The sequence below is a fragment of the Pholcus phalangioides genome, unplaced genomic scaffold (genome assembly GCF_987345545.1).
Source record: "Pholcus phalangioides strain wild (caught in Gottingen) unplaced genomic scaffold, Ppha-v1.0 ptg000008l_1, whole genome shotgun sequence".
NCBI lineage: Eukaryota > Metazoa > Arthropoda > Arachnida > Araneae > Pholcidae > Pholcus > Pholcus phalangioides.
In genome coordinates, this window is record NW_028301601.1 from 42,866,902 (window position 1) to 43,011,080 (window position 144,179).

The 144,179-nt window shown below is 38.4% G+C and overlaps 4 protein-coding genes and 1 pseudogene across 8 annotated transcripts; 3 read left to right on the forward strand and 2 right to left on the reverse strand.

Annotated features, from left to right (window-relative positions):
* The first annotated feature begins 3,525 nt into the window (after window positions 1-3,525).
* On the forward strand, window positions 3,526-74,272 carry LOC149084318 (E3 ubiquitin-protein ligase RNF4-like). Of its 5 annotated transcripts, none has more exons than XM_089234688.1 (6): window positions 3,526-3,686; window positions 11,675-11,816; window positions 54,895-54,965; window positions 62,365-62,468; window positions 69,756-69,813; window positions 74,002-74,272. In XM_089234688.1, the coding sequence occupies exons 1-6, from the start codon at window positions 3,684-3,686 to the stop codon at window positions 74,149-74,151; spliced, it is 528 nt and encodes a 175-aa protein (XP_089090814.1). In that variant the 5' UTR covers window positions 3,526-3,683; the 3' UTR covers window positions 74,152-74,272. The 5 variants fall into 5 exon arrangements, with proteins under 5 accessions (XP_089090814.1, XP_089090813.1, XP_089090815.1 ...); XM_089234687.1 differs by having other exon boundaries at window positions 3,641-3,761; XM_089234689.1 differs by having other exon boundaries at window positions 3,648-3,825.
* Window positions 26,312-27,495, reverse strand: LOC149084319 (uncharacterized; annotated as a pseudogene).
* On the forward strand, window positions 55,815-58,334 carry LOC149084320 (uncharacterized). The gene is made up of 5 exons (XM_089234812.1): window positions 55,815-55,826; window positions 56,951-57,262; window positions 57,458-57,660; window positions 57,895-57,971; window positions 58,111-58,334. The coding sequence occupies exons 1-5, from the start codon at window positions 55,815-55,817 to the stop codon at window positions 58,299-58,301; spliced, it is 795 nt and encodes a 264-aa protein (XP_089090938.1). The 3' UTR covers window positions 58,302-58,334.
* A 19,303-nt stretch (window positions 74,273-93,575) lies between the features above and the next one.
* LOC149084321 (uncharacterized) lies at window positions 93,576-101,355 on the forward strand. The gene is made up of 2 exons (XM_089235464.1): window positions 93,576-93,750; window positions 100,982-101,355. The coding sequence occupies exons 1-2, from the start codon at window positions 93,667-93,669 to the stop codon at window positions 101,216-101,218; spliced, it is 321 nt and encodes a 106-aa protein (XP_089091590.1). The 5' UTR covers window positions 93,576-93,666; the 3' UTR covers window positions 101,219-101,355.
* An 8,116-nt stretch (window positions 101,356-109,471) lies between these two features.
* Window positions 109,472-116,841, reverse strand: LOC149084322 (uncharacterized). Its single transcript, XM_089235465.1, has 2 exons — window positions 116,625-116,841; window positions 109,472-110,028 (listed from the first exon to the last, which is right to left on the reverse strand). The coding sequence occupies exons 1-2, from the start codon at window positions 116,628-116,630 to the stop codon at window positions 109,540-109,542; spliced, it is 495 nt and encodes a 164-aa protein (XP_089091591.1). The 5' UTR covers window positions 116,631-116,841; the 3' UTR covers window positions 109,472-109,539.
* Between the last annotated feature and the right edge of the window lie 27,338 nt (window positions 116,842-144,179).

Here is a 144,179-nt window from a genome sequence, read left to right on the forward strand (position 1 = left end):
CAGAAACGTAAGCATAAAATCGAGCATTTCACGGTTCATTTCCGACCAATTACAAGAGGCGTTTCGAAGGGAAATCAATTCATTTCCATTTCTGCGGCTCACGGCTCTTCACGGTTCATTTGCAGCAAATAGGAGCAGGCAAAACAGAGGAAAAAAGCGAAGCGGCTGACGGGTCATTTCCGACCAATTATAAGAGGCGTTTTAACACGAAACGTTTTACTTTTAATTTTTTGCGGCTCACGGCTCGTTTGTAGCCAATAGAAGCCGGCAATATGAGCCGCCATGGTTCTTTTCACAACGTTTGCAAAAGCCTGCTTGTTCTTGGTAGTTTCTTGTATGCACTGGGCTATATAGCTCAGTGCTCGTATGCGATGTGGAAGCTTATTAGAGGAGAAATAAAGCTTATATTTCTTCTCAATGGATGGAAGAGCCGCGGTTTTTTTTCAAGAACCATCGCTCACGCAAGTTCACCATATCTACAGACGAAAGTTCGAGAGTCCAGATTCTGCGCTTTGATTGGGCGAAATGAAGGTTACTGGAGCACTGTCTGTTTGGCTACTTTCCCTTTGCTTGGCTAGTTTCTCTTTCCATGTGTCATTCTTTATCAGTGATGGTAACTCGTGGGAAATTTCCCATATTCGAGGGAAAAATTGGCCAAAATTGGGCCGAGTGGGAAATTTCTTAGCTTTTGAGGGAAATCTTGAGAGTTCATCAAGCAAAAGAATTTTTTGAAAAAAATAAAAAATTGTAAAATAAAAATCTATTATAAAATACTTGACTAATTTACACCGGTAGATGGCAGCACATTTTTTGGAATGCGTGGGAAAAATTTAGTCACACACGCAAAAGGGAAATTTTTTTGCGGGAAATTTTGCTGGCAGAGGTTACCATCACGTTCTTTATAAATTTCTCTCGGCAAATGTTCTCGCTTTATTTTTCCCCTTTTCGATTTTTATCTTTTAAATTTTTAATCTTACGCTTAATTTTATTAATTTAACAAAAGGCGGTCAGGACCAAATCACATTGATCGCAATGGAGGATCTTCCTAGTAATTAATGTTATAAAGTAATCAGAAATGACGAGGAGAGAAAAACCGTTGTTGTTAGAGTAAAAGATGTGACAAACAAAGAAACCGCTATAGTAAGTACTGTATAGCCTTTCCGTTACACCAGGGGTCTTCAACATGTGGCCCGCTGATCATTTTCTGAAAATAGTTGAAAACATTGAAAAACGATTTATTCCACAGAATTCATTGAAGAAATAATTTCGAAATCAATGAAAAAAGTAATTTCAGAAGTTATGCCAGAAGAAATAAATACTGTAATTTCGGAATTTATAAAAGAAATAATTCTAGAATAAATGAAGGAAATAATTCTAGGAATGAATGAAAGAAATCTAAAATTTAGTTAAGAAATTATTCCAAAACTAATCGAAAATTCAGAATTAATGATAGAGATAATTACAAAATTGATGAGAATCCTGAATTATTAGAATAAATAATTCCAGAAACAAAAAATTTCCTATGTGAAGTTCAAGACAATCACCCACATGATTGAAACACTTCTGGCACCATAGAGAAGTGATCAGCCCAGTTTCCCAAACTTTAAATTTTTTCCTCCTTGTCAACCAATAACTTCTGAGGGGGTGATGAAATGGTCCAGAGGAGCGAAGGCTGTAACGAGATGCTTTTGAATTTCCCTATAGATTAATGAATTAAAACTCATCTCGCCTATTGCTTGCTAGCACCCAAGAGCGCTGTTCAACAGCCCAATTGGAAACCACTTCACGAATTAACATTATGCTGGGTGTAGTCAACGCAAGGTCATTGAAAGGGGTAGATTTCTCTCTCCCCGCAGAAAAAATTTCTGGCTATGTAAGAGAACTTCAGATCTTAAACAGCTACCTGAGACGCGGGTGGATGTCTGGCCAAGATTTTTCTGAGATCCTACCTCACTAAAAATGGTCTGCCTATGAATTTACATGTATACTAAAGAAAATTTGAAGACGATCCCGCCAGGCTCGGGTGAGTTTGTGTTAAGATGACACTGTTCCACCCGTGTAAGGCATACATAGACAAGTTCTGGGGGAAGGCACGATGATATGCAATATATAATGGCCGCCATGGCCCGCAAGGTTAGGTAGGGCTCGGGACAATCATTTCCCTTCATGCTACAAATTCACTGTTGAAGGGCCCATGAAAAGTTTGGTCTGCGGGCCCACAAAATATCCCAGCCTAGGGGCCTTGCTTCCGGCTGTGGGGGGCCACGATGGTCCATAATCACCGGATTTATTACATTTACGGTAACTTACACAAATAATGTGTAGGTATCCTTCAGCTGGGATCTTTGGCGTCCCATCCCCCACAGTAAATTTGTTCTGTGAAAAATATAAAAAAGTTGAAAGAATCATCCTGAGCTCGGTCAGACCCGTAATTGTGGGTGGACATGGGTCACCAGCATAGGCGGAGATAGACTTGAACATCTGGGGGAACACTATGACGTCAATTCATATATTATATATATATATATATATATATATATACAATTCTCATAATTTTTTGCTTTTCACGCTATAAATTGACTATAGAAGGACCCGTGAAAAGTCTGACCGGGGGGGGACCTGTTCCAGGATGTGGGGGCCGTGACCGTAACTTGGTGCTCCAGCTCCAGGCGCTGAACCAGAAGGGGGCGCCGAATTCACCTTTTAACTGTTTCTTCTACATAAAGGGGCACCAAAATGCAGGCCTGCCCCGGATGAAAACGTATCTAGTTGCGGCCCTGCTCTGGGTATACACCTCAGGAACCAACTTTTGCATGGCCCCCCCACGAGGGTGGGGCTGACAGATCTCCAGCCATGTGGCCCAGGAATATGGACGAGATGGCCTAGGACGCTTCTCAGTATTTTTCACGTTATAAATTCATCATATAGGGGCCCGTGAAAGATCCCTTCCTAGGGAGCCCTGCTCCAGGATGTGAGGACCATGGCCTTGGGCAAAGCAGACATTAAATAATATCCCCCCACCCCTCAACTTGGGGGGGGGAGGGAATTTTTTTTCACATTATATAATCTGCACTAATAAATCCGCTTGAACCAAATAAGACCATTTCCGGTCGGCAGAAACGTAAAAAAACTTAATTATGCTAGGTGTTTGTATTTTCCTAGCGTGGCGCATCTCTTCCATCGTTTGCATATCCACATATTTTTGCCTTTTTTACACAATAAAGAAGGAAGAGAAAAAGCGATGAAATGAAAAAAAAAATCATTTCTTGAAATTGATATTCATATCACAAAAAATCCAATGAAAAGTGGGGGAGGGGCTTTTCTTTTCAATATTTGCTATTCCGCTTCAAGTATTTTTTTCCCCGTGGTATTTATGTTAGGATGTTTGCTAACGCTATTATTTTGTCGCCAACGATAAATGGCTAGGCCTGACCACCCTCTACTAAATTAACTAATCAGGGAACAGAATACGGGCTTCCGAACATTTTGTCTGTAGATATCGTGAACATGCGTCGCTCACACACTCTTTGAAAAGAGCCGTTCTTCTAGACGGTTCAGGAGCGGATCGCCCATCAGCTCCTCTGCTGCAAAACCGTTTGAAAAATTCACTCTTAATGCGGCTTTGCTCTGCTGTGACTTGGAATCAGAATTTCTAAGCGTTAGTCTGTGCTGTGTTTGCCAGTATGGTACGTTGTTTAATATTTCTTAGGCCGGTATTGAAAAACGCTACCAATAGGCGGATCAGATTAGTTCATTCAAATGTAAAGTGGTTATTGGTTAGATTTTTCAGGTTTTATAAAAGAATTTTTATCAAACTTTTATAGTGTAATACCAGCTTTATACGTTTCTTTTATCTATTCATTAATATGTTTCCAATTTGTTGCGCTCCATTTCTGTTATTGGTTTTTTTCCTCCTAAAGTTTTGGTAATTGTGCTGTGGACCAGAGTGAGCCTAGTATTAAGCCTTTAATAGTTTCTTGAACTTTACCGGGGGGGGGGGGGGTGACGAAATGCACCCCTGCCCCGGGTGATTACCCCCCAGCGTCGAAGGTGGAGTCGACTGATGTAATGTATACAGTCGGCCCCCGTATTCGCGGTTTTCTCGTTTATTGGGATTTTTTTGTAACACTCAGATCGTCATTCATGTTTTTTGTTTACAAAATTTGAGTTGTGCGTGTTTAGGGTGGCTCGCTAATGACATTACTGTCATCACTAGAGCCGTGGCATCTTCTGAGAGAAACGGTCACCTCGAGTTTAATTGACCTTTGGCCACAATGTGCGTTCCAGGACACAACCATTTCTACAGAGCCAATGGAAGACATTATAAAATACATTGTGATGCTAGCGGAACAGGTGGGTGGAGAAGGGTTTAATGATATGGGTATAGAAGTCGAACAGCTAATTAATATCAATTCCGAGAACCGAGCAATTCAGCATTGACGAAGGAGGAATTAATGCAGTTGAATGCTCCTAAGCGGTACCAGACGTAGATCAAGATGAAGTAGAAGACAAGCTCACAGTGAGTAACATAGTGGAAGGGATTTGCAAGTTCAAATCAGCAATAGATTGTTTTCATGACATAGAGCCCTCTATGGTACGTTCTTCGCATGTAAAAAAAATTGGTAGAAGCCTTGTCAACATATTCCAACACACTTGATATGAAGAAGAAATGGTGAACGGAAATCACACAATGTTCTTTCAGAAAAAATCACCAACAATCGCTGCACCCTCTTTTATATTCCCTTCTACCTCTGCGTTAACCTGCTCTTCTCATGCTGTTCAATAAACGAGTTATAAAAAAACCCTATGGTTTAGGTTATTTGCGGATTTCCTGTGTTCGCAGTCACCCCCAGAACATAACCCTAGTGAATATGTTGGGGGGGGGGGGAAAGCAGACTGTGTGTATTTATTTATTGACATCGTGACCTAGACTTTCAAGTCTATCTTCGCCTATGTTGTGACCTTGTTTTGGTTAACTCATAATACATTTTTTCTAGATTTATTTTTTAAACATTAATTGTACCTCCATTTCTACCTGGATGGCTTGCATTAAAAAAAAACAATTCAGAATAGTGCACTGGACTGTCAGACTCCATCTGATATTTTTGTTCTGGGCAGTCAAAAACCTGAAACACCAAAAACAAAAAATAAGCTGATGAATAGATGTTTGACGACAAGAGACAGTGCAGTTATTTTACTTTGAAAAGGGGTGGGGTTAACGAAAATGTTCTTGTAAGTTAGGTTAATTTTGCTGTTCCAATTTATAAATATATATTATGAATCCTATATTTTGCCATTCCAAAACTGCTCGGAAATGGATTTTGTCACTTCCCATCCCTATAATATTGGCTCAGACACTTTGTACGGTTGTTGATAGGCTATTGTCGTAAATCGACCTGTGACGAGGAAATTCGGGTCTCTTTTTGATAGGCAGATCCAGGAATCGGCTGAAACTCAGTCAGCAAAAATCAAGAAATGGCTGATTGAGATCCAACTGGGAGATAAGTTATCACTGCTCTGAATAGTAGCATCTTCCAATCTTACAACTGTGGCATCTCCCCACTCAAATTCTAACTGTGCTTACAAGATTCATTGAAAGACTGGTTATTTGTGGAGATGAAGATTACCAGGAAGAAAATTCATCACTGCCCCCATGGGGACGCAAATCTCGGTCTCTCGCTTGCCGGACGAGAGCTGTACCATCTGAGCCAGTGTTTCTCAACCACCGGGCCTTGGCCTCATTCAAACTGGGCCGCGAGTGATTAGCGTTGCATTTTTCCTTATTAATTTTCCGTTGAGCATGTATTTGACTGAGCCTTTGACTCGCAATAATGAGTGAAACTGGGTCGCGTACTTGAGAACATTGAGGACCACTGATCTAAGCTATGGGAGCAGATAGAATATTTCAACCTTGGTGCATATATATATATGTTGAAAGGCACTATACATGGATGGCGTCAACAATCAACTAATAGCTCGTAAAGGACATAGGCCAACCAGATGGCCACATGCATATAGAAATGTCCTCTCCACTTGTCAATACAAGATTCATTGAAAGACTGGTTATTTGTGGAGATGAAGATTACCAGGAAAAAAATTCATCATTGCCCCTATGGGGACTTGAACCCTGGTCTCTCGCTGATGAATTTTTGGGACCGTGATGAATTTTCTTCCTTGTAATCTTCATCTCCACAAATAACCAGGCTTTCAATGAATATTGTATTGACAAGTGGAGAGGACATTTCTATATCCAAACTGTGCTCTCAATATTGAGTGATGGTCTGGACAAACTTGCAGAACTGGCTAACAAAACCACGGAAATAAGCCAAAATGCATTCGTTTGTGTTGTTTCTCCATTGCCAGATCTTGTGCAAAATGACTTGCACACACAGTTATGTTGACCAAAAAAAGTGGTTGTGCACTTAGCTTCCAAAAGTTAAGTACGTGACGGCTATATAACTTAACACTTCACTTAAATCATATCCTTCTGGATTGGACGGTTAATGAAACACAAATGTGTGGTACTCAGGTGCATAGTCCCTTCATGTGGAGCTTTCGGCACGCAGTACTGATATATATTGTCTTACCAAGTGATGCTGCAAGAATGGATGGAACAGTGCCCCAAAGCAGAATGTTTTGTGGTGTTCTGCAACGAGTCCTCAGCTGACTTAAAATGTTCTGCGATAAAAATTCGCATATACATAATAGCATTTTTCTACACTTTTCTTAAAATTCTTTCAGATTGTTCTGCAACAGCACTGGTTGTTCTGCGACGTACGTCACACATTTTGGCATATTCTGCTTTGGGGGAACAGTAGTGAAAGTCACTCGTGGATTCCGCTTGGGCACTATAGCAATATACCGATCATCAGATGGGGGTAGTAACAATGGTTGACTGGACCCATGTCTTTGGTCACCTGTTTGACTCACTTGGGAATTGTTTTCATAATATGTATATTGCTATAGTAGCAAGGTGGAATTGATGAGTGCCCTCCACAACTGTTACTTACAAGGTTGTAATATCACGTAGTAGTATAAGACACTATCTGCTAGTACTGAGTGCCAACGGCTCCTCATGGAGGGACTGTAGGAGCAAGTACCATGCGTTTGTGTTTCACTAACCGTGCAATCTAGAGGGGCAAGATTAAAGTGGTGTAAATTCCTATGCCTGTGTCATACTGTTATATAAACAGTCGCATGCTTAATTTTTGAAAGCGAATGCACTTGCCTCTTAATGTTGACCACATAGGAATTGCGATAACTCCTTCAAGAGGCATTCCAGCTCCAAAAACAGGAAAAATTTAATTTTTAATTTTAATTTTTGAATATATAAGATGTTAATGAAAACATTACATTTGATTAATGAAACCACCAAGAAGACGCCAAGGTCCCGTACTGGTTGTTATATTGAAGTTAATTCAAAAACATTGTAATTGTCATACTAAAATAGAATAAGTGTTTATATATTTTGGGGAGAAAAATAAAATAGAAAAAAATGTTAAAATCAAAATAGGAAAAGGAGTAGGGTTTTAAGGGAAAAAATGTAAAAATTAAAAATGACCACAAATATGTATAAAATCTATATACTCTGCTGACCACCGTAAATGCAACACCCTGAAGGAAGCATGCAAATAATATGAAATTTACAACATGCATTAGCGGAGGTGAGATATGCAAATGATTAGAATTTCAGCGCAGACGCACATCACGCACACCTGTGGCACCACTTCAAAGTGTTATTTAAGGCTCAGAGATTTTGACGATTTGAAGTACGGCAATTGTGTTTTTCTTGTGGTTTTTTCAAAAAACCGATCAATTATGCTTCGTAGAAAACAGCGATCATCTTTTGATCAAGTATCCGAGTTCGACAGAGGAAGGATAGTGGCCTACCAAGATTGTGGATTATCTTTCAGGGAAATCGGTAGTCGTGTTGGACGAAACCAAACAACTGTAATGCGGATATGTGATCGTTGGATGCAGGAGGGTACGACGGACCGACGTGTTCGATCGCATCCACCTCAGTGCACCACTTCACGTGATGACAGGCGTATTGTGAGTATGCCAGTGACGGATCGCTCAGCCACATCACGAACCATAGCACAGCACATTCAGTCTGTACCGCATCATCCAGTGTCTGCGCGTACCATTCGACGCCGTTTACAGCAGAGTGGTCTGTCCGCAAGACGTCCATTGCTTCGTCTACCCTTGACGCATAACCACAGACGTCTCCGCCGCCAATGATGCGATGAAAGAAGGATGTGGACGGCACAATGGAATGAAATTGTCTTTACTGACGAGTCGCGCTTCTGTCTGCAACACCACGATGGTCGGATTCGAGTATGGAGACACCGTGGAGAGAGGATGCTGAACAGCTGCGTTATGCACCGCCACACTGGTCCTGCACCGGGTATTATGGTATGGGGCGGTATTGGATATCACTCTCGCACTCCTCTAGTACGCATTGCCGGTACTTTAAAAAGCCAGCGCTACATCTCCGAGGTGTTGGAGCCAGTTGTCCTTCCTTACCTTCAGGGCTTGCCCACAACCATATTTCAACAGGATAATGCGTGACCACACGTGGCACGCATTGTCCAAAGGTTCTTCGTCAAGCGCCAGATTGAATTGCTTCCCTGGCCAGCTCGCTCTCTGGATCTTTCGCCGATAGGAAACATGTGGTCCATGGTTGCTCAACGATTGACCCAGATTACATCCCCAGCTGCCACACCAGATCAACTTTGGCAACGCGTGGAAGCTGCTTGGTCTGCTTTTTTTTTTTTTTTTTAAAGCAGAGCACAACTCAGGTCTATCGCCATGGGCAATTTACTACCTAGTGAGTTGTGCCGGAAGTGTAAGTATGTGTACCTAACAGCCAGAGTGTGTATCTAGTGTTGTGTATGATTTTTTTTTTTAGTGCTGCCATCTATATCTCAGAAGTGAAGTGAGTGAAGTGTAATGACCGAATATCTGTACGGTTTGTAGGACTGTTGCTCTCTGTGGCGAGACTTTTTAGCGGGGAGATCGACTCGCATTTGCGCCTTGAAGTTGGGAACCACAGAAAACCAACTTCAGTCGACCACCACTGTGGTGACGGTGGGGCGCAAACCCGGGTCCCCGCGATGCGAGTCCATCATTATGACCACTCGACCACCACAGCAGCTGCTTGGTCTGTTGTACCCCAAGAACACATCCAAAGTCTCTTTGAATCAATGCCGAGGCGTGTGGCAGCGGTGATCTCCAGCAATGGCGGCTACTCTGACTCCTGATTTTGGCAGGAACCACACTTCACAGAAGTCTATAAATTTAATCATTTGATGCTTGGTCAACATGTTATCTACAAAATAAATATTGTTGTGATATCTCTTGTCTTTCTTGGTGTTGTAATTTGGGTGGCCAGCAGTGTATATATAAAATTGATTTTCTGTCTGTGTGTGTTCTCTATACAAATCTACAATTTTAGATCGATAGTCACCAAATTTTGCATGTATCAAATGGGACCAGACTTGAACGATAGGCTACTTTAAAATTTCGTCAGAGCAGGGCAAATGTCCCAAATGGGCAACAATGGTTTTTGGGCCTCAACAATCACTTTCCGAATGTTTACTTTGGTTACCGTGGCTCTCTAGCAATGCGTTTCAGACGTGTCTATGCCTTTACATTGGTTCGTCACTTCTCTAATCCTGTTAGTATATGTATAATAGTTTATACCTTCATAATGGTTTGCCACATTTTCAATACTCTCAGTAATAAGGCTTTTTGAATAGTCATAATCATCATCAGCATTGTTTTTAGAGTCGGGAAAAGGGTGATCCTCATAGAAATCAGTGTTAAAATTGCCGATTTTATTGTAGAAATGCAGAAATTTGGTGGTTTTCTGTCACATCAATAATTTTAAAAATTGTATAGAATTCTCGATTTTTGAAATATTTAGTTCGCTTAGAGATATATACGAAGCCCAGAAGATTAAATATGAAGTAATTAGCCCCAGACCTACTTTTGAGTTGGATATCCAGGCAATGACATTGATTTTAACTTTTTATTTATTTTCTCAAACATGAAAATTAAGTTCTCTGTATTGTCTTTTAATATTCCACTGCATAAATTCATATAGTTTAGGTGGTTTTAAAATTAATTATGGGCCCGTAAAAAGTACATCGAAGAAATTCCACAGCTTTAAGTATTTTTAGAAGCATAAATAGACAGATGGATAACTTATTTACAGATGGATAAGTTCAGGGGGGGGGGAATAAAAATACTAAGCCCCCCCCCTTAAAAAAGGAAAACAAATATTCATTTCTATGTTTCTTTAAATCTAGATTTGTTTATTTCATGAGTCGTGCAGGAAGTTGCCATATTGGTGAACAGAGACACAGTTTGTATGTCCCTCAAAGAAAGAGGGAGATCACGTGATCCAAACAGTCTCATTGGAGAAAATTCGGGCAGCGCCGGGTATTATAGCTAGTATAATATAATGATGCAATTGGCAGGAGGTGCTTCATTACTTAGATAATCTCATGTTGATTTATATATTTTTTTATATGATTTGGAATGACAAAGTTGACAGCAATGATATTTTCAATGAAACTTCTACCAGTGAGCTGGAAGACAGCCAGTAGTAAAGAAGGAAGCATGAATTTGAGCGTGAAATCGAATGTAATTTTCAATATTGATTATTTGGAATAAGTATTTAAGAAATTTTTTGGAAATCAAAAATGGGGAAGGCTGTACGAGATCATTTGGAAGGTTATTAGAAAATTTAGGGTTCAGGAAGCTAAAATGGTTATTGAGAATAGTTTTATGAACTAAAGGCAGAGTATATGAAATTATGTCTGTTGGATGTTCATGATGAATGTAAAGTTGAAGAGAACCGTTTTTCTTTGATTATAAGTATAGATTGAATTATAATTTTCAATTACAATTCTTCCGGGATATGCTACTACTATCAGCGTTTCTGTAAGAATGCTCAGCACTGCATTACATCATGCAAGTTCAATGCATTAAAAAAATGAGAGCTCTGTCATAGCTGACGTGACAGATGTGAGAACAGAGACCAGCAGGATGTTCATCCATAATAGTAAAACAGGAATAAAATATTTTGTTTACATGGGTAGCGAAATAAGTTCTGCTATCAGCGACCGTTTTTACCACATCTCCCTGCTTCACATTTTGTCTCTACCCAGCAATCTAGATCTGGGTTTGTGACTAAATTTCTGGTGAACATTTGCCACTACCACGGTTTCGTGCTTTATTATCAGAGCAGATTTCCTGCACAATTTCAATCTTGTGGTAGATTTAGAAGAGCATCTATTAGTTCTAGTACATCACCTTCATTTTCTGGGATCAGTGCATCAAATGACTCGTATCTCAATTTCTACTGTGCGGCCACCACATCAAGGCTTTGCACCTGGGCCACAGGCAAGTTTGAGCCGCCCCTGCCTTACATCAAAGTACAACTGTGCAATTTATCATCAAGCAAAGACTGATTATGAAATCTTTTGTTCAGTCCTCGGGCACGATCACTTCCAAAAAAATTTCAGGTGCCAATATTAATTTCATAGTTGACCTGGTATTTAAGATTTGTCAATCAACTTTGGACTTTAATTAACTTCCTCCCCCCACCCCATTTTTCTTCTATTCTATTTCAATCTATAGCCCTTTGTTTAAATGTTTTATTTAGAGTACAAGAGGAAGAAGCAAGCGCCAAAAGGAAAAGAGGGCTCTACATTCATTGCTGAAAGCAGTAGCCATGGAGTTCGACGCTAGTAGCAAACTTATGTCGAGTACAACCAAGTCTGATGCAGCCCCAGCGCAAAATAATGGTTGTATTTTTTGTTCTAATTTCCTTGTTATATAATTGTTCTTCACTATCATTGTATGCTAATTTAAATTGAGTAATTAAAATTAGTGTGTTCCTTTTTTACTAAAACTCATTAAATCTATGGGAGAATAAAAATGTGCAAATTATTTAGCAAACATAATGCAAATAGGAAACAAGTAATAAATACAAGGCCACAACAGGTAAAATGCCCATTGAAGTGTCTGAGATGCATCCATCAATAGCGCAATCAATTGCTCATCAATTCTCCTTGAGATTTGAAGCGGGGTGTGTCCAGACCTTCAATGTCAATAGAATGCTTTTCATTTAATTTATGCCAAATATTTCTTTGGTTGTGCAAGTCATTCCCAAAAAGTCATTCCACATTTTCAAAATGAAAAATTCAAAGTTGAACTTTCAAAATAAAATTGATCTCAAATTATAGCCAATGACTTGAAGTTTAAGATTTCATAAATATTTTTCACTTTTATTTTGTAATAATATTTCATTTTTTTGGTTTTATGACTGAAAATCATGGATTTTGTGCACTCTGCTATGAAAGCAAATATCGCTGTAAAAAAATAATTATTTCTGCTATTTTTATCTCTTAAAATAATGAAATGAGCTTATTTCTTATACATATGCTGAAAAAGGGAATTAAAAAAAATTTGATTTTTTTTCTGTTTTGATGGTTTTAAAGATTTTTTCGAAATAGCAAACAAAGAAAAGTTTATTTTTTACATATATTTAGCAACTTAAAATCAAAACTTTTTATTTTTGACAGACAATGGGTTAGCAATTTATAATTTAACATCTTAGTTTGAAGTGTTCATGAAATTTTTTGTCTGTGAACTGAAAAAATGCTTCCCGTAACAGAATGTGGTAGAGCCTGTATGTAAGCATCCATGTATTTGTTATTCGCCGTTGGGAGGCGCTTTGGGAGATGGGGGATATCAAACCCTTGTCAAATGAAAATATGAAACCCTTGTCAAATGAAAATATCAAACAATTCTCGTAATACACTGCTGGTCACCGTAAATGCAACACCCTGAAGGAAGCATGCAAATAATATGAAATTTATAACATGCATTAGCGGAGGTGAGATATGCAAATGATTAGAATTTCAGCGCAGACGCACATCACGCGCGCCTGTGGCCCCACTTCAAAGCGCTATTTAAGGCTTGGAGATTTCGACGATTTGAAGTACGGCAATTGTGTTTTTCTTGTGGTTTTTTCAAAAAACCGATCAATTATGCTTCGTAGAAAACAGCGATCATCTTTTGATTAAGTATCCGAGTTCGACAGAGGAAGGATAGTGGCCTACCAAGATTGTGGATTATCTTTCAGGGAAATCGGTAGTCGTGTTGGCCGAAACCAAACAACTGTAATGCGGATATGTGATCGTTGGATGCAGGAGGGTACGACGGACCGACGTGTTCGATCGCATCCACCTCAGTGCACCACTTCACGTGATGACAGGCGTATTGTGAGTATGCCAGTGACGGATCGCTCAGCCACATCACGAACCATAGCACAGCACATTCAGTCTGTACCGCATCATCCAGTGTCTGCGCGTACCATTCGACGCCGTTTACAGCAGAGTGGTCTGTCCGCAAGACGTCCATTGCTTTGTCTACCCTTGACGCAGAACCACAGAAGTCTCCGCCGCCAATGGTGCGATGAAAGAAGGATGTGGACGGCACAATGGAATGAAATTGTCTTTACTGACGAGTCACGCTTCTGTCTGCAACACCACGATGGTCGGATTCGAGTCTAGAGACACCGTGGAGAGAGGATGCTGAACAGCTGCGTTATGCACCGCCACACTGGTCCTGCACCGGGTATTATGGTATGGGGCGGTATTGGATATCACTCTCGCAATCCTCTAGTACGCATTGCCGGTACTTTAAAAAGCCAGCGCTACATCTCCGAGGTGTTGGAGCCAGTTGTCCTTCCTTACCTTCAGGGCTTGCCCACAGCCATATTTCAACAGGATAATGCGCGACCACACGTGGCACGCATTGTCCAAAGGTTCTTCGTCAATCGCCAGATTGAATTGCTTTCCTGGCCAGCTCGCTCTCCGGATCTTTTGCCGATAGAAAACATGTGGTCCATGGTTGCTCAACGATTGACCCAGATTACATCCCCAGCTGCCACACCAGATCAACTTTGGCAACGCGTGGAAGCTGCTTGGTCTGCTGTACCCCAAGAACACATCCAAAGTCTCTTTGAATCAATGCCGAGGCGTGTGGCAGCGGTGATCTCCAACAATGGCGGCTACTCTGGCTACTGATTTTGGCAGGAACCACACTTCACAGAAGTCTATAAATTTAATCATTTGATGCTTGGTCAACATGTTATCTACAAAATAAATATTGTTGCGATATCTCTTGTCTTTCTTGGTGTTGCAATTTGGGTGGCCAGCAGTGTATATTTAATATACATACGCCAAAAAATATCAGATATACATATGAAAATATAGGTTATACATGAAAATATTGGTTATACATGAAAATATCAGATGCAAGGTGAGAGAGTAAGAGATGAGATATAAAACTTTTTTTTATTAATAAACAGCAAAAGGAAGTGTTCATGTTAAGTAAAATGTTCTCATTTTTAATTTATATCATGTTTAAAACATTTATAATAAACAGTAGGTGGACCATTTTATCAAAAATATCCGATATATATAAAAGTATTAGATATTTTGGATATTTTCGAAAATGTCATGATATTTATGTACCCTGGAAAGAAAGTAGTTGTGTTGATATGAATTACGCATTGAATAGCAAAGAGTTGAATAGCATTTCAACACTAGAAAGCGTTTAATTTACCTGCTCTTATTTATCCACACGCACTTTTCCTTCAACATTATTTCAACGTGTAAAACTTTCTGATAGTGAAAACATCGGCATAACAAATCTGTCATAGAAGTTGCTGCCCCCTGTAATCATGCCACCTTATGCCTGGCGCCAGCCCTGCACACATTATATCATATTTTACTTCATCACATTTTACTTCATCCTATTGCAGAAATCTTGGTATAAATATATTTTGTATGTATGCAAAAGTGGAATATATTACAAAATATATTATATAATTGTATGCAAAAGTAGAATATACATATATCCAGTGAAACCCCTGAGTGAAACAAGGTCATGAAAGGTCATCAAGGTCAAAAATGAACACTGAATTAGCTACGACTAAATTTATAGATTACATAACAAATATTAAATAATCATAAAAAGGTAGCAGTTGTGTTTATTGATATTAGCAAGGCATTTGATTCAGTCAATTCTGATATTTTATCAGAAAAACTTAAAAATATTAGAAGAGTCCTTCCCCTTGACTGGTTTAGATATTTTATTACAAATAGAAAAGTCAGTAAGAATTAATAACAGTGTAAATGATTTTAAAATAAATACAGGTGTACCCCAGGGATCGGTTTTGGGACCAATACTTTTGTTAAGTTAAATGAAATACATAATGTTAATATTTCTGGTCATTTGGTGTCATTCGCAGATGACCTTTGAGACTGAAATTATTTTCCGTTTTAGACAGGTTTCCGTTTTGTAAAGGTGCATATAAAAATATATGCAGTGATTTGTCATTTACAAAACTTGTTTTGAGAAAATCGCCCTAACTTTTATAAAGGAAACGAGTGTGGAACAGAGACATGCATGTTATTTTGAATTTTTTCATGTTTAATTTAATTTTTTAGACAAGATATCACAAACATACAAGACAAACCCTATTTGACCCAAAGGGATATAATCCTTCCATGGGTCATAAACAGTAACACGAATGGGACAATCTTCTCGGGAACCTTGAGAAAATGTATAAAAACAACAATACTCAATAATATTACACAATAGTATTCAATATCAAAATTAACTTTTTTTCAAAGAATATTACTTGAATGTTTAAATGTTGCTCTTCTCTCTCTCGAATTAGTGATTAGTTAATTATCAAATAAAATGAACTGTTCAATATTTATTTCAAATACGCAATTTATTATAGCTCTTTTAAACATATTAAGTGAAAGCTGTTTATTAATACCATTAAATTCATTGCTTAACCTTAGAGCAAGAAAGCATAAAGATATTTTATAAATTGTTTTCTTGGTAATGGTATATGATATAGGTTTTCTGTTCGTATAGTACTTTGTGTAATTAATCTGTTGGGATACCAGTCAGGATTTTTATACATGAACAGCAATACTTTATTTATATAAAGTTGACGTACATTAAAATGAATTAGTCATACATCGCGTTGCGAGAAATTGTTAATGTGTAGAATATCTCGTCAAAAAATCATATAAATGGCTTGAAGATAGAATAGAATTTTTGTATGTTCCTCCCCGGACAGTTTATCCATATAATATATGTGGGAATACCCATGCATAGAACACTTCTCTCAAACTGTTGTATGAAATAATAGATTTTAGTTTAAACATCAAACTCATAATTAATTGCTCTTAGTTTATTGACAATTAAAGTATGATCTTTCAGTTTCAAGTTGGACGAGATAACTAATCCAAGATATTATAATTTATTATCTTTCTATGTAAGCACAATTAAAAATAGTATCAGGATAAAAATCATCATATTAATGAAATTTAATTTCAGTTGTCTGTGTATTTAGGATTCATTAAATTAAAATGCATTTGGTTTTACTTGCATTGAGCTGTAGTCGAAGGCTCTTAATTTTTTTATTTATGGTGTAAATGTCTTTTTTTCTAAATTTTTTATCAAATCTTCAGTTTTGTCAGCAGTATAAATTAAGACAGTATCATCTGCGAATGACACCAAATGACCAGAAATATTAACATTACGTATTTCATTTAACTTAACAAAAGTATTGGTCCCAAAACCGATCCCTGGGGTACACCTGTATTTATTTTAAAATCATTTACACTGTTATTAATTCTTACTGACTATTTTCTATTTGTAATAAAAGATCTACACCAGTCAAGGGGAAGGCCTCTTCTAATATTTTTAAGTTTTTCTGATAAAATATCCGAATTGACTGAATCAAATGCCTTGCTAATATCAATAAACACAACTGCTACCTTTTTATGATTATTTAATATTTGTTATGTAATCCATAAATTTAGTCGTAGCTATTTCAGTGTTAATTTTTTCTCTAAAACCAAATTGACAATGCAAGTAATAATTGGTAGCTTTTAAATAAGAATGAAGTTGTTTGATTCATTTTTCTATTAATTTCAACATAACGGGTAATATTGAGATAGGTCTGTAGAGTTCAGATACTCTTTGTTAGAGATGTGAGGTTACTTGGAGAACGAGAATATTCTGAGAATATTCTCCTGGATGTAAAAATTGGAGAATAATCAAGAATTTTTCATTTTCTTTTAAATAATTTAAATTTTTTTACTAACTTTGATTTATATTTCACAATATAAACAGTTTTCATTACTTTTGGTATAAGAATTAATTTAATAAGAATTTTTGGTATAATTACCCCCCCCCCCCCCCCCCAATGACAACTTTTAGTTCGAGAATATTCTCAGAATATTTTCCGGGTCATGATGAGAGGTTTTAAAAGTTTGGTTATAAAGATTTTTAGAAAAAACCTTTAGATTAAAACCTTAAAAAAATTATTTTAAAATTAGATAAATTTTCAGAAATAAGTTCACAACAAAAGAAATTAAACTAAAGTTGTTTGATAAAGGAAGCTATTCTTATATAATCACCTTCATTCTAAGATACAGAACTGTTCTCTTCAATGCACATACACTTAAATTCTGTATCACTCACATTTCTCTAAAAGTTGTGAAATTCAGCCCTGTTGGTTTAATTTTCTTGCTTTCAAACTTTAATATTGTGGTCTACAAACTTCAAATGCCCATCTTCTTGACGGGAAGAGAGACTGGGACAGAGAATATTCTCTCAAAGGACTACTATTAGTATTTACTAGAGAATGTTCTTAACAAAAATAACAATTATTCTCAAGTTATTTATCGAGATTATTTATTATATATGTTATTACATATATTCTTGATAATAATCTCTGGAAAGATTTCTGTAACTGAAGAGTATTCTCATCGAAGAGAATATTCGAGAGTATTCTCTGGAAGGACTATTATTAACTTCAGAATAAGAATATTCCCCAGTAATTTATGAAAGTAGTCCTTCCAGAGAATATTCTTATCAAGAACTTATAAGAATATTCTTGAGTTATATTTATAATAGTCCTACCAGAGAATATTCTCAGAAAGATTATTCTCAAGAATTTTACATCTCTACTCTTTGTTACCCGTTTTGTATATGAGTATGAAAATAGATTTTCAGTTCATTAAAAAAAATTCCGGTACTTAGAGATGTCAAGGAAACAGTTATTGTCTGGATATTATGCTGAAATAAACATGGAAAGAAAAGTCATCTTGTCTCTCCGCTGGGACAACTTAGAGATTTTTTGATCAGATGAATTATATGTATTGTTGCGGATAATTTTCCACAAGTCTTCGAGATTGCAAAACAAGAAGCGGTTCGACGGACAAACAGATTTATTTACAGAACAGCAATTTTCACGTATGTACAGACTAATCAGAGAGCTAGCAACTTTCTCGCAAAGTTTAAACACAACTGACTGAATCTCCTTGTGCCTGTCTAGCCTGCCATCTTGTGAGCGCCGCACTATTTATAACCCCGGAGAAAAAGAACATTCCACAAAATTCTATTTTACAGTTTCCTAGTTGGCGGTGCTACCGTACGGAGGGGTTGAACCAATGTCTGGAGGGGCTGGACTTTCTAGAATGTTCCCGTCAATAGCATCCCTATCCGATAAACCGAAACCGGCATCAACCAATTTCGATATTTCTGAGGGCCATCAAACGAATCGCTCCATCTATCGTCGATAGTTCGTAACATTGCCCCTCCCTAAGAATTGTTCGTCTCGACAATTCCGTTCGGCGGTTTGTCACTGTGGTAAGAGGCCAGTCTGTTGAAGTGGACCACTTTGCACTTCGAGGATCGTCTTCTGGATCCGAGCTACGACGTCATTCAGTCCCTTCAAGACTCTGTAGGGTCCTTCCCATGACGTCTGAAGTTTCGGCACAGTCCTTCCCAGCACTTCGGGTTCCAGAGCCAGATGAGGTCCCCTTCCTTGAAGTCATGAGTCGTGGCCCTCACACCGTAGCGGTTCTTCATCTTTTCGGAGCCGATTTTGATCCTGTCTCTGGCGATTCGATGCATGTTCTCGAGGTGCTCCTGGAGTCTCTGGACGTGTTCTTCCGGTAGAAGAGCAGCATCTATCGGTCGCAGAAACATCAGATCACCTGGCTTGCGAAGGTCCTGTCCCATCAGCGATGCCGAGTATCGGGTGCTCACGTGGGAGGTCCTCGGTAGCGGTCGTAGGATGTTCAGGGCGATTCCTTTGCAGGTGGCGCAGGCGTCGCAATTCTTGCACCACTCTTGCACATCGGTCCTGGATTTATCCCAACAGAATCGTTCGCTGACCTTCTGGAGAGTCTTAATCACGCCGAAATGTCCACCGGTCTGGCTTTCGTGCAATTCTTTCAGCACATCTTTTACACGGCTCCTTGGCAGGACGAGTTGCCACCGGAACGTCTTTCTATCCTCCGACTCCCATCTGCGGTACAGCACGCCATTTCTCATCGCCAGAGTGTCCCATAGCGCCCAGTATCTCTTAGTCTTCGGACTGGAAGAGACGACGTCTTGCCATGCTGGTTTACTACTGGTGGATTCTTTCAAGTCCATTATCGGCCGTATGTCGGGATCTTCTAGTTGAGCCTTCCTGATGTTCTCGTCGCTCCAAGGATAGTCACTTGAGACTTGAGATGTTATCTGTCTCACTGGAGGGTTCACCGGTCCGCACTCCTCTTCTGCCTTGGGCCAACGACGACGGATCTGTGGACCCGGTCCTCTCGTCAGGGCGTCGGCATCTCCATGTGTTTTTTCTCTACGAAGCTGGATCGTCTTCTTCATGCCATCTGACCCTCATGAGAGAACAGTTCCGGTCCTGCCATTCGTTTTCTCTGAATCAGCGATGCACTCTTTTTCTGCTTCTGGAATGTCCATCACTTTCCTTGGAGGTACTTCGTTACTATTACACCCAAGCAAGGCGATACTCCTTCGAAGTGTGCAACTGTTCATTCCTCATGTCCAAGGAAAATCTTGTGTTTCCTCAAAAAGTCCACTTCGATGATGCACGGATCCCTTATGTTGGCCACGAAGACAGTGTGTTGGTAGGTGACTGTGGTGAACTTCAGTGAGACTTAATTTTCCTCACAGTCATTTTCTCTTCCATGACTGACTGTAGCGTCAATGATGGTGGTACGTAGAGAAGTCGTTGCTGGAATTTCCGAGGCAGGTCTGTCCTGACGATGCTCGCATTGGCTCCGGTGTCTATGACCATCCTGCACTGCAGTCCATCGATCTCGCCTCTCAGGTGTACCCTGTAGTCTCCTCCGTGCATCTGTGCGACTTGATACACTCGGCATGGCCTTTTTCGTGGCTTTTCCAGGTTCCCAACGACTTGTCTTTCTCATTTTTCTCGGTCCCACGATCGTTCTTGGCACTCTTCAGATCTTTCAGCTCTCTGACGGTGGCAATGGAATCTCTGACGACAGCAATGGAGGTGATGACATCTTCTTTCATGGCCTCGATCTTTTCATTCGTGGCAGCAATGGAGGTGAGGATTTCCTCCTTTACTCCAGCGATGGATTTGTTCATCTCTTCGACAATGTTCGATTCCATCTGGCCCACAAATTTTATCAACTGGTTCAGCTGTTCTTGCATCTCGTCCATGTCCATCTTCCTTGTCTTCATGCAAGTCTTGAATTATCCCACTTCTGACACCAAATTGTTGCGGATAATTTTCCACTAGACTTAGAGATTGCAAAAGAAGAAGTGGTTCAACAGACAGACACAGATTTATTTACAGAACAGCAATTTACACGTATGTACAGACTAATCAGAGAGCTAGCAACTTTCTCGCAAAGTTTAAACACAACTGACTGGATCTCCTTGTGCCTGTCTAGCCTGCCATCTTGTGAGCGCCGCACTATTTATAACCCTTGAAAAACTTCGAGAAAAAGAACATTCCACAAAATTCTATTTTACAGTTTCCTAGTCGGCGGCACTACCATACGGAGGGGTTGAACCAATGTCTGGAGGGGCGGGACTTTCTAGAATGTTCCCGCCAATAGCATCCCTATCCGATAAACCGAAACCGGCATCAACCGATTTCGATATTTCTGAGAGCCATCGAACGAATCGCGCCATCTATCGTCGATAGTTCGTAACAATATAACCGATGGGTGGTGACGATAATCTTAAGCATTCTGGATGCTAAGCCATCACTTCCCACAGGTTTTCTATTATTTAGTGATTTAATTAAATTATCAAGGTGTGTGAAATCAATTTCTCGAAGAAAAAATGAATTAATATTAGAATTTTCAATATGAGTAAAATTGCTCTCTTAATTGTTTATATCATTTTTCACCCAATCAATATAATTGGTATTAAAAGAGTTAGCTAGTTATTGTGGATTATCATAATTTAGTAGCGATATTTTTCTTATTAAATTTATAAAGTTATTTATGAATTTACATTCTCTTTTATTTGATCTTAAGATAGTGAATTTCTCTTTAAAATAGTCATCTTTATGTTTCTTTATTTTTTTAAAATTAGCCTCGTATTGTTTATAATCAATTTTATAGTCAAGTCTAAATGGTTTTTTGCGGTGTTTAATATACAATTTTTCTTTATCATTTTGATCAAGTCGTTTGTAATCCAATCATTGTTGTTTCATTTTTGGATTTAATATATATTTTTTGTAAATAAATTAAAATTTAAATTGATGTTTAAAAAAGGTGTATAGGCATTATGAGCTTCATCAAAGACATGTATAAAGTTAACATTTCTAATGAAATTATCAAAGAGTTCATTGCAAATCCAGAATTTTTCTTTTATATATTAAATTATTACCATTATTATTTGGTAAATGTTTTTATGAAACCAATTAATAGATGATCAGAAATCCCTGAATCATAAACTCCGATTTTTCATTGAAATGCATTTTTAAATAAGTGGAAAAATACATTGTCACCATCAGATGAATTTGTAATTCCAATTCTCGTGATACATTTCTCAAATGGGGAAAACCATTTAAATAAAAATATTCAGATAATCATTAACACCATTATTGTAAAGATTTATAGTCATATCACCCATAATAACCATATCTTAGTTTCTATATTTATTCAAATATGTTTGAAGTTCCCTATTGAATTGATTAATGGTGAAGTTATGAGATATATAGATTAATGAGAAAATATTAAATTCACAAAATTTCAACGTCAGTACTTCAGCCATTAGGAACAGATTTGACATCAATTCAACTTTTATACCATTTTTGATAAATATGTAAACACCTCCAGATTGGTTATAATCACGGCGTTTATAATAACCATAATGCCCTGGTATCATGTACATATATTTACTTCACTCTCTTTAACCCAAATCTGAGTAAAGCATATTATATCAAAATTTTCATTAATGTATTTTAAGTAAACTAAAAAATTATCAAATTTTCCTCATACTTCTTATATTACAAAGAATATATGTATATTGCAATGATAGATTAGATACCATATTACGAGTGTTTAGAAATCCAGAAACAGGCGAATCCAACCCAGCCACTTCATCATGGTCTATATCAATATAATTTTCAGTTAACAAATCAACCATGGTTCACACAGTTTTTCTAATTCACTAATGTCTCTTATTCTAAGTGTAGTGGATGTTTCAGACTATCTGAGGAAGACCTTTCCACCTCTGGTCCAGGCAAACCTATATTTTTCCTGCTTGAATTTTTTGACAGCAAAGACTAATTGCTTGAGATACTTGGTCAAATGTTCATTGATGAGGTATGAAATTCTGGCTGATGACATTGGATTTTAAAGCTGGGTGTTTTTTAACAGCGTCAATCCAGATAGGTTTAGATGACTTCTTGAATTTTACAATAATAGGTTTGACTTTCACTTTTGAATAAGAAGGTACTCTGTGGGCTCAGGCATTCATAGGCTTCCTCTGGTACACCATTAATTTCAATGTTATTGGCTCTGCTCCTATATTCAATTTCAGAGATAGATTTATCGGGAATTATGAGAGGCATATCTTACACAAGGGACGGACTTTATTTCACACAACATCCTATATACATGACGAGAAACGAACTGCGCAATAACTAGAATAATCACCTGATGGCGCTTTGAGCGCGTACACCAATCCTCGCTCTGAGGAAGTGGCTTTCTTTTCCCACACGTCGGCGGCGACGCCACAGACTATCCCCCCAGTGAGCGAGCGAACGCTAATGTAGGAAATACAAGATTGACATTCACATATTGACGATACAAAATTATAACAAATAATAACCAATGTGCATGTGTGTATAAATACTTGCGACAGCTGAGAATTCAATATTTTGCTAAGACGAATGAAAAATACGAATATATACGATGTTAACATGTTTGCAATGATTTGAAAAAATAAATAATGTAAATTAACACTTATGCGAGAAATGCGAAAATAATATGTACACATATGCGAAAATGTAAAGGCATAACACAAGAATATAAATGGGTGTAAAACATATGCAATCAAAAATACGAAACAAATCGTTCTGGGAAATGAACTCTTCGTCCATAACGAGTTGTTAATGTTTTTTCTGTCGTTGACACTGGACTTTTGGAGTCCTGTTTAGAACTGATCTCATTTGGTAGTTCGGTGACTGCAGGTGGTTCTCTGTCATCCATGGCGAATGCAGGTTTGACTCTGTCAATAGACACTGAGATAGATTTACCATTTACTTTGATTACAAAAACTTTGTCGGTCCTTCGCACTACAGGATATGGTCCAGTGTAGGGTGCGCTTAATGCAGGTCGAACTTTGTCTACGCGTAAGAACACATGAGAACAAGATTTTAAGGAAGGATGAACATAAATCTTGAAAGTATTCTTATGAGATGGAGATACGGGTGATAAACTCCTCATGAGCGAAGACAGCATTGATGCATAGGTAGCGTATGGTGTAGATTTGGACACCTCATCTGAAAGTAGGTCAGATGGCAATCTAATAGTGGTTCCATACACCAGTTCGGCACAGGTAGCTTGAAGATCCTCCTTGAAAGCGGATCGTAGACCCAGGAGGACTATCGGAAGCGATTCTGACCATTTGGTATTGTCGTGAGCAATGATGGCACTTTTTAGGGTGCGATGAAATCGCTCGACCAGACCATTGGCAATTGGATGATATGCAGTGGTTCGTATGCGATCTGTTCCTAGTAGTGCTGCGAGCTGCTGGAAGAGATGAGATTCAAATTGAGTTCCACGATCTGTGGTCACTGTTGAGGGACACCCAAAACGACTGATCCATGAATCAAAGAATGCTTTGCAGATGGTTTCGGCGCGTATGTCCGGTATCGGTGTTACTTCGGGCCATCTTGTAAATCTGTCTATCATGGTAAGACAGTAGATGTTCCCGTTTGATGGTGGATAAGGGCCTATAATGTCAATGTGCACATGTGAAAAACGAGCGTCGGGAAGTGCGAAGGTGCTCAGAGGTGCTTTTGTGTGCCTCTGGATTTTCGATCGCTGGCATGATTGGCAGCAGCGTACCCAAGCTGTGATGTTTTTGTTCATGTTTGGCCACACATATCGTGAGCAAATGAGGTTTTTTGTTACAGCGATTCCGGGATGCGATAGATTGTGAAGGTGGTCAAAAATCAGCTTTCGATACGAGTCTGGAACGAAAGGTCTGGGTGAGCCAGTTGAAATGTCACACCATAATTCACCATCTGTTAGATGACATGGCTTCAGTTCCAGCTGTAGAGATGTGTTGTTACCCTTCAAAATTTCTTTCAGTTCCGGGTCGCTTGATTGAAATTCCCCGAATTCTTTGAAATTAATGTCCTTAGAACCAGTTATTGCGTCGATTTCGATTCTTGACAGTGCATCTGCGACATAATTTTGAGAGCCCTGGACGTGACGGATATCGGTTGAATACTGGGATATCAAGTCCAAATGACGAAGCTGTCGCGGCGAACATTTGTTTGGATTTTGCTTGAAGGCATAAATTAGGGGCCTCTGATCTGTGTAGATAATGAACTCCCTGCCTTCGAGCATATGCTTGAATTTTTTTATAGATGAATAAATTGCAAATAGTTCTCGGTCGTATGCGGACCATTTGTTTTGACTTTTGGACAATTTCATAGAGAAGAATGCGATGGGTTCCCATTTGTCGGCTAATTGCATGAGAGCACCACCCACTGCGACATCTGAAGCATCTACCCAAACACTTAATTTAGCTCCAGGAAGTGGATGTCTCAGGAGTGTGGCATTTGCCATGGCATCTTTGGCCAAAGTGAACGACTTTGTTGCTTCATCGGTCCACGCGAGTTGGTCGTTGGCACGAGCAGAACGAGGTGATTTTTTATTTTTATGACCTTCGAGAAATTTTATTAACGGATGTAACAAATCGGCAGCTTTCGGAATGAAACGTCGATAAAAATTGTACATACCGAGAAATCTTCGAAGTTGTGTCAAGGTCGTTGGCTGTGGATAATCCAAGATACACTGAACTCGATCTGTCAGAGGTTCGATGCCGCTTGTAGATAGCCGGAATCCAAGGAAGTCGATGGTTTCTTTACCGAAGTTGCACTTGGAGACGTTGACGCAGAGTCCATATTCTTGAAGTCTGTTGAAGAGAGTCTTGAGATGATGGATGTGTTCATCAGGATCTTTTGATGCAATCAGGATGTCGTCGACGAATGCGTAAACTCCAGGAAGTCCTCTGGTCACTTCATCGATGAATCGCTGGAAGGTTGCAGAAGCGTTGCACAATCCGAATTGCATCCTGGTGCTCTCAAACAATCCGAAAGGTGTGCATATTGCTGTTTTGTGGATGTCATCAGGATTTATTGGGATCTGATGATAGGCTTTTATGAGATCCACATGGCTGAAAATTTTAGTACCATGCAGTTCAGCAGTGAAATCAGCAATGCAAGGAATGGGATATTTGTCTTTTAACGTTTGTGCATTTAAGGCACGGAAATCTCCGACCGGTCGAAATTCCAAGGTACCCTTTTTTGGTACCATATGAAGTGGTGAGGCGTAATTACTCCTCGAAGGTCTCAAATGCCCCAGTTGCAGCATGTTGTGAAATTCCGATTTCGCTATTTTTAATCTGTCTGGAGCTAACCTACGAGGTTTCGCCACCACAGGCGGTCCTTTTGTGGATATATGATGGATGGTGTTGTGCTTTACTGGTGCATTTGGATTAGGAAGTTTAGTGATCTCCGGGAATTCAGAAATCAGCTTGTGATACGCCGAGTCACCGGTAATCGTTTTCACCGAATGAATGCACGTTGCGTTTGAGACGCGTCCGGGACGTTTCAATTTCGTTTTCAAGTCACGTAGGAACTTGTTGCGAAGGTCCGGGACTAAGTCGAAATAATGAAGGAAATTCGCACCCAGTATAGGAGTTGACACATTGGCGATGTAAAATGGCCAGGAAAAATTTCGTCTCAAGCCGAAATCCACGGAAAGAATACGTTGGCCGTACACCTCGATGGATGATGAATTCGCGGCTGCGAACGCTTGAACAGGCCGTTGTTTGCGCTGAGAAAGGCTTGCCGGCAAGATCGAAACATCACTGCCCGTATCAACGAGGAAAGATAGATTCGTTTTCATGTCTTTCACAAACAGGCGACGTGACGTAGATGGCAAAGAGCAAGTCGCCTCTACTCTTTGCTGAGTTCGTTTCCCGAATATTTGCAGGGAGAGACACATTTCTTGGCATCGGTGCCGAATCGTCGATGATACCAACACTCGTCGCGATTTTTCGATCTGCTACGCTGTCGCGGGTAGCGATTTCGGTACGGGCTACGACTTCGCCCTCAGGAAATCTCGTCGATTCGCACATGGAGCTTTTCGATTTCCGACAACAAACGTTCCTCGATGGAATTCGCGGAAGAGTTAGAACAGGCACTTACCGCTTGTGGTGCTACGTCCATGACGCGATCGGCGATTTCGGCCGCTTTGTCCAACGTTAGTGGTGTGACTGCAGCCAGGATAGATTGCACAGATGTTGGCAAATGCTGAAGAAACAGTTCCAACATGAGCTCGTCCGGAACGCTGTGTGATTCCGCGCGACGCCGCATGACGCGCAAAAGTTCACTTGGACGACGATCACCGAGTTGCTCCCCAGTGAGAAGTTTCCGTATCTCTTGCTGTGACGATTCACCACTGCGCTTGATTAATTCCGATTTCACGTGTCCGTAGGGATCTGTTGCCGTTGGATTCGTGATGACATCGCGGATGACGGAAGCTGCTTCCGGTGGTAGATGGGCCACTATGTAGTTGAATTTTGTGCGACTGTCCGTTACCGGTTTCGGAATCCCCAGTTCGAAAGTTGATTCGCACATCAAGAACCACAGTGTAGGATCGGCGAAATTGTACGGTGGTATCTTTACCGCTGCCACGTCCGCCATGCTTTCGCTTTTGCGTGGGCGAGAATGTTCAACAGCACGTGTTGTTTCCGTTGAGATGCGTCCGCTGTTTCTTTTTTTAGATATAATGTCTCAACTGATGATCAGACTTTCCAAGGTCACCAATATCGGGAATTATGAGAGGCATCGGTTGCGTGTAGTTACAGAGACATATCTTACACAAGGGACGGACTTTATTTCACACAACATCCTATATACATGACGAGAAACGAACTGCGCAATAACTAGAATAATCACCTGATGGCGCTTTGAGCGCGTACATCAATCCTCGCTCTGAGGAAGTGGCTTTCTTTTCCCACACGTCGGCGGCGACGCCACAGATTCTTGAATTTCCACAATATTTTTATGAAGTTGTACATTTTCACTCTTCAACTTCATTTTTTCATTTCTAAGATGAGATCTCTTCACTTAGACATTTCATCCTATCATCTTTTAGTAATTCAATATGATAACTCAAACTTTTAGTGATGTCCATTATATCTCTCTTAAATCCTTCCATAGTCATATGGATGCTAGCAACTGAATTCTGCATCAATGTTTCTGTAGTTGGTTTTCTGTGGTTCCCAACTTCAAGGCGCGAATGTGAGCCGATCTCGCCGTTAAAAAGTCTCGCCACAGAGAGCAACAGGCTTACAACGTTACAAATATTCAATCATTACACTTCACTCACAATTTGAAGTATAGATGGCAGCACTGAAATATCATACACAACACTAGCTGCACACTCAGGCTGTTAGGTGAACTCACTTTGTTCCAGACTCTGCCACGAAGCTGGGCTGGAAGAGATCTCGGTAACGGGATAAGTCCGGTGGCAGAGACCCTGGCCTTCATTCATTCATGCATCAATGTTTTATATCTCCTGCTTAAATTTCTTCAAAGCATTTGTCACGTTAGAGGGTTTTTCATTCTCAGATTCCTCATCTTCGCAACTTTTACATATGCAATTATTTTGTTTCATTTTACGGAAAGCTGCCTAAGAACTTCCAATGCAAATTGAATGAAACAATTCCAAACATTTCGTGCATTTCAATACTTTAACATCACATACTTCAGCTGAACATTTTCTGTAATTCATCTTGAAGGAAAGTACTTTGATTATCTAACGATTGAATCTTTGATTAAATTAACAGATTTCGGAATTTAAAAGAGCTTTTTGATGCAAGTTCGTTTTTTCAAATATAGATGGCTATGAAGGTTGATTTTCAAATAAGGGTAACAAAGGAATTATTTTCTTTCATTCATGCTGATAATACTAGTAATAATACTTTTAAGCTATCGGCATAGTTATATGTACTTACTAATCATCCACCACCACCAGTATTTAAGAAAATATCACAAAAGTAATTTTTTTAAGACAGCGTGAAGACAATGTGTTTTGTACACAACCACTAGCTGTTTGCTGTTTCAAATAACTATACCTTTTGAAATTTCATATTTAAAATGTGCTAATAGTTAAACTTCAATGTAAAACGTTCTGCTATATTATAAAAATTCACTAAAATACATTGGCCATGTAATCAGCCACCTCGTTGGGCATTTTGCCTGTTGTGGCATTGTATTTGTATATAAAGAAGTTTACAGCATTTCGCTTTTGTGTCTTACATAGAAAGTAACAATAACTTCCTTTAGCTTTTGGTGATTTTTTAGTGCAACATATTGATGTCATTAGATGCCTTCAGAAGAAGGAAAACAGGTGATGAAACGAAGTTAAAATTTAATTCAAAACAATTTTGAGTAAAATATAAAAAAATAACATTAGCGGTTTCAGAAATCTCCTAAAAATATTGTTATAGAGGCATTTATTGTAGTAAAAGATATCGTTGTAGTGAGGTTTCACTGTATTTAAAATGCGAATTGAGAAATTTCATACCTTTTTAAAAAAACAGTGACAATGAGATCAATAACCAATGTTTGTGAAAGAAAGATTCTGTATATCTGTAACACTTAAATTTTGCTTTTTTATGCCTCTATGAACTCTATTTTTGTGTTCAAATTCAATACACATTTCTTGTTGCTAGTGGCAATCTCTACACTGAATGGGAAATCTCTGTGGTAGCCAAAACTGGTATCATTAAATTGTGAACAATAATTGTCCCCCCCCCCTCGCGTATTACTCTAAATTATCTAACTTTTTTCAAGAAATAGGAATGTTTTCAAACAAAAGTCACCATTTCCATCATAAATGAAATGCTAAACATATTTTTACTTAATTTTGAATAGTGAATCCGCTTTCTCTGAAGCTCGACCTCCCAGAACCAGTTCAGATAGATGTCCAAGTGGCGTGGTGGTAAGACACTCTTCTACCACCGTGAAGGTTGCTGTTACGGTCCTAAACGTTACGGCTAAAGGAGCATTAGCACTGCCCCTCTCGCACAGAGAGTATACAGTGTTACGTCAGCATAGCGTGATGAAAGCTCATTAAAAAGTTAAAGTGGTGCTATCAGTGGCAGGAAAGGTTAACTACAACAAGGAATTTCCTCCACCTTCACTACCATTCTTATTTCTCACAGTTCACCCGTTCTTTCATATTCATCTTGTTTTTAAAATTCATCCTTTATCTTATATTTAATTTTCAAAAGGTCCTTATAAGAGCCTAATTTCTTTCTTGGAGCATCGCCTAAGTTACATTTGTTTGTTCTATTGTTACTTTTGTTATCATTTTTGTTGATTTTTTTCACATATGTAAAAACTGGCTTGCGTGCAGTGGGAGAATTCTCTTGTTTCCGGAAAAAACTAAAGAAGCAGGTACGTATTTCAAATTTTTATTTCCCATAATAAAAAAAAATTATTTTGCAAAAAATAATGCATGGTTCGTACGGTCCTTGAAAACCTTGAAAAGCTCTTGAAAAAAAAAGTTCATTTTCAAGGCCTTGAAAATCCATGAGTCCTTGAAAAAGAAATTTTTTTAAAAAAATTCTGTGAGATTCCTTGAAAAATTTGTGTTTTCTGAAATAGTTTTTGCCACTTTTTTTTTTACTTCGTAACCCTGGATAATTGGATTTAAAGCATGTTTTTTACCATTATTCTTAAGCCGGGTTTTTGTAGAAGCAGGTTTTCTGTGCCGCGTGCAAAGTGAATCGCCCAGCGTGCACGCCGTCCACTCACCAATAATATGAAAACAAGTTTGACTGTTTTCCTAGAGAGTGCAACAAGTCTCACGGTAGTGTTTTACCTCGGGCGTGATTGGCCGACTGCTTCTGGAGGAGTCAAATGCGTTGTGCGCCACTCGTTTTACAGATCTTCTCTTCATTTTTGTTTTCTTTCACTTCCCTTCAAACCGGAGCATGCAGATGACAGAGTAGCTGATACGCCACGGTAGGAATACACAAACGCGTAGTGTGATTATGTACCACATTTCTGTCGACACAAAATGATCCAGTTCGGTTAATGTGGCGCCAAAAACCTATGTTGGAATGTTTTCCCCCTTTTTATTCTCTGTGCATGTGGAACTGCTCGGCTCGACACAATATGTAAATCACTGGCGGCGTGCTCTCACCCTCACGGGAGCTCGGCTTTATACTGTAGTCTGTTTTTTTTTCCGCGTGTATGTCGGGATTGCTTTTTTTCTCCCTGAGATTGTCGGTTGTTATTTGTCGGCAGTTTTATTTATTTTGTTTTATGATCGTAAATGATCTTGTTTTTTTCCCTTGTAACTTTTATGGAATAAAAGCTAGAGTTCAAAATGAACTTCCGATCATTGTTTTTTTTCTTCAGCTCAGTTGCCACGCTCTAGCCCCTAACAACCAATACCTCCTTCTAGAGTAGAAGTCCTTTTTCCTCTGGAAGGTATTGCGACAACCCACTTCTAGGAAAACCCGGCTTTTATGTGCTGGCGCCCTCAGTAGCATGTATCTTGTGATCGTATGTAGACATACTTGGAGTCGTTGGAAGTCATTGAACTTTTGTACTAGTTATTTTTTCTGGAGGACTTGAGAAATCAATATCTTAGAAAAAAAAGTTTCATAATTTTTGCCAAAATAATTTCAGCCTGTTGATCCATAAGTGAGCGAAGCTTCCTCTGATTATTGTCAACCATAGACGGAGATTGACTTGGAAGTCTGGGGGGGGGGGCACGATGATGTCAATTCATATATGCATATATACATTAGATCAGCAAACTTCACCTTTCACGCTGAGGGACCCCCCCCCCCCCCCGTATCTCCGCCCAACAAAATATTTATTTAGAAGTGATGTGAAGCGTTTGTACAAGGTTCTTTAAAGATAGAAAACAAAAAATGAGTAGCAAGTGTGTGTACTTTTAACTATTTGTGGTTGAAAAATCCCTTATATCAAGATTGGTTGCTGAGTGTGCCAAGCAAAAATGCCGCCAAATGCAAGCTGCGTGCTTCAATCGGTGAATCATGGCTAAAATTCCATTGAGCTTATATTACTGGAGGGAGTATGTGATGCAGGGCCATAACTAGGACTTTTGTATTGCCTTGCCGCCAGCACCAATTCGGAATTCGATAATTTTATAAGTGTTCAAATAAAAATTGCCACCCGGGGCAGTTGCCCTCAGCGCCCTCTAGTACTGGTATGATGTCAGTGGTCTACATCATTCCTTGGAAGATCGTGTGACGCGTTGAATGTCTGCGCATCTTCGTTATTTTCTAATGGCATCCATAGTTGTTTAAAGGAGTTTAAAACAATAAATGAAAGAAACAATTTCAGTATCGATGATATGATTCCAGAATTAATGAAAGAGTGATCCAGAATTAATGAAAGAAAAAATTACAGAATTAATGAAAGATAATTCCAAAATTAATGATGTAGCCTCGTAGGGTTGAAACTACTATATTTTTATTTTCAAGGGACTGAAAATTTACATCTGGGGGGGGAAAAAAATCCGACTTACGACAACATACACACCGCGTGGGCGACATCACAACAACTTCGTTCGAACCACCCTTGAACACGACTGCCACGAGAGCGAATCTCGGGCGCGCCACATATATTCGTGAATACGGTCGGCCTTGACCGTTACAGACTCTGGTTTCATGAAGCCGTCTCGGTATGAAACCAGGAAGTCTTCAAACATAAACAATACGGTGCATATAAACAATCAAAAGTATTTGACGAACACATTTCAATAGTGGAGGGCAAAAAATAAAAAATAAATAAAAATCACATATTTTCAAAAATAATATATATATATAGTTCATTCTTCACGAGAACGATGACTTGTAGATAGATCAATCTACGACTTTTTCGGAGGGCGGCCTCGTCGCCGCATAGGCATCACCGGTGTCTGTGCAATGTTCTTGCAAGGTCGAAATGCTGATGTATGATTCACTCCAAGTGATACCTGAGATGAAGATGTACTAGCCACATCATGTCTACATGGAGATCTCTGGGACACCGCAGAATTTTGGCGCCTCGGCAATGAGCTTCTACGGTTTTCGTCTTTTTCTTTCGTCTTGTGGAACTCTACGTGATCTCGAAGACGGATTCGTCCTCAAAGGTCATCTCACAGTATTGACAGACGATCACCTGGACGCGAATCGGCTGTCGCGATTCTGGCAATGATGCTGTCGTTTCCTCGGCGTACGCCTCGTTGATGTGGGTCATGACGTGCTTTATGATCTGCAATTTCCGACTGAATGTGGACTGGCAGATTCCGCCAACGTATGCAGCCTGCAAGAGACTGGCGGACACGACCTTGCAGCTGCTTGAAATTGGTGACTTTGTGGACATGGAATGGTTTCTTGAGTGTTCTGTTCGTCAACATGTCTCTGAAACTGACTCTTCTGAACGAACTGGCAGACGTGACATCTGAATAAATATCTGGCGTCGAGCGGAGGGTTTGCGGCGACCCTTTGTTTCTTTGCATCGTCTTTTCCGGGCATAGCCGTTGTTTCTATCAAGGCCTCGACCTTTTTGCGTCCCCTTTCTCTCTGGCTTCGAATGTTCAAGAGTCCAGGCGGGACAGGCTTGCGACCCCTTTTGGTTTTTGCTGGAGACATTCGGTACTGAGACACAGGTGTTGGTGAACTATTACCAGTGTTGTTATGATGTTGAACGAATGAACTAGGCTCTCCCCCTGGTTTGAAGACATCCTGATGTTCGCTTAGCAGAGCGCTAAGTTGACGCTTTTGCTCGGGAGTCAAATCTCTTTCCTCGTCAGCACGCAATCGGTATGAATGCATGAAGTCCACTGATTCTGATACTGCACAATCAGCCGCTGGAACCTGTGGGAATGAGAATTGGTGATGGGGAGTGTCACTGAAAAACCAACATTTCCTTTTTAAATCCACAGCGATGTCTGCTGCCGTCAGGAAGTCTAATCCCAGCAGCGATCGGTTACTCTTTGCTTCTGGTAACACTAAAAAGGTGGTATCAATAGTTTGATTTCCAATGCGTACAGGTACTTTGACTTCATAGACTTTGCTGATAGACCGGGTACCGTCAGCCAGGCAAATAGTCGTGGTGGCACTGTTCATTGGTATATTTTTACTTAGGAAAAGCTTGTATAAGAGTTTTCCCTGCAACCGAGTGTGTTGCACCTGTGTCGATACATATGAGACCACGATCTTGACATACTTGAATTTCCATCAGCAGTAGCGATACCTGAGCGTCTGTGGGTTGGCAGCTGTACAAAATAGTGTTGTTTGGTGATTTCACAGCTGTCGCAGTCGATGGAGAGCAATTTGGACATTTTGATTTGATGAACCCTGTCATACGACATCCATAGCAAACGATAGACGATCTGTTATGTAAAGGTACAGATTTTTGGGGTTGCACAGTTTTACGAATTTGTTCGGGTTTATTCGAAAAATTGTTTCGGTTGAAAAAACTTCTGATATTGTCATAGGCATCCAGTTTATCGGCAAGAACAGTGGGTGAGATTACTTCTGTCCACTCATCCATTAGATGCTCTTTGCATTCAGGAGGGACTTTATTTTTAATCTGGTCAGTAATGATCAAGTCCTTTAACCCATGGAAAGTTGTGATGTTCGATTCAGTTAACCAATTTTCGAAGAACGACCTGAGCTCGAAATAGTAGTCACGCCAAGTACTGTCTTTCGATTTCTTGTGAGTAGCAAACAGTTGACGGAATTTTTCGGCAGATAATCGGAGACGTTTCAGGAGGACCCCTTTTACATGTTGATAATCAGATGCTTTATCTTCAGGTTCCTGTGCGATGAGCGATGTTACATTACGTGGCAGGACTGTGATGAGGTGGGATACCCAAAATTCTTCAGGGACCTTCGTCAATTTGAGTTACCGTTCAGTGAGAGATAGAAACAAGGATATGCCATCCTTTTGAACGTCGAAACTCGGGAGCAGTTTATGAAGTTCAAATCTAAATTTTGGTGACTTGAACATGACTGCCACAAGAGCGAATCTTGGGCGCGCCACCTATATTCATGAATACGGTAGGCCTTTACCGTTACAATGAGATAATTCCAAAATTAATAAAGCAATAATTCCAGAATTAATGAAATTTTAGAATCAATAAAAGAATTCAGCATTAATGAAAGAAAGAATTTCAACATTAGCGAAAGAAACAAATCCAGAATTGATGAAAGCAATTATTCCAAAAGTAATGAAAGAAATAATTCCAGAATTAATGAAAGAAATTTTTTCAGCATCAATAATAAATAAATTCAGAATTAATGAAAGAAATAATTTAATCTTTTCCTATCTTTAGAAGAGTTCTTTTTTTTTAGTCTTTAAAAGAAAATTAATTGCAATATTTAGAGACTAAACTATGTTTCAATGAGGAAATTGACAGGCACAAACTGTGTTATTCAATGTGTCATATGTTTTGTATGATATATAAACTGAAGAAATAAAAAAACTGGTACAGGCATGCGTATGGAAATAAAGAGATATGGAACCAATCAGAGTACGGCGTTGCGGTCAGCAACGCCTATATAACACAACAAGTGTCTGGCATAGTTGTTAGATCGGTTACTGCTGCTACAATGGCAGGTTATCGAGATTTAAGTGAGTTTGAACGTGGTGTTATAGTCGGCGCACGAGAGATGGGACATAGCATCTCCGAGGTAGTGATGAAATTTGGATTTTCACGTATGACCATTTCACGAGTGTGCCGTGAATATCGGGAATCTGGTAAAAAATTAAATCTACGACATCGCTGCAGCTGGAAAAAGATCATGCTAGAACGGACCAACGATGACTGACGAGAATCATTAAACGTGACAGATGTGCAACCCTTCTGCAAATTGCTGCAGATTTCAATGCTGGGCCATCAACGAGTGTCAGTGTGCGAACCATTCAATGAAACATCATCGATATGGGCTTTCGAAGCCGAAGGCCCACTCGTGTACCCTTGATGACTGCACGACACAAAGCTTTACGCCTCGCCTGGGCCCGACAACACCGACATTGGACTGTTGAGGACTGGAAACACGTTGCCTGGTCTGACGAGTCTTGGTTCCAATTGCTTCGAGCTGATGGACGTGTATGGGTATGGAGACAACCTCATGAATCCATGGACCCTACATGTCAACAGGGGACTGTTCAAGCTGGTGGAGGCTCTGTGATGGTATGGGGCGTGTGCAGTTGGCGGGATATGGGACCCCTGATACGTCTAGATATGACTCTGACAAGTGACAGGTACGTAAGCATCCTGTCTGATCACCTGCACCCATTCATGTCCATTGTGCATTCCGACGGACTTGGACAATGTCAGCAGGACAATGCGACACCCCACACGTCCAGAATTGCTACAAAGTGGCTCCAGGAACACTCTTCTGACTTTAGACACTTCCGCTGGCCACCAAAATCCCCAGACATGAACATTATTGAACATATCTGGGATGCCTTGCAACGTGCTGTTCAGAAGAGATCTCCACCCCCTCTTACTCCTACTGATTTATGGACAGCCCTACAGGATTCATGGTGTCAATTACCTCCAGCACTACTTCAGACATTAGTCAAGTCCATGCCACGTCATGTTGCTGCACTTCTGTGGGCTTGCGGGGGCCCTACACGATATTAGGCAGGTGTACCAGTTTTTTTGGCTCTTCAGTATATGTGTATGTGGCCTCCTTTATTCATTGCGGATGATGTGAAATAAAGTAGGTAGAAATGTAATCTTTGAAAGTTTTAATCGAAATTAAATATGCTCCTATTCATGTGAAAAATATGCGTTTGTAAAAAAAGTCCTTGAATTTTTAAGTTTTACCCGGAAAAGTGCTTGAATAGTTATTGAATTTTTTTTCGTTGGAAGAGTACAAACGATGTCATGATTGATAATTTAATTACAATCTGATTTTTGTTGAAAATTATGATGTATGTAGGAATAATATTTGTGCTATATTTTCTAAGTGGATTTGAATGTGAAGAAGAAATTATGGCCCAAACATGACCGAAAAATGAGTAAATTGTGAAAATTTCATGACAATTACGAGCCTTAAACAGAGGCTGATTTAATGACAGCTGCACTGCGTTGGTTTTAGTGGAATCCTGACTTCACACCTTTTTTTTCTAATTTAAAGGGGCTCGTATATTTTTCTATGCCTGGGGCCTCAACCAATCTTTATCCGCTTCTGGCGGTAAAACGTGATTTAGAGCATCTTCATGTTATCTTCAGATTATTTGGACATCTTGTGCTCCATTTCTTTGTGTTTCGTGAAAAAAATTGCAAATTTGATTTCCCCCCCCCCCCCCCCTTTAGACCTTGGAAGTTATTAAAACGTTTTTGTATTGCAGTTGTCACTGCCATGGTCGTACTAGGTGGGGGAATGCACCTGGTTCCCCGTACACTGGACCAAGAAGGGCGCCAAGTTTACTCTTTTTCTATTCAAAATACTAGATATTGATCTCAAGTGACGGCAAATTCTAAAACCGGGGGGGGGCAGTGCCCCGGACATTTTGAGGGAATGGCAAATTTAATAAAAGGGGCAATAAATTCCCCTGTAAAATTATATTAAATTTCAATCGAAAACATAAAATTACTTCCCCCCAGAAAAAAATTTTACCACCCTCGTAAATTGTGTGCTCTGGTTGGGGAGGGGAACAAATCTGTTTGGGCTTGTTCAAAATTATAAAATTATAGGGGAGTGCCAATGCCAGCAGGACGCTAAAATTGGTAACCCTGACAGTAAATTCTGATTAAAAAATTTGTTTAAAAATTGACACAAATTTTTGAAAACTAATTAGTAATTATTTTAATTATAATTTTTTGTTGATGTTAGAAAACCGTAAAGAACATGAAGTCAGTTTTAATTTATTCATAAATTTTAATCAGGAAAATTCATTTATTAGATTCAAACTTTTAAAAAAGGTTATTGCTATATATGGTTCAACCATATTAATAAACCCTATATTACGTTAATTCAATATTTTGTGCTTATTTTAGTGTAGTTTTTTGTACTGTTTTCACATTTCTATTGATTTCTGCATGTTGCCGTATATTAGGTTGCTTTTTATAATGAATTGTATTTTTTGGGTAATTGTACGAGTCCTTTGTCAGCCGTCTTGAATTGACCACAGTGAAAGCAGTGATGCCTTGCAGCGAAAAAGTCATCACGTTGGTGCTCACCATGCTCATGGAAAATTAACCAAGAAGGGGTACAGATTCTTTTTCTGTGCAAAGAAAAAACCAGACAGTAATTTCAAAATTGATTAATTTTCTCCCTCGCCCAAGGCGAGTATCCATTTTGGTGCTTCCCCACATAATTTTTAACAGAAAAAGTAGTAGACTCGAAAGCCTAAAGGACTGCAGGATGATAGCTTGGGAGGCATGATGATGATGATGCCAAAATTAGACATGTGATGTTGTGAAGCATTTCACTCATTCTCTTTAAAATCCAACCAAATTAAAGTATTTTTTAGAATTTTAATTTCGATGAAATTGTTTAATTTAAATGCATTTAGGTTTTTCATTCATTTTAGGCCTACCTGTTAAATTTCTTGTCAATAAGAGTAGGTTCATGAGATGTCAGGCAGTGCTTGACAAAAACTTATTTTAAAATAAAAATTTAATATTGAAAGATAACTTGAAGTTTGTCATTTTTCTGTTTCTAGGTGCAGATGGGAAAATGCACCTTCAATACCATGTGGCTGTCAAAGACTGATGGTTTTGGCTGATAAGTATTGGAATGGGCCAGAAAAGATGAAGACTGCATATTGCATGCTTTGTGAATACGAAATAAATGTTAACAAAGGTTTTCAAGTGATCATCCAACATGCAGCAACAAGGAAACACAAGGAGCAGAGCAATTTGAAGTTCAATCCCTTGCAGCTTCACCTCGCAAGTGGGTCTCAACAAAATTTGTCACTGTGCAGCAAGGAAAATGAGACTGGCAGAAACATTTATTTATACATTAAGAAAGATGCAGCTTCTACAGTTGAATTGATATGGGTTCTGAAGATGGTGGCATCAAATTTTTCCGCCTCATTATCTGGACTGAATGATGTGTTCAAGGCCATGTTTCAGAATGGCTTCCCATAGGATTTCTGCATCAACCTGAGGAAAGTCCACTATTTACTTTCAGATTGACTGGCTCCTTACTGCAGAAAAATTATTACTGAGGATGCAAAAGGAGCATATTATTGTTTTATGTATGATTAAATGACTAATGCAGCTAACAAGAAAGAGCTGCAAACTGTAGTAAGGTATTGGTCTAAGACAGAATAAAGTGGTGTGTCAGCACTTGAAAACATATTTCATTGTTGTTGCAACAGCTGAAGATAATCTTCAGCGAAATAACAGACAATGGACATGCTACAATTGTCACGCAATCGTTTGTTGCTGTTGAGAAGTGATGGACCGAATGTGAACAAAAAAGTTCATAAACTAATGAATGAGGAAATAAAATTGGTATGCTACAAAAATTTGATCAACATTAGCACATGCAACATTCATATAGTCCATAATGCTTTTGTGAAAGGTCTATCTGAATTAGGAGAGGATGTGTGTGACCTCATTGTAGCAGTCTACAATTATTTTGATAGATGGCCATCAAAATGGGAAAATTTTGAAAATGTTCAAAGCAAAGAGGCTCTCTCAAACAATTGATTCATTAAACACAGCACCACAAGATGGTTAACTATAGAAGCAGCAGCTAAGACTTCTCGAGCAGTAGTCTGCAGTTATAGCTTACTTTTTGAAGGACTTGCCAAGTGAGAGCTCAGTGACTGGCGCAAAGTACAAGAATATTCTAAGCTTGGTGAAAAGAGCACTATGAAGGCTGGACTTAATCTTTTAATATCCAGTGCAAATGCCTTCACAAGATTTACTGTAATGTTTCACAGCCATTAGTGCACATATTGCTCTCAAAACTGACTAGCTTGGTTCAAACATTGATTAGAAGATTCTGCAAGAAATCTAATTTGAATAAAGATGATTGTGAGTTGGACAATCTCTTCTGGGTGAAGATAATTACTTGCAGGGTTGTTTGGTCTAAACCAAGTGTTTTTTTTCAAAAAATCAAATAAAAGTGGCCTAAATTTAATTTTTTCCTTGAAAAATATCATATTGGTTCATTATTAGCCAACATTTTTCATTTTTACCACATTTTATATTCTTGGATACATTTTGATGGTATATCCAGGGGGTGGGAACTCTTTGCGCAGCATTACGCCAAAATTAACATCTTGTGCCATCCTGTTCCAATTTAGTGTTATTTTGTATTTTTCTGCGCAAAATTGCAAATTTTGTTTCAGTATGCTTGGAATTTCGGAGAGGATGCCAAAAATTTTTTGTTCCTGCTTGCTGCGAAACGATTCTTTCCGAGAAGAGCTTGTTTTATTCCACTTTACTTGAACTATCGCCTTATTTAAATTATCGGCCCCTGCATCGGGCTTTCCATCGCGAAATCCCGATATTATCCATGATCATGCAACTGAAGATGGTTTGCAATGGTCTTTCAACTTTAAAGCGCAAATGCGAGTCAGTTTCCGTTTTGAAAAAAAAAGTTGCCACTGGGAGCAGCAGAAATTACTGTAGTCGATCGTCATTGCGTCAAATCCAGATGTTTCGTGAAAAAAATTTTCATTCCTTGAGTAAAAAAAATGCATGTCCGCCGATTGCTAATTTAGAAACTTCGCTGAATAATAAGCGTTAAATCGCCAATGTTGCAGAATAACAAGTGTCAGATCGCCAATCTTGCCAAATAATGAGTGCTGAATCGCCAAACATTGTGTTGATTCTTCTGAAATTCTCTCCCATTTTGCAACAGTTTCTTTCCAAGTATAAAAAAATTGAAAACTTATTAGAAAATTTTTAGCCCATTTGAGGGTATTTGCTGTTCCAGACAGCAAATAGGGCCCTCAGTAAGCAAAAATCATCTTAAATAGACTGGTGCGAAAAAATTTATGATGGCCGCTCTTTCAAACAAGGCGTCAAAAGCCTGAAACAACAAAAAACAAGCTGATAAAAAAAGACTGCAGTTTTATTTTGAAAAGGGGTGGGGGTTAAGGAAAATATTGTTAATTTCGCTGCTCCAAAACTGCTCAGAATCCTTAATTTTCTGCTCCAAAACTGTTCCGAATCCTCAATTTGCTGCTCCAAAACTGTTCCGAATCCTCAATTTGCTGCTCCAAAACTGTTCCGAATCCTGAACTTTGCTGCTCCGAAATGGACTTTGTCACTTCCCACCCCTGTATATCTTTAAATGGCATAAGATGGTATAAGTGGTTTTTTTTTCAAAAAGTTTCATAAAAGTGGCCTGAATATATATATATTTTTTCATATAAAGTATCTTAGTTATTTAAAGTGATATATAGAAGCCAAAATTTCTCATTCTTGCCACATTTTCTAACTTTTGTTTACATTCTGACGCTCTATCTTTAGCAAATTCATGAATAAGGATTAAGGACATTACACATTTAAATGTAGTGGTGCATTATCTCTGTGTTTTTTTTCCTTCACAAAGAAGCAGCAACAGTAGTGACACCATCATGCTAGGGGCAGGTGGTCCTATAATCCGGTGTTACTCAACCACCGGGCCGCGAGTGATTATCCATTTACTTTTCCTCATTCATTTTCTGTTGGTCACGTGTTTGACTGGGCTTACAACTCACAAAAATGAATGAAACTGGGCCTCAGGCTCGCAAAGGTGAAGAACCACTGCTATAATCCAATAAAGACACCAGCTGTCCCTAAAGGACAAAGACTAGTGTACTAGTAGTTACACTACCTCACGGACATTTTCATTTTCTTTCCCATAAGAAGTAGCACATCTCCTACTGTTTATCTCCCAGTCTTAATATTCAATATAGTTTTTTTTTATACTTTCACCGTTTGTTACAGTACAATCAAGGTTGTACTATATAATAGATTTATGAAAAATAATTATCTATATACAGGGTGATTATAATTAGTTTTGATTCCAAAACTATACAATAAGTACTGGTTAGAATGACTTGAAAATTTGCATGCATACTCCGGAAGCAATGGAAATTTCTTTCGCCAAAGGAAAAAAGTGCAAGTACTGCAAAATGTGCAAGTAGATGATGCTGTACTTGGCCAGCAGTATAATCTATTTTGTACAACCAAATCATCTCGACACTTTCACAGCATCAGTGGGTGGATAGCACAACTTCTATCAAGATGCACATTGCAATACCAGCAAAGCAGCTGCTGAAGACCCATTCTGACAAAAACAGGATGGCACTACACCTGGCGGGCTGTCAGTTCACTTGACCTTAACCCTTGCAACTTTCTGGCTGTGGGGGTGCCTCAAAATGTTATGAATAGTGGTCGGATTGCAAATTTTGGTGAATTGCAAGCTCCAGCGCATCCCCTATATGCTAGAAGTACCTCAGGAATATTAACTTGGGGGCGTGTTTGGTTTAATAAAGTTGAATTGCAAGTGCATCCACATCATGACCATGGCATATTCTGATCTGTAGTTGAACAAGGATTTTTGTGCTTTCACCTCATAGCCAGAACACATGGACAACATATATAACTTTTCTTGAGTAAGTTGTAGTTTCTTTAATTTCTTAGTTTTTTTGTAATGTTTCCATGAATTACGAAATCATGCAATGCTATAATTAAGCTACCGTTTTGCCATGACTGGCTATCATTTCCATTCTGCGAGCAAATTTTCATCGCATTGGATAATGTCATTAATTTTACATTTTTAAGTATTCCCCCTCCCCCTTTTACTTAATAAAATCCCATTTCTTCAGGAATATTCATGTCAATTTTCAAGTCATTCTGACAATCTCTTTTTTTTAGTGTTTTGGAATCAGAACCTTAGTTATAATCACCCTGTATATCATAAATCATCGCTAATTAATCCACATTATTTATGCTTCATTAAATACATTATATTCACCTAATTTTTATTATAGTTTTTGTAAAATAGCTTTCTAATTAAGCATACTCAAAGTAACTAGAGAAGACATCTTTATATATTATATGATTAATAATAACATTAAAAGAATTTTCAAACACAAAGTAATCCATTGAGTTGAGCAAAAAATTAAATTGCAAAAGTTGGTTTGTGTTAAAATGTAAGAAATATTTATTAATATGGAAATAGTGTTAATTACATTAATAAAAATTTTATTTTAATTAATTACTAGAAGTTTGAATGATTTTTCAGAAATTTTATTGTTTTTAATGTTAATACTATTCAAAACAAAAAACTGGTCTAAATAAAATAAAATCAGTTTTTTGGTTTTTTTCCAACCTTGATTACTTTGCCATTGAAGCAAATTAATTGCAGTGAAGCAGTAATGAAAGAACTTGGAAATGCCAGTGAAGCAGAGAAAATGTATTTTTTAAAGATGCTTAGAAACATTACGCGAGTGCTGCCAAATATATTATCGGAAAACATCTCTATTATCCAGTTTGTTGAAACAATTGCATTTCCTTCATTCCATGGAAAGAAAAACTAAACGTAATTGTGGTGATTTAGTAGCTGTTGCAAAGTTTTTGCAGCTTGATATCAAGGATGATATTCTATTGGATGAGTGGAAGGCTTTGCAACAGGAGAAAGATGATGCATCTGAGAATATCAAAATAGATGTATATTGGAATCTATCCATAAAAAATAATGCAGGCATAATCTAATATGGCAAAAGTTGTAAAAGCTGCATTAGTACTATCCCATGGAAATGCAGAGGTAGAGAGAGGTTTCTCATTATTGGGAAGAGTACTGATGGAAGATAGGGGTTTAATGTCTGAAAGGACATTGGATAGTACTATGGTGGTGAAAAGCATGTTGAAAAAATGATAACCAACCTGAACTTGTACCCATTACGAAAGAGTTATTAGACTGCTTGCAGTGCACATAGAAGTTATGAGAATTATTTATATGAACAAAATGTATAAAAGAAAAGGAAGATCTGGAGAAAAAAGAAGCAGAGGACAAGAAAGCAAAAGATAAATTACATGGAGAAAAATTAGACACAAAAGGAAATGATTAAGAAATGTGAAGAATTGTTACAAAAGAAGAGGAATAGAGAAGATGATATTCATAAAACAGCCGATAAGTTGTTTGCTGAAGCTACAGAAAGGTTGAAGGTGTGAGTAATAAAAATATGGAAGAAATCTTCCATATAAGTGTAGCAAGTCAACAGAAGGAAGAGTAACGAGAGAGAGATTAAGGAAACAAAATTCGAAAGTATTAAAAAAAGAAAGCTAACTGTGTTAGATACATTTCTTTCCAAAAAAAACCCCAAAAAATGCTCAACGTGATTGACGTATATATTATAGTTAAAAATGTATAATTCAGTTATTTCATAGAATAACTAGTAAAGGTGTAGAATATTTAATTTTAACTAGTTAAAGTACAGTGCGTACAGAAATGAATATCCCAACTTTGCAGGGCTATTGAAAGAAAACAAAGTACAAACTTATTGTTCATCGGAAATCAAAAATAACAGTTTAAAGTTCATGAAAATTGGGATAGATGGTGGCATGAGGCCATCAGACTGAACACTGCGATTTTAACGTATGCGATTCATTTCTCGCTAAGATGTTTACCACGCAACAGAAAGTATTCTGTGTGATTGAATTTTCAAAAGGTGACTCAGTTACAACTATACAAAAAAACGAATAGAATGCTTGGTCTCATTTTCAAAAATGTCTTTTCGCGTTCTCCTAAAGTCATTCTTCCGTTTTTTCGAGGCTTAGTTCGTCCTGGACTGGAGTATGCTGTAAGGTTTTGGAGACCATACCTACAGAGGGACATAGACTTGGTTGAAGAGGTGCAGAGAAGAGCTACGCATGTCCTTATTGGCACACAGGGCTTGAGTTGTGATGAGAGACTTCATTTTCTGAATATGTTTACATTGGATGAACGCAGGTGTCAAGGAGATATGATTGAAGTGTTCAAAATTTTCAATGGGATGGATAGGATGGACCATGAACTTTTAGTACACCGCCAATCGACTGCTTTTACAAGGGAACACCAGTATCGATTGGTAAGGGACAATGCGAGGTTATGGTGTCACAGAGAATTTTTCTCTAATAGGGTTGTTAATAAATGGAATAGCTTACCCCCGGAGGTAGTAAATTGCAACACAATTGACACGTTTAAAAAGAAATACAATAAACATGTTGGGGTAAATCGAGAAGCTATCCATACTTAGAATAAGACAACCATAAATACATTATGGGCATTGTATAGTATTTTATCATGTGTATATATTGTTTATAATTTTAGTTTTAATTGGGTTGCTATATTTTTGAAATATATGACATCCATATCTGTTATGGGCATTTTTTTATGAGCCACCTCGTTGGGCATTTTGCCTGTTGTGGCGTTGTATTTGTACAACAAGCATTTCGTCATGAATATGGAATTGCTCCACCCGATCGATGGAGTACCTTACGTTGGTTTCGGGAATTTCATGATGAAGGGTGCATTTGCAAAGGTAAAAGCTCCGTTCACCCACGTGTGATTGAAAAAATGTTGAATGTGTTCAAAATGCTTTAGTTAAGTCAGTGCAAATCGACTTGACGTATCAGCCAAGAACTGCAAATGCCTGTTATGCTGTCTGGAAAGTTCCGGAGGAGATTAACATTCAAACCATACAAGTTGCAGCTAGTCCAAGTGCTTACTGAAAACAATAAAGAAGTAAGGAAACAATTTTGTGAGTTCGTATTTTCCTTCCTGTCCAAGATTGTGTTCAGTGACGAAGCGGCATTTCACATAACCGGTACAGTGGACCGCCGCAATGTGCGAATCTGGGGACCATCTAATCTACATGCAGACCTGCAACTCTCCGGATTTAGGTGGGAGACTCCAGATTTTTCATCCTTCCTCCCGCTCTCTGGATTTTGGCAGAAAATTAGGTTTTACGCAAGCTTTCATGTTGTGACGTCAATGACTACCGTTGTCGTTAGGGAAAACACCCATAGAGGACAGCCGTGGTCTGTAATGGAGCAGCCGTAAAATTTTTTTTTAAATGACAAATTGCTGCGCCGGTGGATTGGTTGCCAAGCACCCCAGGATCTTGCTCTTCATCAATGGCCTCCTTGCAGCCCTGACATCACTCTGTGCAATTTTTTTTTCTGGGGCTACATCAAACATGAGGTGTTTGTTCCACCACTACCAAATGACGTTGGCGAACTTAAGACATGTATATCTGCAACCTTTCAAGCCATCACACCAGACTGCTGAAAAGAGTGTGGGATGAGTTATCATACCGCCTCTATCCTTCATGTTATTAAAGGGACTCGCATTGAACACTTATAACTGTGTCATATTTAAACTTTCAACTGTTATTTTTGATTTCTGATGAACAACAAATTTGTACTTTGTTTAGTTTTCTTTCAATAGCCTTGCAAAGTTGGGATATTCATTTATGTATATGGTATAAAACAAGTGTGTGGTATTTCATACTGTAACTAGTTATCCTATGAAATAACCAAATTATACACTTTAACAGTAACATGCACATCTGCATTAGAAAGGCTTTATGATCTGCAATAACTTGCCCAAGTAGAAAGCTACAGCTATGTCATTTTGATAACAGTATAGTTTAGTGACAGTGCCTTATCGGATCCCACAAACAGTATGTAATGCAATTTAAGGAATGTAAAACTTAATATTTGTTTATAGCTCAGCGATATCAGTAATTGAAAGTCTCAATTTTTCCACTTTTCATGTGCTAAAGCAATGAAAGAAATAATATGGAGATAGTTGTGAAATTTAAGAATTTTGGTTAGCAATATCTCAAATTTTTATCCAATTTTTACAACGCAAATTTATTTTGGGGGTGCATAGGCTATATAGAGTCTATATAGAGGGGGAGACACACACAAATTTTAGTGACATTCTTCACATCAGAGGCTATGTACGAATTTTAATTTTTTTTCTTCTAGTTATTTTATGTGCTGCTGTTTGTTGGCTTTGTGTTGCAAAAAAAACAAAGAAAAAAAAAAACAGATGTATGTTATACAAAAATTTCAAATAGCCTAATGAGGTGGAAAAAACCCCAAAAAATTATGCCATTGTCTGTCAAATGCGCTTAAATATTCAGCAACCTCAAAAAAGAGCAATTATTGTAAAAAATATTTTCAAATATCTACCACCCATAAGAAATCTTGGCTGTCTTCATTTATGTATGGGTAGCTTCTCAATTTACCCAACATGGATATCACATTTCTTTTTAAACATGTCAGTAGCTGTAGAATTCACGACACCTGGGGCTAAGCCATTCCATTTATTTGCAACCCTGTTCAAGAAAAATTCCCAGTAACATCACAACTTTAAATTTTCCCTTACGGCTAGGACAAGCTAAAACCTCCACAGTGGAATAATGTTCAAGAAAATTGACACTCTTGTAATTTTATGTAGCATTATCTTAAGTTGCATATCTGAATGAATGAACGCCAGGGGCTCTGTCACCGGACTTCCCCCATTCCAGAGATCTCTTCCAGCCCAGCTTTGTGGCAGAGTCTGGGACAAAGTGAGTGCACCTAACAGTCAGAGTATGTAACTAGTGTTGTGTTTGATATTTCAGTGCTGCCACTATACTTCAAATTGTGAGTGAAGTGTAATGATTGAATATTTGTAACGTTGTAGGCCTGTTGCTCTCTGTGGCGAGACTTTTTTAACGGGGCCATTGGCTCGCATTTGTGCCTTAAAGTTGGAAACCACAGAAAACCAACCTCAGCCGGCCACCACTATGGTGCCGGTGGGGTTCGAACCCGGATCCTCGCGATGAGAGTCCCTCACTATGACCACTCGACCACCACAGCGGCAAGTTGCATATCTGTAGTTCCCTCTACTTGCAGTTTATTTAAGGTCAAAAATGAGAGAGAGTACTTTTTATATGTATATTTGTATGTGGGTCAGTAAGAAAACAAATGGGATTGTTGTCATTCATGTAGCTCTTAGGAAAATATTCTTTGTATTTTTACTACTTTGTCTTGAAAACGCTGCATTTTCAAAAGATGGTTAAACAGCAAAGTATTTCTACCACTTTGTCTTGAAAATGACACATTTTTAAAAGATTGTTTAGTAGCGATGGTCTAAATTGAAACACTTTAAATCATAAAATATTTTTTGTAGATCATGTCTGCTGGGGCGTCGGAAGTGTTTCGAACCTGTGGGTGCCTGTCTTGAGATTCATGTAGGAAATTTCGATTTTTGAATCAATTCTGTGGGTGCTCGAACCCGTTCTACATACTTCCATGGGTGCTCGAGCACCCACAGCACCCCCGGCTCCGACACCACTGCATGTCTGAACAATTCATCACAAGATTCTAATGTCATTGTTGAATGCATTGTCAATTTGGGATATAGAATTGTCTAATTGGGATAGAGTCCCAATTAGACAATATCCCTCTGCAGATATATTAGAAGAAAAAATAATAGTTAATCCCGAACACATGTTGGAAAAATTCATGGCGCACCATTTTCTACAGCAAACAATGAATATAGGACGTAAATTATTTGCTGTTCTTGCTGCTTTTAATTGCGCTGTAATGACTCAGATGAGTTGAAAAACATATCTGAACAGATTTTTATACAGACTTGATATGTAAATAAAATTTGTACTACATAAAAGGAAATTTGAGTATTTTGTGTAGTCATTCATAGCATAACATGAATGAAAAATCCACTAGTATGTGGATGAAAAAAATTCTATCTAAATTTTGGGTTATTTCATTTTTCTTTAAATATGAAAACTTTCTACTCTTTTGAAATTTTTCAGCTTAAATTAATTTTGAGGCGAGTTGTGAAAGCAACATGAGGAAAGGCATTACAACTGTTGCCTAGTTGACATAATGTAATTCTCTCTTGCATAGTTGTTGATAAATTTGCTAAGTTATTCGAAACTTTTCTGGTTAACAAAATGGTTAGTTTTGTAAGAGTTCCATTGAAATGCAAAGAAAATGGTTCATACGATTGCAGATTGTCAAAATTTGGTCACTTTTTACAAGTATTTAGGTCACTTTTTTTTAAACATTTTGGTCATTATTTTCACTAGTTTTGATGCCATGAGCCATGCTGAGCCCTGAGACTATATATTTTCTCTGTTTAAGAGAGGTTTCAGTCTCATACAGTGTCTTAGACAGGTCTCACTGTATTAAAAAATTATATGCAAAAGTAGAATATATACATAAAAAAAATGTAGGAAAAAAGAATAATGCAATGTGTATTTGCATTTGGTTATGGTAGTATATAAATCGGACTATATCATGAATAAGAAGTTTCATCTTCTTCTGATGGCCATTTCCAGTGTTTGCCAGCTACTACTACTTCACCAAACACCAACTCTGGCCATATCGCTATATTGCAATTTACTGCCATTAGTGAGATGGGTTGGAAGTGAAGGCGCTGTCTATCGGTGGTTGCCTCGAGTTCGTTAGGGAAAATATCTTATCTATATCCTCCCTTGGGTTCGAACCCGGGACCCAGACAACAACCTTCACGATGGTAGACGAGTATCTTACCACCATGCCACTCGGGCACAGTGTTTGCCAGCTGGTACCATGAAATTCACCTCAAAATCAGTTCTAACAATATTTGTTACTTCTCCAGAGTACAAAAGATCGTATATAACCTCCACCCAGTCATCAAGTTGAAAGTTTCCAGGGGTTGTAGAGTCCTTGAAAATAAAAGAATTTTCAAGCCTTTAAAACTTAACCATTGCAGTCCTTGAAAAAAATAACCGCTTATAAGTGCTTGAAATTTTTTTGTGTGTGTGTGTGTATTTCTTCCATCAATTTTTGTTCCCTCCCCCCCCCCCCTCCCAGCTAAATCCCTCCCAAACCATTTTCTACTGGAGCAAAAATGAGTGGAGCAGCAATGATGAATTACGAGACAATGTTCAAAACAGGGCACGCATACCTGATGTATTTCTGTGCTTAAAAAGATGTTGAATAAAATCTGGCTGTAAAACACTGCTGGTTAAGATATTGCTTCAAAATATTTTAAATTACTGAATTCATATATATTAATGGAAGTTACAAATGTAGACTGGTCATATTTCCTCAATAAAAATATGGTGAAATTGCCCATTGTCACCAAAAAGGATGCAAAACATAAGCAAAGTTGATACAAATTGTTTTTTCGGGTTCGAAGACTGTCGTCCGTTTGAGTTTGTTCTCAACGTTTCCCCAACACTAGTGGTTGGCATCATCAGGAGAATTGATAAACTGGATCAAAGTCAAGTTTTCCGGAGTCTCAGGTTGTATTTATGCACATAAGTGGCTTGAACTACACTATTGTTTTGCGATTGGTCAGTTGATTCTATGGCTGGCAGCGTATTGTAAACAGTTGTTATGCTGGTAGAACCTGATTGGCCGAGAGATGTGGAGTTATCTGATTGGCTGTTGTCATCATTCTGTTGCTGGACCTTGAAGGGGAAGGTTCTTGTTCTTCTGAGAGCTGGTGTCCAGGATCTGCTCAATTTCAAAGTTTCTTCTCTTCTATTATAGCTGTTTTTGTGCTTGTATATTTCAATAGCCTCTCTGTAGATTCGTGTACCCATTAGAGCGGAAAACTGATTTTAAAGACGACATCAAGAAAGCCTTACGCTCCATCAAGGAATCACCAACGGAAAATGAGCAGTCACAATCAATTGGAAAAGCTGTGCTGCCTTTTATCCCTGGAGTGACGGCAAGAATCAGCAAGGTCATGAAAAAACATCGTATAAAGACCATTTTCAAACCAACCAGAAAAATATGTGAAATGCTGCGATCAGCAAAAGACCACCGTGACCCTCTATCAACACCGGGGATCTACCGAATACCGTGCACCTGTGGTCAGGTATATATTGGAACCACAAAAAGATCTGTGGCCACGAGAATAAAAGAGCACGAACGATGCTGCAGAATGGGCCAAACAGAAAAGTCGGCGGTGGCAGAGCATGCGCTTTACGACAACCACAGTGTACAGTTCAGCAAAACACAGGTAATAGCTAATGTTGACCACTTCTTCCCATGAATCTACAGAGAGGCTATTGAAATATACAAGCACAAAAACAGCTATAATAGAAGAGAAGAAACTTTGAAATTGAGCAGATCTTGGACACCAGCTCTCAGAAGAACAAGAACCTTCCCCTTCAAGGTCCAGCAACAGAATGATGACAACAGCCAATCAGATAACTCCACATCTCTCGGCCAATCAGGTTCTACCAGCATAACAACTGTTTACAATACGCTGCCAGCCATAGAATCAACTGACCAATCGCAAAACAATAGTGTAGTTCAAGCCACTTATGTGCATAAATACAACCTGAGACTCCGGAAAACTTGACTTTGATCCAGTTTATCAATTCTCCTGATGATGCCAACCACTAGTGTTGGGGAAACGTTGAGAACAAACTCAAACGGACGACGGTCTTCGAACCCGAAAAAACAATTTGTATCAAATGATGGCCGCGAAAACCTTATAGACTATAAGCAAAGTTGCCAGTTATTGTTAAAATTTCCAAAAAAGTCACCAAAGGCAGAAAATGAAGCAGCATTGCATTGAAGCAGTATAGATTTAAATGCATTCTACATGAAAAAAAAACGTTAACATTACAAATATGTGAAATGAAAATACAATTTCTAGAGTTGGAAAAATAATTAATATTTAATTTCACTAAACAATAAAGAGTTAAATGGCATTGTTGAAAATTCGGGAAATAACGATACATTTTTATGAAAAAGTCGGGAGGGTTAAAATTTACATGAAAATACGGGAATGTCCTGGGAAATACGGGTCATATGGCCACCTTACATGTATACATTTTTTTTTATATTTCTATCGAAAGCACATTTCAATAGGGCGCATTAGCGGTGACGTCGGTGCTGATTCCAAACAAACATGAGCTGTGGAAAATTATAATGGAAAATGCCATGGGACGTAGGTGATCCTCAGTTTAAGTTATTTTCCTCAAAAAAATATTAAATTACTTACAAGCTCTTTGAAATGAAAACTTCAAATTCTTGTGAACATGCAATGTTAAAAATATAATAGTTCCTCTTTGATTAGTTGTGAATGATTTTTTTTCTCACATGCTGTTCACCTACGTTTGGCCTAATTGCTCTGAATATATTTGTTTTATTAAATTTGAATTTTTATTTTAAAATAACTTTCATTAATTCTTTTTGATGAATTATTTCTTTTATTAAATCTGAAATTTGTCCCATTTATTCAGAAATAATTATTCCATTGATTTTAAATTTTCATCAATTATGAAATTATTTCTTTCGAAAACTATTTTTTTCATAAATTATTACTTTTAACAATTCTGAAATTACTCTTGACAATTCCTAAGTTATTCTCAATAATTCTGATTTCTATCCGTACTTCTGCAATTATTGCTTTCAGTAATTCTGTAACTATTTTTTCATTAGTTGTAAATTTTCATTTTTCCTAAAAAATTTTTTTTCAATAATTCTGCAATTATTTCTTCAATTTGATTCAATCATTGATTCCATGATTTAATGCAGGAATCAAAAGCGTGGCTTCTAGGCCATGCTATAACAGATAGCATGGGAGAAATAAAAAGCTTTCATAGCTAATTAGAGGCGAACTATTATTATATTTTTAACATTGCATGTTCACAAGAGTTTGGAGTTTCCATTTCAAGAGCTCACAAGTCTTATTCGATCATATTTTTTTTAGGAAAAATAATTTAAAAAGACTTGGGGGACCATTCAAGTACTGTGTCAGCATCGATGAGGGGAGGGTGGTTTCCGATTTGCTGATGTTTGATGACAAGGGGGGGAGGGGAGGTTTGTATAATGCTTACGTCATCGACCACCCTTTATGAAAATATGAAATATTTCTAATTGCATCTTACTGTGTGCCAAAACCGAGAAAAACCTTTGATATTTTGTGGGCATTTGAATTAACATTACCCCCCCCCCCCCCCATTGTTAAGGGCCCTACAGAGCCAGTTTAGTGATCTCTGAACTTTTCACGGATCCAAGTGATCTGGAAATTTCTCCGGGCTGCTTAAGTGCTCAGAAACTGCTATGCATCACTCAAGTGATTCGTAATTATATGTCGCGGATCACTAATCTGAGAATGTGCCGCGGGTAACTTGAGTGATGTAGAACCGCATTGGGGGGCCACTTAAGTGCTCGAAAACTAAGTCACATATCACTCAAGGGATCTCTGTGTCACGCATCGCTTAAGTTTTCTGGAATTGTGTCCCGGGTCATTTAAATTATCTTAAAATGTGTCCCGGGCTGATAATCCCCAGGACCATATTTGGTGTGCGGGTCAAGGGCCTTTATGCAATTTATCATTACATGGCTTAGAGGTTGGGGCGCAATGAATTTATTAAAGATAAATTTTGAGTTCCTAGCCTTCAAATAACATTGGAATTAACAGAAATTGTTTATTACATATAAAGGTATTTTCTTCCGAAATTTCAATTAAAAAAATATTTTTTGGATTAAAAAATAAATTTTTGATCATCAGGGGAAAGGCACAAGCCCCCTATGCCCCCCGTGTACGTCTCTGATCCCACCAATATGCGTTAGGATTCAGAGAGGCAGAGCTGATGACGAAATTTTGCTGGGGGGGGGGGGGTCAAAAATGGCTAAAAATTTGCTTACGTAATACTTGAATGGTCCCTTATCAACGTCCTATGGCGTTATCCTTTATAATCTCGCTCAGCTCATGTTTGGTTGGAGTCAACGCCGCCGGTCGTGAAGTCACATTAATGTGCCCCATAGTGTTTCAAACATAAAATGATTTCTGTCGAACATCTTTTGATAAAACTGCTATGTTCTTCATTTGTTTTTTAAAGCAAGACCTTTAAAACTTAATATTGTCTACAAGCTGAAATTAGAATAATTGTTTTAAAAATAATTTATCTTTAATAAATTAGCATTTCAAACTCTAAATTAAAATAATTAAATGTGGAATATAAATAAAAACCAATTAATATAATTTTTTTCTGCTTTTACACGAGTATATATGGTATGTATATACATAAAAATGACTCAATTTGTGTGAAAACTAAATGGTTGGATTTAAAAAGTAAACCAACTTAAGTATCTTACAAACGTGATTGAAATTATAAGAAGGGTTTATACAAATGTGTGCGTGTACTCAAAATGATATCGTACATCATACCATCACAAAATGTGACTCACGTTATAAAATTAAAAATTCTGTGTTTCTCAAAGTAACTCGAATTTAAAAAAAATTTCATTTGTTTTTGGAGTTGATGATATATTAAAAAAAGAGTTCAAAATTAATGTTTTTCTCACATGAAATTTAAAAAAAATTAAAAACCAAGTTTTTGTGACTTTTAAGTGATATTTAAACTTTTCCTATAACATAATTATATTCAAGAGTTGTGAACTGAATATTTTTATTTGTTCTATAGGCATTATAGACATAAGTTTGTTTATTTTTGGAAACAAAATATAAGTATAAAAACGCACCTTAAAATAGTGAATTTTTCTGCCGAAAATCCTTCATTCACTCGCAAAAGAAATGACCATAAAAAATAAAATAAATACATCCAGATGTTATCAAATTCAAACTTTGAACTATGCAAAAAATAGTTAAATCAAGAACTTATTAGAATTTTGAAAACAAATTTCATTTGCAATTCCCTGTTTTTGTAGAATTGTCCATAAGAACATTTTTTTCTGGCATCATTAACAAGGTTAGATATTGTGTTTAGGATTGCAATAGTTTTTAATATTTCTTACTGCCACCTAGATCTCTTCATACTTTAATATGCTTTCGCAAAATGAGAATTTATTCCAAACGTGATGCCAGGCGTGTATGCATCGCAGGACTCCTATGCTCTGATAAGGAAAGCAGAGTAAAGAATTGTTAACATTCAATGGGAGGGGGGTTTCATCTGGTGACCTCTTACACAGTCTAAAAGCTGATTATGATGGGAAAAGTACAGTACAATTTCAGCATAAAAATGCATAAAAAAACTTAAAAAACTAAGAAAATTAATAAAATGAATTGAAATCCAGGTAATTATTTTATAGTTTTAATATATACAAGCCTACATCTGGTTCTTACTTTGGGAAAGGGTTATCATTACTTGAATGATAAATATTATCCATGTTTATAGTTTTCTACGCATGGACTTTTCCATTTTATTATCAAATCTGACGTCTTATTTGCTTGACAGTATTAATAATCATTGTATTATATTCATAGATTGCATTGAATTGTCTTCAGATGACGATATCGAAGTAACAGAAGAACATATCCGGGATCAGTCTGTGGTGGTATGTGACTGGTTTCACTACATCATTTATTTATTGTTTTTTAAATATTCATAAGAACAACTCAATTTTATCTAGTATCCTGCGCCATTAGTTTACAAGAAATTATCTCCGAATGTCTTCTGTATAAATAAAACAAACTGATATGTTGAGTTAACACTATGTTATATCTTATTGCAAGTAATTTGAGTGAAAATCTTAAGTGCATTTCAAGGGAATTTCTTATTAGTAAATATTCACCTAATGAGCAGCAGTATATATACGAGAGAAGCCCCATTTAACTGAGAAAAAGTTATATTTAAAAAAAAAAGAGAATTTTGTGTTGTCAGAGTAGATTGTCAACTAAGCCACACATGTACCTCATATTTTTGAGGTATTTTTGATGATGAATACTGTAAAATGTGTTCGTGGTGTATTTAAGTCTGAGGTTTGTATTTGATGCTGCCATTTTCTTCTACATTGGAAGTGAAAGTGGCAGATACCCCTGAATTGTTTGTTTTGTAAGTTTTTCAACAAGTTTTGGAGGCAAGAAAGGAAGTAGTAATTTTGAGTACAGTTGAGGGTGTGTTGGTCGGCTTGAAGCAGATTTCCTACTATTCCTAACTTAGAGGTGTGAATACGAGCTTATCTCCCCATTAAAAGTCTTGCCATAGAAAGTAACAGACCTCCAACAGTCAACAACAAATATTCAATAGTTAAATCTCGCTCAGTTTGAAAAATAGATGGCAACATTATAAGTTCATGCAAAATGCTGGAAGTTAGGTACACATGCACACTTCCAGCACATTTCATTTGATAGTAAATTGCCTATGGCAATAGACCAAAGTTATGCTCTGTTTGAATGAAAGAAAGATGTACAGTAGGGTGAGTGAGAAATACGTTCTTTAAATTCATATTGTCAGAGTCATTTAATGGTGCCAAACTGGCTAGAAAAAATTATCTCCAAATTTCAGCCAAAAATATTGCTATCTTGACAGGATTTGTACGGGTCAAGGAAAAACCGGGAAATCTGGAAAAATAGCCCATTTTTGTTCTAAAACCTGGAAATTTCAGGCAACAACTTGGAAAATCATTACAATTGCCGTCTGATCAAGAAAAAAAAGGAAGAGGTCAAGATGAAAAAAAAATTCCTGAGGAAAAAAAAGGGAATTCTCTGGTATAACATCATAAATATTGATAATCGTAAAATATTGCAACATATCACAAAAATTGTAGATACTGTTGAGGTGGGACACAAATTTCGTAAGTTCGTGTGAAAAAGCATATTGTTGCGACGTCATCATAACTATTGTGTGGAGCTACGCGTATCGTTATTGGCACACGGGGCTTGAGTTATGAAGAGAGACTTCATTTTTTAAATGTTTACATTGGATGAACGCAAGTGTCGAGGAGATGTGATCGAAGTGTTCAAAATTTTCAATGGGATGGATGGGATGGACCATGAACTTTTAGTACACCGCCAATCGACTGCTTTTACAAGGGAACACCAGTATCGATTGGTAAGGGACAATGCGAGGTTATGGTGTCACAGAGAATTTTTCTCTAATAGGGTTGTTAATAAATGGAATAGCTTACCCCCGGAGGTAGTAAATTGCAACACAATTGACACGTTTAAAAAGAAATACAATAAACATGTTGGGGTAAATCGAGAAGCTATCCATACTTAGAATAAGACAACCATAAATACATTATGGGCATTGTATAGTATTTTATCATGTGTATATATTGTTTATAATTTTAGTTTTAATTGGGTTGCTATATTTTTGAAATATATGACATCCATATCTGTTATGGGCATCTTTTTATGAGCCACCTCGTTGGGCATTTTGCCTGTTGTAGCATTGTATTTGTATTGCACTGTTAGTGTTTCCGGAAACATCATAACGTATATTTTGAGTTCCACGTGGTTATTTTTCATTTGGAAACAATGAGTAATAAAAAAAACTTTTTGGTATAGAATGGGCTTATAAAAATATTTGAATCCTCAGTGGGCTGATTGGATTGAAGCAGTCAAAAATGATCCGTACAAAGCGCTGTGTCGGCTTTGCAGTAAAATGTTCGATTTGAGCAACATGAGCAGACAAGCTCTTCAGAGTCATGCCAAGAGTGCCAAGCATGTGAAATCAGTTGAGTGTTGTAAACAACCCCAGATTACCAAGTTTTTTGGTTCTAGTGCTAATGTGAGTGCGGAATGGGAGTCAGCTGCAAAGAATTGCGATGTGAAACCAAATAAATCTTTGATAAATTATGTCACAAAGGAAACAGCAGTGAAGACTGAAATCTTGTGGGAATTGAAATTAGTGATGTCTCACTCATCCTATAATGGATTATAAAATGTTAGAGAAATTTTCAAAGTAAATGCTTACAGACAGTGATATTGCCAAAATTATTAGTATAAGTAGCTCAAAGATTGCTTACATGATAACATTTTGTTTGGCACCATACTTTTATTTCTCTCTGTTGAAAGACATTTCAAAATAGTTTTTGTGTTGTGAATTGATGCCTCTAACAAGGTGGTACAAAAAGGGCAAATCCACATTATTATTAGATATTGGCCAAATAGTTCTCCTGAAGTCAAAGTTAAGTACTTTAATTCTGTTTTTCTTGGGCATTCTACTGCTCTTGACTTGTGTCAGAAGTTACACGTAGCAACAGTGGATTTGAGGTTGGACCAACTTTTGCAAATTTCAATGGAATAGCCTGATGAAGTTTTTTTTTTTTTTTGACTATTGCCAATCTCAATGTAAATCTGAAATTTGAAGCTTCTGTATGATGAATTAAATGAGAACAAATGTTACGTTCAGAGAGAACGTTTGAGAACAAATGTTCATGCTCATTACTCAACACAGGCATATGCAGTTTGTGTATTGTTCACTAAGCTTTCCACACTGGTTGCATAGCATCAACCTGGAAATTGGATACATTTTTTCAGTCGATACAGATTTTTTGAAGACAGTCCTTCACGGTGTGCAGATTTTATTGCAGTAGTAAATAGCAATGTATTTCCTCGTAAATTCTGCCAGATATGTTGGATTGAGAATGTTGCTGTTGCTGGAAGGGCATTAGTAGTATTTCATAATGAAAAGTACTTTGAGAAAAGCATTGCTGAAAACTTCCTGTGTTGACAGAATTGAAGAGGCATGCTAAGATAAACTCTTGTTGGCCAAAATATTTTATATATTTGTTGGTAATATTTTGTATCCGTTTCTAAAATCTTTCCAGAGCCCTTCATCCATGCTTCCTTCTCTATATAGCTCTTTGGCTGAATTATTAAGAGGATTAATGGTACGATTCATCAAGAATGGACAAGCTTTCAGAGGTGGACAAGCTCTTTGCTAGGGCATAAAAATGTGTTGTACTAGCTAGGTGACTTGCTAATAACAGGCAGCTCTCTGTATCGGATCATTTAAGGAATTTGAGCAAGTGTTGTGTATTTTGCAGGAAGCTGGTAGCAAGCTGCTTTCTTCGAAGTTCTTGTTCATGCAGATGTCAGTAGAATATTTGGAGCATAGAATTGATTCAAGACTGCACCCAGTGAAAATGAAGCTGGAAGCAATTGAGAAGGCTCCTGAGCAGAAGAATGCAGATGAACTGAGGTCTTTTATAGGTTTGCTGACCTACTATGTAAAATTTCTTACTAACATGTCCTATGCTAGCACCATTGTACAAGATGCTGAATAAGAACACATGCTGGAAATGGACAGAGCAGGAGAAGTAATTCCAGGAAGCAAAGATTGTCTGTCTTCTTTATTGGTCCACTTTGATGAAAATAAGGAAGGACATCTCGAGTGTGACGCTAGTCCGTACAGTGTAGGAACTGTGTTGTCCCATCCCTCAGCTGTGGGCGATTGTCCTATTACTTTTGCGTCTAGATCCCTGACGAAAGCAGAAAGGAACTACAGCCAGATCGAAAGAGAAGCCTTGTCATTGGTCCCGGCGTTACGCTGTATTGGAAATACCTGCTTGGGAGAACATTCACTTTGGTAATCAATCATCATCCCCCCCCCCCCCCCTAGTAAGTCTCTTTTCAGAGATTAAACCAGTGGCTCCAACGGCTGCTTCTCATATTCAGCGATGGGCGCTTGTACTATCAGCATAGTCATTTAACATTGTGTATCAGAAAGGATAATCTCATGCTGATGCTTTCAGTGGGCTACCCGTGCCGATAACTGTGGCTGATTCTCAAAAGCCTGCTGATGTAGGAATCTATGGATGATGGCACAGTGACTAGATTTCATTTCCAGATGGAGTTAGACTCTGGTCCTATTTTGTTGAAAGTGAAGAAATACTTAGCACAAGGATGGCCCAGGTGTGTAACGGCTGAAATTCATCCTTTCTGGCTCTGCCAAACTGACTTGTTGATGGGAAATGGTATTCTGCATGTAAATAGAATATATGCCTCCAAAGTACAGGAAGCATGTGCTGTCGTAGCTTCATAGGGGTCACCAAGGCATGGGTACTCTCAAAGCCTTGGTTAGACAGTCTGTTTGGTGGCCGAACATTGATAAGGACCTTGAAGACTTAGTACATTCATGCATCGATTGTGAAGTCAAAGCTTCCATTGCTCCATCAAACTAGGCATCATGGTTTTCCATAACGGAGCCTTGGAGCAGAATTCATATCAACTATGCAGGCCTGTTTGATAACCACATTGTTTGGTTAGTAGTCGATGCTGCCACTAAGTGGTTAGAAGTTATTCCGGTGTCCTCGACATCGTCAGCTGCCACAGTCATTGCATTACAATCCATTTTTGCAAGATTCAGACTGCCCAGGACAATCGTCAGGGGTAGCACAACATCGTTCACTAGCCAGCTCTCAGATTTTCTTTGTAGGAACAGGGTCACTCATGTCCGAGCTGTGCTGTATCACCTGCAGTCAAATGGGTTGGCTTAAAGAGTGGTGTGCTCTATGAAGGATGCGTTGAAGAGAATTAAGGGTGGCCCTTTCTAGGAAAGGCTTGATATTCCTGTTTCACTTCAAAGGACACCTTTCTTCTCAAATTGTAAAGCTCCTGGTACGGCAATATTCAACTGTTATGAGAAGCAGGTTGGACCTACTGAAACCAGGTCAACAGCTGAAGACGGATCTTGTTCTCAAACTCAAGTTTGCACCTGAGGATAAGGTATGGTGCAGGAACTACGCAAGCGGCCCAAGGTGGATTACGTTAATGGTCTCCGCTTCAAGGGGTAGGATCATGTCAGAAGTGAGTACTCCTTTGGGTCACGTGGTTCGACACCTGGACCAATTGCATCAACGGCTTTCGGCTTCACCTTCATGTCCAGCTGATGCCAAGGTATCCCAGCAGTCCAAAAAAACCAGAGGGGCCCGAGGAAACGGAGGATACAGAGTCCACCACAAATGAGCCGACAAAAGCAATAACTGGCCAAACTGTTGATTCATCACATCATCTGAGGTTATCACAATGTCTCAGGCTACCACCTGAAAGACTGGGTCTAGTGGTTTGCCTAACTGACAGGATTGGTCTGATTTTGCCCAGCCCGAAAAAAAAACCCAATAAAAACTACATAGTAAAACTGCACTTATTCGCATGACTTTGGTGTATCACACAAAAAGTAGCAATACCAAACACTTTCAGTGATTAGATGATGTTATCTAATTATGATTGATATCCCAACACCAATATTATTAGACGTTCTTGGAAGAACTGAAACCTGTGACAATGTGAGTTAAAAAATATACTGAAAGATATTTAGAGTTAAAAATAAAAATAAATGTAAGTTTCAAAATCCTCCTAAAAATATTGTTATAGAGGGGTTTATCGTAGTAAAGAATATCTTTGCATCGAGAGAGAAGTTCAACATTACAAACTATAAGCTGTTTCAAACAATATTTGAAAAAATACCATTGTAGAGGGATTTACGTTATATTGAGTGTCATTGTAGCGAGGTTTCACTGTATAGGTATCTGTTTTGTAGGCATTGTAAGTAAATTGATCATAAGCTTTTTTGTGACATTGAAAACCGTTATTTTGACACTCTTCCTGAAATGAGTTTTTCCTGTCATACAACCCCTATTTGGCGGCCACCTTTGCAGACAACCACTTTTTTGCAGAACGCAGAGTAGCCGTCTTAGAGGAGTTTTGCTGTAGTTTTTCCTATGTTAAAGTAAAGCTGTCAATCACAATGATCATAGTTTAATAAGCTAGAAATGATAATTAAAAGAGAATAATATAATGTCATTAGCAGTGCATAAGCCACTGTTTAATATTCAATTTTTGAACCACTGTTTAATATTCATTCTCAAAATTATAATTTTCCAATGTTTTTGATTTTACGTATTTTTTGAAGAAAAAAATTCATTGTTTAATAAAATAGAACAAACTTTATATGTCTATACTTTAAAAAAGGTAGTCTATTTGGCCTTTAAAACTCAATTAGCTGGCTTTTGTTGAGTTTCATTTTGTATTTGCAATAATGTTTAGCACTGCTTAGGCTTCCTGCACAAACTTGGAGCATTAAACAAGTGACAGACCACTGTAAAGGGATAAACATGTCTGAAACTCATTGTTTGGGAACTACGGTAACCAAAATAAACATCACAAAAGAATTATTGAACTTTTGTTGCCCAACAGTTTTTTGCGCATTTGTCCAGTCCTAGTGAACCCTTTACTGACCATAACAGCCATTGATGGCTGTACAAGCTAATGGCTGAAGGGGGCTATGTGTGTATAAGAGATTAGTGTGAAAGAGCAGGGAAGGATGATTGACAACTTTTGTCAGAGGCGGGAACAAGAACGATAAGTGTAGATGCCCTGTCGATTGGATTTCAAAAGCTCCACTCGTGCTTCAGAATCAAGTTCACCGTTGTTTGTAACAATATAATATAGGAACTACTACTAAACCACACATGCACCTCATCCATATTCCTCTGCGGAACTTCTAATGAATTGGTACATGTTGGAATGTGCGTGTCCGTGTTGTGACCTTAACATGAAGCTTGTTTCTGTTTAATGCTTTTTATAATGCTGCCATCTGCTACCTATTTTTTGAACTATAAAGTGTCATGAGTGAAGATTTACTGTTGTAGGCCTGTTGCTCTCTGTGGCGAGACTTTTTAATGGGGAGATCGGCTTGTATTCATGCCTCGAAGTTGGGAACAATATAGGAACTGAATGGTAAGAAAGTATGGGGGTTAGGGGAGCAGTAAAAGTTAGGATGATTCCATTTCTGAATGCAAAAATAGGTTATTTTCACGGACCTCCCAGTATCCTTCAAAAATCTGTAAAGGGTTAAAGTATCCTGTCATTCAAGTTGAGCCCTGTTTGGTATATATGCAAAATTTTGAGAAGATTGGTGTAAAATTGTAAATTTGTATAGAGAACATGTTTTTATGTGTAGATTTTATTCACACACATTTGTTATTTTATTCATTTGTCTTCTAGTGTGTTGGTGCTTTCATGCCACCTACCCTTCGAAAGGAAAATGATATGCAGGTGGTATGTCAGAAGCCAAGCAATTCAGCAAATGAAGGATGTTGTAACACAAGGTTGGTAATTGAGATTTTCATACTTTTCTGTTTTTATGATTCAATGCTGAAGTTCTCTTGGATCATTGAAGGAACTTATAAGGAAATCAAATGTTTCTAAGCAAGACTTCATGATCAAAATAGTAGACAATCGCTTCACAAGTCGGTGACATAAAATTTGGTTTTCGTTACTTATGATATAACTCAGGCTGTGTCACCCATCTCTCTATTGCAATTCGCTGATGACGTGAAGTTATTCTCTCCAGCGGATAACATTAGGGGTCTAAGAATTGCATGCGAACAACTTTTCCAGTGGAGTTGTCAGTATAAGCTACCTATTTCATCATCAAAAAGTGGATCAATGCATTTAGGTAGACGCACCGATCCTGAATATTACCAACTAGGTAATGAAACATTACAGCAATTGGATACATGCGTGGATTTAGATATTGCAATGAGCCGCGTTCTGGATTTCACTGATCATTATCATGGCATAGTCTGCAAAGCTAAAAGAATTTCATATATGTTATGTATGGCATGCCATAAGTGTGATGCGCATACGTTGTAATATGATTTCTGTGTGTATGTTTGCTCGACTCTGGAGTTCTGTTTGCAAGTATGGAGCCTTCACAAAATCAAGGACATAAAGCTCCTTGAAAAGCCACAGAGGTCGTTTACTAAACAAATACCAGGCACGAGCGGACTATCTTATTGCCAGAGACTTCAATTTCTGGGTTTACACTCGCTGTAATGACGTAGAATCGCTGCAGATCTGAAGATGTGCTACAAACTAGTCCACCAAATTGTTTATCTACCATCGAGAGAACCTTTCTTTGAGATCATAGACTGGCGAGTTAATCTACATAGGCATTGCTTCCAAATAAGAATACCAATGGCTAGAAGGGATTGCTTTTTCCACGGATATAGATGCCGTGTGGCGAGAATATGGAACAGTCTTCCATCGGAACTTGTATGTGCCTCCTACTCAAGATTTGCTTCCGCTATTGAGGATTTCGACCTGACTCCATATAAGCTTCCCGTTCTGACTATTCTTCTTATTTTTTTTTCTTCCAGTATAAGTGCATTTCATGCCTTCTGGGTTATTGTAAATAAATAAATAAATTAATTAAAAAATATATATATTCTGATTTAATTAAATAAAAAAAATATATCCTTTTGTGATACTTCACAAAAATGATTCAAATTTATTTGATACAATAGTGCTGTAAAAAAAATCACATCCGTTGATGTAGAAAAGTTTGGAGGAATCTAAAATAATGGGATGAAAAAAATTCTCAATCTTGAATCATACTGTGCAAAATTCATGTAGTAGCAGTACATGGGATATTATACAAGTAGGGTTCCCAGCAACCTGGAAAGTCAGGAAAAATGTTAAATATTTGCCAAAAGTTAAGGGGACATTCTTAATATTTGGGAAAAGTTGAGGAAAATCTAAAAAAATAAAAGGGCATGAATTCCCATACCAGAGAGAGTGGCTGGTCTTCACTTCTCTCCCCCCCCCCAGAAGATTATTTATTTCAGATTCATTGGGAGAGAACAAGAAAGCCTTATCAGCAACCTTCATCTGCATTTTCCACTGGATTCCCCTATTGACAGAAAGTTGCGTATACATTAGCGAAATGTCATCAGTTACTGGAAATATACATTTACATACCGGAAACAAATGATAGCCAAAGTCACTGAACCTACTACTATTTAACTGTAAATGCACCTTGTACACATTCCTATACAGAATTTATAATGAATTGGCACATGCCGAAATGAGTGTTCTAAGTGAATGTGTCATTTATGTTGTAGAATTGCACTTGTTTCACGTTCATGCTGCTATCTGGCTTCCATTTTCTGAAGTAAAGATGAAAATTGAAGCATTTCTATCTTATGTCAGTATCGTGTTGTAGGTCTGTCTGCTGTCCGCGGAGGGACTTTTTAAATGGTTGACTAGCTCGCATTTGTGCTTTGAAGCTGAAAACTGCACAAAAACCAACTTCAGCCAACCACCACTGTGCCGTAAATGGGGTTCGAACCTGGATCCTCGGGACAAGAGTCCAGCTTGATGTCCACACAGCGGTGGTCACTGAACTTGCTTTCTTAGTAAATGAATGTAGGGAAGCCCAAAGGCCCCTACACATGCGGTTAAACCTGTACACATAGTGTCTACCATCACGGAAAAGTCATGAGCCCCCGAAAAGTCATGGAATGAGAAAAGGGTCACAGAAGTCATGGAAAAGTCATCAAATTTGGGTGGAGGTAAAAGATTTTTTATGTCTTAAAAAGTTATTTTTCTGAATCACTTTATTTTTCCTGGGCATTCAATATTTTTTTCTTTCTCCAGGCTTTTTTTTTTGCTGGGGCGTGGGATGGGTAAACAAAAAAGAATCAGGAGAAAGACATAATCTGCTAATGTGTATATTAGGGCAGATATTATGGGTAGGGGGAAAAGCTATTTAGCTGGATGAACAAAAAGAACTTTTCTTTGCTTGTTGGGATTTTTTCAACGTCTGTAATATTCCCCTGAAGCAGTGTTCTCGAAATAAGACTACAGCCCTCTTGGGAACAATATTTGTTTCATATAATAAAAAAACATGACCCCCACATCTTGGAGCAGGGCCCCTAGGCTGGGATCTTTTGGCGGGTCTGCGAATCCAGAGTTTTCAGGGAGGGGGCAGGGCTCTATAGTGAATTTATAATAACAATGATGGTAATTGTCCCGAGCCTCAAGGCTATAGCCCTGTCAGCGTCATGGCACCATTTTGGGGGCCATGAGATAGAACACCAATTTTTTTTTCCCTGAAGGAAGAAAGTTGTGTTTTTGCAATCATATTTTTTTTATCGCACTGATCCTTACCGACTAGCTATAGTGAATGACAAAATCGTACAGTGTTGGTGTCGGAATGAGAGAGTTCGAGATGACAAATCCTGGACTAGAATAGGGTTCATGATCAAATTGGCAAATCATTCATCATTAATTGTTTTGTGATGTAAAGTGTGCATCATGACAGGTCTGTAACTAGGATTTTTGGCACCTTCACAATTCAAAAATTCATTAATTTTATAACAGTATTCTTTCTTCCCATCCATCTAAAATAGCTGCCTCCCCTAAATTTTGCCTCCTGGGGCAGTTGTCCCCTCCCCGCACCTCTAGTTCCGACCCTGCATCGCAGTGAGCTTAATGTATTGATTTGTGTGCCTATTTGTGCTTTGAAGTTATTCTTTAAAATGAGAAAATCTGTCAAACTATTGTAGGAAGCTGCCGATGAACCATGAATTAGGCAAGGGAATTGTGGTTGACAAAAGTTTGAGAACCATTGGAATACAGTGACAAGATTGCAATTCGGGCAGATGCCAGAGCGTGATGATAGAGCAAATAACAAGTGTATAATATTAGACTTCCAAATATGTGAATAGGAATATGTGAAATCTATTACCTGCCCTCCCACATCCTGTAGCAGGGCCCTTAAGTTGAGATTCTCGGAACGCACAGGTCAGTTTTTTCATGGGCCCCATGTATAGTGAATTTATAGTGTGAAAAAATGGTAATTATTATCTCAGAGCTTCTAAGCTGGACCCCTGTCAGCCCCTACTGTGCTCTGCGCGAGTGTATGGGTCATTGACTGTCGGAATTGGAAAATCGGCCTGCAGTATGTGCTTGCTCTCACACGATGGTTTCGCCTCCTATGAGTAACATTTTCTCTAATTTTTTATTTTATGTTCGCCGATATGTTTTGTCTATGCTTGGTAATGCAATGAGTAAAGAAATGAACTTATTTGTGCACATTCTATTTAGACTGTGTTTTCTTCTGGTATTCGCTATCTGGCTATGCGCTTCAGTTCTGACTGCAAACTGCCAATCTCAGCAGTCGGTGCCGATCCTTGAACGGATGGGACAAACTGCTTGTCCCCCACACCTCTCACTGTTCAATAATGTTCTAGGCACATTTGCTGTTTTGAGTGCACTATTGCTAAGCGTAACAGCATTTTGATACACAATGCAGTCATTGTACACTCTGCTTAAACGGTCAATAGTAGTTCCACAGGACGCGCTTTCAATGTGTGCGAATGCCCCCAGAGCTTGTCTCAAAGTTTCGCTGTAGGTGCCAAAGGAACTCTGATGCGATGAAGATTTCACTTTTTATCTATGAACCTGATCAGGGTATTGATGGGATTACTAGCAAATTCACAGATGATGTGAAGTTAATGGGGGTAATCGGGAATCAAAGAGATAGGGAGTTGCTCCAGACCAACTTAAACAGAATTACAGCATGGGCAAATGAATAGAGCATGACATTTAGTGTTGACAAGTGCATGGTCGCTCATTTTGGTTCGAACAACCCACGGTTCTCTTACAAGTTGAATGGTATCACTATCCTGGATGCAACTAAGGTCACTGATTTGGGAATTCTTATTGATGAGCGGTGAAGGTTTTCTGAACATTGTTCAGCAATGGTCAAAAAATCGAATAGAATGCTTGGTCTCATTTTCAAAAAGGTCTCTTCGCGTTCTCCTAAAGTCATTCTTCCGCTTTTCTGAGGCTTATTTTGTCCTGGACTGGAGTATGCTGTAAGGTTTTGGAGACCAAACCTACAGAGGGACATAGACTTGGTTGAAGGGGTGCAGAGTAGAGCTACACATGTCCTTATTGGCAAATGGGGCTTGAGTTATGAAGAGAGACTTCATTTTTTGAATATGTTTACATTGGATGAACACAGGTGTGGAGGAGATATGATCGAAGTGTTCAAAATTTTCAGCGGGATAGATAGGATGGACCATGAATAATTAGTGCACTGCTTTTACAAGGGGACACCAGTATCGATTGGTAAGGGACAATGCGAGGTTATGGTGTCGCAGGGAATTTTTCTCTAATAGGGTTGTTAATAAATAGAATAGCTTACCCCTGGAGGTAGTAAATTGCAACACAATTGACACGATTAAAAAGAAATACGATAAATATGTTGGGGTAAATCGAGAAGCTATCCATACTTAGAATAAGACAACCATAAGTATTTTTTATGGGCATTTTATCATGTGTATATATTGTTTATAATTTTTGTGATTGTGTTTTTAATTGGGTTGCTGTATTTTTTTGAAATATTTATCCATATTTATTATGGGCATCTTTTTCTCAGCTATCTCGGGCATTTTGCCTGTGGTGGCATTGTATTTGTATGTCTCAGAATCCTCAACAACTTGAAAAAAACCACTGCTATAAATCTTTATATATAAATTGATATGTTCATTGCCTATGTTTTCTGTACAAATCTACAATTTTAGACTGATCATTGTCAAATTTTGTATACATATCAAACGGGGCCCAACCTGAACGATAGACTACTTTTAAAGTACATCAGAGCTGGGCAATGGAAATTTGGCCCATTCCAGGAATGGGCCAAAAACTGTCGGGCAACAGTAGTTTCTGAGCCTCAATAATGACTTTCAGAATGTTTACTTTGGTTGCCGTGGTTCCCTAACAATGTGTTTTAAATATGTTTGTCTTTGCAATGGTTTGTCACTTCTTTAAACTGCCAGTATTATGTATAGTGGTTTATTAATTTAAATGGTTTCTCTTTTTTTCAACCCTCTCAGTACTTGAAGGAAACTCGGGCGATGCTGCATATTGTAGCTAGTTAATAAGAAAAGCCAACAAAAATGAGACTGGAAATACATTCTGATTAAATCAAATGGAAGAAAAAGGAATTCTGCAACAATTATACTTTACAATTTAATAGTTCACCCCTTGAAGGATGGAGTCGTGTACTTATCTTGGTCAAGCTATTCAAATGAATAATGATGCAACATAGGATAGTTGCATTCCCGGATTTAATTATTTTATGTATCCCCCCCCATATTGCACTACAGATGTCAAGAATGAATTAACACTTTTTTTTTTTCTTAAAAAAACATTTATTTGAACATTCCGCGATCAGATCGCATGCAACTAATATTTCTCCCTAACTCTGTTATCATTATTAGATCTTTAACAACAGATTTTTTAGAAAAAGTTTCGATCTCATCAGTTACGTTCCTTCAAACCGCCATCACAAGAGTCATACAATTCAATTAAAAGGTTTGTCCCGATCATCACTCGATGTCACCGTAGCATCAAGGGAGTGGGCAACCAACGTCATCTCTGACGAACTTCTGTGTCAGCAGAGTTGATCTAAACTAATTCGATCAGTAATGTAGCAGCCACGTGAAGAAATCTGACAACCACCATTAGCACATGATGTCGGTAGAGGCAATCAGCAACCAGGCGGAGCCATGCCTAAGTCTACTATTCAATCAACGGTTCATGATGATGCAAGAGACTGTACGGCGCACGCCTTGCTGGGCAAAACGCCTTAGTGAGAAGAGCAGTTCAATACATTTGTAACTTGGTATATTTGTGCCCGTTTCCAGCATACCACTGCTATTTAAAGGGGCCATTCCCATCATCCTTTGTTTCACCATTGAGTCAGGATGTGTGATCTTCTGCTGTGGAAAACTAACACGTAATGACAGACAAGTGCTGTTTGCATAACTATTCAGAATAAAAATACAATTGACAAGAAGTCTGGCAATACTGATACTGAAATGTAAACAATGCCGGGCGGACCGGTTCTCTGAGGTGAATTAAGGGTCAGACAATAAATAAAGATTTCAAAATGACTAGATCTAGGACTATTCCGTGGGGGGGCCCAGGGTAATGTTACAATGACATCACACTTGAAGTTAGATGAAGAAAAGAGGCAGCATGGATTGCATTTAATAAAGTTAAAAGCCCTCTGATAGCTTCAAAAATTAAAATGAAGTCACAGACATAGTCAGCAGCTGGTATCATGGATGTGGTCAACGAAAACAAGGTAGAACTCCAAGATGGGAAGATTCAATTGTTGGGATGATGGTGGGACCTGGAAGAGAGAGGCTCAAAAGACCGAGTTTTGGAAGCTTTGTAACCTGTATCAATGGCAAGAATGAAAGCATGGGTCCATCTAGGTAATCACATTCTCACTTTGAATATTGAATGAAATCAGTGTGTGTATTTTAAATGGGAATGTTTATATTGGAAAGCAATATATTTGAGTGACGTTTTGAAAAAACTTGTGTACCAAAAACCTGCCAACCCTGGTATCTTGTTCTAACTACATTTGGGACAAAAATATTACATTTGATTACTTGTTTTTATGTCCATATATAGTTTTTGCCTTCCTGTAAATACAATGTTTTTCATTTTTTTTGTCATTCCATTCTGGGAGTTGTATATGCTTGAAAATTTTACCTATTCATTTTTATTTTTTATTACTTAAAAAAAAGGAACGAGAGTTCATCCAGCAAAATCAAATGCTCAGTATGTATGGACAGTGATGATGACGTGAGTCAAATTATACATATTTTATTTGCATTGCATATAATGATTTGCATATAAATGATTTCAGTTCATAGTCCATTCATGGTTAAGTTTGCATTAAAGCAAAAGGTAGATAGTATCCTAGCGGCACAAAACATAGTTCCCCATATCAACTACCATAGTTCCCCAATTAGCAACTACATCCACATGTTGAATTTATATTCTGGAAAGTTTCCTTGTAAAAAATTGCCGTTAATCTGCATTTCGTTAAAATGATTTTTTTTTCAATTTTGTTATTTGTTGAAATAAAATATTAAGAAACCATGATACAATTTATTACTTAATTTTTACATTGACTCGTAGATTCAGAAAAAATTTAATAATCCAGTATGCATTTTTTTTTTGGAATCAGCTGCAATGAATTTTGATATTCACTCATTGATTGCAAAAAATGTTCCTGTTTTCAGTTGACATAAACAGCCTGTTAGCAACCCCTAGAAGAAACATCAGCATCACCAATAAAAACACACCAGCAAATGAACATCAGAGAGGCCCATCAAGAAGTTCAGGTTTTTTTTTTTGCAGCGATGTTTTGTTGTGAAGTTCTTGGATGCAGTACATACAGCATCTAGTGAAAACAGTTGAAAGAAATAGACATCTTTCCTAAGAAGCCGTTTTCAGCACACTGGAATTAACCATAGTTAGCAGAGTGATAAATATGGTTGCTGGCCTATGGCAGAAAACAACTAATGCGATGAAGAAATAATGTGGCCAATGTGGCCCAATGACCAACAGTTCTAGCCTTTGACCAAATCATGCTAAAACCAATAGAGCAGATATGGATATTCCCCATTTGGGATGGCTAAATAAGTTTCAGTGGAGGGAAGGGAAATATTGTGAGAAAATATTACACTGTGCTTTCTAGAAATTTTCAGTGTTACTTACTGTGATCGGCTGAAGTTGGTTTTCTGTGGTTCCCAACTTCGAGGCGCAAATATAAGCCAATCTCCCTGTTAAAGTCTCGAGAGCAACAGACCTACAACGTTATAATTATTCATTCATTACACTTCACACTCTATGAGTCAAGGAAAAACTCAAGTTTTAAAAAATTGATTGCAGATGGCAGCACTATACATAACAAGCATTACACATAAACAAACTTCACAAAAGATTCACTATACATACACACACATTCCAACATGTACCAATTTGTTACCAATTAATTTTTTTACCTGGCACTACACATAAATAGTTTTTCTCAGTGGTATTGGCAAGAATCTGCCATACCTCACCGTAGCTGCGCATCAATACACTAGGTAAGAGGCTTTCTTTGCCATAGAAACAAGGGATGTTCCCTCGTAGCTTTCCCTTTATTTCAAACTTAACCATGAACAGACTAGATATTATTCTGTAACAGGATTTTTTTAGACATGTAGACTTTGATGTCTGGGGTCTTTCTGACAACTTTGTTCCCCCCCCCCCCTGGGCAGTTGAACCACATCTGAAATTGAAAACAGAATTGGATGTTTCATCTATGGTTGTGCTGTGATTTTATTCAGATGTAAAGTAAACTTAATAAATTTGAGAGTTTTATGGAAACAAATTTCATTCAAAAGCTTTCTTAGTTGGAGTTGGATTAAGTTGAATATTTTTTGACTTTCTAGATTTTTATTTATAAGGATGGATCAAATGAAAACAAAACGATGGTTATTATTTGGTTTATTTTTTGTATTTGTGTGGCAGCATTTTTGTGTAGAGGTGGAGCAAAGGTAAGGAAGGGAACCCCAGTGGGGAGAAATCTGCATCTGCGAAATGTTTGTGAGTAAAGAAGAGCAATGCTGTTATTCTTTTTTTAGTGTCAGAAGGAATTGGAGTTAGGGAAGTGCATCAGTGAACATAGGTAGTATACGGGAAAACATGCACTGTCATTGACTGTGGTACAGGATTGGCACAAGCCTTTCCACTGTACATTCACTTTCCTGTGATGGAGTTTCTCTGTAATGGTGGTGTGAATGGGACCAAAAAAACTCACTCTCACATTCTTGCTGATGACTTGGGCTCAGATTTTTATGACCTAAAATTTTCGAAAATATGCAAGCATTTATGACCTAAAAGACATGAAAATATGATCGTCTACAATCTTGTTGATTGCTTCTCAAGCTGTATTGCAATGTTGCTGCACATTAAATCGGTTTTGTGCTGGAACTTTTAACATATTTAACAAAATGCAATAGTGGTGCCATTGGTCTTTATTTTATACAGAGTGTGACTCTAGTCTGTTATTGGGCAATTTACTGCCGTTATATCCGATTTCAGATGCGAGTTGAGCCCAAAAAGTGTGTATGTACCTGATACCTGACCATCTGCATGCATATCTAGTGTTGTGCATGAAGTTAGTGCTGCCATCTGTGTTTCAAATTTTGAATGCTATGCTTGAATATAGATAGGTACAGTTGTGGGCAGATTTGCAAACTTTGAGGGGCAATTTTAGGGGGAAAAAATTTGAAAAGATTTTTTATTTTATTTCACAACATATTGCAAAAAACCTTGTTAGAGAGCTTTAGACTTTTACAGTGGCAGGGAGCCAAGTTGCTCCTCCTGACAAAAACCCTGTGTTTAAGCATGATGAAAATGCATTAAATGCAAAGACTTCAAGTGTCTGAATGAATAAAATTTTTTGCAAGTGCATGGCCTGCCATTCAGAAACATAGCAAAAGAATTCTCCAAAAACAAAAAGTGGCTACTGGGAATGCAAAAGTTTTTTTCTGTAGAAAAAAGAATTCATTATAAGTGAATGCTACATCTCTGAAGAAAATGTCTACAGATTAAAATTTTTGGTTAGAAAGAAAAATGACAAAAACATGTGACCGATTGCTTGAAAATGCCTGAAATTTGACCGATCACTAAAAAATGTTTAAAATATGACCAATAGCTCTAACATGCCCAAAATATTTTTCATAAAAAAAAATGTCATAAATATCAGAGCTCTACTGATGACCTATATGTTGCATTGAGCTGATTATCTGGTCAACTTTTTTTTCCAAAGTATCTGTGGTGATGAGGTGACCATGACCAGGTTGTGTATGATTCACAAATTCCCATCCCTCTCCGAAATGCTTGTGCCAGTCCTGTATACGAGTCAATGACAGTGCATGTTCTCTTCGTACAATGTCACCAATGCACTTTGCAAACTCAAACTTCTCCTTCTTCAAAACTCAAAATATCGCTGTTGCTCTCATTTACTTGCAAACATTCTGCAGATGCAGGTAGAAAAACAATCGATTGCCTGCTAAAATATATTGTTGGCTGACCGCCATCACATATCGCATGCTACTGATCAACTACCTAGAGCAAGTCCATTCCCCAGTAGGGCTTGCCTTCTTCACCTTTGCTCTACTTGCAACAAAAATGTCACCGTACTCACTCAGAAAGAAGCCAAATTATAACCACTGTTTCGTTTTGCATTTGATCCACCCTTATATGTTCTTTTTTTTGTGACTTTCGCTTATCCAAATAACCAAAATAAATGCTGACTAAAAGCTTGGTATCGGTGCTTGAAATTTTTATTTTAAGATGGAGTTTCGGGACAAAATGAAATTATCAAAATTTTTTCACTGTTTTCTGTTGACATGGAAAGAGTCACCAGGTTCCAGAAAAACTGAAATAAGTTTTTTAAGTATTTTCTTAGAGAAAAAGAAATGCTTGACTCCCAAGACTAGCACCTGGTGTGCGTACCCCAGTAGCACAACGATATCGTACCGACGTTGGAAAGTCGAAAGAATATCGAACGTCAGAAAGAGGTTGGAAACTTTTATATGCCGATATCAAATGATATACTAAAAATGTATTCACTCAAGAAACTCAAATATTTTCTTTTTTTTCTCTAAAATAGTTTCTCTCATTTTTACACATTTCATTTCGAAGGAGAATATCTTGTATGATAATTGTTCCCTTTTGAAATAATCCAAATTTCTCTGTGTCAACAAATGTATGTCATTTTTACGTCGAGCGATGTTGGTAACGACGTCAAACAGTATTGAAATTTCTATGTCGTTCTGTATCGGTGTGCTACTAGGGTATTTATGTATTTGTCAAGCCCTGGTTATTTTTCTTCTTTCCATTTTATCTGTCATTGTGATTCTTTACTATGTATAATGAATGATGGTATACATGTACATAATACTCAAATGTTTTTCATCTTCCTATATGTAGATAAAATCTTCTGGCAAGCATCTTTGTTCTACCATATGTGGCCATATATTTTGTAATGAATGTATTACAGCAGCTTTGAAAATAAATCACCTTTGCCCACAGTGCCGGAGAAAACTGTCTGTCAAACAGTATCATCCACTATACATATGAAAATATAATGTGCACATTGAAACTGTATATTAGTGTAACTGCGCATTCTGGGGTTTTTAAAGTGACATATTGCTACATTTCTATTTTCGGTATTCTTAATTAAAGAAAATTATTTCTTGTATACATTTTGGGGTTCGAATTTCATTTATTGTGAAAATTATTTGCATGGTAATTTGAGCACCTGATGAAGAAATCTGTCACTGGACTTGACAGGAATTTCTAAGATCTTATCCAGCTCGATTTTGTGGTAGAGTCTGGAACAATATAAATACCATTAATTGTAGTAAATGTACAGCAGGAAAAACTCTTTTTGCTTTTCTGTTTTTTTTGTTCCTAAAATGTGCTGATTGAAATTATGAATAGTATACATATTTAAATTTGATTGCTGATAAGTTATTTATTTTTTGAAGATTATATGCATATCTAAGTCAGTCTTAATACTAGAAAGACTCAATTCTTTGACCCTGCATGTTCTTTCTGCTTCTCTACCTGAAGTAAGAATAAACCAAATGCCTAAAAACTTTTGTTGACTTTTCTTGAATTATATTGCACACCAAAGCTTTTTTCATTACCTTTTTTTAGCGGAGATACAAACCGATATACCTAGAGAGATTAAAGGGGGTCACATTGACCCTCCGATGTATTTTAGAGCCCAATATAATCTGAGTCACCAGTATATAATACTAACATTGTCATTATTGAGGAGAATCAAGGCGCAAATTCGAGCCGATCTCCCCGTTAAAAAGTCTCGTCACAGAGAGCAGCAATCCTACAAACAGTACAAATATTCAGTCGTTACACTTCACTTCTGAGATATAGATGGCAGCACTAAATAATCATACACAACACTAGATACGCACTCGGACTGTTAGGTACACATACTTACACTTCCGGCACATCTGACTAGGTAGTAAATCGCCCATGGCGATAGACCTGAGTTGTGCTCGGCTTGAAAAAAAAGCCTTTAAGTATTTTTGTCATGTCATTTTGTCTGATAAATTGTTTTTTCGGCAAAGTAGAAATATCCATGTTTTCTTATGATGACTGTATAAATAAGATGATGCAGATTCTTTGCAGAGAAAATTTTTTCAGAAGTTGGCAAAGATCATTAGCAAAATGCAGAAGCATTGGTGGTGACTACCCCAGGCAAAACATTTGTGAAGCAAACAACTGCATTGGTGGTAGATGTGTGAATCAGAATGAAATCATACATCCAATGGTGCCTCAGCTGATGCAAATTAAAACACTGCTGAAAACAATACACACAAAGCCACGAAGTTAGAACTACATCTAAACATCAGCTGATATACTGCTGAGCCATAAATATCAGATCTCTGTAATATCCAGTCTATCATTTGCGAAGAAGCTTCAGCAGATTGAAATGTATGGAATATCATGGGACCTTAGTCTTAAATAGGATGTCAAGGATTCAAAAATATTTTGAATAAAACTTGGTGTTTACAGATACTGACGGATTTCGCATGACTAAAATTGTGAATTTTTACATATCAAAATTGACAAACTTGGTTGAAACCCTTCGGAAAGATCATCGGGAGCTTCTAACCTGTGAAAAAACAAGCAAGATCACACACTCGTTGATCCTATTCAAAACCTAGAAGCAGACCTGCCAACTCTCCGGATTTAGTCCGGCAATGCCGGATTTTTAAACGGATTTTAAAGGGTTTCTGGATTTTAATTACATATTGCCGGGTTTGATGCGGAAAAAATAAAAATTTTTCGGGTAAAATAATCAAAATTGTTAAATCAAAATATTCTGGTATACTGATCTTCAAATGCGATTTTTTTTTTCTACGGGAATCCGATATTCAAACTAATCGCAATGCCAAAATAGGGGGCGCTTGCGATAACGTCGTACAATGCTGACTCCGGGTTATCTGTGCTCCAGGGTACCTTTATGGGTATATTTTTCTGGATGTTAACGAAATTATGAAGCGTGGTCAAAGCCGTTCAAGCCTGTGAAAATAAATGTGCTTTGGATAAATCCTATTAGAAATATAGAAAAATACGCATTCCTCCTAGTCACGCATTTCCTCCACACTGACACACATCAAGAGAGGTCATTTGCACAGAATGCTTTAAAAGCTACATAATAAAAACAGATTAATGGGTTTACCATTTATTATTAAATATAACCTTATTCCATCTTCAAAAAAATACCATGCTTTTTTTAAAATATTTAAATGTTAAAAAATTGCTGGAAAAAGTTATGGGGTCCACACAGACGCCCCGTCATCTTTCTAGGTATAGTCCCCGACCCGTCTTTCTAGTGTTAATACAGTAGGATCCTGTCTGTCCAAACTGATTACAATGAGACCCATTTGGGATTTGTTTCCACAACCTACACGAAAAACATTGAAATATGGGTTACGGTATAATATGGAACTGAGATAAAAAACAAATCCCATTCATTCACACGGCTATTTGGTGACTTTGGAGGGTTTTTGCACGTGTTTTTGTAAAAAATGTCAACTATATTTGCCGCCTGGCGATTAGGAGCGTAGGGTAAAGAGAGCCGTGTGTGATGACCACTGCATACGGTGATGACGATGAATATCATTATGCATAAAAAACAGCGTACAAAAAGACCATAGCTGTAGGTGAAAAAACTGATTCTAAAATCTTGTCCCCCACCTACATCCTGCCGCAGGGTCCCGAGGCCAGGCTCTTTGCGGGCCGCTGCTGTATTGAATTTATAATATGGGGGGGGGGAGAATGATGAAAATCGTCTCGGGGGCCCTGAACCTGAAACCAGAACGCTGATACCAGCCGCACCTTTGTGGGAGACCATGGCTCCAAAATGATCATTAGCAAAACCAATCCCAGGGCGATGCTGGACCTTTTATCCCCATATGGTGTTGAAATCTGCGACAGTAGGCTTTTTATCGATCATAACACCTGGAATGTATAGCGCATATTCAAAGGAGGGGAAAAAACACTAGCTCTGTTTCCTTCACAGATGAAACAAGTACAACAACTCTGTATATTCTTAGTTTTTTTTCCACCCATAGGGAAACTGATATTTACGAAAGGAAAAGGGTCCGAGTTTTCGAAAACTTATTTTTCCTCCCATCACTCCCTTTTATCTATTCGTAGGCCCCAGTCGTGTCGGAAGCTGGTATCGCCCACTTTGGGAAACACTAATCTACCTAGGCCAATTCGTCCCGATCAATTTATCGTGCTACAAACTCGTCGCGGAGTCATTTCGTCGTGTTATAAACTTGCATCATTTTGTCATGATGTCAACCCGTCGCGACAAATTTAAATCGCTTTATATGTGTTCATTGTAATGTTATAAATAGGGTTTTTGTTTCAGGCATAAAGTAAAACTATTTTTTTCTTATTTGTTGAAAATGTTCCCCGTCCCTATTTTAACTTTTAACAAATGAAGGAAAAGTATTCATTGGAATCATCGGGGGTCGTTGGGACGATCAAGATAAATTAGGATCAAATAAAAATTTTCGAAATTTATTTGATCCCAATTTATTATCTCGATCTGCGCCCCAACGCCTTTCGCTGCAAGAAATGGAAATTCCGGCAGAAAGCGGGCAGTGCGGCTTATGCGGCGAATATTAAATAATTAATTAAATATTTCAGGTACATTTTTGGAGATGCTGTAGTGTGTATGTGTGGCAAATGTTGGCGGAAGGGGGGCTCTCGAGTCCATGGGCCGGATACAAGTTTACACTTGAAGACAGACTTGCTTCACTGTAATTTGGAAATATCAGATAAAAACCAAAAAGTTTTTCCACAGAATACTGAAATTTCAACATAGCAAAAATAATTTTTTTTAACGTTTAAAAATTTTTAAACAATGTTTTAAATATAATTAAATTTGTATACATTGTTAATTGCCACATCAATTATATTTAAAGATTTAAATTGTTAAATAATAAAATATTAATATCAATTAAGAGAAATTTTAATTTTGATAATTGATTAATTTGATTTTTTTTCGAAATAAAATTATCTTTAGTAAAGTGTGCGTGCTTGTACACTTCATGTTTCTTATTTCACATACAAGTAGGTTTTTTTTTGTCTTGTAAGATTTGACCCTACGATAAATTGACATCGTGACGAATTGCTTACAATACGAATTGGCACTCAGACTTGTACCGTGACAAATTGACGTACGACAAGTTGACCGCGACAAATTGACCAGCAACGATCCGCATTTTTGGTCTTTTTTTGGCCAATGACTATTTAGAACAGTGGTCCCAACCTTTTTCAGTCCACGTACCCACAGCTGGCTTGGTTTCTTTTCGCGTACCCCCAACCCCGATTCCTCCAGACTCCACCCCCTCCAATCTATTTCACGCATTACAGTTTTCGAAAAACTTCAAAAAAAGGTACATGTTGAATTAAATTAAATGGTCTTTTTTTCATTATATAGTTATCATAGCTGCCAAGTCTCCCGAATTTTTGGGGAATCTCCCGAATTTTAGCTTCATCGTTCGACCTCCCGAAAAGTTCTTAAATCTCCTGAATTTTTACGAAAATCACAAAAATCCCTAATTGTCCCTAAAAATTCCCAACTTCATTAAAAAAATCCCCACTTATGAAAACAGTTCCTAAGTAATTTCTTGTGGCGCATGAAGCCTCTTTTTTTCCCTTTCGAAATGACGTCACACGTCGTAAATGGGGAAATTCCCTTTTTAAAGAAGTTTTACAAACCCTGTGATGGTAACAAGAAAGTTGTTTGTCTTATCGTGCAGGGAAATGGCTTGGCAGCCAATAGTCCTGGATAATAATTGAAGATTATAGTGACGCGCATATGGTCAAAATTTCTTTTGTTGAAGTTACTTTTATCAAACGTTTCATCAAATGTTCCAGAAGAGGGCCGACTTTTCCTTTTTGTACAAGTTGTGTTACGGACATAAACATCGGTCATGGAAAGACTGCCATCATCAGTCGTGAAATGAAAAAAAAAAAACATCAAGCAAGTGTCACAAAAAGTCAGTGTTCTTAAAAAATTGACGGTGTTTTCCTTCTTTTTCCGATGATTTCGGGGTCATTCGCGCAGAATGTTTGTTCACAGCGTTTCTGATTGAACACAATATTTATTTTTACATCATTGAAGTTTTAGCAATGATGTAAATTTCAATTGTTTCTTGCGTAGGAATTTTATTCCCAAGGGTTTAACTTCCATGTGTGTAAAATCCCTATTTTAATTTGACTTCGGTTTTTGAGTAGGGATTTTATTCCCTGCGCTTTAACTTTTATGTTTGGAAAATCCCTATTTTATTTGGAAAAATCCCTATTGTATTTATTAAGGAGTGGTTTTAGCATAAAATAGGGTTTGTGCGGAAAATCTCCCGAATTTTCATTTTCAAAAGTTGGCAGCTGTGAGTTATTTTATTTTTGAAGTAAGCAAACAAGTTAACCCAAAGATTGGGAAAAAATTTAATGTGATGTTTGGTACTGTAAATTGAATTACAAAGTTTTGAAAAATTAAGCTCAAAAGAGGATAAATACAAACTCAAATCCGGAGCTGCGTTCAGTTTCCCTCTATATTTATTTTTTATGTAAGTATACGAAGAAAACGCCCATTTAACAAGCTCCGTGCTGACAAACGGCAAGAAAAACATGGTTTTTCTCAACGTATTCGTCACTGCGGCAAGCCCAAAAACTGACTAGGTTCACCATTCCGCCATTGAAGATGTTCTTTCAGAGTGGTATCTGATGCGAGCTGTAGCGATTTCTCCTTTTCTGGAATCAACAATCAAAAGCCGGTTCAAAATACTCTTCTTTGAAAGGATTATATGTCCACGGATCACCCGTTTCCGGCTCTGCAAAATATTTTTCGAACGAGAATTTTAATTGTTCCAAGTGGCCGACTATTGAATTTAGCTCAGTTTGTGACAAGAAATCGTGAAGTATTTCAAATACTTCCGAAAAAAAGGGCTACCTCGTGCCGAAGTTCGAACAGCAACGTTAGGACTTAACCCCGGGACAACCACCTAACTTCGGTGTGAAAAGCAAAGCCTCGTGAAGGCTGTCCATGTCTTCACACAACAATTTAAACAGCCTGTAGTTGGTAGGATTCCCCTTGACAAAGTTGACAACCTTGATCGCTTCATCAAGAACGTTTCGCAAATTTGGAGGCAAAGGTTTCGATGCAGAGATCTATCTGTGAATATAGCAGTGAGTCCATTTCATTTTGGGAGAGACTTCTGCCACGCGTGTACGACGGCCTGAGTAGCAGCAACCTCCCGTGGATTTTCCTCCATCTGTAGTGAGCCCAATGCATTTTGACCATTGAATTCTTCTTTCAACGAAATGGTAATTAATTGCTTCAAATAAGTCTTCAACAGTCATACAACCCCTTCAATGGGTGACAAATAAAAGGATTTACTTCGAATTTTTTTTTTCAAGTACTAACAATTACAAGTAGCACAGAATATTCCGCAAGCAACGTCGGTACTTTCGTCGACTTGGATAGAAAAAAATTCACAACCTTTGACGTGACCTATGACTGTGCTCTCAACATCGTCTGGCACGTCCTATATTCTTTGAGACACCGTATTATTTGATAGCGGCATTAAACTCATTATAAGATCACTTTCCTCTGCAGACATGCGTCTGACAGCATATTTTCACCAACAGTGTGATTTTTTTACTCGTCTCGCAATACGATAGCTAATGTAGTTGGATGTTTCGGTAGCTTTGGCAGAATCGCTTTTGGAAGATTCAAAATATGTTTTCACGTTTACAGGTGTACGGTATTTCATTTTGGTGTTTCAGTCCGCTTCCGCGCAGATCTAGTTTTTAGCCACTGATCCATAGTGCAAATCACGTGAGTAGTAGGTGCTTGGTAGAAAAGTGGACGTAGAAAATTGTAGGAATAATACGCACCCGCGAAAAGTTAATAATACAACACGAATTAATTAATTCTTCGTTTTTATGCACAGCCCGTCAACAATCAAATCTAAAGCCGAGTTTTCCTAGGAGTAGAATTTCTGCGCTGTGTGGAGCGTGAAAACGCTGATTGGTTAAAAACCTGCAATTCAGGTTTTTCGACCAATCAGCGTTTTTACGCTGCACGCGCTGTAGAAACCTGCTCCTAGGAAAACCCGGCTTTAAACGCCGAAGAAAAGTGAGCCGAGAGGAAGGAATTCACGAATCCCGATCATAGGTTGGGCGCGGACGGGAGGAGGGAAGGTCAATCCCCTTCTAGCGGACGCAACCATCACCTCCTAGAGGTGCTGACGCAACCCCTCTTTCATTTTGAAGATTTTATTGATATGGAAGTCAATATATTGCAACTGACAATATTAGTAAAAACCTCTACCTACTTTTAAAAATTATTTTTAATCTTTTTCAATCATTTTGTTCTTTTTTTAGATGGGTGGCCGCCATTACCATTTTCTTTTCGCTTACCCCCTAACAGCCTCTCACGTACCCCCGGTTGGGAACCGCTGATTTAGAACGAATAACTTTTGCAAAATAAAAAAAAGTCGCAGAATTATAGAATTGAATTTATAGTTGTAAAAAAAACAAGGCTTTTAAATTAAATGAAGGAACATTAACGCGTACAAGGCGTTCTGTTAATGTACCTACAAACTCAGAGGGTTGTTATTGAACATCAAGAGGAACAAAAATGGCAATGAAACATGGTGTCGCAAACGGTGAAAATCGCGAGAAACGCATGCACGTTTCGGTGCCACGTTGGAACGACAAAAAGCACAACTACAAAACGATTTATTTGATTAATTATTACAAGAGGAGTTGGAAGAGGCGGCCGCTGACGTCATTGCGCAGTCTACAACGACGTAAAAAGGATTCCCGGACGCGCGCGCTTGCAGATACTAGGTATGCTTTTGATGTCTGCCGCAGTGACGACAATCCGCGCTATGAGATCCTCTGGTGTGTCCACAGGGGTAATTCAGTATTACGTCAGCATCGATGGGGCGGGGAGGGTTTACCGATTTGCTGACTTTTGATCACAAAGGGGAGGGGGAGTTTGGATGATACTTACGTCATCAACCACCCTTTATAAAGATATGAAATATTCTTAATGATATCTTATTCGGTGCGCCAAAAATGGAAAAAAACCTTTCGATAGTTATTGGGCACTCGAACTAACATTCCACCTATTGATAAGTCCCCTACACAGAGTCACTTTAATGATGTATAAATGTTTCACGGATCCTTGAAGTGCTCTGGAACTGTGCGATGCATCACTCAAGTGATCCGTAATTATGCCACGGATCACTTAAGTAATCTAGGAATGTTCCGCGGGTAACTTGAGTGATGTAGAACCGCACTGGGGACAATTGATTATAATAACATATAAAGGTATTTTCTTAAAAATTTTTTTTTGCTTTAAAAAATATTTTTTTTCGTCTGGGGGGGGGGGGGAGGCGCACGAGCTCCCCATGTCCCTCCCCCTCCCGCGTATGTTTCTGATCCCACCAATATGCGTTAGGAGGTAGGGGGCAGTGATAACGAAATTTTGCTGACAAGGGGGGTTTAGAGTTTTGCTGACGGGGAGGGGAAGGAAGGGGGTCAAAAACGGCTAAAAATTTGCTTACGTAATATTTGAACGGCCCCACAGGCAGTGTTTCGCGTCACTGCTTACGTCAGATATGGTGAGAGAACGCATTTAGCGATCAACCTTTCATTTTCTCTCGACTCAGAGCCTGCATGCGTTTTTCGCAATTTTCACCCTCACAACATGGTTTACGACACCATGTTCCATTGCAATTTTTGTTCCTCCTGATGCCTACTAACAACCCTCTGAGTTTGTCTGTCCATTAACAGAACACCTTGTATAGGAAGAGTAATGAATAATAAATAAATGTCCATTCAATTCATTAAAAGTAGAAAAATAGTGAATTCATACATCGCAAGTGATTCAAGGTCCTTACTCGATGCAATAAAAAGAATGAAAACAAAAAAATACAGAAGTTCAGAATATACAGAATTTTCTTAGAGAGACAGACATCAAACTTATATGGGTTCGTGCACATGCAGGAAATGAAAAGGCGGACTTCTACGCAAAGGAACGATATAGACTACAACCATTCATTCGATAGAGGGTTCATAAATAAGCTGTGTAAGAGAAAGATTTTGCAGAGATGGCAGGAGGAATGGACATGGTTTTCAAAAGTAAGAAAAACTTATAGTATAATTCCCGACGGATAGATGTTAAGAGTGGAAGGGAACTTTTTCTTGAACCAAATACTTACGGGACACGGATCACTTGCAGAGCATCAAAACAAATATTTCGGGGAAACCCGATGTTTTTTTGCGGGTCAACCGAATGTGATTTACACCATCTGATATACAGGTGCAAATACTGGATGCGAAATGAAATAAATTTGAAGAACTAAACAGTAAAACTACCAGCATTACTGAAAAACATCGCCACAAGACAGTTTATGATTACAATAATGGAAGAGGCTACAGCGAGATGTATAGCCTGGAGCGAGGCGCAGGTGCAAACAATACAACAAATGGAAGCGGCAAGTGACTCCGAATATGAACCATAATAGATTAGCGACCCATAACCTCTTGCTACCTTAGTGCGATGATAACCGGAATTTTCAAAGTTTCTTGGTTTCGAAATAATGTTGGTTTGACTATAGACATTGACGTAACTATAGAACGTGATCGATGGTCATCTTATATATAAATGTGAAAGTATGTCTGTTCTTTATACAAATCTACAGTTTTAGGCCGATCGTCGCCAGATTTTGCATATATACCAAACAGGACCGGGATTGAACCGTAGGCTACTTTAAAAATTCGTCAGAGCTGGGCAAATGCCCGAATTGGGCGGAAAAACTGTCGGGCAACAATGGTTTTGGGGCCTCAACAATTACTTTCGGAACGTTTACTTTGGTTACCATGGTTTCCAACAATGCGTTTCAGAGGTGAATATGCCTTTACAATGGTTTGTCACACCTTTAATTCTGTTATTATAACAGTTTATTCCTTTATAACGGTTTGTAAGTTTTCCAATCCTCTCAGTAATTGAAGAAAACCCTGGAAGAGCGCCGGATATTTCTGCTAGCCTATGTACAGGGTATCCTGTAAGTGCTAATGCGGCCTTTATCTCATCAACCACCCATCGTAGAGGTATAGTTTCAATTTAAAAAATGCTTAAAAGGCGTTTGAATAATATTCGCTGCACAAGCTGGACGTATGATGTCGCTAACAACAGAGGACAAAATTGGGAATAAAAATGTTTAACGCCAGCTGATGAACTCAATGCTTGCCTCAAATTATCAACACTCTGGCATTAAGTTAAAAAACTATCATTATCCACCAACATGCGAGTTCAACTGCAAAATGACTCAGCACTGCTATAATTTTCACGTCAGTTTGATCAAACTTGGCAATGGAAGAATTCCCGTAAGATACCCAAGCACTGGACTCATTACGTTCTCAAATTGATTTTGCCAGTTGTTAAACTCAGTTCAAGAACTTGCAGACAAAGTCTTCCCAAACATTCAACAAAATCACCAAAACCATGAGTGGCTTTGTGAGAGAGCGATTCTGGCACCGAAAAATGACAGTGTGAACAAGATCAACGAAAAAATCCTAAAAATTATTCTTGGAGACTCTACATCTTACAAATCGGTTGACACTGTCACAGACACAGCGCAGACAGTTCTGCATACTGCAGAATTTCTGAACTCTTTTGATATTCCTGGTATGTCACCATACAACTTGACCCTCAAAGTCGGAGCACCTATAATGCTTTTAAGAAATTTGGTGACACCGAGACTCTGCAATGGCACCAGACTCTACGTGAAGAAATTGCACAATTACATCATCGAAGCACCGATTCTAACTGGATGTACCGGAGGAGAAGACGTCTTCATTCCACGCATCCCAATTATCACTGAAGAAATGCCATTCACTTTCAAGCGATTACAGTTCCCGAGTGGTTTAACTTTTGCCATGACAATCAATAAAGCGCAAGGCCAGTCGTTAGCAGTGGCAGGTATCAACCTACTTGAGCCCTGTTTTTCACACGGACAGCTTTACGTCGCCTGTTCGCGTGTTGGTAATCCCAAAAATTTGTACATCTACACACCAGATAGAAAAACAAAAAATATTGTGTATCCACAAGCGATTGCTTGAAGTTTTTAATTAAACTATTTAAAAATAAAAGTAATTTTTTCTTACTTGATGCATAAATTTTTTGATTAAGAAATAATTAATAAGCTATACGTATATAAATTTTTTACGGGGTGGGCAACGCCGCCGGGTATCAGCTAGTATAGAATATTGGCCATATGTCTTTGTGTATACGTCGAAAATGGGGCATATGCATGTTGTGTATGTTTCGGAATTCGCAGCCTTCGAACCATCTCAATTTTATATTCTATTTGACTTTTCTTTTTGTTCTTTCAACTTTTAAATTCCATTTTAAGTCTTGTATGTTTTTGTTGTTAAAGTTTTGTATGTTTAGATGGTTTTTATTTCAGTTTCGAAGTTCTAATGTTTTTGTGTTTTAATTCGTATATTTTTATGTCCATTTTGCTTTTAATCAAAAATGTTGAGCTTTTTATTTATTTCAACGATAATTGCAAGTCTTAATGTTTTTGTTTGCCACACAATCACTTTTTGTTTACTTTGAAGGTTTTCTATGTTTTTGTTAACTTTTTTAAGCTCAGTATATTGTCGAAAGAGTTGTTTGCCTTTATCACTGTGAAATTGTGATCGCTGCGTCGGGCCCACCTTGCCGTATGCCTGTAAAGGTGGGACGGCCGAACCTATTGATATGCATAGGAAGAGAGTAGATGACGTTGCCTAATAATACTCAAAAATCGTCAACGAATAAGACAAATTCCAGAAAATACTAAAAAAATTCTTAATGCATTTCGACTTACTATGGGTTTCGTCTTCGGAGGGTAAGAGTATCACGCGCTGACCGAGTTTCTCACTTGGATTGAGTACCAAATCTTCAATTTCGGTTGCTCAGCGGAACGAAAAAACAATACGTCTGTTCAAGTCAAACTTCGTGGCAAGAATGAAACGAAGCGCCTGCGTGTAAATCTTTTGCAACCTTATTGGCTGCTTGCGAAATGGAGCTGGTCCGATTGGTCTATTCAAATTTTCTTTTAATTCTCGCTCGTAATGAATTTAAGCCATGGCGATGCGATTGGTGGTGTTGATTTACTGTCGTTTACTAATTTATTTTTGAAGGCCTGGATGTATCTGCCTTCGTAGAAGTTTAAATCGGCCGTGAATTTCACTTTGTGAAAAACTCTCGCTTCCTGAAATTTGAATCTATGGCCCTATTGCCAGCAGTGAGCGGCTATGGTCGCCGCTGACTTGAACAGACGTATTTTTTTCCCGTTCCGCTGAACAACCGAGATTGAAGATTTGGTACTCAATCCAAGTGGGAAACTCGGCCAGCGTGATACTCTTACCCTCTGAAGACGACACCCATAGTGTGTCGAAATGCATTAGGAATTTTTTAGTATTTTCTGGTATTTGCCTTTTTCGTTGACGATTCTTTTTCTAATATACTGATACGACGACGGTGTATCATTTAAAATTAGGCATTAATCACACTGCGAATAAATACTCATATAACTCCAGGTTCTTATAACAACTGGCCCTGTTTACGCAAATTGCACCGATTAGGCCTTTTGCGGAACTCCTCTATTTGAACGAGCAGATGACGCAGGCGCTTAAGGTTGAAAATTTTGTGGGCATTTTCGTTTTTATGGACTGTGATTTTCCACAGTGCTAGCCTTTTCCTTCTGGCACGGCGGCGTTTCGATGTTAGTTGTGTAATGTCAAGGATTTTGAATTCTAATTTCGACAAGTGACAAGAATCCGACACCATGAATCTCAATTGGTGATTCCAAGGAAGAGGCAGGCGGGAGGGGACACAGAATGGAAAGGAACAATTTAATAATTCAGAATCTTTGAAGATTCGGATTTCTTTAAGACCCTTATAAAATCCTCATGTAGGTCTTGAGAGTGTTGGGAATACCAATTCCCAGGAAGTCTTCTTGAGTTGTCTGAAGGACTTGTGTGCTAGAATAGGAAGAAAGAAAGAAAGGAGCCAACACGAATATTGTTTGTCCCCCATTGGTCGATTATCCCAATATTTTCTCTGAATTATTTTAGAGTACCCGTTCTCAACAGAAATGAAAATTAAAAATTGCTTCAAGTGAAACAGTAACAAGAAAGTTTTTGAAGCTACCAGGATTCCGTCTCTTTTGATTCCGCGGAACCCCAAAAAGCTCTCACGGAACACCGGTTGGGAAACCCTGTCTAGGAGGACTTAGTAAGGTGTGGCCACTACGGGACTCTAAAAAGACATCGTTTCCCTTTCAAGAAACGAATGAGGAACGTATGTTGGAAATTCAGTTTGATTTTTTTTAAACAGCTTTGTAAATCAGATTCCACAATCATGACCCCCCAACCCCATTCCCAATTTTGTTTTTGAAACTGAGAAGAAAGTTTGAGGTGTAAAATATGTATTGCTTTATTCCATTGGTAACGTTGTCCCTAAAATATGCTTCACGGCATTGTTTTTATCCTTGGTAAGGTACAAGGTGGAAGAGCGATGATACTCGTCTCACCAAATAGATTTATTAATTAAACAGTGTGCCAATTTATTAAAATATGCAGTTTTTCCACTACGTTATTTATTATTTGGGAATGCGAATAATTGTGTGAACTTAATCAATCTAGCTAACTGTAAGATAAGCTTATATATTACGATTTGAGGCACATCGGAAACATATTGGAAAACATTTGGATTGGCACCGCGAAACAAGAAAAAAAGAAGTTTGGGGGAACTGGGAGGGATTTTTATGTCCATGTTTTAGGAAATGGAAAGATAATATCTGAAAGAGAAAAATGCGAGATTTTTAGGAGCAGATTGAGTCTTCTTTTGTTGCCATTAAAAGTAGATTAGAAAGAACACTTGGAAGTTACGACTAGCTGAGCGAATTCCAAATATTAGAACCATAGATCGAACTCCTTTTTAACAACAGTTCGCTCTGTATAAGTGAAGAAGTCGACAGCAAAAGAGTTTTCTTTCTTTCAAAAGTGGAGGAGGTGGATAATCATCGATTAAGAACCAATACTATAGGAAGCTGGACACAACTATGTCTGTCGAGTCAGAAGATAGGAATGTAAAACGATTGTTATTTCTCCCCGTTTTTCATGACTTTTCATGTGGGGTTGGGCCATTGATTGCTGTTCAAATCTAAAAAAAACAATAGTGGATATACTGTACGTATCGCGAGAGACTGTTGACACTTCAAATTTTTAAATGTGGGGGGGGGGGGGGGGGGTGATAGCATTTTCGAAAGGATATTTTGGTGACAGACCTGCTTTAGAGTGGTCGGTCACCCAATGAAGGATGCAGGAAGATCGTAATCACAAATCAATATGCTTATGCGTATGCCTTATCAATATCCGAATCAATATCCGTATGCCTTATCCATTTCGAATAAGAGAAATTTCGGATATGTATCTAGTTTGTATATTTGAAATGAGGTTTTTTGAAGCTGATGAAATGTAGAATCAAATGTATGTAACGGTAAATGTGTGCGGTGAATAGGTAAAGCATAATCACCAATTGCCTCGGTAAGTTTGATAAATTTCGTAACATTTATCATTTCTACCGGTGATCATGCATAATCCTTTTAGACCTTGAGTGCACAAACGTGCGGGTTGCTTCTCTCTCTCTTTTTTCACTTTAGATATTTTTTTTAACCTCAGGGGTGTTCAGCCCAAACTTCAAGAATTGGGCGTTGTCGTTGAGATTAAAGCCGAAGTCCTTGAGGTTAAAAAAAAATTTACAGAGAGAAAAACAACCCCTTCCCAGTGCTGTCTTAACGCATGGGCCCACCCGGGTGCAGCCCGGGAGCCTCAAGAGTAGAGGGACCTCACGAAGATGAGATATAGTTAAAATTTTCTAGAATTTACTAGGTAGGACCTCAGAAAAAAACCACTTGGCCCGGGTGCCCATGATGCTCTTAAGACGGCCCTGCCCCTTCCCCAGAGCCGCAGTGTGCTTTCTCGGGGGCAGTCTTTTCTTGGAGTCTCCTTTAAATGGTTATGCTCAAAAACAGGAGGAGTTACACGCGCCCTCCCCCCATTCGGCTGGGGGCACCACCCAAGTTACCTCAGAATAGTTACGGGCCTGCCCAAGTTGCACCAAGATGCTTTAGCTGGTGTTTGCCTGCTCCTTGCGTCTGACAGAGATGATTTCAAATGCAGTTAAGTTTATGAAAGAAAAAAAAATCATACTGAAATATCACTTTAATTATCAGTTTAGCCCGTGCGTGATGCGTGCACTATGTATTTTTCCATAAAACTCAATTAAAATAAATATGAAGAAGATAGATCCATGAGTACCCTGCATAAATGTGTGACGTTTTTGCTCTTTTGTTTTTAAATCTCTTAATTACATCAAACAAGTTGGTTTTTATGTTTGTTTATAAGTTAAATAGTAGTAATCACATTCTAGGAAGAGAAAGTTTTTTTTCCCCGACCTCGTCCCTTTATATCCAACTGTGGGGGGGGCTTGGGGACGATCTCTCTACACCAAGAGTCTGATAATATGGTAGAATGAACCAGGTCCTCGAGTCACCACGAGCAGACCATCCACGAACTGTGGTGTAGATTTTGCATGCCCGATCGAGATAAAGCTTCATAAGGGTCGTGGATCCAAATTTGCGAACAGGTACATTGCACTTTTCATATGCTTGGCAACTAAGGCTGTACACCTCGAAATTGTGAGTGATGTCTCATCGGATTCATTCATTGCGGCTTTCAAGAAATTAAATGCTCGACGTGGAATGTATACTGTGATAATCCAACGAAGTTCGTTGGTGCACGGCGTAAGCTCGATGAGCTAACGTTGTTTGCGAAGGAGATAGACGACAATCAAGAAATCTCATTTTCTGAACCAATATTCTATTCAGTGGCACATGATACCACCTTCCTCTCCTCATTTTGGACGACGTTGCGAGGCCGGAATTAAATCAGTCAAGTTTCATTTGAAGAGTCGTTGGAGATTCACGCCTGACATTTGAAGAACTATGTACTCTAGTTTGTCAAATCGAAGGGATACTCAATTCTAGACTATTGGTGGCTCATAACGGCGAAAGCATAGACTCGGTGCAAGTATTGACACCCTCTCATTTTTTGATTGACGATGTTCTGTGATCAGTTCCAGAAGAAGTCGACGATGTCAAGCCTCCGTCCACGAGTCCGGAATTTGAAGAATAGTTGCTGGAAACGATGGCACACCGACTATCTCCATTCTCTGCAATAAAGCCATAAATAGCAGAACACCTGTCCCAACCTGTCCGTAGGTGGTGATGTGGCACTTTAAGGAGAAAAACCGTCCACCAGGGAGCCGGATTAAAACGTTTGAAGGCCCTAAGCACTTCAATGGTTTTGGCTCCCCCCCCCCCGTCGGTCCGTAAAAGTATATATTACTCGATATCGAATCTATAAAGGAAAAAACAACATTAAATGAAATTTTATACTTCAGAAGTAACTTATCTAAGGCAGAATTATGATTTGAAAATTATGATATTGATATTTTCAAACACGGACATTAGAAAAAAAGGGGGAAGAGAGGCTTTCAACTTGTAAATCTATATATATAAAAACGAATATATGTCTGTCTGTTTGTCCTTGATGCATTACTACACCATTCATCCGATCGCCATGAAACTTTGGGAAGTTGTTGAGTACACTCCCGGGAAGGTTTCTGGCATAGTTTTTTTTTTTTTTTGAATTTTTTTTCCTTTTCCTTCATTTCCTCATTTCCTTTCTTCTGAGGTCGCAGCAACGTGCGACGGTATTATAGCTAGTCTGTTTATAATTTGCGAGAGTTAGTATGGAAATTGGTAGGTGGAAATTTTTATTGGTAGAGAGGGCCCCCCTCAAAAAAATCAGGTTGTCAAAGGGCCCCCTTCCCATGATGCTGTTAAAATATCTCAAGCTAGCTTTATAGAAATTGCACGAAATTTCATTCCAAAAATTCAGCATTAACGTGATCTCTAGTTTGCAATATTATCAGTTTTTCTGCATTCGTGCCATCATTTTGATGAATACCTTCAACTGTATAACCAATCGATAATTTTACTATTTTCTGCCGGGTCCTTGATGCTGGAAAAAAATTGTACATAAAAAAAAACATTTTGGCAACTTTTTGTGGTGCCCCTTTTCTCTTGATGCCCTAAGCACGTGCTTATTTTGCTTAATGATTAATCCGGCCCTGCCTTCCACCATCTACCTGGCCGATTACTAAACTTGTGGAAACGCATTCCGGAACTGATGGACTTGTTCGTGTAGTCACGGTGAAGACTTACAAGGGCGGACTACCACCAAGATCATCAAGCTTCCCTTGTGTCTCTAATGTATAATAAGTAATTAATAGTATGTAATTAATTAGGGCAGGAGCATGTATATAGTTCGGAAACGTGCCACCAGATGGCGTTGTGTTCGTTTATATATATATTGTTTATTTTGGTTTTCTCGTGCGGATATTTGGTCCTCGGCGCTCAGTGTATCCGAGTGGTGCTGTTGTTACCGCCGTTCCGAAAGTTTCCGCCGTTAAAAAGCACGGCAGCTCAATTTTTAGCTGATTAATTCGGAATTCAATACATTTTTTGTTTCGTTTTATACCCGGAATTATTCTTTGTTTCGCAGTCGCGCGAACAGAACAAGACTCATAATTTATGTTTCTATTCTTATAACTGGAATGACCATACGTCCCATATTTTCCGGGATAGTCACGGTTTTTTCTGTTTTTCTGGCCGTTCTGACATTTTTTTGCAAACGTTCCCGTGTTTTTCAAGAGGTTCTACTTGAATTATTTAATTTGTTATTTTAATAAAAAATGTTGCCACGAGTAATTTTCATAACTCAGTAACTAGTAGACGAGTTGACATTATTTCAGGTGATATACGTTCGAATTTTCTCGGAATATTACACGTATTGCCAATATTTGAGTTGTCAAAAGTGAGTTGAAGGATTTTGAAATATTTAGTAAGTTAGCAGTTTGTTTATTCCTGAACATACATAAACTATGCTTATTGACATTTCCTTTTTTTGTTAGCAGCTTTTTACATTTGACAGGCAGCTGTGAACAAGTTAATTCAATTAATAGATTTCAATCAACATCTTGTGCGTTGAGAGTAACACTGATTTTTTTTAAAAAAACGTAGACATGGCCTGTGAATTTCACCGAAAATCTTTTTTATTATTATTATACACTACATTTTTCGGAATAATTACATTCAGAGCGCAAAGTAAAACTGCAAACAAATATGTGAAAATGTTCTGGTAGCAAGCAGTCTTTCTTTTACTTGAAGGAAAAGATTGAGTGGGAGGGTGGAAAAAATAAATTTAAAATAGTATATAATGACAAACAAAATATTCGGAATTCTCGAATAACCACAAAAGATCTTATTATGAAAACGTTTTTGAAATTTGAGGATTGAAAATAGCTATTTTTGTGGTATTTCAGAAAATTTTGGTTAGTTTTGTGCATAATTAGCAATTACGCTGTAATTTGGCAACTTTTCGGTGACAATCGTGGATTCCCCGTATTTACGAACAAATTTTCCCGTATTTTTCTTCATAAAATATGGTCACCCTACTTATATTAATTCATAACACTTATTTTAATTTAATTTTTAGGGTTAAATACGTGTAATATACCGATCACGTATGGGTGAAATTGATAAGTGCTTGAATTTAGGTGATATTTCCGCATGGTTTCTTTCATATTTATCATAGTTTTACCAACTTTATTCGAAAGTAATCTACGATCACCGATAAAAATGATAAATGTAGGAAAATTTATAAAACTTACCGATACGGTTAGTGATTATGCATAATCACCGATTTATATAACATTTAGCGCGACATATTTATCTAACGGGACACGACGTAAAATATAGGCTGCACGTTATTAAGGCGACTGGATAAGGCTATTTCTAGAGGCTATACATGTTATAATAGAGGTATGGCGACGTCATTTTACGTCAACGTTTTTAGAAGAGCAAGAAAATTAGACGTTATACTGGCGTTACACGTAGTGGGAAACGGCTTATATCCTTGGGGGGCCCATTCAGTTGAATGATATAACCTTCTGTCCCTCTAAATTTTCAGATTTTATAAAGGCAAACTTCCGTGCTCCATCGAGATGCATGCGTTGCGCAGTTTAGCGTTCCTTGGTTTAATAAGGTTTTTGGCGGTACTTTCACCCTTCCCACACCTGGGTTCAGTTTTGGCCTCGAAGGAAATGGACAGCTTATGCACTTTATAAGCACTATAATAACAACAAACAAGCTAACGGGTGTTGACCTTGAAGTAGAAGGAAGGGCGAGGAAACATCGGAAAAGACGTATATTTCAGCAGGGTGCGAGACTTGTTTTTCTAGAGTTTTCCAAACTTTTTTTGTGTCGTTATGATGACGTGAGATTTTATACTCTCTCTGCCTTGTTTTAAAACAGCGTCGCCTTCTCTGGTATTTCCTTCCTTTGCATGTTGAGAAACGCCAACACACACAGGACTTCCACATATTCGATATTATCATCTCGACACAGGATGAAGTGTTCCACCGTGCTGGTGAGTCAACCCGTTTCCATTTATCATTGCGCTTATTGAATGCTCCTGGTTGTTCGTATTTACTCGCAGTAAATCGCGAACATCGTTGGTAACAAAATTGGGATTTAATATAAATCAAATCGCGTATTTGTAGATTAAATATCACTTCTCTCCTGTGATGAGCCACGGCTCACATCTTTCGTTGTCAAGACTTCTACCGAAGGTTACCGTGCTGACCAATTCTTTCAGAATCTGATTACTATTTTTTGCGTTTCTGTTGGGGAGGAGGGGGGGGGGCGGGAGTCTTCAAACCTTTTCGAGTATCTCGACAGTATATATATTATTTTTTTAATAAGAAAAAAAAAAAAACAAATGAAAATTCTGTTAGTTTCGATATTTAAGTTCATGTGAAAAAAATTATTTTGATTTTATTTCGGTTACTTTTCGAGAAGAAAAGTTTTTCCCGCAACCCTACCAAATGGCCAATTTGCCCAGGGCAAAACTGGGCACTCTCATTCTGGCCGATATAAAAAATAACTGTTTAACTGCATTTTAAAGAATATGAATGTGTATTTCAGGGCCGTAGGCAGAGATTGATGTTGGGGGGGGGGGAGAGAGAGCAAAGTAATAGATTTGTACCGGGTTATCCCAATTTTCATACGCCCGTTCGATTAAACTGGAGGTATGGTCACCGTATTTGCTCTCAGATTGTGGTCTCTCGTTGAGGTCATTGACCACGACGTTTGAAGTGAACAGACGTACTTCTTCCGCTGAGCAACCGAGCGTTAACATTTTTTATTCCAACCCAAGTGGGAAACTCAGTCAACGTGACTAGTGATTAAATATTTTTCCTCTGAAGACGACACCCATTGGTGTCGAAATGCATTAGGATTTTTGTGTATTTTCCTCACATTCGTTGGTGTCTTCTGAAAATTCCTGCTATCCTTTCTCTCAAAAGATCAAAGGTGGTTCTCTGAATGCAAGGAACCATTCTTTTATCAACCTCACCCGAAGAAAAGTTATAGAGATAGCTAATGATACGATGATCACTGGACAAAAACTCGTCCCCTACCGAAACATGTTCAACAAGATCCTCGGAACTAATGAGAACTGAATCTAAAATTGAAGTATCCCTAGCGGCTTCTGATACCTGCTGACAGTGCCGTAACTAGGCAAGTGATCCCAAGTACAGGGTTCACTTGGGAGGGGGCCATTCTGTGCCCAAGAATGGGCCTGAATGCAAATTCTTGCACAGGGTACAGGAATGGCTAGTTACGGCACTGCCTGCAAATACAAAAAAAAAAAAAAAAATTATCGAGTACCAACTTAAGAAAGCCTTTCTCATACTGATTTCTAGCCAGTAGGTTCTTCCAATCGCTAACCCGGTAATTGAAATCCCCTAGTATGACAACCCTCTTATGCTTACACATGTAGGAAATTTCGAAACGAAACAAAAAATGCTCACCTTCGTAGGGTACGGTGGCAAAAATTTCGCTCCCTAAGAAATAAGTCTCACGGCCCGTACTCAGCCGGGTCGAAGTTTTAACTTTTGCAAACTCCCTATGGAATAACCCTCTTCTGTTTTTAACTAATTGTAATGTTCTAAAATAACATGGCCCCTCAAGAGAATTCCACTTCTACTTTCACGATATCCTCATCGACCCAGGAAACTGGAGATGGAAAGAAATAGAGCGACTTGCCACGGACGAGCCGGAGATCCTACCTGACCAGTATAATGCAGCACGAGAAATGCTTCAATGGATCAGACCTGACTACGCAACTTTCTACCGACTTAAAGAAAGAGTAAATAAACTCTCCAAGATTTGCCCATCCGATGTCATTCTGCAAATGCTCTGAACTTGGAACCGGGGGGGGGGGGATCGTCCCAACTCCCCCAACATGGTCAAGCTCATAAACCTAAAAAAAAAAAAAGCTGCCACGTCGTTAAGCTGGGGGGTCTATTAACGCTGATGTCGTTATGCCCGCGTTTCAAACGTGTCTGGTGGGGTTAGCGATGCATTGTGGGATAGATTTACGTCATCATCGCTAAAGGTTGATTTTTATCACATCGTTACTAGCGATTTTCGTTATCGTCATCGCTACGTGAAGCGTTAGCTAACGAGAACCGGAGACCACTCGTTAAGCTCGCGTTACGGAAATAAACATGGCCGCTCGCGCGTACATTTTTCGATGAAGTAACGGAGACAAATTAATTGGAAATTATCCATTCATTATTAATTTATCAAGTTGTTCATTATAATGAATAATAATTCTCTGAATTACGTTGCTTAATTTAGTAACATGATTCAGAGACAGTATTATCGTTTAAAATGTTATCTGTACACATACTGATTGGAAAAAATTATTCATAGTGGTAAATCGTTATAAATTATTATACTCGGTACAAAGATAAATCACTCTACACAACGTTATTTTTTTTTTCAAATCTTGCATAGGAATGCCTTTATTCTTAAGTTAAACTCATCTCAATACAAGAACATTATTTAACTGGTAAATCTCTCTCTCTCTATATCGATATGTTTTCAAGACATTTTGAAATTCGCTACAATATTTTTCTTTACATCTCGTTCAAAATCGACGTCAATATATATTTAAACGTCTCCAGATTTTCCCCTTCTTAATTCGTTTAATAACATTGATATTTCGTAATATCACTGATAGTATTAAAATAATTGTATTGCTACTTTCTGTGCAGTACATAGAAGTGTAATGCAGTAAACACCCTCTTACACACACTATACTCTGCACACTAAATACACTATAAAGAAATCAAAGTAAATTTTATTAATCAACAAATGCATTTTTTCTAATCCTTGAGTGCATTTTCTGATCGGAGTATAAAAAAGATGCCAACAACAGCGTAAATTTGGTGGCACTTCATTTTCATGTGTGAAACAAGGAAACCAATTTTCTAATTAATGATGTAAATAAAAGGTTACTTGTTCTTGATTTCGACTTAATATCAAGACGGTAGATTAAATGTGTTAAAAACATGGTAATATATGATGATGATATTTTTGATAGTCGTTTTGGAAATCCATAACATCATTGAATGACTTCAATAGAAAATCATTTTTTAAACGTTATAATTTAGAAAATTTCCCCGCGCCAGTATCATGTGCGTGCATAGCCTACCTTTTTCTCAAATATTTGATGAAAATAAAAATAATCCGGATGATTTAAAAAATAATGTAGCTTAGAAAATTAGGGACAACCAACACACACTAACACGCACAAATAAATAAAATAATAACGCACGTGCTGCAGCACTCGTTGATAGTGATGATGATTATCAGCAGCGGAGAAAATTATCCGATTGGTCCATCTCTTTCGGAGCTAACGCAACTCTCGGACCAGGGAGTTTTTCGTAAAATAGATAACGACATACCGCGGGTTGCTGAGAAAAATCAAGTTTTTGACGATGGTCGCTGAGATTTGCGTTATGAGGCTCGTTGAGAATTTGCGTTAAGGGCGTGACGTCACTAACGACCTCGTTGTATAACGACGTGAGCGTAATAGACCCCCAGCACCTCCTAGAGATAGAAGGTCTCTGCAATGTTTGCCATAAACGTCATTTAGACTACCTAGCAAGTTTGCCCCACAGCATCGTATTTCGTTTCTTCTTATTTTGGCGTCGAATCTTCCTGATTGCCTCGCAAAAGCCGCATAGTGATTGGATGTGGGGCATAGAAATCGCCAATTCTGTACCCAAGATTATTTCTTTTCCTCACAACGATGATACTGGCATGAGCAGGAAATATTTTTTCCCTGAATATTCTGAGGGAAAATAGACTACTTACTGACGTCACAGGCACAGTGCGGAGGCCTTCTATCTCTAAGAGGTGATGAATAGACCCCTGATCTCCAAATTTAATCGCTTAGACAATCTTCTGTGTCTAAAATGGGTTAAAGAAGGTACCAAAAAAACCCAAGAAAAATCAAGACGTGATGCCGATAAAGCCTGGCCCACGCCACAAAAGCTACAACTTCAAAGTAGCCGAACAGAAATCCGACCAACCAGAAATCATATATCAATTTTATATATATCTATATATACTGAAGAGCCAAAAAAACTGGTACAGGCATGCGTATGCAAATAAAGAGATAAAGATATATGGAACCAATCAGAGTACGGCGCTGCGGTCGGCAACGCCTATATAACACAACAAGTGTCTGGCATAGTTGTTAGATCGGTTACTGCTGCTACCATGGCAGGTTATCGAGATTTAAGTGAGTTTGAACGTGGTGTTATAGTCGGCGCACGAGAGATGGGACATAGCATCTCCGAGGTAGCGATGAAATTTGGATTTTTCACGTACGACCATTTCACGAATGTACCGTGAATATCGGGAATCAGGTAAAAAATTAAATCTACGACATCGCTGCGGCCGGAAAAAGATCATGCAAGAACGGGACTGACGAGAATCATTAAACGTGACAGACGTGCAACCATTCCGCAAATTGCTGCAGATTTCAATGCTGGGCCATCAACAAGTGTCAGTGTGCGAACCATTCAACGAAACATCTTCGATATGGGCTTTCGGAGCCGAAGGCCCACTCGTGTACCCTTGATGACTGCACGACACAAAGCTTTACGCCTCGCCTGGGCCCGACAACACCGACATTGGACTGTTGAGGACTGGAAACACGTTGCCTGGTCTGACGAGTCTCGGTTCCAATTGCTTCGAGCTGATGAACGTGTACGGGTTCATGAATCCATGGACCCTACATGTCAACAGGGGACTGTTCAAGCTGGTGGAGGCTCTGTGATGGTATGGGGCATGTGCAGTTGGCGTGATATGGGACCCCTGATACGTCTAGATACGACTCTGACAGGTACGTAAGCATCCTGTCTGATCACCTGCACCCATTCATGTCCATTGTGCATTCCGACGGACTTGGACAATTTCAGCAGGACAATGCGACACCCCACACGTCCAGAATTGCTACAAAGTGGCTCCAGGAACACTCTTCTGACTTTAGACACTTCCGCTGGCCACCCAAATCCCCAGACATGAACATTATTGAACATACCTGGGATGCAGTGCAACGTGCTGTTCAGAAGAGATCTCCACCCCCTCTTACTCCTACGGATTTATGGGCAGCCCTGCAGGATTCATGGTGTCAATTACCTCCAGCACTACTTCAGACAGTAGTCGAGTCCATGCCACGTCTTGTTGTGGCACTTCTGCAGGCTCGCGGGGGCCCTACACGATATTAGGCAGGTGTACCAGTTTTTTTTGGCTCTTCAGTGTATATAAAATTGATTTTCTGTATGTCCCTGTATGTGTGTTCTCTTACAAATCTACAATTTTAGTTCGATCGTCACCAAATTTTGCATATATACCAAATGGGACCCGACTTAACGATAGGCTACTTTAAAAGTTCACCAGAGTAGGGCAAATGCCCCAAATGAGCAAAAAACTGTAGGGCAAAAATGGTTTTTGTGCTCAACAATCTCACTTTCGGAACGTTTACTTTGGTTACCGTGGTTCCCTAGCAATGCGTTTCGGATGTGTATATACCTTTACAATAGTTTGTCACTTCTTTAACGCTGCCAGTATATGTATAATCATCGAGAAGCTCGATGTGTATAGTAGTTTATGCCTTTATAATAGTTTGCCGATTTTTGAAATATTGAATTATCGATTTTTGAAATATTGAGTTCGCTTAAGGCTCAATTACATTGGGCGAGTTTACTAGCTACTCGTTTGTGGTTTTACACGCTGCTACTAAACTCGGTCTGTGTAATAACGGTAGCAAGTAAAATCGCCGCTCGTTCTGCTAGTGCGAGAAAAGTTGAAGGGTAGGCTACTTTTCTCGCTACTCGTCGGCGTTTTTGTTATTTCTCGGATGCACTATGGGCGTGGCTACTTTTTTTCCTCTCCCGCTTTCGCTCGCAACAAAAGAGAAAGACGACAATACACAAAAAGGAAGGGAAAGAAAAAGAGTTGCTCGCTGATCTAGTGAGCGATTTTACTTGTGTAATTGAAATTCACTACGCTAGTTGAAACCGGTTTGCTCGCCAGCTACATACTCTCCGGAAAATAGCTAGTAAACTCGCCCGATGTAATTGAGGCTTTAGAGATATACGAAGCCCAGGAGATTAAATATGAAGTAATTAGCCGGACCGACTTTTGAGTTAGACATTCATGCAATAACATTGATTTCAACTTTTTATTTATATCTTCTCAAGCATGAAAATTAATGTCTCCGTATTGTCTTTTGATATTCAAACTGCATAAATTCATGTGGGGTAAGATATTTTAAAATTAATTATTGGCCCGTAAAAAGTACGTCGAAAAATTCCACAGCTTTAATTAAGCATTTTTGGAAGCTGAAACTGGCTGATGCATAACTTGAAGTTTGGGGGAGGGGGGGGGGTGGAATCGAAATACTTACTGACCATTAAAGAAGGGGGGAAAAAAAAATATATTCATTTCTACGTTTCTTTAAATCTAGATTTGTTTATTTCATTAGTCGCGCAGGAAGTCGCCATATTGGTTAACTTAGACACGGTTTGCATGTCCCTCAAAGAAAGAGGGAGATATCACGTGATCCAAAAAAAGCCTCATTGAAGAAAACCCGGGCAACGCCGGGTATTATGGCTAGTATATATATAACGTTGATTTAAACTTTTTATTTATATCCTCTCATGCATGAAAGTTAAGTTCTTCGTATTGTCTTTTAATATTCAACTGCATAAATTCATATAGTTTAGGTTGTTTTGAAATTAATTAAGGGCCCATAAAGTACATCGAAGAAATTCCACAGCTGTAACTAAGCATTTTTGGAAGCCGAAATAGGCAGATGGATAACTTGAAGTTCAGGGGAGGGGGGCGATGGAAATACCTAGCGCGCCCCTTGAAAAAAGGGAAAAAATTCATTTCTACGTTTCTTTAAATCTAGATTTGTTTCTTTCATGAGTAGCGCAGAAAGTCGCCATATTGGTTAACTTATACACGGTTTGCATGTCCCTCAAAGAAAGAGGGAGATATCACGTGATCCAAAAAGCCTCATTAAAGAAAACCCGGGCAACGCCGGGTATTATATCTCGTACATAGATATTCTTCGATTTACCCTCGTATAAGCAGGCTGACACGGCTATAATCAGAACGCAACGCAATGAAAATTTTCTCACACTTGAATTTAAAAATACTTTTCTTCATTGGTTTCGTGGATGGTATGAAACTCTAGTGCATTATTTCTCATTTCCTGCTTTTCTGTTTAGTTGATTATGCTGGTGGCAATCGCGATGGCGCATCCAGATGATGGAGGATCCATCGACGGAGGATCCATCGACGGAGGATATAACTACGATTACGGCAAAGATAGGCGTGTTGCGGCGATCGACCGCAAAACGTATCGGCCGTACAAGGTTCCGGACTACGCCAGGTACTACGTCAGGCGATATAAGAAACACAAACCGACCGGGAAAGATACACTACCGGTATACAGAGATCGATAACAAAAGTCTGCTGTCTCATATTGCCCATTCATTGGGGCTTCACCGAACAAAGACGTTTTAGTGACAATTTACTCTATAATATAGGACTGCGATAACGATTGCATAATCGTTTATGATGAAACATATATTTCATGTTGGTGCCATTAAAGTTTTTCATGTTTTAAATGTGGTTTTTTTTATGTTTTCGTCTCGTAATATATCGGATTGAGAAAATATTTAATTGTGAAAGAAGGTAAAAATTCCGAAACTGTCTCTGGTTCAGTTAAAAAAAAGTAGGACGTAAAAGTTGTCGTGTATCTTTTCATTCTTTTTTTTGAAGACCGGTGTTTTATACACAGACCTTTTTTCTGTGGTTCCCAACTTCGAGACGTAAATGCGGGGCTGCGGTATGTGCCAGAGGCATTATCGGCCCCTTCTTCGTGCGAGAAACGATTACTACTGAACGTTACGTAACAATTTTGGAACAATTTGTCAGCCCACATGGCGCATACCGCAGCCCATGCAGTAACTTTAGGCAAATGCAGTGGTTTCTCTTCACACAAATGAGGATTTTCGGAACCCCAAAATCTCCAGTTTTTTTTTAATTTTAAAAAATTAAAAAAAAAACTAAATTTTCGAAATTTCTGTACAGCATTCTTACAGTTTTGCTAATAAACGTACCGTCTACCTCATAATTCTTTGACCTTTGTTGTAGAGATATTTAATTTTGAAATAAGGGCTTATTCGCTGATCACCCTGTACATACACGCACTTTGCGACATGTATCCATTCATTAGAGGTTCCATAGAGGAATATGGACGAGGTGCATGTGCGATTTAGTACTAGTAGTCACAGACCACAACTAAATGTCCTCCCATAACGTCGAATATTCCAAGAGATCGCTGCAGTTACCTCATGTGCCAAACTCGATATAAATTGTTATTTTTGTAGTATTTCTAATGTCACGTTTTTGTTGACATTATTATTAAAAAGCAGGCAAAAATAGCTCGGGGAAGAGGAGCAAAACCAACCCCCTTGGTTCCGACATCCTTGATCTTATTAAATACTTCATTCGGCTTAAGCGAGGGTGCAACGGGTGTGGTGCAAAGGGCGGCAGAGTAGACTGAAGACCCCAAAATTTAACGCAGTAAAAATTCACATGATATCACGCTTTCGAGTCATATATGACTCAAACGACGAGATATGACGAGGTATACCTCGACAACGGAAACGTTGAGAAAATACACAGGGCCTCTGACCGTAATACCATAAACAAGAATGTGAGCTATAGGGGCGGCTCGACACAAAATATTCGTATCCGTGCAGGACTTTTGCACCTCCTGCCTGTTGCCCCATCCTCAAATAGCCCCTACATCCCCCCTGGGCTCGAATCTTTCGAGGTACACAAACCATATTTTACATGAGGCCCCTTCTACAGTCAATTTATAGTGTGAAAAAAAAGAAATTATAGGATTTATCCCCAGACCCCCAAGCTGGAGCCCTGTCAGAACCTACCCTTGGGGGTGATGCCCTCTCTCACAACTTAACTAAACAATTCCTAACAAAAAAAATTTTTTCGCCCTTTCATCTCGGATTTTGCGCCCCTCCAGAGCAGACAGAAAACACTTTCTTTGATTTTTTTCACCCAATGGAACTTTTTTTTTACCCATTCACCTCGAATTTAGTACTCCTCTTGAGCGGCACCCCCTGCTGACGCAATGGCTCACATGGCCAAGTACGCCGCCCCTGTACTCTATCACAAGGGGCACGTGCATTTTGGTTCCCACCCATGACCCCCACAAGGGAGCAGACAGGGCCGAAACAATTTTCCTAATTTTTTTTGCTTTTTCACGCTATAAATTAACTACATGAAGGGCCCGCGAAAGATCCCAGCCTAGGGACCCTGTTCTAGGATGAGGTGGAACCAGAATTTGTTCTAGAATAGTCAAATGAAAGCAAAACAAAAATTCGGCTTCTCACTTGTCGAGTTCCTGGAGTATCAGAAACAAACACGTTTGAAAAAAATTTCTTAATGAAAAATAACCTTGTTTATATCATCTTTACAGGGTAAGTTGATATTGTTGATATATATATAGATTGAGTTATTTGGCATTATTAAGAATGGTAAAATAATACTATAAAAAAAAAAAAAAAAAATCCTATTTCAAAAGCGGGACGTATGGTCAAGCACATTTTGCACGGTATACAATGATGTGCGGCTTTCTTCTGAAAAAAAAAACAGGTTTATCTCGTGGTTCCCCTTTTCACTGAAACTCTATCAGCCTCCTGCCAGGGTCACTATTAGGGGCGGCATACGAGGTTTCGCACCCGGGCGGCAGGTAAGCTCGAGCCGCCCCTGAGCCTAATACTGTTTTTAATTGATGAAAACTCTTCACTTTCAGGACTAACTGAGGCAGATACATTTTCTCAGGGCATACTTAGCCTATTAGCTCCCATAAGCTACCGTGTTCGGTGCTGCTCCGTACGAGCTGGGTGAAGAAGATAAGAAATTGTTTGTAAGTGATATATACAGTATATATATATATATATATATAGTTGGGTGTGTGAGTGTACGTGTATGAGAGGTGTGTAAAAAAAGTGTATAAAATAAAAATACAGCTTGAGCTGTATTCTGAAAGTCAGTATAAATTAAATCAGCCGTTGTGGTGTCGAGTGGTCTGAGTGAACCGGGTTTAAACCCCACCGCCATAACAGTGGTGGTTGGCTGAAGTTGGCTTTCTGTGGTTCCCAGCTTCGAGGCGCAAGTGCGAGCCAATTCCACCGTTAAAAAGTCTCGCCACAGAGAGCAACAGGCCTACAACAGTAAAAAATATCCAAACGTCACACTTCACTCAAAATTTGTAATACAGATGGCACCAGTAAAAAAAAAATTCACACTCAACACTATATACGAACTCAGACTGTTAGGTACACACACTTACACTTCCGGCACAACTCCATCGGTAGTAAATTGCCCATGGCGATAGACTGGAGTTGTGCTTTGTTTGAAAGCAAGAAAGCATAAATGAAATCGATTGGAATCAATTAAGAAAACATGAATTCGATAAGTTGTGACTTACTTATCATAGCCAATTTGGAAGTTGAATATCAAAGCTAAGTGCGTGAAAAGGTCGAGAAATCTCTACTTTTTGTGATGGAGCACTGCCAAAGATTTCTTGGTGATGAGCGAATAGATTGGATAAACCATTTTTCCAAGTACGTATTTCAAAAATTTACATTTATTGCAGGTTGAAGCTGGGGGTTATATTCTTTTCACCAAAGAAACCAAATGCCATTTTCAATATGATAAAATATATCGGGGCAAACAACCGAAGGTTTTGTTTCTGAACTGAATTGCGTTTATCTAACCAGCAGGTAAAAATTTCCGAGGCTATTTCTTCCCGGATGGGTCCATACGCCGTGCATCATATGCCATCATTGAATCGCGAACTTTTACGATTTCAATCTGGCATGCATTTAACACTTCTTCGCCAAAATGTGGTTATTTACTCTCCTTCACTGATAAGTAAAATCTTTTGAGAATGTGCGAAGTCGTTTTTTTACCGTCTTTCGAATACAGTTTAAGATATTAATAATTTTCGTTTAATACACTGCTGGTCACCGTAAATGCAACACCCTGAAGGAAGCATGCAAATAATATGAAATTTACAACATGCATTAGCGGAGGTGAGATATGCAAATGATTAGAATTTCAGCGCAGACGCACATCACGCGTGCCTGTGGCGCCACTTCAAAGCGCTATTTAAGGCTTGGAGATTTGGACGATTTGAAGTACGGCAATTGTGTTTTTCTTGTGGTTTTTTCAAAAAAACGATCAATTATGCCTCGTAGAAAACAGCGATCATCTTTTGATCAAGTATCCGAGTTCGACAGAGGAAGGATAGTGGCCTACCGAGATTGTGGATTATCTTTCAGGGAAATCGGTAGTCGTGTTGGACGAAACCAAACAACTGTAATGCGGATATGTGATCGTTGGATGCAGGAGGGTACGACGGACCGACGTGTTCGATCGCATCCACCTCAGTGCACCACTTCACGTGATGACAGGCGTATTGTGAGTATGCCAGTGACGGATCGCTCAGCCACATCACGAACCATAGCACAGCACATTCAGTCTGTACCGCATCATCCAGTGTCTGCGCGTACCATTCGACGCCGTTTACAGCAGAGTGGTCTGTCCGCAAGACGTCCATTGCTTCGTCTACCCTTGACGCAGAACCACAGACGTCTCCGCCGCCAATGATGCGATGAAAGAAGGATGTGGACGGCACAATGGAATGAAATTGTCTTTACTGACGAATCACGCTTCTGTCTGCAACACCACGATGGTCGGATTCGAGTCTGGAGACACCGTGGAGAGAGGATGCTGAACAGCTGCGTTATGCACAGCCACACTGGTCCTGCACCGGGTATTATGGTATGGGGCGGTATTGGATATCACTCTCGCACTCCTCTAGTACGCATTGCCGGTACTTTAAAAAGCCAGCGCTACATCTCCGAGGTGTTGGAGCCAGTTGTCCTTCCTTACCTTCAGGGCTTGCCCACAGCCATATTTCAACAGGATAATGCGCGACCACACGTGGCACGCATTGTCCAAAGGTTCTTCGTCAATCGCCAGATTGAATTGCTTTCCTGGCCAGCTCGCTCTCCGGATCTTTCACCGATAGAAAACATGTGGTCCATGGTTGCTCAACGATTGACCCAGATTACATCCCCAGCTGCCACACCAGATCAACTTTGGCAACGCGTGGAAGCGGCTTGGTCTGCTGTACCCCAAGAACACATCCAAAGTCTCTTTGAATCAATGCCGAGGCGTGTGGCAGCGGTGATCTCCAACAATGGCGGCTACTCTGGCTACTGATTTTGGCAGGAACCACACTTCACAGAAGTCTATAAATTTAATCATTTGATGCTTGGTCAACATGTTATCTACAAAATAAATATTGTTGCGATATCTCTTGTCTTTCTTGGTGTTGCAATTTGGGTGGCCAGCAGTGTAATTTAGTTTCATCGAAACTATTACTCGTAAAAAGCTTCAATGCGGGATTTAAAAATGGCAGCGCTTCTTGACGAAGGTGTGACAAGTGGAAACAGTAAAATAATAACAACTTCAAAAACTCCAAGTTATACGTTTGGTGTACGTTCGGGGAATTTGGCGAAATACTTCGCTCATCGTTCAGTTATGAGATCCCCTTGAAACTCGCCGTCTCTCTGGGCCCCTTACTAGGGGTTTTTTTGTAAAAATTCTTCACTCTGATATTGATGCACCTGATATTCTAATACTTATTACTTTTTATTGCCCACGAATCAATCTTAGATGCCATAATCTTTTTTATGTTCCTCCATATAGTTCTAAATGTTTTCAATAATTTTCTATTGTACCGATTTCTGAGATGCAGTAATACTGATAATGTGCATTTTTAAACTTTTATTTTGTATATACATATGTTTTGATCTTTATCTTGTATTCATATATGCAAACTGTAACTGGGCGTTTGCCTGTAGTTTGTGTTTTTCAATGAATAAATAAATTAATTATTCGTCAAAAAAAAACGGAAAGCACTTTTCCATATTAATTTCCCACAAAGAATCACGTGTAATTATTCGGAGGTCGATAGTTACCACCCTGTATAGTTTGAATACCTACATACCGAATTCTGCACGTTCTCTCGAAAATCATCGATGCCAGATCTCATTATCACAAGATCTCCAATACACCTGAGACCCCCTCGGGCCCATGCATTGGTACAGTCCGCTCTAGATCAGTGTCCTTCAATCTCTTTCTACTTGAGGACCAGTGAAATTTAAGTGAACAATTTCGTGGACCGGAATAAATGGGATAAATAATTTTCAGTACCGCCGAAAAGAAGTAATAATAAGAGGAAAATTTTCTAACCTTACTTAATATACTTCAAAATCTATTATTGCATCACTGAGTCAGTGGAAACTTCAAACTCTTGTGAACACATTTTCTGAATTTTTATTCATTTTCAAATGAATTCCTTTCATTAATTCACTCTTTTTGATCAGTTATTTCTTTTATTAAATCTGAAACTTGTCCCGATAATTCTGAAATTTTAACGAAAATTATGAACTTATTCTTTCAAAAACTCCTATTTTTTCATAAATTATTATTTTTAACAATTCTGAAATTACTCTTGATAATCCCAAAATTATTCTCAATAATTCCGATGTCTGTCAGTTTTGTAACTATTGCTTTCAGTAATTCTGTGACTATTTTTTCAATATAATTCTAAAATTATTTCTTTCATTAAGGTGTTTTTAGCATTTCTATAAATTTTGTAATTATGCATACCTTTTAGATACAGAATTTCGGCCTCTCGAAATATGTAGTCTTTTCTTTTTTTCTTTTCAAACCGAGCACAAGTCAGGTCTATCACCATTCTATGGGCGATTTACTACCTAGTGAGTTGTGCCGGAAGTGTAACTGTTTGTATACCTAACAGTCTGAGTGCGTATGTAGTGTTGTTTGATTTTTCAGTGCTGCCATCTATATCCCAGAAGAGAAGTGAGTGATGTGTTATGATTGAATTACATTGTACTGTTTGTAGGTCTGTTGCTCTCTGTGACGAGACTTTTTAAAGGGGAGATCGGCTCGCATTCGCGCCTTGAAGTTCGGAACCAGAAATATGTAGTCTATATGAAATCATAGGGTCCCCCGAAGGCCTTCGAAAGCTCGAAGGACCACATTTGGCCCGCTGGCCATAGGTTGAAGACCCCCTAGCCTAAGCGAAGTTTCAATTTGTTTTCACTTTTGTATCTATTACATTTTTTTCTTAGGTTTCTTCTCAAATATGGCTCGGAAGAATGTTTTGAAGTTTCGTCATTTACTTCACTTCATAAAAGAACCTAAACTGACAGAAAGCGAGTTTTTTTGCAGTAGAATCGAATCATGTCAGATCTGACATCATAGTGAAAATAGATAGATCCATTAGAGATGATGAAATTATCTCGGGCATTGCGAAAGCAGTGTTTACAATTAGGCACAAAACGCATCACCATTTTTATAGAGGAAAAAAAAAATACCTGAAAAAATAATTTGTTCGATTCAATCATTGAATAATGATTAAGTGATTCATGGATTAAATACAGGAATCAAATACAAGCATGGCTACTAGGATAAATACGAGTAAACAGATAGCATGCGAGAAATAAAAAGCTTTCATAGCTAATTAGAGGCGAACTATTATTATATTTTTAACATCGCGTGTTCAACAAAAGAGTTTCCATTTCAAGAGCTCAAAAGTCTTTATTTGTTCATATTTTTTTTAGAAAAATAATTTAAACAGATACTCGCCTACGTCTTATGGCGTTTCCTTTTACAATCTTGCTCAGCTAGTGTTTGTTTGGAATTAGCGCTGTCGGTCGTGACGTCACACTAATGCGCCCTATTGAGATTGAAGCTCCTCCAAGAAAAGAAAGGTCGTGGCCCACTAGTGCTCATTTTTTCTCTTCACTAAATAAAAAGGCTAGTGGGGCCCCACCAGTTAACATGTAAAAAAAATGGCTTGGTAAGTTACTGAACCCACGTATAGGAAAAACACAAAATGTATTGGTTATCTATCATCAAGAAGACCATGGCAAAGGCAATTTTTCAGGACCAAATTTGTTTTATATATAGCCACTGCCATAGTTTGTGGCATCATTGGCGAATCTGTACGAATCGTCAAATGATTAGAGGTAATGTAGAGAGCTGGCCTTTTTTTCTTCTTTTTTTGAAAAAGAGTAAGTATAACAGTATCGGAGAAACTTTCATGGAAAAAATTATTATGCCTTTTGGTTGACCGACCTTCTATAAGGAGATAAAGCCTACATCTATCAACCTTACTTCGACTACTTTTACTACTCTTAACCGCACTTGCAACTCATACGTATTTCTCTGGGGAATTTGTAACAAGTCGGTACATGCTGGAATGTGTGTTCTAAGTAATGTGTAGCCTCTAACGTATTTATGTTATCAGAGTTGTGAGTGTTTCGTGTTCTTACTGGTGCTGCCATCTGTCTTCAATATTTTGAAGTGAAGATGGTAAACCCCCTACATGGACTGCAGAAGTAAAACATTTTGATAGCACATTTGGATTTTTTCGAGAAATATTTTGTTTTTATGCGTCTTTTGAATGCATATTCTAAAAATGTATCATGAGAGAAAGGCTAGAGAGATTCACTCGGCATTGTATTATATTCGAATACTTTTCAAAGCTTCGAACAAAATGATTTGAGAAGCGCTCCAAAAAAACATAATTATTCATTTATTCGGTTATAACTACATCTAACCAGGAACGACGGGAGATAGATCAAGTCTAATAAACGAAAGGGTGCGACACGTATCCGTAAGGAAGGACGTGCCCTGCGTAGTGGTGCTGTGGCACAGCGTAAACGATCGGAGCATGGATAGGAGCCACAGGTGCAGGGATGGCGAAGTGTGGAGCGTAGTGTGCGAACGGCGACAGCGGTGCTTTGAATTCGGTCACTTCGACAGGTGCCTTCGGTGCCAGTTCGGCAAGTTTGTCGGCTTCCTCCTGCGTCTTCTTGTCGACTCCAACGTCACCTTCGGCCTGGAAACCGATTCCCGGTCCTGCCTTGTACATGATGTTCCTCAGGTTGCCGTTGGGGTCCATGTAACTGTACGATCCCGAAACGGAGCCGTCACCGTCGGAGGTCTCCTCTCTCTTGTGGTCACCTTCATCTCCAGTGCTGTACTTGAAGGCGTACTTGCCGCCGTCGACGCTCATCTCGCTTTCGGCGAAGGCGATCGCCACCATCACGGACAGCACGACGACTGCGATTTTCTAAAGAAAAATTTAGAAATTCATTGTTATTTTTTTTTGCTACGAGTAAAATTGATATTTTAATGACCACGAATTCCTCGCGAATGAGATTTGAAATCGAATGTTTTGCCCTGTTCAGTCCCAAGAATTTTTCTGTACCCTAATAGTACAGGCATCCGTGATTTCGCTATATTACGATTTTGAGAAGTTGATTATAGAAATATAAACCTACGAAATCTGGACTGGAGTTTGATGTTAATTTTAGAGGCGGGCTTGCAAATTAACTGTATGTCGTAGTTAAAATGACACAATCCATGGGATTTCATAATTTAGATGTGACAAATGCTCAAATCCAATTAAACGGATCTCACTAATCAATATCTTTTGATACCATTGACACCGTATATGCTGTCAGAGTTTTAAAGGAAAATATCCTAATGAACCAGAATTTTCATATTTGCGACGGATATTCAGAGAATTCTCTGGCAATTCTCTTGGTACTGAAGTGTTTATAAAGTAACCTGAATCTTGACTATTTCATTAAGAAGCCAAGCTATCATACCTGGCTCTTCAGTGAAGGAAAAATCCAAACTCACTAGAATCAATTAGAAGTAATGAAGACAGAAGCAAAAAGTATTAATTAAATTCATTCATAAGCTTGAACTCATAAGATTTATTTCGACGAGAAGCTTTTGAATAATCAATCGAAAGATAAAAATGGCAAACACTAAGCGCCAAAAAATAAATGAATAAATAAAAAATAATGTTAAAGTGTCCACACAATGAGCAATACTTTGTAATGTTGTCAAAGTGCAAATTGCCTGGTAAATGCCTCGTAAGAGGAAAGAGGTCGCCCCTATTGGCTGCGAAAATAGTTTTTTGTAGTAGTTCGTCAAAGATCTACTTCGACAAACGTTGATTTCATTGATGTAATGCGAACAAAAGGCTTTTTCGAAAGCTGGTGCAATGGACAAGTTTTTGATAAATTTGACCGATTGTAGTCAGAATGGTATTTGCGTAATTGGTGGTGGAAAATTTTGGGGACAATTCGATTTTGAACTTTGGGAATATTTTAGCGCTTGTAGCTCGTCAATAAATCCAGATATTTCAATGAAAATTATATCGTCTTATAGGATTTTTTCCGTTCTTTCCAAATATGTGCTCAGTTTGCGTGTAGGTATCTTAGAAATTTCACAAATGCAGGTTTTTTTAGACTGGACATATATTTTTCCATAATCGATTATCCACCAGAACTCGAAAACGGTTTGAGATAGGACAGGGCTGGTGGGTTGTTTCATGATCCATTTGTGCTCGTCTATATATATCCACTCCCTCCCTCTCACACTCTCTCTCTCTCTATATATATATATATTGCTGCTGGAAGTTGGGTTTATCTTATTGAATTTTATACTACTGAAGAAAAATTCACCCCCCCCCCATCCCTATCTTACTTATGTTAAATTCAAATCACTTTATGCGATTATTTTGCGGAACCCATTAAGCGAGGGATGCCTATACAGTGAGCTATGTTCGTGGGGTTGGGGCAGAAATAACTCACACACATCGTTACATGTTTATTCCCAAAATATTGGGATACCTCTGAAAGATTTGTACGGCACAAGATTTTGAAATCAATGAGAGAGAGATCAGCAGGTTCAGATGATACTTTGTTTGGTTGGAAATGACTGTAAGAGCCAGGCTCAAGCCTTATTTCGAGATGAAATAGCCGAAAAAAACCAAAAAAAAAAAATGGTTCATTGACCGCCATAACGTGAAACAGTTATTTTGCTATGCGTTTATTTTCATGATACGAAGGGCTCACCCGAGTCACCAGGCCGAGAAGAGTGGAAGTGGCTAAGGACCTGCCCTGGCCACGGTAGAGGGCTCATTACAGCCACCAAGCAGAGAGGAGGGATGTGGCCTAGTACCTGGGCTGGCTACTGCGACACGAAGGGCTCATCCGAGCCACCACAGACGGGAAGAATAGACGTGGACCTGGCCTGGCCACGACAAACAACAAAGAGGTACAAAGTCATAAATTTTGAATATTGGGAATTTTTTCCATTTGTAAATTTGCAACTACTTTTTTTCAAAAAATATGTTTTAATATCATGCATCATGTATATATATATGCATAATAAATCACCCGACACCCGGTGCAGGGTATGAAATGAAAACGAAATGCGTTTACTTTCAAATCCAAATGAAATTTTTAGAGAAACTTTGTGTCTCTGCGCCTTGCAAAAAAAAAAAGTATCTTCCCAGGAAACAATCGCACCTACAACATCTATACTGACATCTACAGACGGTAATATAAACAGACGGTACCTCCAGAACACATAATGCGCTTGCCATTTACAAGCATGTCGAGTTAGGCTGGGTTCACACTGGATCGCGCTACAACGGTACAATCCACGATATCGACACGGATTGATTAACACTGAACATGTAATTCAGGTTTTTAACCAATCCGCATCAGCGTTGCGGTTGTACCGCTTATCGTATCGATCAAGTGCGTGCCCGGCCTTAGGATCCACAAGAACACAATTCTGACACACGCATTCCTCAGTTAGATAATTGTTTGATGGCGATAGGCCCGATAAATGGGCTGTAATTGGTAAATAAGTGAGAGTTAATTTTTCGTTTATATAAAAATTTATAGCTCTTCAAATATCGATTTTAAATTGAATTTCCACAAAATGCTTTATATTTTTAATTTACTACAAATATTTAGTGCGCATACTCTTCGCAAATTATCAAATTGGAAGACATTGAAGAATAATAATTATTGGATATTGATGAATGCGAACCAAATATTGATGAATGCGAACCAAATATTGATGAATGCGAACCAAATAAGGAAATTTATGAAAAGGAAATCTTTATTTTCAGTTTGAATTCGGTTTTATTAGCAATTTTAGGATGAATTCTGGTGAAAGGCATTTTCAAAATGAAAAATTAGTAACCATTATTTTTACACGTTATCGCGAACACACCATTTATGGCGAACATCAGAAGAAGAGCACCCGGGGCGGCTCAAGCTTACCTGTCGCCCAGCAGCAAAACCTCATGCGCTGCCTTTAAAGACGACCTGGTGTGTGACTGACAGGGTTTTAGCATAGGTGACCTTGGGATAAACCTGATTTTTTTCAATACGTACAAAGCAGCACACCACTGTTTATCGAACAAAATATCCGTGACCATACGTCCAGCTTTTAAAGAGACTTTCCCGCATTTTGGCCAAGGATTATTCCACCGTTCTTAATTTTGCCAGATAACTTTATCCATATTACAGCTCTTATCGATGGGCCATAATTATCATGGTTTTATCATTCCCTATAACTTGTAGCTAATGGGACCTTTGGTGTTCCCCCTCCCCCCCCGATAATGAATTTATAGCGTTAAAAAAAAGACGAGAATTGTCCCGGGCTGGAACCCTGCGAGATCTGACCTGCCTTTGTGGGGTCCATTCAACAATATAATAATATTATAAAAAAAACCCAATAAAATGTATATGATATAACAGCGCCATAAATGAACACATACAATACGATTAAATGCTTACAAATTAACTTCAACTAAACGCCGAGAGAGAGGAGGACAATCGTTTCGGACGATTTACGGGGTTTTTTTTTTGAAAACTTATTCTTTTTGTGTAACTTTGAAAAGAATCTATTCGATGATTATTTCCATTTTTCAGAAATGGGAAATTACATTGTCATTATACTGTATAAACCGATTCATTGCTCGCTTTGCTACAGCTTCATTTGATTGGTTGTTTTCTACAAAATTTTTCACAGATTGCCCACATTCTATACATCTATCTAATATCAAAGTGTGGGAGACTTCTCTTCACTTTTCTCTTTTTCAGACGAGGTACTGCCCATAAACTCTCGTTGTATGCAAAGGAGATCCATCAGTTCCTCTACGGTCAACTCCTGGCCATGTTCTACTACAGTCGAATCCCGCTATAACGAACGCCAAGAGACCGGACGAATCACTTCATTATAACGAAATTTCGTTATAAAGGAATTCCAGACTAACTAGCATTGTTCATATGCAAACTTATTTGGAAATTAGAAAATTATTCGCTAAAAAGAGATTTTCGCTATAACGGTATTCGTTAAAACGGGATTCGACTGTACTAGTTCTTGAATGTCATTCTCATACACAGGGCCGTCTTGAGAGCATCATGGGCCCTCGGGCAAAATAATTTTTCTGAGGCCCTACCTGCCCAATTTTCTAAAAATTCAACTCTACTCGTTTTTCTGAGGCCTCTCTTTTCTTGAGGAACCCGGATGGGCCTATGCGTTAAGACGCACTGCTCATGCACCTCCAGTCCCATGATCTTTCCGAAGGACACAATCTTTCAGAGAAATGTTTTCTCCTGTTCATGATCTAAGCCCCTCAAAGTCACGTTCAATGATGCCCACAATTTTCTTCAATCATAATTTAAAAAAACTTCAAGTACTCGTATGCGTGATTACAATGCTATGTCTTTAGTTTCAAACCGTAAACAGTCACGCTGGAACGTGCGTTCCTTTTTCGAGTTAGGTACGCTGACCGGAGAGTACCCACAGTACGTGTGTGAACGAAAGCGAAAAACAATCTCGTCTCAGATTTTCGATAACGCGAAAATAAATTTAAAAGGCATAAATTTTTGCTCGTAATGCGAATCATTGCTCGTTAAACGAAGTTCCATTGTAAATGTAAAAATACTAGTGACAATAATCTAAAAAATATAATTTTGGAAGTAATTCAATAAAATGGGCAGTAGAGCGATTGCGAATTATCGTAACTAACAGGGAAGCAAAGCGGGCGCACTCGGTTCTGTTTTAGCAGTGACGTGACGCATGATGTCAGACACGATGCTTGGACCGACTCCGGCGCGTCATGAAACCAAGGAGGTTGTATATAATCCCACGCAACTCATAACCCCACAGGTCATTCATAGCTCCATGTCATGAAATAGTCCTTATTATATAGCCCTGCGGAACTTGGGGAGTGCAGCAAAGCACCGGTTTGCAAAATGTAAGTCGAAACAAAAAAATAATTTTTATAGCCCTTTCTTATAATGGGTAACTACCATAGGCGTACGCAGAATTTGCTCGGGAGCGGGAGAGAGGGGGAAGAGTTAATTTTTTTTTCTTCTGAAGGAGTGTTTTTACGTTTTTCCTGCAAAATAACACTAATCTCGGCTTGAGAACGAAAGCCGAGATTAGTATGCCCCCCCCCCCCGGCTTTTGAAAATACACTAAAAACGGTATATATATACAGGGCGATTATAAAAAAACTATCCCGACATATGGGCCCCTAACTATCATACCATTCACAGAAACTGAATGAAATTTTGGCATAAGGTATTTTGATGTATGCGCTCAAGAATGATATGGAAAACAACAGTGTCACTCTAACAGTTACGGTTACAGTGAGAAAATTTCGAAAATATCAAATGGCAACACCAAGTTTTTTGTATTGGAATGTGATCTCCATTGTGAAAAACCCTAAATAGCGTTCGAACAGCAACTAATCGGTAGAGAGTCGCCGATAAAAGGACTGTGCTTTTGTATCCACTCGCTTACATTTACTTAACGTTCAATATGAAATAGTTGTTATTTTTGTTCATTTACGTTTTGATTAAATAATTAAATAACCTGGCATGGCGTTGTCTTTCTGATTTATGGTGTTGTTGCCTCAACATACCGTCTCCGAAGGTTCCATAATGTTGGGAATTCGAAACCTTATTCGCGATCAATAGGTTGATGAAGATGCGTGCTCTAAGAGAATCCTATTTTGTGTGGAATCAATCGGTTTGAATAACTCTTATGGGATTTCTATGACACTGCTGTGGAATATGGTACACGAAAAAATTTGAAACAATGTGGACACATAGATAGCCTGGGTGAGGGGGAAGGGAACACACGCGAATATATCAATTAATACCATAGGCGGATATAGACTTGGAAGGCTGTGGGGACACGATGATGAAGTCAATTCATATATACGCATATGCATCATATGCATTAGATCAATCGACTCCACCTTTGACGCTGGGGGGGGGGGGAAGAAGTGCGCCCCCCCCCCCGTATCTCCGTCCATGATTAATACATTTTTGTATAGAGTATATCCCGTGTGTTAGATACGGGCGGGGGGCATTGCTTGTTCCTCCCTGACCCTGCCCCCCCTTCAAAGAATAAATATGCATATAAATCAATATCTCTAGTTCGTCGTGACACCCCTGGCAACAAAGGTCGGCGACGAGTCGCGACGCAAACTTTGAGAACCATTCTTATAATCCGAAAGAGCAAAATACGGAAATTCGCTTATAACGATAAGTCCGATACAGCGACGATTTCCTTCGTGGACGGTTATAAAAACGAACTTTTACTGCATTAGCATTTTAGGCAGGGAGATTGGCAATATGGAAGTTTGTTGAAAGTTATTTTATAAAAGTTGAAAATGCAACCAATAAGAGCATCGCTAATATTTTAGCAAATGCAATTGATCCCCTTATCGATTGTATTTTTCGAGTTTTATAAATGAACTTTTATGAAACATTTACAGTGTAATCCCGGCCCTAGGGGCATTTGATAGTCAATTTAGAATCAATTACTCACCTGCATGATGTTGACAAAGGTGCGGAAGATATACAGACCAGATTATGGAACCGATCGCTCAACGGATGAATAGTTTCATTTGATAGCTCCGTATATATATACTGGAAATGCAGACCCTTTTTTTTTATTACTGGTACCCACCTTGACTGTGGAATTCATTATCATCGCTGTCGTTCGATATAATTTTGGGTGTGTGTGTGTGAAAAATCACGAGGAGGCGCAAGGACGAGAATGTTTTGAAGGATTACAAAGGGGGGGGGGGAAACCTCAACCGCAGGAAGAAATCGATATTATTTTTTTCGCCCTAATTATCACTATCTTCTTGAGATGAACGGGGAAAAAAATGATGCGGCCTTGCTGAAGGACGACATAAAAAAATACATTATTATGCCAGGATGATCCTCCGCTATAATTCAAGGGTTGTTGCATTGAAAAAAAATAGAGTAAAATACGCACACACTTCTGCTATTGACAGTACATAAAGCGCCTCCGCGGAATTGGCGTGCGATCGCCAAATGGACCAAAACACAGTGCGATTTGATTTTTCTGTAGACAGACTCTTTAATAGCCAAACCACACACACAGTGGCGTATTTACGGGGGGGGGGGGGGTTTAGCGGGCTATAGCTTGCTTCGCTGGGGTGGCAAATTTGAGAAATGAGTGGCCGAGAAAATTAGTAGAATGGGAGAAGGGCGAAAAAATTTTTACAGCCCACCATAGATCTGATTCTGTCCAGAATGAGAGACTAGGTCAGTGAGCGACCAAACGAGCGGCCTGGAGAGTTTGCAAGCACGTGAATGACAGAAAGTGATCTGGAACGTGTGCAAGCATGGGAATAATCGAGTGACCAAGTGACCTAGAAAATGCGGGACCAGGTAAGTGAGCGATCAAAAGAATGGCCTAGATTATGTGTGAGCGTGGGACTGAACAAAAGAGTGACTAAAAGCTCATAGCTCATGCAAGCATCCGAATGACAAAAAGGGGGAGTGACCTAGACCGTACACAAGGATGCGAATGATCAAAAGCGTGATCTAGATAGCAAGAGACCAGGTCAGGGACGTCTTGAGAGCATCGTGGGCCTGCGGGTCAAGTGATTTTCCTGAATCCCCACCTGGCGAATTCTCGAAAATTTCAACAGGAGTACATTTTTGTGAGGCCCCTCCTCTACTCTTGAGGTGCCGTGGTGGGGGGGGGGGGCATGCGTTAAGACGACACTGGATCAGGTCGTCAAGCGACCAAAACAGTGACCTAGAGCAGTGGTTCTCAAACTTTGAAAGCCCGCGGCCCGGTCGATTTCTTTTTTTCGTAAGTTGAAGTCTCGTTTCATATATACCACTGATGGAAACAACATGGGGATGTAAGAACAATCACTCGCGCGGGACCCGGATTGACTGATCTCAGGGCCTGCTACCGGGCCGCGGATTGGCGGTCCCAGAGAGTTTGTGATCTAGAGCAGGGGTGGCCAACTTCTCTCTGTTCGAGGGCCAATATAAGCCGCGCCTCATATGATTGCTTGCTATGGCATCGGGGGGGGGGGTTGTTATCAAACATTTTGACAGGATTTATTAACTAATTAAATAAACTTTTCATTTAACTAAATACTAATTAGAAATAATTATATTCATTTTTTGGAAACGAGTATTTATATGTTCTATCCATAGACATTGAAGTCAGCGAAGAAGAAAACTACTTAAATAGCTGCAGCGTGGATTACAATTTCTTATCAGATCAGACTTATATTTTTGTCCCCTCTGCCCAGCCCTCTGGGCTGATGGTGGAATTACAGACGGGCTAGTAAACAGCCTAGGAAAGTGCATTTAATGTAGGCCTAAATCAGTATGTATGTGTTTGTGCATGAAAAATATTGTCAAAATCGGGAAATTACAAATTATTAGAGTTCCAAAAAATACCGCGAAGAAACTTTTCTGGGATGAATAAAGTTTAATAATATATATATATTATTAAACTTTATTCATCCCAGAAAAGTTTCTTATATATATATATATAAGTTCACAACTTCGGTTGCGTGAACTTGGTCTGCTTGTTGATGACCGGGCTGCTTCCGGCTAAAAGTCCTCACTGGATAGAATTTTTCCAGAGTCGGGAGATCTACGCCGAAAGTCCACAAAACTGGACTTGGAAAAATTTTTGGGGTTGACACATCCAATTTTTTACACATGACGTGAAACCACGTCACGTCAGTGCAACGTGTTTTGGCCAGTAGAAAAATTTCCACTGATGGCTGGATTTGGACTTTTTGCGTAACTTTTTCCAAGCACTTTGCGATAGAAATGTGTGTTGTTAGTGTATCTTTGTGTTGTTAGAGTTTTTTTTTATTTGGGTTTTTTAACCATCCAGTTGACGTTGTCAGTTGCTCGCAGCACAGCCAAATCTTTTCTATGTGCTTTCGAACATTTTGGAAGTGAAACTTTCTTTAGCGAAATTTTGGATAGCAAAGAAAATCCGTCGCAGAAAGTGGAACGCTTTCTTTTTCCTCAAAACTGGTTCTGTAGAATGACTGTGTGATGAAGTTCCGAGAACCAGATCGGTTGTGGTGGTGGGGGATGACAATAGAGATTCGGTCATGTAAAAAAATAAAGTTGGGTGGGGGGTTGGTTTCGATGCTTTGTGTCGGACAAACAGTTTTTTCGCCCACGCCCTGTACCTCTCGCAAAAAGGTACGAGTTCTTGAAACAGATGGTCCAACACAAAATCTTACAAGTTTACAAATGGCGAAAAGAAGTTGGATGGGCTCTATCTGGCTGGAATAACCAGCCTGCCAGTTTACGTACTCCCTCTCGAAAAAACATAGTACCATATATCTTAAGCATGAAGCCCTCCTATGCAGCTTAGTTCCCTGAGGCATGCCCGTGTTTCTTAGCGAATCATCAAAAAGTGTTTTAGGTTGAAATTGATTAAAATAGCTTATAAAGGTCTTTTCCTTTGATATTTTTTTTTACAAATTTCTTTTTCAATTTTGATGGTCTTGCCCCCCCCCCTCCCCTTATGCCCTGCTTGAGTACGCTCCTGGTGCTATGGTAGGCCCATTGTATGAAATTATACTTCACAAAATCCAATCCGCATAAATTGGAATAATACGAAGCTAATTTTCTGAAATCGAGAATCATTTAGGCAATAATTAAAACCTCCAATTCAAAGGAATTGGAGATTTGAATTGAAAAAGGCGCGAAGTCGCCGAAACGGGTGGATCCAGATGTTGGCAGATGATGTTTCGATTCACAGGGTGGAGTCAAGGTGTGTTCGTGCTCACACAAAAGGGAATCCGTGAGTGGAATAATATACACTGCGTATTGCATTCCTGAAGCGTAAAGATATACGCCGTTGAATTCAAGTACATATATATTTTTTTCACAGAAGTATTTCAGTATGGATGTCCTCGCAATTAAAACGAATATCAGATATCATAGAATTAATGGATCATCTATTTTATTTAACGGTTCAAAACAAAAACTTCGATTTTGGTGTGAGAATGGTACGTTCTTTGCGTGTGAAAGGTCTGAGCACCGGTCCTTTGTTCTAGAATTTACTCGGCGGTTGAACACACACGATTAGATTCGGGAAGGGTCTTTTACCTCTTCTTTTCTCAAGGAGACTTGGCAATCACTGATTTTGTGGGATTTTGCCGAACAATGAGAAATTAATTAACACTACCTTTAATATTTGATGCGTTTTATTTTCGAAGGGACAACTTCTGCTCGAACGGGAGATTTATTCGACCAACGAACAAGAACAAAAAAAGAGTTATTTGTGTTATCGACGTTAATTGAATACATGGGAATCGTTCGTGTAAATAATAAATTATTCTAGTATTATCCGTATGTGTATTAAAAATACTATGTAATTGTATTTAACCCTCCACCTATTCGTGACCGAAATGTGAGCAATTTTTATAAACATCGTGAAAGCTTGCGAGACCGTTTCATCCCAACCATCTCGTAAACTATAAATTTGACCAACGAAAATATTTCATGTTTCTATGTGATTCGAAAATAGCTGAAAATGATTAAAAGAACATCACGTGAAATGCGTAGAATGCCTTCCCGATGAAAACAGCAAAAGATGAATATCTAGATCACACTCATAGATCTGCTGTAGTACATGCTATATTTTCCTGCATTTTTCTGTTTTCTGGATACGGCGAGCGAGACGAGTCCTCAGCAACAACAAAACTTTAATTAAAAATTACAAAAGCGTTACCTCTTTTTGTAAACACGGGCTAATGGCCCTGGGACCATTCTTTGTCCTAAAACGTTGCAGTAATAAAACGTACTCTAATTACTGTAGAAAAACATTTTCGGAAGAAGTTTCTGTACTTTCTGCTAGGTAGCGGTACTAAACAAGGCAACTGAGTGCATTGGGTATTTCACGAATGGCCGACTGGGCCAACAACAGCGGTGGTTTTGTATACTGTGATAGCGAGTGATTTTCTAATCTCCCCAAAACTTTCAACTGTGGAGTTTGTCACGAAGCATTGTCAAGTTAAGTAGGTGTCTAATTAGAAACACAATTTAATTATTTTAACTGCAGTGTGATTGAAATTTCCTTTAATCTTTCATTTTTTTCTGAAAACATTAATTGAAATTTTGAGCTTCGTTTTTTTAATGTTTTTGTGAATTCAAATATCTCATTGAATATCGCACTTGAAAACATGAGGTTTTTTTGCGTTCGGAAGGGCAACAACTTTTTAATTGAAAGTTAGAGGACAAGGGAGCCAAATGAAAAAAATTTAGGTTTTGTAATATACGGCCCCTTTGTAAAATAAATGACTTGTCTAAGTTGGGTACGGTATTTAAATACTTAATTTTGAAAGTGTTTCTATAGCCAACGGTTAACGAGTTATTTGAGGTGAAACAGACCAGAATGCGAAAGTGAGAGCCTAAATTCCCGATGTGGACAAGGGACGTGACGATTCCCACCGTTGTAATAGACATAACAGGAGATGGATTCTACCAACTGGGAACATCTCGAGGAGTTCTGAAGAATGTGTATGCTAGATCTCAATTTATACAATCTGCCCAAAAAATTATTAAAAATTGAAGATGCACTTACAAGTTTAATACGACTTTGTTCCGTTGCCATACTGCAGTCGACGGGAAGTGATCAGGGATATATACGATGCATGCTCATAATAGTATTTGTTCCCAATTTGCATTGTACACAGTAATGCTTATGTGCGTCACCAATTTATTTATATTATGTAAATAACATAATATATTATGTAAATATACACTCATGTCCATAAATTAAGGATAATGCCAGCTCCTGCAAATAAAGGTTCCGAAACAAAACAAACGTTACTTATTCATAAAGCTCATTTATTAAACAAAAGATAAAGAACAAAACCGATGGTGTATGTATGATACCATTCATAAAAACTACGATTTTTGCTCCCTGGAGCAATTGTAAAAAATATCTCCTTTACAAAAACTTACTATTACATCGTTGGTATGATGGTTAATACATTGTATGTCTCCCATGCGATGAAATGCAGTCCGTACAACGCCTAGGTATGCTGAGTATCAAATTATCGATCTGATCTTGGGGAAGATCACTCCACTCAGCAAGCAATGCTCTCCAAAGTTCCGGTACACATGTAGGAGTCGGTTGACGGCCTGCAACTCGTCGGCCAAGCATGTCCCACACATGCTCTATCGGATTCAAGTCAGGTGAGAATGCTGGCCATTCCATACGGGTTATATCCTCAGATTCAAGGCATTCGTTTACGATGTTTGCTCGGTGAGGACGGGCGGTATCATCCATAAACACAAATTCTGCGCCCATGGCACCCCTAAACAAACGTACATGTTGTTCCAGAATGATGTCCCGATAAATTTGGGCTTTCATCGTTCCGGTTTGAACATGCAGATCTGTTCTGGAACCCAGTATAATTCCACCCGAAACGAGCAATGCTGCACCACCGTAACGGTGTCGTTCAATGATGTTGTCTTGGTGGTAACGGGTACCTGGCGTTCTCGATATGAAAGTCCGACGTGAATCAGACTGCAAGCTAAACCTGGACTCGTCGGAAAACATCACACAAGCCCACTGTGACGATGTCCACATTGCATGTTCTCTACTCCAGGCTAATCGCTGCCGTATCTCCCAAACGTCTGTACACGGTTTGCCTTGAAACTGTGGTACCTGTGGCTGCAGATAGCTGACGAGACAGGTCGGATGCTGTGCTCCGTCTGCTTCTTTTGGCAGTTACTGCCAAATACCGGTCTTCATTCGGCGTTGTAACTCGGGGGCGACCTGTACTGTAACGTCTCCTGACATTTCCGTTATCTTGGAATCGTTGCCAAAGCCTAGAGATGACACTTTGGGCAATTCCAAGTTCCTCGGATACTTCCATCTGAGTGAGTACGCCCACATTCCAGGCGGCAGATAATTCCACCACGTAAAAAATCATCCACATGCGTCTTCTGTGTCATAACTATTCTCTTATGGGCACTGAGCGCCTTACAGAACTCTTGCGAACAATTTCACTTCTTTGCCACCATTCCTTATATACCCCGCTCTTACGCTCTCGTCATTGTGACGTACTATCGGCATAATCTGGTGGCTTCCTGAAATTTGCATATCACTCTTGCAGATGTGTGTGATAATTCTACAAGTGAAATTTTTATTTTAGATTTCGATTTCCGTGTGATTATGAATTATCCTTAATTTATGGACATGAGTGTATGTGAGTAATTCAAATGTGATCGCTGCCCCCCAGCACTGTGAACGGAGGCCGTGTTTGATTATTCCCGTCGAACTTTCATGGTATAATAATAATTTTGTAACCTTGAATAATTGTATGAGCTCTTTTTTCAAGTCTTTTCCACACTTCTTCCGAAATGCCAGGCTGCGGTCTCCGGCCCTTATGTGCCACTGGGCGCACGTGCAATTTTTCTCCCTTGTCATTGGGTTCAGCTATAGGTTTTAATCAAATGGCTTGTTCGTTGCATCGAGTTGATGACTGTCTTCATGGGGAGAACTACGCGAGTGATTCGATGCTTGCGAGCACTGGGCAAGGGGAACCACCACTTTAAATCTCTGCTAATATTTCCGACACAACTCTGCCTCTTTTGAGGTAACGGAAGTAAGGTGCTTTGCATCAGTCCGCGGGATTGTGAGCGGCTTTATCTATCTATCTATCTATTATTTTATTTCACGCGTTTGGCTTTGTGCGGCTTACCTAATGAAAATTTTGTCAACGTATGTGTGACAACGTATGCAGAAGAAGATATTTCATACTTCGCCTGATTGTGTCTCAGCATTCTATAGAATGACTAGTCGTACCTAGGTTATAAGTGTATTTTGACTAGTCAAAATGCGCTCATAGCCTAGGCAAAGTACGGTGAAACTCATCTAAGATGGCACCTCGCCGTTCCGCGAAAAATGGCCGTCTGCGAAGGTGACCACGGAATAGGGTTTGTATGATAGGAAAAGCACATTTCAGAGGGTGTGTCAAAATAACGGTTTTCAATGTCACAAAAAAAATCTTTTGTTCAATTTACTTTCTTTTGTTAATGACCACAAAATAGATACATATGCAGTGAAACCTCGCTACAACGATACTCGATATAACGATATATCCCTCTGCAACGGCATTTTTTCAAATATTGTTTGGAGCAGCGTGTAGTCTGTAATGTTGTTCTCTGGATACAACGATGTCATTTGCTATAACAATATCTTTTAGGAGGATTTTGAAAAATCGCTACCACTTTTATTATTTTCATTTATTTTTCCCTCGAAATATCCTTCAGTAGCCTATATATTTTTATAACTCATGTCACATGTTTCAGTTCTTCCGAGGACGTCCAATAATATCGATATTGGGCATCACCTAATCACCGAAAGCGTTCAGTACTGCTACTTTTTGTACGATACACCTAAGTGTATTTTGATAAACCCCTTTACAGGAGCAATACACATCTAACAGAATTCCTTTTATCAGCTAATCGATTAAAATATTACTCAAAATATATAATACTCAAAAGCGCATTTTTTGGTGATACTGAAAACGTCAATTTAGAAAAGTTGCCAACAGCAGCATAAATTTTATGATAATTTTGACCGTTTCGATTTACCGATACTTTTTCTACAAAGATATTTTTTCTTGGCTCGGTATCGTTAAGTATATATATCGAGGTTTCACTGTATCTTGTGCACAGAACTTGAAATATCAGATTATCCGATCAATTCCTTAGGGCGCTTTCACACGGAGCAGATGCGGGCGCGGGTCCGCATACCCTTTCACACGAGCACTAAACACCCGCATCTTTAGTTTGAAATTCGTGCATAAAAACTATTTTTTCGCAATTTTTGTAATTATTTTTCTCCTTCACCCCTGATTCAGTGCCCATAGGCAGCCTAGAGGCATTCTTTGGTCGTTTAATCTAGAGCCCCATAGAATATGGGTCTAAAGATGTCTTCATTCCGATCCTCACAAGTAGTCGATGGGAGAAAATGTCTTAAAATATTTTCAAAAGATTTTGAAAAAAAATCTGTCTTTTCAGAAAAATATGAAAGAAAAATTCCAAAAACATCCAATGTTCGAAAAATCAAATCCAAAAACATCCAAAACATTCGATGTTCCTAAACAAAAAAATTCAGGAGATATCAAAGAATTTGCAAGTAGAAAAAAAGGGGAGGGGTGGAGACTTTCAAAATGCCTGTGCTTTAGAAATATTCGCATCACAATTCTGTCTTAAACCGGGATTACACTATAAAAGTTTGATAAAAGTTCGTTTATAAAACTTGAAAAATGCAACCAATAGGCGGATCAGTTATGTTCGCTCGAATGTAACAGATGTGTTTATTGGTTGAATTTTTCAAGTTTTATAAAAGAATTTTTATCAAAGTTTTATGGTGTAATACCAGCCTTAGGCCGGGATTACACTATAAAAGTTTTGTAAAAGCTCTTTGATAAAACGTGAAAAATTCAGCCAATAAGATCACCGGTTGCATTTGCTAGAATGCAACCGATGCGCCTATTGGTTGAATTTTTCAACTTTTATAAAAGATCTTTTATAAAACTTTATAGTATAATCCCGGCCTTAAGTCCGGATTACACTATAAAAATTTTATAAAATTATTTAAAAAAAAAGCAACTAATAAATTTATTGGTTGCTTTTTTCAAGTTTTATAAAATAACTGCATTATCCAGGATCTTGTCTCTCGTTATAGCAAGTACTCTATACATGTTCTTTGATCACATTTCTTTTATATTCCCTCACTCTGTTATTCTTTTTTTTTCTTTCTTTCTTTCAAACCGAGCACAACTCAGGTCTATTACCATCTATGGGCGATTTACTACCTAGCGAGCTGTGCCGGAAGTGTAACTGTGTGTGTGTACCTAACAGTCTGAATGCGTATGTAGGGTTGCGTTTGATTTTTCAGTGCTGCCATCTATATTTCAGAAGTGAAGTGAGTGATGTGCTATGATTGAATTACATTTGTACTGTTTGTAGGTCTGTTGCTCTCTGTGGCGAGACTTTTTAAAGGGGAGATCGGCTCGCATTCGCTCCTTGAAGTTGGAAACCACAGAAAACCAACTAAATACGATTGATCTGAAAAGGTGTTTATGCTGATGATTTGAAAGATTTGAATAATAATGATTTGTAGAACGCTTAAAAAAATTGGTCGGTTCAGTTTGAAAATCAGTTTTGAAAGAAAAATTATATGAATAGTTTTCCCCTACGATTTTTTTAGAATTAGGGATTAGGAAGAAAACTAATTCTTGAAAGCCACCGTAGACGTCGTAACGAACTCCAAGGGACCGGAGAAATAACGAAATTTCGTTACAAAGGAATTTTAGATTTTTAAGTTGTTCCTATGTAAACTTATCTGGGGGGTTTAGAAGCTTAAAGTTTTGGTTAAAACGAGATTATCGCTATAACGGCATTCGTTAAAACGGGGATCGACTGTACTATATTAGGGGAAGGATTTGAAAAGTCTCGCAGCTCCTAGAGAATCAAAATTTATTTTCCTTCCAAAATAGAGCAGTGCTCTATTTTCAACGATTTTGTTCAGAGACACACGTTACGTTTCAATTAAAAAATCGACAGAAAACTAGAGAAATATACAAAAAAATTAAGCTTTTCATTCCAAAATTTTTTTTATCCTTATATAGAAAACGAATCTCGCTCGCACACTAGAACAGACCCAGATGGCGGTGGGGGGGGGGGGGATCCCTTCCATAATATTGTACTCGCATGAACACCCATTTTTTTAGTATGCTCATTTATACCTTTCAATCGATAACACTAATGAGTATTCATCTTCTATGTCTAACCTCTATTTATCCACTCACTCACTATATCTCTTTGTCAATGAATAGCTTAGCGGCGAATTTTTCCACAGTCAAATTTTACATACAGTAGCGACCTTGGCATAAGCGGAGATAAACTTTATAGTCTGGAGGAGGAGGGGGGGGGGGCTTGATGATGATGGCAGTTCATATATGCCCATGTAGATCACCCGTCGAAAGAGTCCCATCTTTGTTGCGGAATAATGGTGTATGACTTCGACCTCCTCCCATAATCTTTTGTATCGCGAAAACTATTGTAAGCTCCTTCGTCAGCCATCTTGAACAAACCACTTCCGTTCAACGCACGTAACCAGTGACGACTTCCGGGAAGAAGAGGGGAAATACCGGCATAAACTAAACGCCATGTAAACGGGCTGTAGCGAAAATCCCTGTTACGGGAAACTTCCCGGGATATTTCATTGCACGTGTAAACGCGGCTTTAGAGTCCCAACGCAGTAGTTGCTGGCGTTCAACGGAACAAGCACAAAGAGACATAAATTGACATTAGATCAGCCGGCTCTGTCTTTGATGCCCCCCCCCCCCTCATGACCTCCTGTATCTCCACCTAGGTAGAGAGATTTCAGGGTGGTATGTGAGCTTGGAGGAGAGAAAGCAATTAACTCACTGTTTTCACATTGCTATATACAAAATATTAGTTTGTAAAAGCATCCGTGGTTTTAATTTTATTCATTTTGGCACACAGAAATTGCCCGTTAGAAGACAAAATCTAGGAAACCCCTTCGAAAATTTAGTGAGAAAAAAGTCGAGAAATTGTTGCAAAAAGTAAAGACTTCAACTGATACAGTAAAAGCTGTCTTCAACGGAACCTGTATTAAGCGGAAACCTGTATTTAACGGGAAAAAATCTAGGTCCCGTGATTACGAAATGCAAAAATACACATTGAAAACCTGGATTAAATTGAACCTGTCTAACGCGGAGACGGAAAGGAAAATTTTACCCTTTAAAGGAAAATTTTACATAAACACTTCGATTGTTTCACGACCAATTGACCAAAGGATCATACAAAATATTAGTTCTATCGAAATTTTTAATGCAATGACTGACTGCTTGCATTGCGAGTTCTACTTCACCCACCCTTAGATTTATGAAAATCGTTACCGTACTTGGTGCCGTGGTTTTTGAAATGCCACATGCAGTGAAACAGTTGCTTTCTGTAATTATAACAGTTTTTCCGTAAAGCCGGCTTTTTTAAGCGTGAAATCAGTGTAATGGTCAGACTTCCAAATGATATACGACTTAAAAAATTGTAAGGAAGCTGCTTTCCGCTATCGCAAGTGTTGAATTAGGGGGGCAATTGCTCGAGCGTCAAAATTTAGGAGGCGGCAAATTTGTGGAAATTAGTGGATAAATCATCAAATTTTTCAGTGGTCGGGGCAGCAAAATCATGTGTTGCCCCTCCCCTTCCATACAAAAATTCTTAGTTATGGCCCTGGTGCTGCGGATTACATAAACATGGACGACAATGTATAAACTGAATCTGACTGACAGATATTGACACCCCCAATTGAGAATGTCAGAGAAAGACAAAAAGAACGTAAATGTGTAGTCATTTCAGATGAAGACCAGTGTAGGGTGAAGTTTCATACAGATGCCATGAAAACCTAAATACAGTCAAACCTCGTTAATGAGTCAATCTTGGGAAAGCAAAAATATGAGTTAGTAAGCGGAGTGACTCGTTAAACGGAGTAAGCCATAGCTGTGCCAATTCCTACCTGAGGACAATTGGGACTTCCAAAACGTGACACGGTAAGCGGAGTGACGTGTTAACCAGGTGACGCACTAACGAGGTTGTTTGACTGTATATTTAAAAAAAATTTCGGTCCCTTGCGATTCCGTTGAAGACAGGTTTTACTGTATTAAAAAATGGTAGAAGTTCTGAAAAATTCCAAGCCTTAACTGAAAAACTCATTCTCAAATTGTCCCCCCCCCCCCCACGATGGGAATCACTGTTTTAAACTGAAACGTTAGGAAAATCGAAAATTTTTACGGATGTTTTGCTTTGTCCCCAATATTTGAAGTAACTTTAGTAAAAAATACCTATTCTTCATAGCAAATCCGTCTATTCTCAAAAACGAAAGCTTTTTTTAAATCATAGATCAATATTAGTGAATAATCAGATCCATCTCACAAAACTATGGTTACCAACCGTCCTCCTTTTGTCGTTTGATGTCGTTTCAAGCACCCTCCTCCTACTTTTCGGAAAATTCACGCTTTTGTCCTCCTTTTCAGATCCGGAATTATTATTATTTTTTTTTCTGGGAAGAATTTGTTTCTCCACTTCGAAACGTATTTCTTCATTGATATGAGTGTTCTGTGTTTTCCCCCACACGCATACACCAATAGCCGTCGAAATTCCCAGAATTTTTTCTGTTTCTTTTTTTAGAGGTTGTTTTAGAGTTGTGAAAAATTATTGTTGGGGGGGGGGCGGTTTCATTGATCAGAATAGTAGCACCATCTACTGTGGAAATTAGACCAAGTGACGTCATTAAGAGTGTGAGCGCAGGCGTCCTCTTTTCTCTGTTTCCGAATATGGTAACCGTACTCATAACGAAAAACAAATAAATATATAGCGCCATCTATCAATACATTTTGTAACAATATATAAATCAGTCTTTCAGTATGATTTTCATCACTAGATGGCAGTAAATGTCAAAGGAGTTTGCTCATCCTCATCAGAGGAAACGATTTCTTTTCACCTTCAGGATACCTTGAAAGCTCCATCCAAGGGTCGAAGGAGGACGTATCCAAGAAGCGAAAAATTCGAAAGAGGCTTTGCTAATACAAAAAATCCGCAAATTCATCGACAAATACACATGGCAATAGGGGCGGCTTAAGCGAGGATGCAAAGGGTGCAGTGCACCCCGGCGGCAGGTTATATGGGGCGGCAACGTAAACCTTATTAGTTAAGACTCCAAAATTTCAAAAAGAAAATCACTCAGTAAAAGTTCACATGACATCATGCTTTTGAGTCACACCTCGACAACGAAAATGTTGGGAAAACTTGAGGGAATAGACATGGCCTGGGACCGTGAATTCAGAGAAACAAGAAAGTAATTTAAACTTATCAGAGACGAAATCTCTACCCCGTGCGGGACGTATTTTTTCGCCTCCTGTCTATACCCCCGCCACCACAGTTCCTACATCAGGGCCCTTTGGCTGGAATTTTTCATGGGCTCCTAGCCAGATTTTTCGGGGGGGGGGCTTCTATAACTATGTTCTGGTGTTTAAAAATAAAAGTTTTATAAGTCCCGTGTCCCCCTTCCTGGACTGGATCCGTTAGCCCAACCCTTGCAGCTTATCCCAACAATTCCTAACAGATTTTTTTTTTTTTGCATATAGAAATAATCATACACCCTGATGATGATATCGAATATGCTCAAAAAGCTTTACCATTGATTGAACTTACCAAACCTGGTGTCCCCTTTTCATCTACCCCTCAGGCACAAGAAGCGTTTGACCTCCTTCGCGAAGAACTTCTAAAGGAGCCAGTCCTCCACCTTCCCAATTTTGAGAAGGAGTTTACCTTTTGTACGGATGCTTCAAAGGAGGATCTGGGTGCGCTTTGGTGTCAGAGAGATGATCAGGGTTATCTGCACCCCCATAGCGTATGCAAGTAGGAAATTGAACGAGGCAGAAATTAAATAGTGTGTTTGAGGAAAGAGGCCTTGGGTGTAGTTTGGGGCACCACTCAGTTCAAATACTACTTATTGGGGAAACCGTTCCTCTTCTTTTTCAGAGACAGTAATTTCAATGAAGACAAGTTGGGTAATTTTTTCTCCCCGATATGAAAGGTGAATATCGATATATCGCATCATTTTAAATGCAGCTTTTTCAAAAGAGACGGTGACGGCTTGGAAAAGAAGAAAAAACCTTCAGCAGTGATGTATACATGTATGAATGATTCTACACTAGATAGAAAATGGAAAATAAAACGGTTCGAAGGTGCGCGTCCAAATGAAGGGGAAACTAATCTTTTCAACGAAAAAATAAAGAGTTCTTTGCTTTTTTTCTAGGAGGCAATTTGGAAGTTTGATTTTGCGTCAATCTTGAAACTGAAAGCGTCTCTCTCTTTTTTTCCTGTGAAATTACGATGCCCTTCTACCTATAGAAATTTGCATTTTAATTTTCGATTTCTATGCCAGAGCTCTTCGAGGTGATAACACAGCACGTAGTAAGTACTTATTTCTTTTCTAGCGTTTGGAATTAGACGATGACTCTCTCGAAAGGCAGTGTTAGATGCCGACGTGACTTTTTTCCTTCTAACCTTCAAAATGCATTTCTTGCATCGATTGCTTTTCTTCGAAGCATTCGAAAGAGGTGTGTTTAGAATACCGAGGGTTTGTTCTTCTCCGAGGTGACTTATGACGTCCTGGTGTTTTCTGGAATTAATTTTTTGTGCCATCACTTTGTTCTTACCAATATTCAAAATAATAAAGAAATGTTACCATTACTTTACGTCTAAAAAAAGCATTGAACGTAGTGGTTCGATTCATATCGTCATCTCAATAATACACTTTCGCAGTAAGTTTTTTTTGTAACTCTAGTAAAAATAAGAGTTAAGAAAAAATTTGGCGTGAAAGTCAAAATATTTAGTGTATAGAGACGGATGGACCCATGATGTTATTATGTGGCCGAATACATATTTATATACTTACATATTCTAGAGATGTGTATGTTTGTCTCTGAAATGACTGAGATCTCGTCATTGGCTGGATCAACCCAGAGGTTCAATGGTTCTGAAATTTTTGTCGCTCACGGTTTCATTTCCCAAGCGATCCTATACGCACGGCCTCACTCATGGCTATAGCTATTGTAGAAGCGCGGTAAACTCTGATTCCTTCCAACCACTCAGTAAAAATCAATATTAGTTCGACGCGACGTTTTTGTTCGACGAGTCGATTGAGAACCACTGTAGTAGTTCGGAGGTTTGTATTTTGTGACAGAGTTCAGCATATACCGGACATATCTTCATGAGGTAGCTGAAATTGCGAATTAAATTGTTCATTAAAGTTTTGAACGGGCAGCGTTTATAATATTTTGCACCATGAGAAGATCTGATTGGCCATGGAACTAGAACCTGGAAGTTCAGGCAAAATGCCATAAATACGTTTTTTTGCCCATTTTCCCAACTTTTTGTGAAAATGCCTTTTTCAAATTTTCATGTCATAAATTCCTATTTCAACATTATTCGTGAATTTCGGAGACCACACGCAGTAGAACTTGAATATTTTGGGCAATGAGAACTTCGACAGAACTGCTTCTTGTTTAAATCTCTAGTATTAATTAAAACTTCTGGTATTAATTATTATCAGGGGAAGCCCGTCCCCTTCTAGTCCCATTTTAAATTAGCATTTGATAATTAGCGTTTCAATTTTCTGCCTTAGATATAGAAAATTTGATGTTGTGTGCCATGAACTGACTTTATTTTTGCCGACTGGTGTTAGACATGAATATTTGTATTTCAGATGAACGCAGCCTATATATGCCAAAAATTAGAAGTTCGTTTCTAACCGGGCTTTACATACCATGTTTTGTTCATGCATAGGACTGCATTGTATATGTATCGCTGACCGATTACTGTTCCAAGTTAGTGTCATGGCTCCTACGGGAAGGGGAAGCAGCTCACAGGGCTCTGACACTGGGGCACATATTGTTTTGGTTTTTTTACACTATAAATGCGTCGTAAACAACTATGACCATTCATTTCAGGTACATATTAAGTATTCGATTAAAATTGACAGCCGCTCTCAGAGGTGTGTCAGGTACGTCACCAACGAGCCCCACACTTGTAAAAGAGTCCCGCATATGTGGCATTATAAGTGAAAAAAGTTGAATTGCTTTTATAACAATAAAACAAGATGGCCGTGTTTCAACTGTGAAACTAATGATTAATATAATGCAGCTAATATAATCATTATTTTCACAGTTGAAACACGGCCATCTTGTTTCTACGGCATCCGCATCTGATAACGGTGGCCCTAGAATCGACCTAAAGGCGGAAACACGCTACACTGACGTGGCGTGTAAGTACGCCACGTCAGATGGCACGGGATCGTATCAGATATTATATGGTATATGTACATTGGTCTGATGTTTTAAGAGATACATTAAGGCATGATGACGAATTTCCACGAATCAGAATTTACCACGTCTCAGGGATGAGGGGAATTCACGTCACGTCAGTGTAGTGTATTTCAGCCTTTACGCCATCAGTCGAAGTGAAGTCAATGTGTGTGTTGGTCGGGATATCTGTTTTGACTTTTTGAAAAACCGGTTTTTTATTCAACGCCCATGGACGTGAGATGTGTTTTTGTATGACCTTGACGAGGAAGAAATGACTGCAGTAATCATTGCAGTAAAGTGTTTTATAAGAATGTGCATGCATCCCTTACAGGGCAGCCTTTACCATGCATGGAGCCCGTCGCGAAAACTATAGCGCTGGGCCTCTAGCCCCGATTTTTTTTTTCTGTGGGAGAGGAATCGAAAATTCAGAAAATTCAGAAAATGAAAATTCGAAATAAATGCAAGGAAAAACAAATTTTTTATTCGACACATTCCCACGTCACGTCAGCACAGTGTGAACGTACCTACAGAAGACTCATTGGTGGAACTTTACATCCCACACATTAACGTGTGGTAACACGTCAGCGTAGTGTGTTTCAGCCTTAATTCCGACGGATAACATTCTATTTTTGTGACATGAATGTTGCTCTCCACTTGTTAATACAAAAATCTCTATCTCCTCTGTAGCTTAGTGGTCAGAGCACTCGTCCGGCAATCGAGGGACCCGGGTTCGACTCCCGGTAGAGGCAGAGATGAGTTTTTTTCCTTCCTTCCTTAAAAAAAAAAAAAAAAAAAAAAATTAACATCGCAAATAATAAATATCTTCACAACATCCAGTCTTCTGTATATCTTGTATTCTATTTTTGGCATGAAATCAAATCAATTTATAATAACTGCATTATTATCCAAGTTAAACAATAATTCTTGATTTGGCATTTGATTTTTGTAACGATTGACATATTCGGGCAACATGTCCAACTTTTGAACACGCACGGCAAATAGTTTTTATATGCAGACACGAAGATGAAAAATATTTATTGGGTCCGCACCGCATGCAGCAATTTTTCCGAAAGTTATTTTTAGTTCGATTTATCTACGATTTTTATTTACTTTTTATAAATTTAGATTTTTCCTATCCCGGTTAACAAGATCATATCGGAAGATGAGAAGAGGAACTACAGACTGAGCTGTTTTTACTCAGTTTCCCGGGCTTTGAATATTTTTTTAGTAGCTCCGTGTGAGGGAGAACGGACAACTCGACTCGTTCAACTCAACTCTCAAGTTGAGGCAACTCGAGCTCGATTTTAGTTTCCCCGTGTGAGGAGGGCCTATGAGTGATGCAATGGTTCATCACTCATTTCGACCAATCACGATGCGCTAAAATTCTATAATGAAGCTAGAAATGTTGGGTTTGTTTATACGTGCCCAGGTCTGTAGAATCTTGTTAGCATACATCTATTTCCGCATTGATACTCTATTTATATTGCGCCATGCATAATGTTTATCGTGACGAAGTCACTGGAGGATACTCTATAGCATGTGCAGCTAAAAACCGTCGATGTTTAACGAGATTCAAGCTCCCTTGGTCAGAAACCCCGACACGTATGCTTCCATTCGCCACGTCACCGCGATAGTAACACGCATAACCATGGCCCCCCCACATCCTGGCCTCGGGATATTTTCTGCGGGTACCCCGTCAGTTTTCACGGTCCTTTCTATAGTTTATTTATAGCGTGAAAAAGCAAAAAATGATGAGAATTGTTCCGGGCCCTGCCATTCTGGCGCTTTTAGGGCCATGACTGCGTAACAACCTTTCTTAAATAATGTTATGTTTATAAGTTTTAGTGAAATAAGTATTTTATTTTGGTAAAGCCGGCATAATCTTTATTGTCTAAACTCGTTCATTACTCATTTTATCAAGCACCTCTACAAGACATAATGGCACGTTTCAAATTAGAGGCATCATCGTCTTCATTGTCATCATCATCGCGATAAAATTAAGCGGAAGAATAAAAAAAATAAGAAACGCCGAAGAAGGTTATTGTCCGCGGCACATTGCCGTGCTGTGTTTTTTTCTTTTCTTTTAGCCGTTGGTTAGTTAACGAAGAATGATGCTCAGAGGCTCACTCGGAGATTTGTTAATGACGAGGCATCCGCAAAATTAACTTCATCAACTAGATGCTATCATCGCGCCCTCGGAAATGAACATTCTTGTTTGGTTCGCCGTTTCTTCTCATTGATTTTTTTGGGGTTCTTACAAAGTTTCTTTTCTTTTTTTTTTTCACTCTCGTTCTTCGTCATAATTTATTTCCTTTTAACGTTACATCGTTACGAGGGCATGAAGCGAGATACGATATATATATATATATATATGTGTGTATATATATACGCCTTAGCTTCCCTCTCTATTTTTTTCTCTCTCATCTTATAGAGCCTATGCGACCACAGGTAAGTTTATCACAAAAAAATATTCTGATTATTGGGATGGTATTCAGCTTCTTTTTGTCCCTCCCTCGGGTGTGTGTATATCCGTCGAGGTGTTCTGTTGATCATCTTCAGCAAGTTCTGGAAGTTCCCTTGGCATCTTATCTGATTATAAATCTAATACCAGAGCAGATTTAAGTCCACAGAAGGTTCCTAAACTTTTGATTAAATATTTTGGATGCAACGCTATTTTAATAAAAATGAATGATATTAATGTCACCCTCATTCTTGAAAGAAAGTTCATTAACCTCCGGTGTAACTTATGTGGTTTTCTTCACGTAAGCCCGGTTTTGCTAGGAGCAGGTTTTTTTGCGGTGCGTGGAGTGTGTAAACGGTGATTGGTCAAAAAACCCGAATTTCAGGTTTTTAACCAATCAGCGTTATCACGCTGCACCCGGCGCTGAAATTCTTCTCCTAGGAAAACCTTCCTTAACCCATTTCTTCCGACTTTTGACTCATTCTGCTACAATGAATGCAAGTTTCAGATCTAAAGCCGGTTCCACGCCGGCCACGCTACACAATTATGAGCTGCGCAAAATCGGTTTCGGAGTGGTGGCTACGCAAAATCTACCACTAAAATCGACCGTACTATGCTAGCCAAATCTCGAAACCAGATTTTCCATTAGTTGTAGCTTTGTAGCGCGGCGGGTGGTTAACGCTGCAGAATTCCACAGCGCAAAGATCAGTTTTGTGGCGTAGCTACGCAAAATCGACCATTTCCAATAATCACGTCTGGTTTTCAATCACTAATACCAGTTTTTGTGCTGCAAAATTTCGCAAAGTTCTGCTGGTGCGGATCCAGTTTAAGAAATTAGGGAGTGTTACGATCCTTAAAAAAGAAGAGCGTTGAAAATGGAAGGGCATTGAAGAAAGCTGTAAGGGATAGTAAAAAGGAAGTTGAATCAAGGTTGGCCGAGAACATTGGCTCTGACCCAAACTCATTTTTCAGGTACATCAATTAATGGGGGGGGGGGAGGGAGCAATGCAGACATGTGTGATGCTTTTAATGACTTTTTCGCGTCGGTTTTTTTAATAAGGAAGGGGATATCCAAAGTACGAGTGTGTCATGGGATGATAAAAGCATCAACGATATTCAAGTGGAAGATGCGGAAGTCCCAAAACTTCTGGAAAATGTATGAGCAACCAAAGTACCAGGATCAAATAATGTTTATCCTAGGTTCCTAAGGGAATGTGCTAATGAACTGTTGGGGCCAGTTACACAGATTTACAGAGGTAGTGTTGGGATGAGGGTATTCTTCCAGGGAATTGCTTTCTAATGTGGTTCCGGTATTTAAAAAGGATAGTAGATAAACCGTGTCGAATGAGTGTCCATTGAGTTTGAAGAGCTCCCTCCCGGAAATTTTGGAAATTATTATCAAAAGCAAATTGGTGAAGTGGGTAGACGATAATAACGTATTGTCGAAAAACCATCAGGGGTTCAGGAAGGGAATTCACTGAGATTTTTGAATTCAAAAAATGAACGAAAGTCCGGGGAAATACAGTATCAAATACAAGTAATACTGTTTTCATCCGCATTTTCTAATGCTGTTTTTTCCCAACTTTCCACCATTTTTCGAATATCAGCACTTAGAAACGTGGAATTTTTAGTGGGCCTAAGGAGAGACAGGGCAATAACTTTCTAACTGGGCATACGGGGACTGTACAAAAAGTAATTTTTTTATTTTATTAATGACGATAAAACCACTTGAAACATGAATGACATATGTAAAATACTTGGGTCAGAGAACAAAAATAAAAAAATGCCCTCTGAAACAAATTCCCAATTTCTAGTTAATAACTTTAATATCCACTTCGTGAATATATCAGAACATAGACACCCACAAAATGATAATTTAAAAAATATATATACATAATATTCTATCTTTCTGGTGCCTACTGATCAGTATGAAATATCAAAAATAATTTAATTATTTGTAAATTCTGCTTCCTGTTTTGACGGTATAACTACAAATATTCTGAAAAGTTTTCCTATGGTAAACATTCTTCGAATTTTGGCAACTCTGATTAATAATTTGTACTGAAAAGGGGGAATTTCCTGAATCTCTAAAAAATCGACAATAGTTATTCCTATTTACAAAAATGGAAATTCTAATGATTTGAACAACTATAGGCTTATTTCTATTTTACCCTCCACCTCTAAAGCTTTTGAGATGAATCTCAAAATTAGGATTTTTCTTAAACCACAACGAATTCTTTTCCTCCAATCAGAGTGAATTTCTACCAAAAAAGAAACTCTGAATCTGCACATTTAAATTTACTGAATATGTGTACAAAAATATTGTTTTATTTCGCAAAACTATAGGCATTTTCTTAGATATCTGGAAAGCATTTGATAGTGTCGACCATAGAGTTCTGCTCTCCAAATTGCATTTTTGTGGTATCAGAGACAACGGTTTTAACATTCTCCACTCATATCTGCTCATTTCATTAATTCTATGAATACTATCTGCAGAGTCCCATAAGGATCTGTATTATGCCCGCTATTATTCATTATCTTTATTAATGAATTATGTAATCTTGATATAAATGGTAAAATTACCACATTTGTCGACGATACTGTCATTTTGTACTCTGCAATAAATTATCAACCACTTATCACAACAATTAATAGTGATCTAATTACAATTCAAAACTGGTTTAATAATAATAATCTCAAGATAAATTATCTCTAAAACCTCTTGAATATAATACCCCATGAATCAAGTAGTTTTAATTGTAATTCTTGTAACTGTCAACGTGTCTTGAACCAGCAACTACGATAAAATACCTTGGTATTCATATTTACCAGAATTCGAAATGGCTTTCTCATATTAACCGCTTACAAGCTAAATTGCGTTTCATTTTAGTGGGGCTCCAGACTGGCTTTATCTCGGGCTACCGATGTTGCAAATTTTACAATGTTAAACAACAAAACAATGAGATTCATCCTAATTCAGCCCCCTAAATGAAACCTGTCAACTTCTCCATGGGGTTCTGTGAGGGAAAAATTTTCACTTGTATTTAATTTACCAACAAATTAATTCCAGGGCCCCCAATCAAGGACCCGGGACCCAATTCGCAGAATTTTAGATCCAGGGCCGCCAAAATGAAACCCGTCAGCTTCCACAATAAGCGTATATGAGCGTATGTAAGCGTATGTAAGCATAAATAAGCGTATGTAAACATAAATAAGCGTATGTAAGCGTGAACAAGCGTATGTAAGCAAATTTGTTGATCGTATGTGAAAGTTATGTACTTTCACAAAATGTATTACATAAATGTAATAATTTTATGTATTACATAAATGTAATAATTTTATGTATTACATAAATGTAATAATTTTATGTATTACATAAATGTAATAATTTTATGTATTACATAAATGTAATACATATGACAAAATGTAATACATATGAAAAAATGTGAATACATATTGTTATATACTTACGTGAATATACATATTGTTATATACTTACGTGAATATACATATTGTTATATACTTACGTGAATATACATATTGTTATATACTTTGTTATATACGTTATATACTTTGTTATATACGTTATATACTTTCACATACGATCAACAAATTTGCTTACATAGCGTACGTAAGCGTATGTGAAAGAATATAAGCGTACAAAAGCGTATGTAAGCGTACGTGAGCGAACATAAGCGTATGTAAGCGTACGTAAGCGTATATAAGCGAACGTAAGCGTGTGTAAGCGTAAGAAAGCGTATGTAAGCGTATTTAAGCGTATTTAAGCGTATTTAAGCGTATGCAAGCGTATTTAAGCGTATTTAAGCGTAGATAAGCGAATGTAAACGCAAACAAGCGTAAGTAAACGTATTTGAACGTATCTAAGTGTATGTAAGCGTAAATGAGCGTATGTAAGTTTACATAAGCGTACATGAGCGTATATAAGCGTATATGAGCGTATGGAAGCGTATGTAAGCGTAAATAAGCGTCCTCAAGCGTATGTAAGCGTGTGTAAGCGTAAATGAGCGTACGCGAGCGCACATAAGCGTACATGAGCGTATGTAAGTGTATGTAAGCGTGTATGAGCGTAAATAAGCGTACTCAAGCGTATTTAAGCGTGTGTAAGCGTAAATGAGCGTACGCGAACGCATGTAAGCGTATCTAAGCGTAAGTAAGCGTATTCAAGCGTATCTAAGCGTAAATAAGCGTACTAAAGCGTATGCAAGCGTATTTAAGCGTACTAAAGCGTATGCAAGCGTATTTAAGCGTACGTAAGCGTATACGTGAACGTATCTAAGCTTTCATAAGCGTATGTAAGCGTATGTAAGCGTACGTAAGCGTAGATAAGCGAATGTGAGCGCAAACAAGCGTAAGTAAACGTATTTGAACGTCTCTAAGTGTATGTAAGCGTATATAAGATTTCATAAGCGTATGTAAGCGTGTGTAAGCGTAAATGAGTGTATGTAGCGTACATAAGCGTAGTAGTAGATAAGCGTATGTAAGCGTGAACAAGCGTATGTAAGCGTGAACAAGCGTATGTAAGCAAATTTGTTGTACGTATGTGATAGTATAGAATCGTACATAAGCGTAGATAAACGTATTGGAACGTATTTAAGTGTATGTAAGCGTATATGAGCGTTTATAAGCGTATGTAAGCGTATATGAGCGTTTATAAGCGTATGTAAGCGTATACGAACGCAAATAAGCGTACATGAGCGTATATAACCGTACGTAAGCGTGTATGAGCGTATGCAAGCGTATTTAGTGTATTTGAGCGTAAGTAAACGTATTTGGACGTACCTAAGTGTATGTAAGCGTATACGAACGTATGTAAGCAAATTTGTTGATCGTATGTGAAAGTTACGTACTTTCACAAAATGTATTACATAAATGTAATACATATGACAAAATGTAATTACATATTGTTATATACGTTATATACTTTCACATACGATCAACAAATTTGCTTACATAGCGTACATAAGCGTATGTGAAAGAATATAAGCGTACGTAAGCGTATTTAAACGTACGTAAGCGTATTTGAACGTATCTAAGCTTTCGTAAGCGTGCGTAAGCGTAAATGAGCGTATTTAAGCGTATGCAAGCGTATTTAAGCGTAGATAAGCGAATGTAAACGCAAACAAGCGTAAGTAAACGTATTTGAACGTATATAAGTGTATGTAAGCGTGTATGAGCGTATGGAAGCGTAAGTAAGCGTACTCAAGCGTATTTAAGCGTATGTAAGCGTATTAAAGCATATTTAAGCGTACGTAAGCGTATGGAAGCGTATTTAAGCGTAGATAAGCGAATGTAAACGCAAACAAGCGTAAGTAAACGTATTTGAAGGTATATAAGTGTATGTAAGCGTGTATGAGCGTATGGAAGCGTACTCAAGCGTATTAAAGCATATTTAAGCGTACGTAAGCGTATATAAGCGAACGTAAGCGTGTGTAAGCGTATGTAAGCGTATTTAAGCGTACGTAAGCGTAGATAAGCGAATGTGAGCGCAAACAAGCGTAAGTAAACGTATTTGAACGTCTCTACGTGTATGTAAGCGTAAATGAGCGTATGTAAGTTTACATAAGCGTACGCGAGCGCACATAAGCGTACATGAGCGTATGTAAGTGTATGTAAGCGTGTATGAGCGTAAGTAAGCGTACTCAAGCGTATTTAAGCGTGTGTAAGCGTAGATGAGCGTACGCGAGCGCATTTAAGCGTATTTAAGCGTAAGTAAGCGTATTCAAGCGTATTCAAGCGTATGCAAGCGTAAATAAGCGTACTAAAGCGTATGCAAGCGTATTTAAGCGTACGTGAGCGTATACGTGAACGTATCTAAGCTTTCATAAGCGTATGTAAGCGTATGTAAGCTTTCATAAGCGTATGTAAGCTTTCATAAGCGTATGTAAGCGCATATAAGTGTATGTAAGCGTATGTGAGCGTATGCAAGCGTATTTAAGCGTACGTAAGCGTAGATAAGCGAATGTGAGCGCAAACAAGCGTAAGTAAACGTATTTGAACGTCTCTAAGTGTATGTAAGCGTATATAAGATTTCATAAGCGTATGTAAGCGTGTGTAAGCGTAAATGAGTGTATGTAGCGTACATAAGCGTAGTAGTAGATAAGCGTATGTAAGCGTGAACAAGCGTATGTAAGCAAATTTGTTGTACGTATGTGATAGTATATAATCGTACATAAGCGTAGATAAACGTATTTGAACGTATTTAAGTGTATGTAAGCGTATATGAGCGTTTATAAGCGTATGTAAGCGTATACGAACGCAAATAAGCGTACATGAGCGTATATAACCGTACGTAAGCGTGTATGAGCGTATGCAAGCGTATTTAGTGTATTTGAGCGTAAGTAAACGTACGTGACGTCACGTATACGTGAGCGTATACGTGAACGTATCTAAGCTTTCATAAGCGTATGTAAGCGTATGTAAGCTTTCATAAGCGTATGTAAGCTTTCATAAGCGTATGTAAGCGCATATAAGTGTATGTAAGTGTATGTAAGCGTATAGAAGCTTTTATGTAAGTGTAAATGAGCGTTTATAAGCGTATGTAAGCGTATACGAACGTATGTAAGCAAATTTGTTGATCGTATGTGAAAGTTACGTACTTTCACAAAATGTATTACATAAATGTAATACATAATGTAATACATATGTCAAAATGTAATTACATATTGTTATATACGTTATATACTTTCACATACGATCAACAAATTTGCTTACATAGCGTACATAAGCGTATGTGAAAGAATATAAGCGTACGTAAGCGTATTTAAACGTACGTAAGCGTATTTGAACGTATCTAAGCTTTCGTAAGCGTGCGTAAGCGTAAATGAGCGTATTTAAGCGTATGCAAGCGTATTTAAGCGTAGATAAGCGAATGTAAACGCAAACAAGCGTAAGTAAACGTATTTGAACGTATATAAGTGTATGTAAGCGTGTATGAGCGTATGGAAGCGTAAGTAAGCGTACTGAAGCGTACTCAAGCGTATTTAAGCGTATGCAAGCGTATTTAAGCGTAGATAAGCGAATGTAAACGCAAACAAGCGTAAGTGAACGTATTTGAACGTATCTAAGTGTATGTAAGCGTAAATGAGCGTATGTAAGTGTGCATAAGCGTGCATGAGCGTATGTAAGCGTATATGAGCGTATGGAAGCGTATGTAAGCGTAAATAAGCGTACTCAAGCGTATTTAAACGTTTGTAAGCGTAAATGAGCGTATGCGAGCGAACTTAAGCGTCCATGAGCGTAAGTAAGCGTATTCAAGCGTATTCAAGCGTATGCAAGCGTAAATAAGCGTACTGAAGCGTATTTAAGCGTACGTAAGCGTATACGTGAACGTATCTAAGCTTTCATAAGCGTATGTAAGCGTATGTAAGCTTTCATAAGCGTATGTAAGCGTATGTGAGCGTATGGAAGCGTATGCAAGCGTATGGAAGCGTATGCAAGCGTATGCAAGCGTATTTAAGCGTACGTAAGCGTAGATAAGCGAATGTGAGCGCAAACAAGTGTAAGTAAACGTATTTGAACGTCTCTAAGTGTAAGTAAACGTATTTGAACGTCTCTAAGTGTATGTAAGCGTATATAAGATTTCATAAGCGTATGTAAGCGTGTGTAAGCGTAAATGAGTGTATGTAGCGTACATAAGCGTAGTAGTAGATAAGCATATGTAGCGTACATAAGCGTAGTAGTAGATAAGCGTATGTAAGCGTGAACAAGCGTATGTAAGCAAATTTGTTGTACGTATGTGATAGTATATAATCGTACATAAGCGTAGATAAACGTATTTGAACGTATTTAAGTGTATGTAAGCGTATATGAGCGTTTATAAGCGTATACTTCGTATACGCTTACGCATATGTATTACATTACATAAATGTAATACATATGACAAAATGTAATTACATATTGTTATATACGTTATATACTTTCACATTCGATCAACAAATTTGCTTACATAGCGTACATAAGCGTATGTGAAAGAATATAAGCGTACGTAAGCGTGTATAAGCGTACGATATCAGATGACTTTAGTGTCCGTGTGCGTACAATAAGAAAAAAACTTTGGGCTTTCGGACAAGAAATTAAATTACCTGGACAGAAACCACGCCTCTATTTCGACAAACTTAAAGTGAATGGCAAAACATTTGTATATGTCGCAAACTCCGATTCAATCGAGGAACTAAAAATTGAAAGTTCGAATTTAAACTGAAATCGGTCCCCGTGGGCGGCAATATTCTCCCACCGATGACACCCTCAGGATCTGATGAAACAGTGAGTTATCTAGGAATTTTATTTTACAATGTCGCGGGTATTTTTAGTAAATTTTTATTTCCCGATTTTTCGAGACTTTTATTATCGCATGATATATTCTGTCTTGCTGAGACTTGGAGTATAGATAATTTCCTTCTCCCTAATGTATTATCCGCATATTCAACCGTTCAAGTTGATGGTGTCAAAACTTCAAACACAGGCAGGGCGAGCGGAGGAATCATATTGGGTTATAGAGCCGATAAAATCAAAAATTTAAAAATTGTAGCGAAAACTAGATTCTCTATTATTGCCGAATTTTCTTTGACAAGTGATCTAAAATGTTTAACAGTTTTTGGCTATTTCCCTCCTGGCAAAGAATATAACACTAATTTTAGACAGTTTTTATCAGACCTGTCTGAACTGATTTGTA

Bases quoted from the DNA above. Each gene is read 5' to 3' on its own strand.
- LOC149084318 (XM_089234686.1), top strand. From the start codon at position 10,546: ATGACAAAGTTGACAGCAATGATATTTTCAATGAAACTTCTACCAGTG. The intron at 54,966-62,364 runs GTATGTGACTGG...TTTGTCTTCTAG, and splicing joins TCCGGGATCAGTCTGTGGTG to TGTGTTGGTGCTTTCATGCC. The intron at 62,469-69,755 runs GTTGGTAATTGA...CTTAAAAAAAAG, and splicing joins GAAGGATGTTGTAACACAAG to GAACGAGAGTTCATCCAGCA.
- LOC149084320 (XM_089234812.1), top strand. The intron at 57,263-57,457 runs GTGATGTCTCAC...TTTGTGTTGTGA, and splicing joins TCTTGTGGGAATTGAAATTA to ATTGATGCCTCTAACAAGGT. The intron at 57,661-57,894 runs GCCTGATGAAGT...ACATTTTTTCAG, and splicing joins TTGCAAATTTCAATGGAATA to TCGATACAGATTTTTTGAAG.
- LOC149084321 (XM_089235464.1), top strand. From the start codon at position 93,667: ATGTTGAGAAACGCCAACACACACAGGACTTCCACATATTCGATATTA. The intron at 93,751-100,981 runs GTGAGTCAACCC...TTTTCTGTTTAG, and splicing joins TGAAGTGTTCCACCGTGCTG to TTGATTATGCTGGTGGCAAT.